Raw genomic sequence first — 115,805 nt, forward strand, 5'->3', positions numbered from 1 at the left:
CTATAATACAAATAAATATTTGGTCTCTGTCCCCAGTCCTTAATCTCCAGTGATAACAATATCTTTTATATGCTAATGGGATGACTGGTGGCTGGGGGACCCTAGATGCCTTCAGATTACCAGAAAGGCCAAGGCATGATTAGAGGGCTGGAACTTTCAGCCTCACCCCCTGACTTCCAGGAAGGAAAAAGGGGATGTAGGTTGCATTAAATCACTAACAGCCAATGATTTAATCAATCATACCTATGTAATGAAACATCCATAAAAACACCTAAACAGTGGGTTTCAGGGAGCTTCCAAATTGTCAAACACACTCACATACCAGGAAGCTGGTGTACCCCACTCCAGTTCTGCTTTCAGGATCCTTCCAGATCTCACCTGTGTACCTCTTCATCTGTCATTTATATTCCTTGTCCCTTTATATCCCTTGTTCATATCTGTAAACCATACACACACACACACACACACACACACACACACACACAATTAAACTGGTAAACCTAAGTTAAGAGTCTTGTGAATTATTCTAGCAAATTATCAAACCTAAACAGGGTGGGAGGGGGACCTCCAATTTGTAGCCACTTCAGACAGAAGTGTGAGTAACCCAGAGACCCAGTACTTTTGACTGACATCTGAAGTAAGGGCGGCTAATTCTGTGTATTTAATGTCAGAATTAAATCGGGTAGTAGGACCTCCCAATTTGTGTCATAGCTAGTTGGGGCTAGAAGGAAAAAAACCTAACAACATACCTTGCCAGAAAAGTGCAAGATTGGAATGAAAGCCATTTTCTATTGTTCTATGTGTCACGAGATCATTCGTCTCTGGGGTCTTAGCTTAAACTTCCATGTCTTTAAAGAGCACATCAATGCTTACTTTTGCCTCCAACTCCTGCCCCAGCACACTTGGGAAGGCCAGTTACCTCAGTGTGATTTAATAAAAGAAACAGAGTAGGAAGAAAGTTACTTGTCTAAAAGGAGTAACAAACTATCATAAAGATTTAAGTATTCAAAATGTATAAGTGGGGTTGAGTTACTCTATTAATTCAGGTCCAACCTACTATTCTATCCAATCTTACAGTTCTTTTCTATATATTCTACTTTGTTACTGACCAACTGCCTAAACCTTACTAGTGTAACTTTTTCAGTGGATACCTTTTGGCTTTTATATATTATGTCTACAATTAATGATAATATTCTCTTAACAGGAATGTCTTTATTTATTTATTTTTTTATAACCAGACCTCAGATGGGAGCTCTAGGATATCAGTTTCCATCATCTGAGTTCCTCTAAGTTTTTTTTTAATATTTTATTATTTATTTGAGAGAAAGAATGAGAGAGAGAGAGAGAGAGAGAGCATGAGAGGGGGGAGGGTCAGAGAGAGAAGCAGACTCCCTGCTGAGCAAGGAGCCCGATGATGCGGGACTCGATCCTGGGACTCCAGGATCATGACCTGGGCCGAAGGCAGTCGCTTAACCAACTGAGCCACCCAGGCGCCCAACAGGAATGTCTTTAAATACTGGAAACAAATTGCAGTCATTATTTTAAATTTTTTAGCATTTTTGAAAATTTGCTTCATATTCACAAGTGAAATTGGCTCATGGTTGATTTTTTTTCGGCTCTTTATTAATGTTTTGATATACAGGGATATGATAATTGTGTAATGAATCTGTGCACTTTTTATCTTTTCCTGCATTATAGAGTATTTTAAATAAAATGAAAATTAATCATCTCTGTTAAGTGTTAAGAACTCATCTATAAAATTGTCTCAGGCCAACACTTTTTTTGGAAGTAAGCCTCCCAAGAAGCAATATTTACTCTTTATAATTACATAAGAGAAATGTGACCATTTATGATTTTAGAAAAAAATTTAAAACTACAAATCATCAAAAAGAAGATTATAAAATCATCTTAATACCATATTCTAGCATGTGTATTAACTTTTTACCTATTAATTATTTTGGTTTATAATTTTCCAGTATTTATCTTCTTACCGTCAATAATGCCCACTCCTGCCTCCCACCCATGCACATAAACACAATGCTTTTACTTTACTGTTTTGTTACCTGGTTTGTCACTTTTTCTCTCTTTTTGAACTTAGTAGTATATAGTGAGACTCTTCCCACGCCAATAAAAGTTTCCAATGATATTCTTTTTAATGGCTACCATTTTTTTATGGTAATGGAACACTGTAATTTATTTGATCAATTGTGAAGGATCAGCTTTTAGACATTTTGACCTTATCTTTTATGATCACCATCTCACAAGAACAGATCTATCTCAGAATGATCCCCCTCCTTTTGAAAACTGGGCATTCTCACCTGTTTAACCATCTTTCCCAAAGCACTTAGAGGTTTATCCATAGCTGTGGGTTTAAACACTTTCATCAGAAATTGCAAGTGGAGACAAACCATGAGAGACTATGGACTCTGAGAAACAAACTGAGGGTTCTAGAGGGGAGGGGGGGATGAGTTAGCCTGGTGATGGGTGTTAAAGAGGGCACGTTCTGCATGGAGCACTGGGTGTTATGCACAAACAATGAATCATGGAACACTACATCAAAAACTAATGATGTAATGTATGGTGATTAACATAACATAATAAAAAAAAGAAAAAAGAAAAAAAGAAATAAAAAGGAATTGCAAGTGTTCCTGTCCAAATCATTGATCAAAAAACAAACAAACATTCTGCGTGGAGCACTGGGTGTTGTGCACAATGAATCATGGAACACTACATCAAAAACTAATGATGTAATGTATGGTGATTAACATAACAATAAAAATTATTTGAAGAAAAACAAACAAAGAACCCAGAAAATTTTGCTCTTTTTCAGATTTGTGACCCATTAGCTTGTGGACTAAGAAGGGAACACCAAGGCAAAAGCTATTATCCCCAAGAGCTCCCTTCAGTTTGGGAGAACTTCTTTTCTCCTTGGTGAGGTAGCAGCTAGATGAGCCTTCCTATTTTCTGACTGGCACAACTGCCTTCATTAGGAGCCTCCTAAGGGAGCCCTGGCTTTTTGCCTAGAAATGGACATCTACAACAAGTGTGAGTTCAAATAATTTAAGAGTCGTGGCAGGTGGGCCCCTGGGTGGTTCAGTTGGTTAAGCGTCTGCCTTTTTGGCTCAGGTCATGATCTCAGGGTCCTGGGATTGAGCCCCGAGTTGGGCTCCCTGCTCAGTGGGGAGCCTGATTCTCCCTCTCCCTGTGCCACCCCCCAACTCATGCTCTCTTTCTCTCTCAAATAAATAAATAAAATCTTTATTAAAAAAAAGAGTCATGACAGGTATCATGCTCCGTGTGAGCTCTGATCACTGTCACAGATATCTGTACCTCAAAGACCTCTCAAAGCACACCTCCTCCACCACTGAAATGTCTTTCCTCCAGTTCCTACCCCTCTGAGGTGGGAGGTACTTCCACTTACTTGTACATCCGCCTTCTTCTGCAGTAAACCAACCATTGGTTGTTTGGCCCATCACTCAACCCAATTTAGCTGCATAGTATCTCTCATAAATTCCATTGAATTTGAACAAGCAATGGTGCCCTTTCCTGGTCTCAGCAATGCTCCAGTTTCCTCTGCATTTTCATGGGAATTTGTGGAAAGGGAGGATTCAAACATATCTATTCTGATTGCCATCTTGAAGCATTGTGTTTTTTTCTGTGAAACAGGTTTAAATAATATGCTCAAAAATTATTATCTGAAAAATAAAGATTCCCTGGTAAGCAGTTTTCTTCAGTTTTCTCCTACATTTCTCTCCTTACCCGTTGGAATTCATTACACATCCACAAGCTTTGACACTTTGGTTCCCTGAAAACAGGATAAAAGATATTCACTAGACTGAGAACTCAGGGTGATCAGAGACTGTGGTCTTTGTACCATTAGCCCCTTCCATAAGAATGGGCACTTAATAAATATTCTTAAATTAATGGAAGGAATCATTGTGTAGTTAACTGCTTCTTTAACACTGAGGGGCATGCAGAGTCACTGACAACTCCAAGAAACATTGGAGCAGAATAATCAAATGTAATACTACTTATGCCCTTTCCAAAAGTAGTGGAAAAAGTAATATTTTCAATTGCATAGGCTGGAAGTGCGATTCCATAGACCCAACCTGGGACTCAGGGTCATAATCGTAAAATACATGATGGCAGATTTCATAAAAATCAGAACATAGCACATTTTGTCATTTTCCTCTACCTGAAATGTCAAAAAGACTATGTAAGGGTGCCTGGGTGGCTCAGATGGTTAGGCATCTGCCTTCAGCTCAGGTCGTGATCTCAGGGTCCTGGGATCGAGTCCCGCATCGGGCTCCCTGCTCCTTGGGAGCCTGCTTCTCCCTCTGCCTCTCTCTCTCTCTCTGTCTCTCATGAATAAATAAAGTCTTTAAAAAAAAAAAAAGACTATGTAATAGTAAGGAAGGAGGGTGGGAGGGATGTACTTATTCTAAGATGATTTGCTTCCCCTAAACCCATGAGAAACAGATTTTGGAATTCTCACTAGAATACTGAGATCCTCAGATTTAAAGCTTTATGAGTTCAGGAAGTTGATACTTGGCCAGGAATTTAAAGACTGCTTTCTTTATTAGGTAAGAACATAATTTCTGAATTTACTAATGCTTTTGGAACATGAGTCCTTTTTCAAAAATCTAAAATGTGGGGGGGAAATTCTACTTGAAAACATTTAAAAGGTGGGGGTAGGCTTTGTAAATGAAACTGTTAACATTCATCTAAAATAACTGTAAAAAAAATCAGTAGTAGATTGCTGCCAATTGTCTTCCATTTGAAAGAGCTGAAAATGCAGAAAGGAATTCTCTATTATAAAGAAGAAAATACCATTCTTACCAAAAAGTTAAAAAAAAAATAGAAAGCTGTTTAGGAAAAAAAAAACTAAGAATGATATGATGTGATAGGATTTTTAAAGACAACTAATCCTTCCCTTTAGCAAATCGTTGTTGGGGATCTAGTATATGACAGGGACTGTTCTAGATGTTGGGGATTAATAACAAAAAAATTCCCCACCCTCATGGAATAACATTCTAGTAGAGACAGAAAGTAAATAAAATAAGTGAATAAAACATTTCCTGTGTCATATGGCGATAAGCACAGGTGAGGGGAAAGAGCGCAGACATGGGGGATTGGATAAGCTTCCTGTTGCTGCCATAACAAATTACCAGGAGGCTGAAAATAACACAAATGTATTATCTTCCAATTCTGGAGGTCAGAAGTCCAAAAAGGAATTCATTAGGCTAAAGTCAAGTTTTTGGTAGCATTGTGCTCCTTCTGAAGGCTCAAGGAGAGAATCTTTTCCTGACTTTTTCCAGCATCTGGAAGCTGCCCACATTCCTTAGCCCCTGGCCACCTTCCAGCAAAGGCATCGCTCCCACCTCTGCTTCTATCATTTACCCTTCTCTGAGTCTCATCTGCCTGCCTCCCTCTTGGGAGAACCTTCGTGACTACATTGGGCTCACCCAGATAATCTAGGATCATCTCTTCATTATAAAATTCTTATCAGGCTGTGGATTCCAGGTACCCAGTATTGACTGCCCTGCATTTGGCAAGGCTAAAACCAAGATTTTCATCTACTCTGTTTTCTTCAGACATCTCTAAGTCTCTGTAATGCTCTTTGGCAGCACTAAATACTCAGTTCTGGGTACAACATTTTGCTGGGGATGACTGCTTTAGGGGTTTGAGTATTACCTTGTTTCCTACAAATGATAAATGTAAGGCCCATGCAATGGAAATCTTGTGTGTCCTATTAACACTTTGGGTTCCTTAGAAAGTGAGAGATTTAGCATTAAACTTACACAACTTCTGAGGTTCTGAAAAGAACCACACCCTTCCCAGGCTGCACATGCTCATGCTCAGAGAACCTCACCTCTCCCCTGATACCAAGAGCAGCCGCCCCCCCGCCCCTGCCACAGAGACCAATAAACTGAATAGTAAATTGGAGAGAACAGCTTTTGAGTTTTAATTTTAATGTTAAGAATTTTGAACTTCCTTTTAGCTCACAAGGATAATGACATTTATTTATAGAATTGAATTTTGCTAGATTTTAACATCTATGGATTTTAACTTATTTTTTTAAAGATTTATTTATTTATTTTTGAGAGAGAGAGAGAGATCATGGGGGGGAGGGGCAGAGGGAGAGAGAGAATCTAAAGCAGACTCCCAGCTGAGTGAGGAGCACTTTGCAAGGCTCTATCCCAGGACCCTGAGATCATGACCTGAGCTAAAATCAAGAGTTGGCCACTTAACCAACTGAGCCACCTAGGTGTCCTATGGATTTTAATTTAAAAGGGAGACTTTGGGGGTCCCTGGGTGGCTGAGTCAGTTAAGCATCTGCCTTTGGCTCAGGTCACGATACCAGGGTCCTGGGATCAAGCCCTGTATTGGGCTTCCTGCTGAGAAGGGAGCCTGCTTCTCCCTCTGCCTCTGCCTGCAGCTCCCCCTGCTTGTGCACTCTCTCTCTCTCTTTCTCTCTCTGTCAAATAAATAATAAAATAAAAAATCTTAAAAAAAATAAAAGGGAGACTTTGTTTACGGACTTTATAATTCCTTCCTAGGACTGGGATCATTGAAAGAATGTTATATTTATATTTGTGAAATCTCTAAATTGTTGAAATCTTTACTAATGGAATTTCTATGCATTTCATTATCAGACCATCTTTATGATAGCATTTGATCTCTGAAATGACCTTGGACATCATGTGGGTTGGGAAATAGAACAGGGAGTGAACATTCAGCCTTGGATACAAATTGACTCTGGAGTTAGTTGAATTAATCTATTTCTCTGACCCACTTCAGAGCTTTCTTGCATCAAAACTACCCAGCCCACTGGGAGTTTCAGAAGGATCCTCAGTGGAGGGGTGTTTGGTATTAGGAGTGGCCCCATAAAGGAGGAAGCAGGACTGTCCCTCGAGGGGGACAGCCACACTCTTGGCTGCTTATGGGTTCGATGATAAATTCAGTGTATTGAGAGAACTGAGACCCAGAAAAGACTAGGAAGGAACTTTCTCCATGCCTGTGACATTTCCTTCCATACTGAAGTTGCTCCACTAGCTGCAGAGCAGTCCTGGCCTTTCTTCCCCCTCCCCAACCCCATCCAAGTTTTCAGAGGAAGAATGACTTACCCAATTGGTAAAGAGAAGAATAAATTGGGTACATTCACCAGACTAGCCTGCTCACCGAGGCCAGACCAGTGCAGCACTGTCTGGACCCAGGACTGGGTAGAAAAGCGTACCTAGTTCTACAGTTCTTATTAGAAAGTCCATGGGGCTTTAATGCCAACTGACAGACTTTGCCAGTAATAAAGGTGATATTTAGGCCCTTCGGTGTTTATCTTGTTTCTCAGTTGACTCAGAATCTAGGCATGAAAAGAACAAGGCTATTTACTGAGCCCCTGAAAGATCCCATCAATATGGAAAGAGGTGTTCTTTCTGCTGGTGTTACTAAATTAGCAGATGAGAAACCTGGAGTTGCTGATAGACATCTCATCACTGTATTTGGAGATGGGGGAAGTCCTTCCTGAAAATAAGCCGATTCGAAGAAGGCAGAGTCAGGAGTGTTGGAAAGAGAGGGATCCTGATGCCACACATTAACAATCTGTATCCAGCTGGATCTGATGCCTGTGTACTTTTCAGTTATAGGAGCCAACACATTCCCTCTTTTGCTCAAGGTAGTTAGGTTTTGGACCCTTTCATGGAAAGAGACATGACCAATATTGTTTAGGGAAGGGCTATTTTTCTTGAATCACAGTCATGAAAACATCTGCTTTTTAATTTGTTTCTGAATTAGATAAAATGTAAATTAAAAAGTTGCAAACCATTAGCACAAGCTTAAGAGGTTAATGGGAACTGAAAGCAAGATAGAAAAATTAAATATGCTTCCTTCAAGAAGGTGTCAGAAGAAAAGGCACATTAATTAGAAATTAACAGCTTTAAGAGTGTAAAACTGATTTCGTGTCTGTCTCATTAACATTTTGGGAGTATGACTATGCCTATCATCATAGAAAATGTTCCTAATGACTGCCTTATCAAGACTCAATTGTAAAACTGAGACAGAATTTTCCTCTGGGCAAAAGAAAATCACGTGGCGCAGCAGAGGATGGGGATTCTACTAGAAATGTTCTCCACCAGCATCAGTCACTGGGTCAGATCTCTGAAATGGCATACCCACCATGGTACATAATTGGGTGATCACCAGGGAAGAAGAAAATAGGGCTTAGGAGACCAGGAAATCTAAACACAGACAACTCACTTAACTGTGAAATTGGTTGCTTAATGGTTGGTATGTCTAGACTGAATCCACACATAATCAGGCATAGGAACAGGAAGAATAAACAGAAGATGGGGATGAGAAATAGGCTACCCTTACGCCCGAATTTGTGAAAAGAAATCATGTGTAAATCAGATAACCCCTAGAGTTCATAAATTTTATGTGCTTTTGTAGGTTTTCTTTCTTCCTTTTAAATTCAATGAATTCTTAAGGTTATTTACACATTGTTGATCCTACCTCTGAAAGTCACTGTCAAAATTGAATGACTCCACTTCATTAATTTTAGTCAAACCTTTTCATGAATGTGTGTAGTAAGAGATTTTTCAAAGGGATGCTGCCATTTCAGTCATGAAGTGGGTAAAATGGAAAATTAATCTGCTGAAGTAAGACAAAAAATTGATTTTTTTATTCCTTATCACAGGAACTGGGAAAAAACTCGGGTAAAATAAAAAAGAAGCACGATGTTATACACCTGAAACTAATACAACATTGTATGTCAACTATACTTCAGTAATAAAAAGGTTTTAATTAAAAAATTAAAAAAATAAAAGGGTGTAAGCCATAAAAGAAAAGAAAAGAAGCCAAGTAAAATGACATTATTTACCCTGGGGAGAAAGTCTAGCTAATTTGGGTTCTATCCATACCTATCAAATGTTAACTGATGGAAAACTTTCAATATTAACTTTAAAAAATTAGATTCCCAGATGCTCAGGGGAAAAAAACCTTAATGACTATAAAAATGAGACAAAAATTTTGATAGCTTTTTAACTGTATGTCCAATATATGTGACTTGATATCTCATAATAGATATTTCTTTAATAAAGTTCATGCATAGTGTTAACTGTAATTTTTTCCCACATAATCTGTATTTTTCGCAACTTTTATTCTTAATGACAATGAATATGATCCATTTTAGAGAGAATATTTTACATTTCATTTTCCCCTGAAGAACATGCATGTATAATCTTTCAACTGGGCACAGAGACTTGCAGGCCAGGCGGCTCAACACACTCCCAACTGGGACACAGTGTCGGTAAACTCTGACCATTTTGCTCTGTTTCTTTATTCAGTCAATTAAACCAAGTATCTATTTTGTGTTAATTGTGCCATCTTCATTGTTACTTGTATACTATCACATTAGTTCAGGTTCTTCCATTGCAAGCAACAGAAACCAACTTGGGCTATTGTAGGCAGAAAGGAATGTATTGAAAGAATACCAGGGTTTCCTAGAATCAGCATGAAACTGAAGAACTGGGTTTGGGGTCAGACTCTTCTTTGAGCTCCAGACCTATAACATCTACAAGCGGATTTCTTAAAGGCATCTCTGGATCACTTCCTCCCTTTTCCAGACAAACTTCTCTCCTGCTTAAAACCCTTCCATGGTTCTCCTTTGCCCCCAGTATAGTCAGGTATCCTCAACAAGGCCTCTGTGACCTTGGTTTACTTTGAATGCCTGCACTAACTTCCCCTTCTTACCTCCCATTCGCCCCCCAGCCCTCTTCTGTCTGGCCCCGTCTCTACTTCATCAGCATCTTTTCATGCCAAGTGCTCTGTTGAATGCCAAGCTAAAACTTCCCAACTGATTTGCCAAAGCCCAAAGCATTTCTGCAAATGGATTGCAGATATGCCAAGATGGACTTGCCAGAGGCACGAACTTGGCCCATTTACACTTACAATGGTGTAAAAAAATACCGGTCAACCCTGCTCTACTCCAGCTATGCTGATCTCCTTTCAATTCCACAAATGCATCAGCCTCTCCTCCATCTCCAGGCTTTTACTATTCCCCAACTCTTCACTCAACTTTTGCATCAGTTCTTCTAGGAGGTCTTCTCTGACTGCCCACATTTGATTAGCATACCCTATCATTCAGTCCCGCAGAGGCTTTTCCTCTGCCTTTTGAAATATTTGTGGCCCTGAAGATGAAATTACTTTCCTCAGTGTCTGACTTCCCCCTCTCTACTTCCTCAGAGATGCAGTCTGGTTCACTACTAAATCCCCAGCAACAAGAACAATTTATCAAATGGACAGTCAATAAATTTTGTGGCTGAATGATTGTTGGCAATCTTGATTTCCCAGATTTAGGTTAAATAAAAAGGACAGCAATTACCATCTTCTATGTGTGTGCTCTTTTAAAATTGTTTTTATGATTAAAGTCCTACCTTATTTGAAAATAAAAAAAATGAGGCACTAAAAACAAAAAAATCAGCAACATGGCTAAGTGCAACACACCAGGGGGTGATCAGTAGTGAGAACTTGGGTTTCCTGCCTTTCCTCGGTGTTAATTAGAAGTTTGGGAAAGCTTTGGGCACATCTCTGAGTTTTTAAGCCTGAAATCCTGTACAGGAACTAGAATTCTTTTTTCAGAAAACATGTATGACTTCCCAGTCAAAGACAGACTTTTTGGTAGCATGATGTATTTATTGGCCTGACAAATTATACCAGTCACCACATGCTCATATCACTTCCTGTTGGTCTGTCTGAAATTTCAAGCATTTAGGAGAGATTCAGTTATGAAAATTCTTGATTATCTGTCATCTATCAGTCTTGTGTTTTGATTTAAAAATACATCTCAAAATGTGTTAATTAACTAGATGGAATCTTTTCATAATGAATATGTATACCAAATTGCCATGATGTACGCTTAAATATTTTACAATTTTGTCAATTGTACTTCAAAAAGCTGAAATTAAAAAAGAAATAAGTGCTATAGGCAAAATTCTTCTAAAAATTTAATTAATTGATCGATTAAAATTGGAAAAATACATTGAAAAAGGTAAGAGTTTCAAAAATAAGCTATTGTGATGGTTAGACAAAGAATTTTTTTTTTTTTACAATTTTATGAAATTGCTGGCTCTACCCTTGGGCTTTTCTCTAATGATTCCTCACAACTGATAGAAATAACCAGTTGGGAAAAGCTTCTAGTAGGAAATATAAGGAGGTAAATATAGCAATCATGTGTAATTCTGATTTCTTCTCAATGGATCATGTGACATTTCTGATTATAAATATATGGCAGACAAGCACTGGTATGAAAAATGTGCTGTTATGTAATGCCTAACAATACACCAGATGGAAAATGTGAGCACTTTGACTGGAAAGTGAGTTATTTGGTCTTTCCATTTGTGTTTATCTTCAAAGGATAAATTAAAAGCAGAAGATGTACTGTATGGATTAAGGATCTAAAAGCCTCTACTGTACTCTGGAAATCGTTCAGCAATGTGAAAGGACAGCATACTTAGCTGGCCAGACAGACACTCTTATCTATTCTCTAGTACGGTTGTTGCATGTTGAGATGATAGGGTTAAAGAAAAATGTACCCTGAAATGAGGATTTTCAACTTCTAAATATTCAACACGAACCCTAGGGCCAGACAGGGTTTATTTTAATTTCTGTTCACAACGCCCCGGGAGGTGTATCATGCTGAAAGTTTTCTCATTCAGAAAATATTTCAATCTTTCATGGTTTTGCAGTGTCTATATGAAAGAGGACTCAATACACAGAGAAATGATCTCTTATATGGCCATTTGAAATTTATTTATTTTCATATCACCTGAATAATTTATGTGATATATTTTGCTACTTATAGAGACGAGGAACTCAAAGGCAATTTTTTGGAGCTAAGAAAGCTTTTTTCCGCCCATAAACATCAAGCTAGTACTTAGAATGTCCTTATGAGCAATATAATAAAATAAAAGATGAATATTTAATATATAAGTAGAAATAGAAAAATCCACACTTACATTATCGCCATACACCTCAATGAATAAAAGAATTACAAACCATGAAACTGAAATGTGAAGATGACAAAACCTCCAAAAGGGAAATAACTCCTTTGGCCAAGAATGTATAAATTATTTCTACTTTCAATACCAGCATAGAAGATCATACAGCATATTTTAAATTTGGAAAATAGGAACTAATTTTAAAGTAGCATATGTGATAACAGCAATGGGGAATATGAAGTGCTTACCATGCCCTGTTCCTCCCTAGCCCAGCCCACACATAAATTGTCAGAGTAGCCTTTCTAAAGAGCACAGTTCTGAACATGTTGCTTCCCAGGTTACAAATATTCAAAGGTTTCCTCCTATCTATAGGATAGCTAAAAACCTTTTTTTCCTTTGGAGAATATATACTGAAATATTTATAGATAAATTGATGTTATGGCTGAGATTTGCTTCAAAATAACCTGGGGGCATGGAAAGGAGGGAGGAAGTGAGACACAGACGGAATAAAATTGGCCAAAAGTTGATCATTTTGGAAGATGGGTGATAACTCCGTGGGGTTCGTGATCAGATTTTACCCACTTTTGTATGTTTTATAAAGTTTTTTTAAAGATTTATTTGTTTATTTATTTGATAGAGAGAGAGAGAGAGAGAGAGAGAGCACAAGCAGGGAGGAGGGGCAGAGGGAGAAGTGGACTCCCCACCGAGCAGGGAGCCAGATGCGGGGCTGGATCCCAGGACATTGGGATCATGACGTGAGCCAGAGGCATAGGCTTAACTGACTGAGTCACCCAGGCACCCCATAAAGTCTTTTTTTAAAAAAAGAAAGAAAAACTCTTTACATTGACTTGGAAATTTTTCTATAACTTGGACCTAATAATTTACCTTTCCTAAGTTTACAGTCCACTTCTCAAGCACCAGAAGCCACATCCAAATTCATTGACAAAAATGTTGTCCCTGAGCTTAAACTTTTCTCAACTTGGTGCCTTTGTTCAAGTAGTTTTTCCTTCCTGGAATGCTCTTCTCTCTTAGCTTCACTTATTAGACTTCATTTTCTGAGGCTGGCTCCCGTCTTCTGTAAAATGATGGTGTTAGACCAGAAAAACTTCCAACAGCTCTTCTCCTCTATGATGACTGAGCTTGGCTGACCACTCACTCCCACAGAGAAAAAGATTGACTTAGGAATAAAGGACTGAGGACCCAACTAGCCACAGTCTGCGTTAGGACCGATAAACACCTGCAATATCAAATTGTTTGGGAATTTTTGATCAAATTAGGTTTCCTCCCTTTCTTATATTTCATAATTATTAACTTCTTAAAAACATATCCCAAATGAAAGCTGTTTTAAATAGTCTCTAAATTCTACTTAGCAGTACATCAGATGAGTTCATGAAATGAGTGTACCTTAGGGAGAGAAGTAGTTAGAGACAGTCGGATCCTAGGGACTGGCTACAGGAATTTGGCTGAAGAGCGTGAGATTCAAGAGACTTCCACAGGAAGGAAGAATGTCTAACCTGACTTTGGCTCTCTACATATCATCTCAGGACTATTGCCCTTGTTTCAAATGACTTTGTTGCATGGATTTCCATTATTAAATGTTAACTAAAAAAAATAAAAACTCCTAACAGCCACCGAATGTAACAAAGGAGAAAGATTTTTTCCCTTTTTTAAATGTTCTTATTCTCTGATTGTAAAAGTCACACACATTTTGCTTGTTAGAGTTTTATGATAATTAGAGAAAATTCCCTTTAATAATTACTCTTTTCCAAAATGTTCTTAGACAATGAACCAAATGACTTCTGGTATATATCTCTGTCCTCTTTGATGAAAAGTACCTCTCCTTACCCACCCACTGGGGTAAGCGCTAACAACAGGCATATTTGTGCTCTGTGAGCTTGTCTGATACTAAACACAACTGATCAGACCAGGAGATAAAGATTCTGTCCCGCAGGATTCTATAATTGGGACTGAAATTAATTAATCAATCTGGATGGGTGATGCAGCAATATTAAATCTGAATTAGAACATGTTTGGTTGATAGTAACAAATGAAAATTCAGATGTGCTTAAACAACATATAAATAACTTATTGGCTCATAAACTTAGAAATCCAGAGGGATGATGTTTACTGCATGGCTGGATATAGGTGTTCAAATGACATCTTCAGGAATGAGTTTCTCCATTTCTGAGTTTGTTTTCTTTGGGTTGTCTTCATTCCCAGGCAACCTCTTCCCCTATAGAGGATGTTACCCACCAGGAAATTCATATCTATATTCTACCATTTTAGCAACCCTAAAAAAAAAGCACAACTGTTAATTAATTCTATAAAAATTCTCAGGAAGATTTTATTGGCCTAGTTTGGATTTTGAGTCCATGAACCAAGAGCAAAGGCTAGGGTATTTCAATGCTCTGATTACCCAGAACCAAATCAAAACCCCACACTTGAGGTCAGCTATGCCTGAAACTCGTGGATGGAAAGTGGAGAAGGAATGTTTCTTCAGAGGAAAATCAAGGTGCCTTATCTTATCATAGGGCTATATATTGGAAAAAGAGGTGATTGTTAATTGGTTAATTGATCTATGGACCGGCCATCTAGGGATGAATAGAAAATATATAAACAAAATTTCTTAGCAGAATGGATGGACTGGATGGCTATAAACCTAGGCTTTTTGTGATCTAAATGGCCATGATGCTTTCCCAATCTTCTGACTGGAGGTTGAGCCTTACTGATCGGTCATTGTTCATCTTGACTTGGATTTTGTTGGAAGGGAATGACTAAGGCATTTGGGCCAATCAAATAATGATGAAAAACATACATAGTATTCCTTCATAGTCTAGTTAAATATCAAAACTTGGCTTACCAATTTCCTGGGTTAAGTCTCATGTATTGGGAACAAGTCTGCTTATCCAATCTAACGTGGTAGTCTGTTGATCCAGTGGGCCTAATTGGTTTGCTTGCTTGTTGCTATGGTCTGAATGTTTGTGTCCTCCCAAAATTCATATGCTTAAATCCTAATGCCCAGTGTAATGGTACTAGGAGATGGGACCTTTGGGAGGTAATTAGACCCCACCCTCTTGAATGAGATTAATATCTTATGAGAGACCAGAGAGAGATTTCTAGTCCCTTCCTCCATGTGAGGACACAATAAGAAGTTGGCAGTCTGCAATGTAAAAGAGGGTTTTCACCAGATTCCAACCACGCTGGCACACTGATCTTAGACTTTCAGCCTCCAGAACTGTGAGAAATAAATTCTTTTGCTTATGAGTCATCCAGTCTGTGGTATTTTGTTATAGCAGCCTGAATGGATGAGACACTTGTTTACTTATCTTTGAAGAAAATGGAATTATACAGACCTAGTATTTGCCAACAAGCAGAATGTGTGGATTGCCTCTAGTACCATTCACTGTCCAAAGAAACAGATCTAATCAGTTTCTTATTTCTACAAAATAAAAACTCTTTTTGGTAAATTTGAAATAATTCAGAATGAATGCAGACCCTTGAACAACATGGGGGTTGGAGTAGCACCCCCACATAGTTGAAAATCCACATATAATTTTGACTCCCCCAAAACTTTACTAATACCCTACTGTTGACCAGAAGCCTTACTGATAACATAAACAGTCAATTACAACATATGTTGTATGTTACATATATTATATACTGTATTCTTACAATAAACTAGAGAAAAGAAAATGTTTTTAAGAAAATCATAAGGAAGAGAAAATATATTAACAGTACTGTACTGTATTTATGGGGGGGGGAAATCCACATGTAAGTGGACCCACACAGTTCAAACTCATGTTGTTTGTGTTCAAGGGTCAACTGTATAAAAATTCAATTTAATTCCATTCAAAACAAGCTTCATCTCCTTTATAAATCCTTTCTTGATCACTCTACCTGTATCAATTTCCTTCCACTTTTTCTTCCATCTTCTTTTCCTCCAATAATATTATTAAGTGTGTTACTCATTGAACAATTGTTATGTGCCAGGCACTGTGCTAAATATTTTTCATTGATAGTTGATAAAATTTAACCCACTCAACAAGTATGTTATTGATAATGCTTATTTCCCAGAAACGAGAGGCAAAAAACGTTGTCCACTATCACATAATTAGTGATCAAGCCCAGCTTTGAACCCAGACAGCTTGATTCCTGAGCCCACACCTTCAGCCACTTCCTTGCACAACCTCGCACAGCACTTTATTCTGTGCCCCTTACCTATAGCGCAGTGCCTGGCATGTAGTAAGCACTCAATAAATGGTTGTCATTGTTTCCTTTATTATTACATTACAATGTTAGGCTCTCAAAAAAATGTCCTGTATTTTCTTCTCCCCATAGCATAGCCCCCCCTACAACTTGTGAGGTATGCATAACACTTCATGTGTTATTGAATTTAATCTATCAAATAGACCAGAAGTGGAAATCAGCCAAATATCATTATGTCGACTAGTAGGAGTAATGCACACTTTTTTCCAATTTAAGAAGCAGAGATCTTTTGTAATTTTTTCAGTTTCATAAGTGTACTAATTATTTCAACTCTTGGCCTTTTTTTTAATGTTAGAATTGCTGTTATTAATTATTGCATACATGTTACCTTCCTTGCTCAACTCTTCCAGTTCTTTTAAGTTTTTATTTAAATTCCAGTTAGTTAACATATAGTGCAATATTAGTTTCATGTGGGCACTACAGTGACTCAACACTTCCATACAACAGCTGGTGCTCATCACAGCAAGTGCACCCTTTAATCCCCATCACCCATTTAACCCATCCCCCTATCCACTGCCCCTTCAGTTTGTTGTTTATAGTTAAGAGTCTGTTTCTTGGTTTGTCTCTTTCTCTTGCCTTTTTTCCCTTTACTTGTTTGTTTTGTTTCTTAAATGCCACATCTGAGTGAAATCATATGGTATTTGTCTTTCTCTGACTGACTTATTTCGCTTAGCATAATACTTTCTAGCTCTGTCCATGTCATTGCCAAAGGCAAGATTTCATTCTTCTTTTTATGGGTAATATTCTTGGCTATTTTTTTAAAGTGGTGCCAGGTAAAAAATATAGGATGGATTCTCTAGAACACATTCTCAGATTCTCATTAGATTTATTGTTATTTCATTTTATTTCCAGCTTTATCGAGATATAATTGGCATACAACATTGTGTAAGTCTAAGGGGTACAATGTAATGATTTGATACACATATATATTGCAAAATGAGATTTATTTTATTTTATTGGGATTAATTTTATTTTTATCATAGTATTTTCCAGCTATTTTTAATGCTGACTCATGAAATAAGAAGTATTATTTTATAATTTAGAGTAGAACTAAGATTAAAATTGAAGTGTGTTAGGAGAACACTGACTACATTTAATGCACTAGAAAAATCCTTCAAGGTTTGTCATTTTTGAAAATACACCCCATCCTCTCATGGATATCTTGTACACAGATAAATTTCCCAGGTCACAGATAACACACTTATGGCAACTGAGGACTTTACATCCAAGACATTTGGGGTCATTTTTAACGTATGGGGTAGGCAAAAGTCTAAAATGATTCCTTAAGATTTCCCACTCTAATACGATGAGCTATCAAGCCCAGATTAGTTATGTTACATGGCAAAAGGGATTTTGCAGGTATCATTGAGGTCACTAATCAATTGACTTTGGGTTAATCAAAATGATTATCTGGGCAGGCCTAATCAACACATGAGCCCTTTAAAGAAGAGTGCCTTCTCAGGCTGGTGGCAGAAGAAGTCAGAGATTTGAAGCATGAGGATTCAACACACCACTGCTGGCTTGAAGATGGAGGGCGCCACATCCAAGGACCAAAGAGCAGCTTCTAGTTTCTGAGACCAGCACCTGGCAAGAACCACAGGAGCTGGATTCTACCAATAATTTGACTAAGCTTGGAGGCAGAATCTTCTCTAGAGCCTCCAAAAAAGATCCCTGCCCCATCTTGATTTGAGGCTTGTAAGATCCATCCAGTCAAGTACCCCCAGACTTCTGATCTACTGAACTGTGAGACAATAAGTGTTATTTTAAGCTGCTAAATTTTGCGGCAATTTGTATACAGCAATAAAAAACTAAGGCAGGCTTTTTTTTTTAATTGGTTGACCCATATAAAATGCCAATATTCCCTGGTTTTGATCTACATAAACAATGATTTCATTTGATTCAAACTAATATTATTTGGATATGTTCAATCTGATATTATTTGGCTGATGGGTTCTTAGAGCCTTGATACCTTAGGAAGACAGCCAAAAAAACCCCCACAAATATATATATATATACACACACACACACACACAGACTTTACTCACTCCCTAGCCTTTACTCTCCAAAATGCACACATCACAACATGTATATATGTTGATCATTTCATCAGTCTTACACCAGAGAAAATGTCTCCTACCTCTAATTATGCTGTTTCCAACTACTGCTATTACCAATGTTGAGTCATAGTAAAGCTTTTGTCTATTCTCAAATGTAATCTTCAAGTATTTGAGGTCAGAAACTCTGTGTTTACTTCCAATATAATTTTTTTTACATAATGTTCACTTAGTAAATGAATATTTCAATGTTCAGGTTTCCAATGATGACCCTTCGAAATTCGATGGGTATATGACTCAGTCATGTAGAGTGATATGGGGGTTTTGTTTTGGCGTGACCTTGGGGGGGTGTTCATAGATTGAAACTTAAATTTTTTGTTCTCCAAAGTAAAAGAGCAGTTGAGCGGTGTAGTAAGTTCCTATGCACAGAAACAGGACTCCAAGAACTGATGATTGAGCAGAAAATTCAACAAACCATCCTTTCAAAATAGTTCATGAAAACATTTAAAAGAACAAAAAGGGGCAGAAGAATCTTCACTGGCAGAAAGATCCCAGCAATTGTGTTTTCTTTACAAAACATGTATTTTTCTTTACTCTTTACATACGGGAACCAAAAGGCTCAAAAGGAGGACTCGGTGCAAGTAGGTAACAATGTTTTGTTGCCACAGCGAGGATTTTGAGAAGAGTAAAGACCAAACAGCTCCTCCTAGTTGTCACGGAGGGTGTGGCATTTATTATCAAATCAGGAAATGTGTTTCTGGGGAAGCTTAACTCTGAGATGCAATAAAGAAAGTAGTAATGTGTTCTGACCATTGTTGCCTCGATGACTCTAAATCAATGTTGCTCCATCCGTTTAGACAGAAAGAAGCTGTGACTAATTTATAAAACTTACGGCCAATAGAGTAGAATTCATCTATTTAGCAAATCCTCAGGACCATACATACTTCCAAATAATAGTGTCCATTCTTCGGGCAGATTTCATTAATGAGTTTCCTCTTATAAAGTTTAGAATCTGCCAGGTAATTTTACCAACAGAATTTTGATCATTTTCAGTATTATTTAAGGATTATACATAGAAACTATTTTCAGAAGTACTAAAGGAATACTAATAGAATAAGGTACTTCATACTTGCAATAATTTTAATCTCATTAGAAAATAGATATGATTCTCAATACTTTAATTTGCAAAAATTCATTTCCAATGGTCCTTTTCTTCCCCTAGCCTATTTTAAATGGTCCTGATTCTTTTCTATTACTGCAAGCAGAGGCATGATTGTTTTTGTATATTCTATTAACTAATATAAAAGAAAAAAAAACTTTGAAAGAGTTGACATCATTACGTATTTCAGTAGCTCTTACAGAATATTAGAATTGGAAGAGAATTTGGAAGTCACCCAACACAATACAAGCATGAATGATTCTCATTCAAGTACCATCACCGAGTAATTGTACAGCCTTTTTGTGACTACAGCAGCCCATTTCAGACTTGGATAGCTCTTACCATTGAGAAGTTCATCCTCATGTTGAAATAAAATCTTTACCTCCCTATAACTTCTATCCATTGTCATGAAAGTCAAGATTGTAGCTATTTTGTTCTTAACTTGCTAGTTATTATTTCATTATAGGTCTTTATCTAGTCACTGAAAATTCTGGCCAACACACTCATTCTAACAAACTACATTCAACATTGTACACTGACATATATTTCTACAGAAACAGAAGAAATTTCTACAGAAGAAATTCCCACAAGTAGGATTTTAATTTCCAAGGGGTATAGTCTTAAACATTGTCTCCAAAGCCATTTCATTCTTGAAATTCATGCAAAGCCATTTCTCAAGTTTCCTCTGAAACACTCACATGAACTCAGATTGTGAAAATGAGTTATTGTGCCTTTGAAGTCAAGGGTATTTTAATTCCTCCAAATAGAAATATTAAAACTAAAATGTCAGAGTAAGCAATAGTAACGCTAACACAGTTAATATTGAAGATAAATGTTAAACATGTGCACACATTTCGTTGCAAAGAGCATTGGCAAATGTAGAACCAAGAGTGGTTTCATTATGGACAAATCTACCTGGAAAGTTACATTAAATTGCTTTACATGCCAATCTTGGCATTCTATAAGATTAAAAAAAAATCACAAAGGTTTATTTCTAGAGAATGTAGTGAGTAATGACTACAACTGTAGATTTAGAAAAGAGGCTTCTTTACTCTATTCCTGATGATTTTCCATAAGCACAGTCCTTGACCTTTTTCTCATTTTGTCTCTCCTCTAAAGAAGTGAAGTGACTTACTGAATTGGTGAATTTGGAAAGAACAACCAGGCAAGCCAGCTGAACTCTGCACTACCCCTAGGTATATGGAGCCTGGTCATTGAGATCTTTATTGCTTTTCTGTTCCTCCATGCATCTGGTCTTGTTGGGATAGTCATGTGCCCTCTGTGGGTCACTCCAGTCTAGTGGGGCCTTCAATGGGCAGATGAGCCTCCCTAATTCCGGGCACAGTTAGCAGGCCCACGTCAGTCCCATCGTGAATTAATTCTTCCATCTTAGCCCTCATTGGCCTTCTCTTTAGGAAGCAGGCAGGGAAGAGATGGCTGTTTTATGAGCTGCACTGCCCACTTCCAGGGACCCCAAGAAGAGGAAGTCATGAAGTAGAGTAACAAAGATTTTCTGATGACTTAAACAGAGGGGAGAAATGAAGCTTTTATTCTTGCTAGAGATAAAGCTTTATTTCTTTACCTTTTCTCTTAGAAACAAAGCAAGTTGGGATACAAGCCCATATTCCTTGTGAAAATATATATTCCAATATTCTGGGTATATGTAAAATATGTACACAAATACTTAACAAGTATAAATGTGTCGTTACTTTATATTCAGCCATTGTTGAAAGTGAGGTTAAAAAATTGTAATTGATAAGAGCTGCTTTGTAACTACGTAATTGTTTAACCCAGGAGTAAGAAATAATCTAATTCAACATACTTGTTTTACATATAAGGAAACTGAGGACCAGAGAGTTTTTTCTTTTTCCTTAAGTGTAATCAAGGTGACACAGATATATGTACTGATAAATCAAGGACCAGAGTGCCAATTGTATAAAACTGCTAACTGATAAATAAGAAACCAAAAGCTACCTTAAATGCCACTCCACAGACCACTCTTATGGATCTTTGCAATATACTAATGATGTAGACAGATAGAATTTTATCCAGTTTTTAACAAAAGAGGGTGATTCAGTAATAAAAATCGGTACTTCTCCTGAAATCATAAGTCAAATGAAGAATAAAATTAATAGCCTAATTTTTATCAGTGCTTCCTATACCAGATCACACATGCTTAACATTTGACAGTTCATCACATATTGAGTAATTATACATCGAGATATATATACCTTGTATATATACGAAATGTTGGGTTAATTTTCAACACAAAAGCATTTTCCTCTTAGGGTAACAAGGACTTTTAGACTAGGCTGCACGACTATAGATTCTTAATCATATGCCCCAGTAAAGAAAAATGAAAACAGTTAAGGCAAGAATTATGCAAATTATATATAACAATGGGCCTTCAACATAGTTTTGTTGTTATTGTTGTCAATATTAATGACATCTTGTAACTCAAGCTTTAGGTAGCTTGCAGCAAGCTCTCCCATCTCACCAAAACTGAGCAAGCTTTCGCCGCATCCCCATCTTGGTCGTGAACAATAAATAATGTGCCCATTTTCACTCACATTGTTTTATGCGCTATGAAGTCATTTGAACCTTACGGTCTTCCTTCACATCAGCAATTCTGACAGGAGACTTTTCTTTGAATTTTGCTGCTTAGGCAAGAGTCCAACATTGAAGCGGTAGACGTGAAAGCATAAAAATGAATCAGGAACGCTGAAGGGGTCATTTGGGAGAATGGCAAAAAAGAAATACAGCATCGCAAATCAAAACAGATCGAGGGCCTACAATCAGTGGGCGAGCAGACCTTTCTATGCGGCTGTGAGAACTGACTTGCCCCAGGAACTGTCACCTCGGGCTTCCAGGAGATTCATTGTCTAACCTCCGTTCAGGAGGCTCAGACTGAACATTGGTGCTGTGCTCAGTTCAACACACCATGCTTGGCGGAAGGATACAAAGGAATGTGAGAAGCATCCCCTGCCATTTCGGAGTTTATACTTTAGTTGCGGCGAGAAAACTAAACAGCTGAAATAACCAGACAACAATTTCAATGTAAAATCTCTTAAGCAACTTCCACTCAATCAATCCGTGCACCACCTTAACCTGCACTCGGCTTTCTCTCAATAGAACACGACGGTGATGCCGCGCATGCTCAAAGCCCATGGTCCTGTCCAGCATGCCGATGCTCTCCTGCTCCCATCACTTGGGTTCCGTATTTACCAGGGGTCAGTTGTCGGGTACCAAACTATTTATTCTATTTGTACCTGTCTTTATAATCATGCAATTTAATTAAATATTTTTGAACCTTTGAAATCGAAGTGTGAAAAAGAACATTTTCCTTGAAAATTAATTTGAATTCCTTTGGAAAGACATCCAGTGGAGAATTTAAAATATTGTTTTTGAATTGTGTGTGGGCAGGACATCTAAAAAAATGAGGAGAAATAGTAATCTGGAAAGATACTTCACTTAGATGGTCTACATCAAGGGTCAGCAAGCTTTTTCCTAAAGCGACAAATAATAAATGTTTTCAGTTTTGTGGTTCGTATGGTCTCTCTTTCTGCATAACTCTGTCACTGTAGCAAGAAAGCAGCCTTCGACAATATGTTAAAAAATGGGCATGACGGTATTCAAGAAAAATTTCACTTAGGAACCCTGAAATTTGAATTTCATATAATTGTCTCATATCATAAAGTGTTATTCTTTTGGTTTTCTCAACCCTTTAAAAATCTAAAACCTGTTCTTAGCTTACAGGCTGCACAAAAACAAACGATGGGCTAGATTTGGCCCCTAGGTTTGCTGATTTCTGGGTTAGGTTAGGTATCTAAAAAAAAAAAAAGAGGAATTTGGGATTGCTGCATTAAAAGGCATATGTATTTTATTTTTAGTGCTTATTTAATTTCTTTAATGCAGTATAGCTATGGCATAATTTTGAATATTTTTAGATATTCAAATATTTAGATAATTTGAATTTAAATAATTTGATTTAGATAATCAAAATCTAGATTTTTAGATTAGATCATCTGCACATTCTACAAATAATCACACGTCCTCCCTTCAGATTTCTGATCTAGTGTCTACCATCCCCTCATTGCTGAAATGTCCTCTTGGTCAAGACATGTTGAGATATCTGAGCTCTAGGAACAAGCCTTTGGTGTCCTTCCCAAGGAGCTGAAATAAATCTTGTTTGCCAAAGACAGTCTGCAGCTTGGGTAGCGGAATTCTCTCACTTGTTTTAGCCTCTCATTGTCCTTCCAACTTGGAAAGCTACCGAATTAGAGAAAAGGACAACATCTATCTCCAGTACTAGAATAGTGAAGAACATTCAGTTGAAATCAAGTGTCTTGACAGTTCTTTTTCCTTATTATTTTGCTTTTTTATAATTTTATTCTATTTTTATCAAGAGATAATTAGTACAAAGTGAATAATGAAAAACAGCTGTTCTTACCCCATCGCTCCACAGCTTTCCTTCCTCCATCACCTTATGCACTCCCTTAAGCACACTTTCTTTTCTCTCATCTTCCCAATTCCACCATAATTTCTAGTAAAATCAATATTCAGAGTTTCTGCTACCCTAATTTTTTAATTTGAGTGTTACTTCTTGCCCTCTGAATGCCCATACAGATATAAATACTTTTTTCTTCATACAATAAATCTCTTCTCTCTCTACAGTCACTGATTTTCAGGTTTTCATTTATTTCATCCAAATCTTTTTGTTTTGTCTTCTGTAAGTCCATTCTGATCTTTCTTCATGTCAGAGGATCTCCTTAAATGTTTGGTGAACTTTGGCTGTCTATTTAGATTTAGAATTGAGGCACCAAAGATCTAATTGGAAACTCTGTGCCCGTGATGGAGCTTATTGACAGACTGGAATCACTGTAGGTGACTGGGTCGGCATCTGGCTCTTTCATTGTATCTACAGATCACCCTTTCCAAAGAGACTCAGTCCAGAGAGAAATTCTCCCATCTGCCACATGGAGAGTAAACATGTAGACTTTCAGTCAATCCTGTTTCAGCCCTGGGTTTCTCCTCTACCACTCTTCCTGCCACTGCGTTTGGTATTTCTGGCTCTATCTATACAGTCAATCAAATTCCTAGCTCCTGCCTTGATGAGGTGAGGGAGGGGTCGACTGGTCCTTGGCTGGGTGGAAGAGGGGAGAGACTGAAGAGGGTGTCAAGTTCCCGCTTACAAAGAGACGTTCAAATACTTCTCAGTCCTTTGTTTCCTCACCTTCAGAGGTATCTGGTGCCTCTACTTATTGACAGGGGTTCTTGAATGTTTCTTGAATATAAGTCAGCTTCCTTCTTATTGGCTTGCAGCCATTTATTCTGTGAATTTAATAATCACTTCTCCATCTGCTTTCCTTCTTCCAAAATGTTGTTGATTTCTTTTATCTGCTTCTTTTTAGTCTCTTTATTCTTGTGGTTTTTTACTGTTTTTCTCTCTGAAATATCATACTAGTGTGGTTTCAGGAGTGTGTAGAGGAAATGCATGTGCTCTGTCTACCACGTTTTAGTAATGTGCATTTTGAGTGTTACTAAAATGCCTTTTGAAAAGAATGCACCAATTTACACTTCCCAAATCTGTGCACATGCATACCTTTTTTCAACAAACACACTTGCCAATAGTATGTGAATCAAACTTTTTCATCCTTGCCAATTTGTTACTATATTTTATGTTCCTTAAGAGTAAGACCTGTATCTTGCCTACTTTTGTCTCCTACACACAATGTTTGGCACAGAAACATCTGCAGGAAAGAGCATGGACCAAAAAATCAACCATCCCAGCCCTTCAGTGACTTAGAATTTGCCTTTCGCCATGTTATGTCATTCCTCTAGAACTCTGGCTATTAATCTGAATTCAATGCTACACTCTTCTTAGTATTAATATTCTAGGTGTGTATGTTAGCTTGTTGGGCTGCACTCACAAAGCACAAAAAAACCTGAGTGGCTTTTTTTTTAATTTAATTTTATTTATTTTGACAGAGAGAGACACAGTGAGAGAGGGAACAAAAGCAGGGGGAGTGGAAGAGGGAGAAGCAGGCTTCCCGCCAAGCAGGGAGCCCGATGCGGGATCCCAGGACTCTGGGATCATGACCTGAGCCGAAGGCAGATGCTTAACGACTGAGCCACCCAGACACCCCAAAACCTGAGTGGCTTAAACAACAGATATTTATTGTCTCCCAGTTCTAGAAGTCCAAAGTAAAGTTGTCATGGGGTTGGTTCCTTCTGAGGGCTGTGAGGGAAAATCTGTTCCAGGCCTCTCTTCTAGCTTCTGGTGGGTTAATGGCAATCTTTGGTATTTCTTGGCTTATAGGTGCATCACCCCAATCTCGGCCTTCATTTTCACATGGCATTCTCCCTGTATATGCTTATCTTAAATTTCCCCTTTTTACAGGGACACCATTCATATTGGACTAGGGCCTACCCTAATGACCTTGTTTTAACTTGGTTATCTCCGTAAAGATCTGATTTCCAAGTAAGATCATATTCTAAGGTACTAGGGGTTAAGACTTCAACATTTGAATTTGGAGGGAAACAATTCAACCCATAACAGTGCTCTAGGCAGATGCTCTAAAACATTTGATGGATGACCCGAATCTATTATAAATAAATAAATGGTAAAATATCAGACAATTTTATTAGAAGAGCTAAAATTCTCCGTGTACATATGGATAGCCAGAAAAAGAGAAAAAAACTGAAGCAGAACTGCAAACAGCAGTTCAAAGCTGGTAAACCAAGCCCATGCAGTCACCAGCAACAGGGCAACTCAACTACTGGCCATGTAAGGAAGACTGAGACAGACCCCATCATATCGGTTAATGTGGAATTGGGCTACTGGAAAAAGATGATCAACCACACAGAGGCTTAAAGAATAAAGGAATGCATTTCTTTCTCATGCAACAGTCTTGGTATGAATGGTCCAGGTCAGTGGCGAAGCTCTGCTCTTCATGATGATTCAGGTCTCAACCTGTTCCCAAGAAATTTTCTTCATCTGCATGGTAAAAAGCTGGATGGCTTCCATGCCTGCATTTCAGCTGGGGGTAAGGAATAAAAGAATCTGGAGGAGGTATGCCCATTGAATTAAGTCCCAGACCCCACAGTAGGGACACCTCGCTTCTCACATCCCGCTGGTGAGAAGTATTTCCATTGCAACTCCTATAACTGCAGAGGAGGCTGTAAAATGTAGTCTAGTTGTGCACAAAGGGCCTAACTGTGGAGAAAGAGAATGGATCTGGGTGGACTGTCTCCACCATATTCCTTATAGAACCTCAAATAATAGAAATTTATTTGTTTTTAAAGATTTTATTTATTCACTTGAGAAAGAGAGAGAGAGCAAGCAAGCCCCAACTGGGGGAGAGGCAGAGGGAGAGGGAGAAGCAGACCCCCTGCTGAGCAGAGAGCCCAACACAGGGCTTGATCCCAGGACCCCGAGATTATGACCTGAGCTGAAGGCAGATGCTCAACCATCGGAGCCATCCAGGTGCCCTGAAATTTAAAAAAGTCTTTTTAGTAGGAGTGAATTCAATGCCTACCATCAAAGAGTTTATAGTGTTATTTGGGAGAAAAGAATCCATGTAAACTTATTTTTTAAGGAGCCATAACAATATGCCATTCTACATGGAAAAGAATATAAGTATAATCAACATGAGAAGAAAAAGAGCAGATTGGGCTAGAATAATCAGAGAAGGCCTATAATTATTATCATTGTCACTAATAATCATCATTTTTCTTATTGGTTTTCTCACGTGCACACAGAGATAACAATCATCAGTAACAACTTCACACAGAACACAATTTATATCACCTTATTTATACACTAATTATATTAAATGATAATAGATGCCAGGATTAGCTACCAATTAGCTTAATAACCATTTAATTCAACACCTGGAGAAGCCATGGTTATAGCATTTATTTCCTGTGGTGTCTCTTTCATGGATTTGAGCTTAGACTTTCTTCCAAATTCAGTCTTTGACATCATGTTCCAAGAGAAATAAAATTTGTTTTCAAAGAGCAAACTGGTAGAAAAGGAAATAATGTCTTATAAGCTAAAAGAAATAGTAAGACAATAGTAAAAGAATCTATGTAATAAAAAAGGGTCAAAAGTAATACTTTTAGGGCGCCTGGGTGGCTCAGTAGATTAAGCGTCTGCCTTTGGCTCAGGTCATGATTCCAGGGTGATCGAGCTCCCTGCTCAGCGGAGAGCCTGCTTCTCCCTCTGCCTGCTGCTCCCCCTGCTTGTACTCTCTCTCTCTCTGTGTCAAATAAATAAATAAAATCTTTAAAAAAAGGTAATACTTTCATTGGGCACAAAATAAAAAGACACCAAACTATCTAAAAATGTGTAATAGAACTTCAAGCTATATTTAAAGGAAGGCATAGTATTTTTTTCAACTTATTGATTAATGTATTTAAAATCTCTGAAAACTGAAGAGGACTCCCACTTTCAGCTAACATAGGATCATGGGAAACAAATTTACACTCTCACCTGAAACAAACATAAGAAAAGTAGAGAGAGAGAGGGAAATTGAGAGAGAGAGGGAAAAAATATATGAAACCCTGGTCTTCAAGACACTGGGCATCAGGTAACAAAGGACAGTGATTCTTAAGAGACCCAAAACAAATGAAGTGAGAAAAAAAGCTGTAAACTGTACTTAATAAAATTTGAAAATTTTGCAATTTAAAAGACACCTCTGTAGAAAAAACAACAAGCTATACACCAGGAGAAAATATTTTCAAAGCATATAGCTGATAACTTGTATCTAGAATACATAGAAAGTTCTCAAAACTCAATAATAAAAAAAAACTAAAAAATGAGAAAAAGATTTGAAGAGCCACTTTATGAGAGAAGATATATAAATAGCAAGTGAGCACGTTGAAAGATGCTTAACATCACTAGTCATTAAGAAAATGCAAATTAAAATAAAAAAGAAGTCACTATATACTTATTAGAATGGCTAAAATGTAAAAAATGGATCATTATAAGTGTTGACAAGGATGTTAAGAAACTGTAATCCTCATACATTGCTGGTGGGAATATAAAATGGTGCAACTAGTCTGGAAAACCATTTGGCACTTTCTTAAGATGTTAAAAAATATACCTATGATGTGATCCAGCCATTTCACTCCTAAACATTTACCCAAAAGAAAAGAAAGTATATAACCAAACCCTTACATGCAAATATGTTTTGCAGTTTTTATTTTTAGTCATCAAAAACCACTCAAATGTCCATCAGCAGATGAACAGATGAATCTATTGTGGTTTATCTATTTAACTGAATACTATTTAGTAGTAGAAAGAATGAACTATCAATATAAGCCACAGCATAGATGAATCTCAAAATAATTATACTGAGTGAAGAAGTCAGGTACAAATGAATATATATATATGTATATATACTGTATGGTTCTGGTTATATAAAACTCTAGAATATGCAAACTAATCCAAGTGACAGAAAACAGATTAGAGGGATAGACAAGGCAGGAGGGTGGGATTGCCCAAGGGAACAGGGAAACCTTTGAAGGTGATGGATATGTTCACTCTCTTAATTGTGGTGATCATTTCTTGGGTGTACACATATGCCAACATTTATCAAATTGTACATTTTAAGTATATGCAACTTATTATATGTCAATTATACCATTAAACTGTTAAAAAATCTTAAGGGAACATTTTAGAGAAAACTATATGTCTATGTTTTTTAAATTTTTAAAAATTCTCTCACTATAGCTCTCTCTAAATAATCTGTTATTATTTGGGAATAACCAAAATCACAGTTTGCTGGAATATTAGAGTTGGTTGTCTAGGTTGTAACTTTAGGCAATTTTAATTAGCCCACAATTAAAAAACAAATTTGATAAAGAACACACAACGGAGGCGCCTGGGTGGCTCAGTCGGTTAAGCATCCAAGTTCTTGGTTTCAGCTCAGGTCCTGATCTCATGCGTTGTGAGATCAAGCGCCACCACACCACCACCTTGGGCTCAGGGGGAGTGTGCTTGGATACTCTCCCTTTGCCCCTCCCCTTGCTTGCACACTCACACTTTCTTTCTCTCTCAGGTAAATAAATAAATCTTAAAAAAAACACACACACACAATGAAAAGACAAAGACTTCATAAGTAAAGGAGAATACCTTCTAATTTGATATATTGTGTGCCTAAATTGAAAAACTCACTTCCTCAGAGAGGTTAGAAAGTATCAGAACAAACTTGATATTCTAATTATAATTCATACTTAGTATTGCTCCCTTTCAAACTGAAATGAATTTATAATTTGGGTCTGTAAACATCTGTATTATTTTGCTTCAAAATTTATTTTTATTTTTTTTAAAGATTTTATTTATTTATTTGACAGAGAAAGACACGACGAGAGAGGGAACACAAGCAGGGGGAGTGGGAGAGGGAGAAGCAGGCTTCCCGTGGAGCAGGGAGCCCGATGCGGGGCTTGATCCCAGGATCCTGGGATCATGACCTGAGCCGAAGGCAGACGCTTAACGACTGAGCCACCCAGGCGCCCCTTGCTTCAAAATTTAATTGGACAAAGGAAATGGGAAGATTAATTGAATGTGTAAGTAGATAAGCTATCAGGAATCTTTTTAGAATTGTGTACAATTGATAAAAATGTGACCGCTATGTTGTAAAAAATAGAGGATAAACTACTAAGTATCTTTAAGATGAGCCATAACTGATCACACAGCGCTGACAAAGACATTATAATTACTTTTAATCTCCAAATTAACCTAAAAATAAATGGATTCTCTAGTTTTAAAAGATGAGTAAATTGAAAAATCAACCAAACACTATGGGAATTTCAAAACGTTTTATGAAAAATTGTGTTCCTAAATATCATGTTGTATTCTAAAATTAAAGATATGACAGACTATTGCTTGTTTTTGATGGAGAGTCTCTGACAGGCTTAAATGATTACTGATCCATCAGGTCTGCCCAAGAAAGTTTTGTTTCCGCATAAGGAATTTATGTACACTAAATATTGATAAGACCTTGGAGTTTATTGCTCACGGAAGTAGAGAAATCCGAATAAGCTTTCCTTGATTTTACAAGCTCTCAGCTAAGTTATTTCAGTATCTAAAATGAATTCAAATGCAAAACTCATCTTTACATATATGAAAACATGTGTAAAAATCTGTAGCTTTTACATATATGACATTTGTAGATTCATGAGGGACTTTTAAAGATAAATTTCTGTTTCTAATGTTGTAAGGCTCTTGATTCTTCTTTGTATTAACAAATTTCTTGGTGGATAAATCAAATTATTTCCAAGGGAGTCAGGAAGTTACAACATGTATACTTAAAAATAAAATCCTCTTTTCTTTATAACTGTATAATCATTAGATCATTTGTTCCAATCATGAGAGCATTTTGCTCTGGGAAAGATAAAGTAGTTGAGGGACACATACTCAGCAGAGAGAGAGAGACCAAAAAAAAAAAGGCCAAGACATGGGACAAGGAGAAAGCCCTGAGCCATATTATTTGCTAAGTTTGGAAAAGAATTCATGTGCCCTAAATCTATTTGGCTATAATTTACAACTTAAACCATAGCTTATGTGAACTGTTCATGTCATCGTTAGAAACCGTTGGAATCTGTATTGTCAAGAGTTCATCAGGAAATGGAATTCAAATGATTTCCCCTGAAAGACGTTGGCGAAGGCCCTGGTAAAGAGGTGTGGGCATGGCCAAGGGATATAGGGATGTTGGAGACTCCCAGGGACTGTCACGGCATGAAGTTTTATCACTTCTAGAGCTGCCATCATAGGAGGGAGCCAGTGAGAGTTGGAACCTCAGAGAACAGTCTGGTTCTGTTCTCTGGAACCACAGGAGATGTGGTTCCAGACTAATGTTCCTCCCATTTATTTTTAGTTATTACCTCTACCTCAACCTCCCCCCTTCCTCCAAAAAATAAATCTAATTCAAATTCTACCTAATGAAATAAATTAACAATGAAGAGATAAGATTTTATCAGGTAGGGTTGAGTTGTTTGGGTTTTTGTTTTTGTTTTTTTTTTTTACCCCTAACCACACCTCAAGAACCAGGTTTCACCCTCTTGGGGGCACTATTGCCCCCTCTGAGAATGGTCTAGAGAGAGGCAGCCGCCACCCAAACTGTGGCCCTGTAGCAGGGAGCGGGCTTCAAAAGAAGCACCCTGACCTCTTTGTCCTCCTGCCCTCCAGCAAGCAGAGGATCCCACCATATAGTCCAAGGGTCAGCTCCCAGGGGCAGAGCAAGGCCGTGAAGGGCATAGCATGGAGATCTGGGGGAACTAAAATAAAGTTACCATCCAAGAATGTTTCCAAATTTCTTAAAACTTATATGAGGCAAGAAACTTATATAAGGAAAGAAATTGAGGAAGACACAAAGAAATGGAAAAATGTTCCATGCTCATGGATTGGAAGAACAAATACTGTGAAGATGTCATTGCTACCTAGAGCAATCTACACATTTAATGCAATCCCTATGAAAATACTATCCACTTTTTTCAAAGAAATGGAACAAATAATCCTAAAATTTGTATGGAACCAGAAAAGACCCCGAATAGCCAGAGGAATGTTGAAAAAGAAAAGCAAAGCCGGTGGCATCACAATCCCGGACTTCCAGCTCTATTACAAAGCTGTCATCATCAGGAAAGTATGGTACTGGCACAAAAACAGACACATACATCAGTGGAACAGAATAGAGAGCCCAGAAATGGACCCTCAACTGTATGGTCAACTAATCTTCAACAAAGCAGGAAAGAATGTCCAGTGGAAAAAAGACAGTCTCTTCAACAAATGGCATTGGGAAAATTGGACAGCCACATGCAGAAGAATGAAACTGGACCATTTCCTTACACCACACACAAAAATAGACTCAAAATGGATGAAAGACCTAAATGTGCGACAGGAGTCCATCAAAATCCTAGAGGAGAACACAGGCAGCAACCTCTTCGACCTCAGCCACAACAACTTCTTCCTAGAAACATCTCCAAAGGCAAGGGAAGCAAGGGCAAAAATGAACTATTGGGACTTCATCAAGATAAAAAGCTTTTGCACAGCAAAAGAAACAGTCAACAAAACCAAAAGACAACCGACAGAATGGGAGAAGATATTTGCAAATGACATATCAGATAAAGGGTAGTGTCCAAAATCTATAAAGAACTTCTCAAACTCAACACCCAAAGAACAAATAATCCAATCAAGAAATGGGCAGAAGACATGAACAGACATTTTTCCAAAGAAGACATCCAAATGGCCAACAGACACATGAAAAAGTGCTCAACATTGCTCGGTATCAGGGAAATCCAAATCAAAACCTCAGTGAGATATATCACCTCACATCAGTCAGAACGGCTAAAATAACAAGTCAGGAAATGACAGATGTTGGCAAGGATGGGGAGAAAGGGGAACCCTCCTACACTGTTGGTGGGAATGCAAGCTGGTGCAACCACTCTGGAAAACAGTATGGAGGTTCCTCAAAAAGTTGAAAATAGAGCTACCCTATGACCCAGCAATTGCACTACTGGGTATTTACCCCAAAGATACAAATGTAGTGATCTGAAGGGGTACGTGCACCCCAATGTTTATAGCAGCAATGTCCACAACAGCCAAACTATGGAAAGAGCCCAGATGTCCATCGACAGATGAATGGATAAAGAAGATGTGGTATATATATATATATATATATATATATATATATATATAATGGAATATTATGCAGCCATCAAAAAAACCGAAATCTTGCCATTTGCAACAACATGGATGGAACTAGAGGGTATTATACTAATGAGATAAGTTAATCAGAGAAAGACATGTATCATATGACCTCACTGATATGAGGAATTCCTAATCTCAGGAAACAAACTGAGGGTTGCTGGAGTGGTGGGGGGTGGGAGGGATGGGGTGGCTGGGTGATAGACATTGGGGAGGGTATGTGCTATGGTGAGTGCTGTGAATTGTGCAAGACTGTTGAATCACAGATGTGTACCTCTGAAACAAATAATGCAATATATATTACGAAAAAACAGAAGAAGATAGTAGGAAGGGAAAAACGAAAGGGGTGAAATCAGAGGAGGAGACGAACCATGAGAGACTATGGACTCTGAGAAACAAACTGAGAGTTCTAGAGGGGAGGGGAGTGGGGGATGGGTTAGCCTGGTGGTGGGTATTAAAGAGGGCACGTATTAAATGGAGCACTGGGTGTTATACGCAAAGAGTGAATCATGGAACACTACATCAAAAAGTAATGAGGTAATGTATGGTGATTAGCATAACATAATACAATAAAATTTAAAAAAACACTTATATGAGGCAAATCTCTTTGGAGGAAGCCTAGTGCGTCCTGGTGAAGAACATGGATTTTTGTCAGGAAGACCTTGATTGAGGTTCCAGCCTGTCCCTCTCTTACTGCACAAGCTTAAGGACTATCTTCAAACTCTCTAAGCCTCAGAGAGAAAAATGGGGCTATTTATATCTATTTCTGGCAGTTGCTTAGACAGTATACTAAAATAACATAGGCAGAGCACTTAGTAATGTGACCGGCTGGATAAATATTCCCTAAATGTGAATTCGAGCGCGCTTCTCATTTTCCCTTCTTTCCTTTCATTCATATGTGCTAAGTACTTACCCAACGGTGCCTTATGCTCTGTGTTGGGCACACAGTAAACACGGCAGAGATTCTGTCCCACCATGCTCGTTAGTCCAGTGGAGTCCGAAGTAACAGTCCTGCACGTGTGATTCAGAATATCAAAACACGGTCAGACTGAAGGAAATTGGTTCACAAAAGAATGGCCCTGGATGCCACAGCTGACCTATCAGGTAGCAGCGTTGGGTGTGACATCTTCTGAAGAAATGAGTCTCATGCTGAAGAAATCATCCACTAAATTCTTGAGCCAATTGCTTTCCCTATACCTTTGTGCCAGGAGGGGATCATTAAGGGATACCACAATTTCAACAAGGCTGATGATTTAGAAAACATTCTAAGCCTCAGACCCTTGTCTGTAAGAGTGAATGAGTGGAGGACAGTATTTACCTCAGAGGGTTGTTGATGGTTAAATGAAAAAAAACCAATAACAAGCAAACAAACGCATACAAAAAGCACTTAGTATGGGGTCCCGCTCAAAATAAGTGCTTAATGAAATCTAGCTAATTAAATGTATTTCCCTTCAGGTGCTAGAATCTTTATGACCTGATGCGGGCACTTTGACACAGTAATGATTTTAGGATTTTCTTTTATTTTAAGATTTTATTTTTAAGTAAGTAATCTCTACACCCAACATAAGGCTTGAACTCATAACACAGAGATCAAGAATCACACTCTTCTGACTGAGCCAGCCAGGCGCCCCAATGTAGTAATGATTTTAAATATCTATTGCATCTCAGTAAAATTTTCATAGTCAACGAGAGAGCGTCTCAACTTTATCTAGAAAATGTTTCAGCATGGATTTAGAGATAAATATATTTATACTTTCACTTTTATAATTCAGTTGCATCACTTTAATGTATTATAACTAAGCAATAAAAAAAGTCAATAGAAAGAGCATCTATTGACCACCTGTATCACAGTATTCTGTTGTTGGCTTGAAAGTTTATTTCAGAATGTGTACACTTATTTGTTTTTTTTTAAAGATTTTTATTTATTTATTTGAGAGAGAGAATGAGAGATAGAGAGCACGAGAGGGAAGAGGGTCAGAGGTAGAAGCAGACTCTCTGCTGAGCAGGGAGCCCGATGTGGGACTTGATCCTGGGACTCCAGGATCATGACCTGAGCCAAAAGCAGTCGCTTAACCAACTGAGCCACCCAGGTGCCCGTGTACACTTATTTGTAAGCATCTGACACAACCTTCATGATTAGCTGCATATGAGATACTAAAAGTATATGAATGTGTAAGGATAGAAAATAATTTAAATAGTGGAAATCCTTTACGTTTTTAAAAAATATTTTAAGTTTGTAAAAAAAATTTTCAGCCTTTCAAAAACCTTTAGGGGCACCTGGGTGGCTCAGTGGGCTAAGTGGCTGCCTTCAGCTCCAGCCATGATCCTGGTGTCCTGGGATCCAGCCCCCACACCACATGGGGCTCCCTGCTCAGCAGGGAATCTGCTTCTCCCTCACCCTGCTCTTGTGCTCTTGCTTGCTCTCTCATCCTCTCAAATAAATAAGTAAAGTCTTAAAAAAAAAAACCCAAAACCCACAACCTTTAAAGCCACCAACATAAAATAAAACTGGAAAAAGGAGCGACATAAAAAAATAAAAATTTTCCCAGAAACTGTTACTTACCTTGCTTGGGAAGCTGAAATGTTCTCTATCATAGTTTTGGTGAAGTGTTCCAGTTGCACAGAGGTTAGTTCCATTTTACTGGATGAATTAGACTCCTTTGCAAAGCCTTTTGGGAGTTACTCTAATGAGAAAAGAATACTCCTGTTAAAAAACAAAGGGCATAGATGAAGGCTTTTAAAAGTGCTGATTAAATAATAATGTAACTTAAAATATAAACAAAATGCTTATTAAGTGGAAACTGGCTAGCTTTCAAGGCATAAATTAAAGCCCTTATCATGTATTTTTCCCTGGTTGTAGGCACTCTGTCAATTGCAGACAAACTGCTCAGACATTCTACCCATGAGGGCTGCCCATGGGGCAGTTTACTTTTCCTTCTCACACCTGTGTTTAACGAGTCCAGTTTTGCAAGCTTGGCCGTTTTCAAGGGAAGAAGATGGGAAGGATTTCATGCTGAAAAATACAATCAAGATAAGAAACAAAACTGCTGCAATTTATCTCCATCCAGCCTTCCAATAGAAAGCCATGAGATAGAAAAAGACACTACGGCCTCTGAAGGCAGAAAGTTCCAAAGGTCACTAGTCAATGGCCTCCCTTCTAACCAGACCCAAAGAGATTAAGAACAGGATAAAAGCCAAACGTTTTCAGAAAAAAAAAAAAACAGCCTACCTTCCTTTAAAGTAAACTTTGGGTCAAGGAGTTATTTCTTATCAGGGTAAGACTTTTTTTCAATAGGCAAGGGTTTCGACTAGGAAGGGTATTGTCTGCAATGTGTGTATTACTCTTAAAGGAAACTCATTTTCACTTGGAGAAAAATTGCCTTTTAAAATTTATCCCTTAAAATTGTTTTAATTTCAATTCTCTTTAAATGACTGGATCTGATAAATTATTTTTGTGCTTCACCATAATCAACTAATGAAGTCAATTCAGTTCAGATTTCCATAATTGTTCATAATCCTCAATAACCTCCTCTAATAACAAAACATCCAAATAACAACTCCACCCCCCACACACACAAATACACGTGCGACTTTTCGTTACTGAAATTTTAAGTTGTTCTAAATTCTAGGGAAATCCTATAGCCATGGCATTTCCATGGAGAAACAAGGCACAGTTCTAAGTGAGGATTTGTTCTGTATAGAAACACACGTCGGGGCGCCTGGGTGGCTCAGTCGTTAAGCGTCTGCCTTCGGCTCAGGTCATGATCCCGGGATCCTGGGATCAGGCCCCATATTGGGCTCCCTGCTCCGCAGGGGGCCTGCTTCTCCCTCTCCCACTCCCCCTGCTTGTGTTACCTCTCTTGCTGTGTCTCTCTCTGTCAAATAAATAAAAAAAGAAAAAAAAAGAAAAAGAAACACAAGTCATCACACAAATACTGGGTCTCATAAGGAGTGTCAGGTGGAGAGGAAAGAATCCCCTACTTATTAAAGGCAAACTCGCTCTCAGAAAAACGAAGAAATGCAGCTGCCTTGTATATGCTGCAGCCTCTTGGGAGTGTGTCCTTGAAACAAAATCAGAAGAGGTGCAAGTAAAAAGAATAAAGAAATACTACTTTTTAATCAATTTTTTAAAACACAACTTTGTCAAGGTGTAATTTACATACCATAAAATTTCACCCTTTTGAAGTGTACAACCCCATGATTTTCAGTAACTCTACCAATTTGTGCAGTTACCAACACAATCTAGTTTTAGAACATTTATTTTCATCACCCCAGGAAGATTTCCTGTGCACATTTACAATTAATTCCCGGGCCCAGACCCAGCCCCAAACACCTATGAATTTACTTTTTGTCTCTTTTGTCACACTTCCCTCTCCAAACGGAGAGGAGAAAAAGAAATCCCAGGATACATCTTACAAGTAGAAGGACACTACTTACTGAAGAACACACCCTGTCAAAATAGTCTCTAGCATTAAGAAATGCAAGGGAATCTTGGACCCCAGGCGTATCAGTTGAATTAGAACAGTCAGTGAGGTCTTCAATATTTAATTATCTCTCCAGTTAGAGATAATAGACTTACATAGTTACAAGGGATTTTGATAATGGAAGAATACCAAACAAAGTAAGCTTTGTTATCTTAACTAAGGAAATGTCTCTGTCTGCAAAGTGTAATAAAAATAACAACAAAAAATTTCAAGTAAAATGGTAAACTTCTAAACATTCCTATAAAATTCAGTCAAATGTTTTTATATTTTTGCTTATAATTTAAAAGAGAAATGCTATTTCCTTAAACAAATTATTTTTCAATAGGATTGAAATATAAAAGTTTCTTCTGAAATATAAGGTGGTCCTTTTTCCTCCAAGCTCTCATATGTACATTATTCTAATGTATTTTGAGTACAGTAAATATATCACACTATCATGCTTTTTGTTTACAAAATATTTTTCTAACCACTTATTTCCTTCCCCTTAGAATCTATGTATTTTAAGAAAGCTTTAGCTTCAGGTTTATCTTGCTTACATCCTGATTTCCAGGTATCCTTCCCTCTGGCTTCCCAGAAATTTACTAGGAATTTTACAAGGGGCCCTTTTATATTTGAAAGAGAAAACTGCTTTGTCGATTGATGATGAGAAATTAAAAAACAAAACAAAACAAAAAAAACCTCTAACCCAGACGGGACTCTAAATTTGGGGAAATCATGGCACTCTCTCAACTTGAAATGTTGGTCACAAAGATTACTCATGAAGTTATTTTATACTACTTGTAAGAAACTGATATTTGCTGTGGGTTTTTTTTTTTTTAAATCCGTGCATTAATAAAACCAAATGTTAGTTTTGTGTCTTTGATGTGTTGGGCATTTTATAGACCATAGAGTTCTTTACCCTGTGGCAGTTACTGGAGATGGGACTTTTGGAGAAAACAAGTACTTGCAGAAATAAACATTTTGCCAGTAGCTTTCATAGGTTCTCAAAGCAAACAAGAGGTCTGTACCACTAACATCACTGAAAGGCAGAGCTTTGAGTTGGGGTCTCGTGGGAGTCGCTGATGAAAATTGTGGAGTCCTCCTTTTGAAGATCTTTTAAAGCAAGTGTGATTTGTGTTTGTCTGAAAACAGACTGATGTGATGAGTTACTAAAGCTCCGAGTCTGCTCAGATTCCCTCTCAACCCTCTGCATGTAGAGGGAAAGAGGGAGAAACCTTAAATGGGAACTTTCCACATTCTTGGAATACATAACAATTGAAGTATTTAAAAAAAAAATTGGCAGCAGGGGCTGGGGAAAGGGCATTGTGATGAAACTGATGTCTACCAAACGAAAATGCCAAATAAAAGCAAGGAAGGGACTAGGGGAAGGAAGGCTGTAAATAGTCTTTTCTTAGCTTTTAGTGAGTCAAACAAGACCTCTGCTTTGTGTGTAACGGGCATGGTGAACGTGGGCAACGACACGAAGACTTTTCTCTCTCCATGGCCGGTCCAACTTTCCAGGTTTCAGATCGTCCACGACTGATTTCACTTCGAGTGGAAACAGGCACCCCATCCCCAGGGAAGACTTTCCTGCACATTTTAAAAAGCAAAGTGCTGCTTTGTCCTTCCAAAAAGAAAACTCGCTCTCTGAATTTCCGCCAGATCCTCCAAGCACCCCGGAGAACTTAGTAGAAGCTCATTAAAAAACCGCTTTCCCCCCTGCTCCCCGGCTAGCCCTTCCTCAGATCCGGGGCGGTACAGTGTTCAGAAGGGGAGAGGTCCTGAACGGGAAGCTGTGAAGGCAAAGAAAGTGAGTCCCAAATCAGGGCACATTAGACCAAAAAAAGGGAACAGGAGGAAAGCCAGACCCGCCCTGGGACTGCGAAGTCTACATTCCTACAGCTGCAAGGTGGTGGCTACTTTATGGTTTTTCCTCCCCCCCCAAAATACACTCCAGTGAGCAGACTTTTTTTTCCAGAGGTGATGCAATTCCTCAACTCCCCTACCCCCCAGTAAAAAAGGAAAGGAAAGGAAAGCGGGGGAGGGTGTCTTGCAAACCTCTTCGCCTCGCACAACGGCAGCCCCTCCCTTTCCTCCCAGTCTACCCCTTTCCAGCCGCTTCCCATCCCTCCCCCTCAGCCCCAAGAAAGTTTGACGACCGCAAAGGAAACCGAAAAAAAGTTCTGTAGTCCCAGCCCTGGCGGGCGATCAGCATCTCTTTTGTTCGCGGCGAACCCACAGTCCCCCTGACGTCACCGGGAGCCCGGGCCAATCCGCGCGCGGTCGGCGGCGGCGGCGGCGGCGGCGGCGGCGGCCCGAGGGTGGGGGGAGCCGGGCCGTCCCTCCTCCGCGGCGCCCAGGGCCTCGCGGGGGGCGGCAGGGGACCGTCCCATATAAACCCCGTTGTTCGGGGCTCGGCCGCCCGCGCCGTCTGCGCTTTGCTGGGGGAGGAGAGGGAGCCCCAGGCGCGAGCGGGAGAGGGGACCTGCAGCCCCAACTTCTCTAGTCCTCTCCTTCCCCTCTGTCCCTCCAGCCGTCCCCTTCCCCGTCCCCCGGCCCCTACTTTCTTGGGGGCATCAACTCGCAGGAGGCACTGGAAGGGAGTCCTCCCGCAGGTTGCAAAGGGAGCCAAACTTGGTGGCAACTTGCCTTCTGGTGAGGGCGTCTCTCCCCGCACCATCTCAAGATGCTCAGGGGTCCGGGGCCCCGGCTGCTGCTGCTGCTGGCCGTCCTGTCCCTGGGGACAGCGGTGCCCTCCACCGGAGCCTCGAAGAGCAAGAGGCAGGCTCAGCAAATCGTTCAGCCCCAGACCCCAGTGGCTGTCAGCCAGAGCAAGCGTGAGTACTGACCGCCGGCTGAAACAGGCTGTCGCGGGGATGGGACCTACAGCCAACCAAAGTTGGGCTGAAGTTTTGAGCGCGCGCGCGTGCGGCGTCTGTGCACGCCTTAATGAGAGCAACCGACCGAGGACACAAAAGGCTCATGGTTGGAGCAGGCTGGTTTCGAGGGCCCTAGAATAAACTAATGCATTGGAGGACTGGGGTTTTGCGCTGTCCCGCAGCGCTCTTGTCAGCTCTACATATTCAAGTCGTCCTCCTAAGCATTCATCCAAACTTGCCTTTAAAAAGGGAAATGATTGTATGCCTTTAAATTTTCCATTTGGGATTAGTGTGCCGGCTCTTAGGCTTTGGATCTTTGTTACTAAATAATTGGTTATTATTATTTTTTTAAATGGGTGTGGGAGGAGGGTGGCTAGATAGCTCTGTGGTTCCTAACTAACTTGAAAGAGATGTAATTGGTTCACTCTGCTTTGGGGGCCCTTCAGGGTACTTCTCCAAGAACAGAGATCGGAATTCCTCTTCCAGTTTTTCAAAGACACACCCTCCCTTAGCCTTGGCTAAAGGAAACTGCTCAAAGTCCTTCTTGATTTATCCCCCCTACCCCCAAGCATTGAAGGTCCTTGCATATTTTAAAATGTAATTCCAGGTATCCACTTTCCAAAATGTTTCCATTCCTTTGATGTAGACCCCTGGCTAGATGGAAATGACATCATTGTATATAACATTTAGCTAAGTTAAAAGAAAAAAAAAAAAGGAATACCTAAATATCTATGTGTTTAAATTGTGGTTAACATTTAAGATAGCTAATTTCTATATATTTTCTTGGAATATTGCTTTTAATTCTGATGTTCTGATGATTAACTTATTTTTCTGTTTGTTGCTTAGTCTCATCAATTTAGTTGTGCAAGAAAATTCCATACTTTGGAAAAAAGAGGGGATGCAGATGTAATCACTTTTTTCTTCAATCATTTATAGCTGGTTGTTATGACAATGGGAAACACTACCAGATAAACCAACAATGGGAGCGCACCTACCTGGGAAATGCCTTGGTTTGTACCTGTTACGGAGGGAGTCGAGGCTTTAACTGCGAAAGCAAACCTGAACGTAAGTGGTGGGAGCCTGGCAGTTAGTATCTTAATATATGGAGAACCCTTGCCTGTTAATTAAACTTAGCATTGGTAATAAATTTTCCCAATAGAATTATCTGTCGTTTCCTCTTTAAAAACTGTTAATAGCTGCTTCTATTCGCCTTTCACATATTACTTCTACCTTTAAAACAAAAGAACCAATGTGTCCCAACGTAGTTCCTAGAGTCTTCTTTTTCTTTTTATTGTCCCAAAGTTGTTGATGAGAAAAAGGAAGATTTTGTGTTCTCCCTCCAAAAGAACTGTTTATAAATTTTTAATTTATTAGAAAGGAATTTCAGATCTTAAACTGTAAGATTATGGGCCAGGAAACTCTTTGGGCACTACACTGTAAAGTGATTTGTCAGCTGCAAAAAAACCACTAACCACTTACTTCAAAGTGCCCATTCTTTTAGGACCATTGTTCTGTTTCTCTTGTAAATTATAACAACTCCTACAGAGAAGCACTGATGAGGCTAGAATGGAAATAGTAGGATTAAGAAATGACAGTGCCTGGTGGGCCATGGGGCTCTTCAAATTGTTTGCTTTTCATGTGGACCTTGGTTGGACTGAGTCAGAGGTGTCTACGGCCATACCACCCTGAACGCACCCGATCTCGTCTGACTGAGTCAGAGGTCAGAATCTGAAGCCCTCCTTCAGCCAGTCCTAAAGTAGGACTTAGTATAGCTTTTTCCTAAGGGCCTGAGAATCCTTTCCAATAGAAACTCATTTATGTAAAAGTGGAGAACTGGTCAAAATTCAAAAGCTGAGCTTCATTAAAGCCTGGGGTAGAATCTAGATCTCCCATTTTAATTTGTTACATACTTCCTGGTACCACGCTACTCACAGAATGGAAGGAAGGCAGAGTATTTCTTTGGATGGGATTAGTGGAATAGAAAAGCTTTTACATATGTGGGGCTCACATGGACTTTCCTTCTCTCTTCAGCTGAAGAGACTTGCTTTGACAAGTACACGGGGAACACTTACCGAGTGGGCGACACTTACGAGCGCCCTAAAGACTCCATGATCTGGGACTGTACCTGCATCGGAGCTGGGCGAGGGCGGATAAGCTGCACCATTGCAAGTAAGAAAGACTTTCTGTAAACTAACGCTAAAATATCATGTATGTGAATTTCTCCATTACCTTCGCTGTCACTCTCTGTTATGCATGACTGGTTTACCCCTAGGGGACCAGTTGCTCTTCTGTGGTCACCCAGCTTGTTCCCGTGCTTCTGGAAGATGGCTGTGTGCACAGGTGGAAAGAGTCTGTGTGGACTTAGGAGTACCCAGGGGAATCTCTTGAATTCCATTTCAGTAAGATATGCTCAGAGGAGTTGTCCGTTTTATATTACCTCAGCATCTTCTTCAAGCCAGACTGATTAAGTGATTATCTGCAGTGATTAGGAAGATGGTCTGGAAGAGTGAATTAGCCATCGTGTGTTCTGCTTTTGCTTGTGAGGCAGAGACCTGTTGCATCTCACGGATACAGTCTGGTTTCTTTGTAACCTATAGTTTTTACCCAGGAAGCAAATCTCTCTATCCCCAGGGGTAGTATGGAATGATTAGCTTACTAGTGTTTCCAAGGACCTTTGGGGACTGTGTTGACCCTCATCAATTCTAGTTTAGCCAAGGCAATCTTTCCACTATGATTCACTGGATTACCAATAGGCTCTATTAACAAAGCATTTTGTTTGTTTAATCCATCTTTTAAGTATAAGTTACTTGAAAGGCTTCTTTCCAAAAGAACAAAGCAGTCCCTTGTGAACAGACCCAATCAGCTTTCCTCACATTTAACATTAGGGTTTATTCAAGTTTGTTGGCAGTCTTAAGAGTCAATGGTCCGTAGTGTTTATAGTCTAGTGGGCATCAGCCTTTGGATGGGCCACTGTGTTTAACAGCTTAGAATAGTACCCAGATTTCCTTACCTGAGAAGTAGATGTCTGTTTGATTTCCACCAATATGACATTTTTTATCCTCAGGTAAAATATGGGCTCTCCCACTCCAGAAAGCTGGAAAGCTCTGCCCGATGTGAGGTGATCTTTTCATTCAGTCAGGCTCAACCTGCTGTGGATGTGGGGAGGTCATGCCTGCCAGTCTTTCTTTTCAGCTTTAGGACCCAATTTCCTGTGATCTCTCCAAGAAACCAGGATTTATGACCTCTTTCTTTGCCATTCAGTTTTCTGTGTGATTTCCCATTGTGCTTAAACAAGACATTTAATTGAATGACCCAAAGTGACCAGCCCTGTTAACTTTTCCCCTGCCTCTGATGAGAAAGCTGTTCTCTGGATCCTCACTTTGGCTAACCTAAGTACATACTTAGTACATGGGTGGAACATGAGACCTTTTCTTTTCCTTTCTTTCCTTTTCTTTTGCTTTCTTTCTTTTTCTTTTCTTTTTTTTTTTTTTAATATTCTCTGTCTCTAACATTTGCTTTTTGTCTTGAACAGACCGTTGCCATGAAGGGGGTCAGTCCTACAAGATCGGTGACACCTGGAGGAGACCGCATGAGACTGGTGGTTACATGTTAGAGTGTGTATGTCTTGGCAACGGGAAAGGAGAATGGACCTGCAAGCCTATAGGTGTGTGGCTCTGAGGGATGAGTGAGAGGTGGGAAGTCATGGTCACAATGTTGGGGTGAACCAAAAGCCACGTGGACACGAGATCCGAATTCCAATTCAAAAAAGAATGAAATGGAAATTTTATTTCAAATACTGGAATAGTTTATAATCCTGAAGGATTAAGATTCGTAGTAGTCCTGAAGTCCCGAAAGAATCAGATCAGAAAGTACTAAGCATTGGGGCGCCTGGGTGGCTCAGTCAGTTAAGCGGCTGCCTTCGGCTCAGGTCATGATCCCAGGATCCTGAGATGGAGACCCGCATCAGGCTCCCTGCTCAGCGGGGAGCCTGCTTCTCCCTCTGCCTGCCTCTCTGCCTACTAGTGCTTCTATCGCTCTGTCAAATAAATAAATAAATAAATAAATCTTAAAAAAAAGTATTAAGCATTGATGCAAGTCTTAATTTTGTTTCAAAAGCACAAGATAGAATTGAAAGATTTAGGAAGAAGTCATTTCTTTTGTCTAATACCTGGTCTCAGATTTCTCCTTGGTCAAGACGTAAATTATTTAAAAGAAAAAAGCAATGGTACTTAAAAAAAAATGTATTTATCTGAGAGAAAGAGAGTAGGGATTTGAGTGGGGGGGGAGGGGCAGAGGAAGAGGCAGACTCCCCGCTGAGCAGGGAGCCCAATGCGGGGCTGGATCCCAGGACCCTGGGATCATGTCCTGAGCTGAAAGCAGACGCTTAACCAACTTGAGCCACCCAGGCGCCCCAACAATGACGCTTTTGACATATTTCTTTCTTGGAACATGCTGGATCGAAACAATATTGTGTGTCCTCTGTCACACCTTGGTGATTTTTTTCTTCACAATAAAAATTTTTGAGCTTCTTTTGGCCTCAGTCTTCAGTTGAACTCTATAAATACAAATCTAAGTTTCTGCCTATAACTTTTACTCTGTTTACTTCTTGTTTGTGAATCCAAAGGCTTTTATTTTGCTTTGTGTTGTAGCTGTTTTTACAGCAATCAAGGTTTCAACAGCTTTCTTGTCTTTTTTTTATGCATTCATAATTAGGATTGGAATTGTGCGTAGTCTCCCACAGACAAGCACATACATAGATTGTTTTCACTCCAGTAATGGTGTGAACAGTGGTCCTAGCTGAATGTACACAGTCCATGTACTTATTAGGAGAACAGGATTTCTGCCTGCCAACTCGGCTTGAGCTTTCTTTCGCTTTGGTTACTTACAATGTGCTTAGTTACAGGGCGTGCCTTTCTTTTTAACAGAGTACCACTTAAAAAAAAATGCGGCTGGATTTTTGCTTACACGATATACTTTAAATTACAAGGAGACTGCACATTTCAAAATAACCCTTTTCCCCCCCTGTTTTTCATCCAAATTTCCCTACAGCTGAGAAATGTTTTGATCACTCTGCTGGGACTTCCTACGTTGTTGGAGAGACCTGGGAAAAGCCATATCAAGGCTGGATGATGGTGGATTGTACTTGTCTGGGAGAAGGCAGTGGACGTATCACCTGTACTTCTAGAAGTATGTTTTAACTCTTTATGCTCAAGATGAGGCCAGGTATTGTTTTCTGGATTCCTAGAGAAACTTGTAATGTGATGTCACTTGGCACACACCCGATAAGCCAGCAGGCTTTGGTAACATTTGGGTGTCGAGAAAGATCCAACAATCAACTTATTCTGCTTCTTCAAAGAAAAGGAAAAAGTTTAATAAGGTCTTAGGCTATCAGCTACTAAGAAAGAACCCAGATATTCATTTAAAGGCCAAATGTGCCGTGGACCTGAAGATTAGTTGCAAATGTTTAATCTAAATTATCACTGAGATATTTTCCAAGCATTAAGAGCAAAGAAATTATTAAAATAACATGCAAATACCTCTTTGGGCATGTATATACTATTTTTTTTTTGAAGATTTTATTTATTTTTTTGACAGAGGGAGACACAGCGAGAGAGGGAACACAAGCAGGGGGAATGGGAGAGGGAGAAGCAGGCTTCCCGGCGAGCAGGGAGCCTGATGTGGGGCTCGATCCCAGGACCCCAGGATCATGATCTGAGCTGAAGGCAGATGCTTAATGACCGAGCCACCCAGGCACCCCAGTATTTAACCATCTTAAAATATTCATCATCCAAATTTGAATTCTTTGCTAATAAAAAAAAATAAGTCTTTCACAGAAAGTGATAATAATTCTGACAGTCTTTCCAAGAAACTTGCTGATTCATTAGATCTTTTGCATTTAAAATCTTATTATGATCGCCAGACTTTCTAGACCTTGGTGGCGATGACTCAACCCCTCCTCTATTCTTTTTTTTTTTTAAAGATTTTATTTATTTATTTATTTGAGAGAGAGAGAATGAGAGATAGAGAGCACGAGAGGGAAGAGGGTCAGAGGGAGAAGCAGACTCCCTGCCGAGCAGGGAGCCCGATGTGGGACTCGATCCCGGGACTCCAGGATCATGACCTGAGCCGAAGGCAGTCGCTTAACCAACTGAGCCACCCAGGCGCCCCCCCTCCTCTATTCTTTAAAGCTCTTCTAATAACAAGTTTGAGAAAAGTTCCTCAAAGAAAAGTCGTTTATTCCAAAGTCCCCACTGTGTACAGGATGGTATAGGAACACAAAACTGAATTGGACATTAGCCCAGCCTCTGAAGAGCACTTAGTAAGTAGGTCAGGGAGATGAGAAAGGCTTATACATATTCGTCTTCTACAAGGCCCAATGTTAAGATCTTCAAGACAAATACTGAGAATAGTGCTATGGGGGTTCAGGGAAGACCATCCTATTAGCTGGGGATTTGAGGAAATGCTGTAAGCAGCCATAATATCTTCATCCAGACCTCTCTTCTGGTGGTAGATTAATGTGGATGTGTATGTGTGTGGACTTACATCAACCATCTACTTACCTTCTCTCATCCAGTGCAGTGACTTTCTGATTCATACACAAATCGAATCCTCTCCTCTGTCATTGTAGCATATGGGCAAAACTGGATACTGACTGAAACAATCTATTTGCCACACAGACTGACAGCAGTTTAGTTACAAATTATAAAATTCCATTTTTCCATGGAGGGTTACCACCGAGCAATTCAAAAGAAGCCATTTTATTGGTGATTTTAAGTAGGTGTGTGCTGTGGAAGGGGATAAGAGAACATTTTAATCAAAGAAGTTGGTGGTCCCCTGAATTTTCTTACATAACAAATGAAAAAAGAGATGCTGCTATCTTTTTATAGCTTCTTTGGGGCAATTGGTGGAGACCTTTTGAAACCTACTTGCCTCCCTATTGCTTCTTATTTTCTAAAGAAGGTCCCCTGTTGAAAGGCTGGGTCATATATAGTAATTACCAGGAGAAAGCGGGGAGAGCCTGGGAAGGAAAGAGAGGGAAAAACAGAAAGCCAGGGAATGAATTTGATCAAAGGACCAATGTGAAAACAATTAAAAAAAAATTAACAATGAAAGTTGATGAAAAAGTATTTTGGCAAACAGGGAAGTGAAACAAGACTAAATCATACAAAATCACACATCTCCCTTTCTGCTGGAACAAACGGAACCCCATCTTTCAGAAGGTCGATGCCTGTGGCACCAGAGCCAGAATAAACATATCATCAAAGAATAGCTCACCAAACTTTAAACTACAACCTTCCTCTTTTTGGGTTGACTCTGGTGCCTTTGTCCAGCTTGACCTGATTTGCATATTTAAATGCTTCCTTTCTGACACAGACAGATGCAATGATCAGGACACCAGGACATCCTACAGAATTGGAGATACGTGGAGCAAGAAGGATAATCGGGGGAACCTGCTTCAGTGCATCTGCACGGGCAACGGCAGAGGGGAGTGGAAGTGTGAAAGGCACGCGTCTCTGCAGACCACGTCCACCGGTGAGGCACAGAACTAGCAGGGCCAGACACAGGAAGGCATTTCAAAAAATATTTCTGCAGATCCATCTATCCTTCGATGTGCCATTTGAGGATGAGTTGCAGGGTTTCTGCTAATCATCTGAGTTCATTGACAGATTGTTGGTTATTAAGACTTTGTTTCATATCAAGTTTCAAATTTAAATAAAAATGAAATAAAAGTAGGTCTTAGGGGGAAAAAGCAGTTTTAGCCCCAAGAGATTAAACGGACCTTTAAGGAAATGCTAATATTATAAAACCTACACAGTTTATATAGAAATATATATACGCACCCCTATACATTCCCATGCAGATGCATTTTTAATACCTAAAGGGGATTTTAATGGAAACGAAAGAGTTATGATGAGTTACATGACTACTTGATTCTTCTGCTAGGACAAGGGAAGAAAAGTACATTTGTTCTTTCTCAAAATGGAATACATTTCCTTGTCCTGACATTCAGCTCTTTGTAGCGGAAACAATCCTTTATGTGTGGTTTCCATGCTCCAGCAAACTTTGTGGCATTCCATAAAATAATGCACAATCATTTTCTTCATGTATGGGCATTCACAATTTGAGAAATTCAGAGGAGGCCTAGAGATGAGAATGAAAGACACAATGTCTAAGCATTTAAAACAAACAAACAAAAAAAGAAGTTTTCATTATTTCTAGTACAAGAACAAGATCTTTGCCTTGTAGCTTATTTTGTAAGAGTCTGAAGACAGATATGACAATAGAGAATGTGTGCTTGTTACCATTCTTAATATGTTCTCATCAGGTTTTCACTACATAATGTACTAGCATTGTTGCTTAGCCTTTTATCGATCAGTCATTTAGCTAAAAACATTATTTGTTTAGCTTCTTCTCCCTTTGATGAGTTTTCATCTTATTCTGAGCACTTCCAAAGGTGAACAAGATTAGATTTGACAGTATCTTTGAATTATTTGATTATCATCAGTGAAATTACTGCCAACCAAAAAAAGAAACAATTACAAATATCAATCTCCTGAAATAGTTTAAGAGGGTAATTGGGGTTTAACGGGGTAAAAATTCAATAAATGTCCATTTTTATTTATGGAAAAGGTTCTGTTATTCAAAAAAGTTTGGGAAACATTGGGATAAACAAAACGGAACCTCCTTCTGTAGGATCTTTATGTTCCTTTGCACTGTGACTCTTCTTCAGTGGAGTATATAAATACAGATGCCGTCTCCCGCATGAGTGTGACCTTGGGACCCGTTGTCTGTGAAGTGTCTTTGAGTTCTCGGGTTGAGCAGCACTTAGGTAGATGCTGAATTCAGTCTACCAGTTATCCTGGCAACAGTTCTGGCTCTTCTTCTGTGGGCCTGGCCTTTGGAAGAACAGATTTCCAAAAGCTTAAAGAAAAGATCAACATACTCTGTTGTCTTACTCTGAAAGGCAAGCTGTGTTAAGAGGATTGATTGGTTTTAGAAACACACACACACACACACACACAAATTCCCAAATAATCCTGGGGAGAAACAAAATGTGGAAGGAGGGGCAACTTCTAGAGAATTCCAGGGCATTCTCTGATGAGCTCAGAGTTACACAGATGACCATGAGTCTGCTACAGAGTGGTCGGCACTTCTCAAAAACAGTATCAGGAAGAGAAACGCCCAGTGACATTGAACTTATGGGAGCTGCTAAGTGAGTGAGGGTGAGGTAGACCTTTCCAGCAGAAGGGAGAGGCATGAAGACAGCACAGGGTATATGAGGCAATGAGGGGATGAGGCATAGAGCAAGGAAGGAAGTGGAAGGGACTTAGGCGTGGAGGATTATGGAGTGGCCCATGAGCTTCCTGGAGTGAGTGAGGAATTGTCGAGGGCATCTGCTCTGTTGAGTGACAGGATAGTATCTGTGATATAGAAATATAATCCCAGTAGCTCCAGATGAGCTGGAAGATGGAGACCATTTGGTGGACTTATACAGATTATTTCCTAGGCTGAGTGTAGAAGCTAATGCCGAAAGGGAAGGTCATTTCTTTTCAGTTCAGGTCAGTAACACCATGGATTTTAGAGTGATCAGTATGGGACCTTGAAGATCCCTAGTCCAGAAGGGGTTAGTTGCTTTCTCTTATCCAGCTTTATGACTGTCCTTTCTCATGCCCTTAGGATCTGGCCCCTTCACAGATGTCCGAACAGCCATTTACCAGCCCCAGCCTCACCCCCAGCCTGCTCCGTATGGTCACTGTGTCACAGACAGTGGTGTGGTTTACTCTGTGGGGATGCAGTGGCTGAAGACACAAGGAAATAAGCAAATGCTTTGCACTTGCCTGGGCAATGGAGTCAGCTGCCAAGAGACAGGTCTGCATCAACTTTTCAAAAAATAGTACTGATAACTTTTTATTACTTAATTTTTGAAAGGCAATACATTCATTTACCAAAAAAAAAAAAAAAAAGAAAGAAACAGTAAAACAAACCAGAAAAGCTTATAATCTTTCCACCCTGTGATAACAACCAGGGTTGGCATTTCATATATTTTCTCCTAATCTTTTTAATCTATGTATTTTTCTTTCCTGTAGTGGGAATTCAACTGCTATGTATTATCTTTATTTGTCTAAAATGTTGTTACAAGAGGGTTGCCTTCTGAGTAGCAAATCAACCATATCTTAGACTATAAATCGCGAATTTCTGGAACTTCACGGTGTAAACTTCTCTCAACAACCTAAAGCTATTTCCTCTGGGCTACAACGCGGTAGTAACGATAACAGTAACAATCGGTACACTTGACTTTTCCCCGAGAATAGCTTCATGTGTTATTTATTAAGGCACCAACAGAGTTGTCTACATCCCTCCAGTATACTTTGAACAGCATTCCTAATGAACCGGTATTGATATACCTTTACAAGTGGGGAAACTGAGGCATGGCAGCAGAGGTGGCAACAAAGGACACGGGCAAAAGAACCCAGGCATCCCTCTAGGCGCAAAAGGCAGGTTTCCCGAGTAACACGTTTTGACCGATATTAACGCAGTGGTGACCTCTACTAACAGCTTGAGGGCACACGCTTCCGTCTCAATTAAGCGAGAAAGAAGCAACTACTGGTGGGAGAGAAATGCAGCCTTATTTACCGAGACCCTTTTGGTTGTGCTTGTAGCCGTCACCCAAACTTACGGTGGCAATTCCAACGGGGAGCCGTGTGTCCTACCGTTCACCTACAACGGCAGAACTTTCTACTCCTGCACCACGGAAGGGCGACAGGACGGCCACTTATGGTGCAGCACCACCTCCAATTATGAGCAAGACCAGAAATACTCCTTCTGTACAGACCATACCGGTGAGTCTCCCCAGGGGAAAACACAACAGTGAGAAAAAGCCATTTCTCAACCCTGTTTTCATTGGCCAGCCTTCTAGCCATTCCATCTTGAGGCTGCCGAAGAAGTAGCACTTTTGTTCAGTATGGACCTCAGAAACATGAAGCTAACTTAGCCGTTGAAGATCCTTCTATGTTCCCCAGTCCCCTTGGGAAATGACACCAAGGGGAATGCCCTCCAGGTCCATTATTTTTGACACAGTTGGGATTATGATGTGGTTAAAGGAGGTATATTAAAATCCATAGGCAATCCCACAGGGCTCAAGAATATACAGGATGGACGCTGGAGAGCTTTTGCTGCTCTTCTGGTGAAAACTATGTCTTATTCAAAGCAACCATTTGATTTTTTCTCTTTTGGCTGGGAAAATGAGAGTGAAATTGGATTTAAATCTGTTTTGAAGGTGAAGGTGAATGCGCTAGGGAAGCTTGCAGCTCTATGATCAGGCATTCTTTATTCGGGGGTAGACTCCCTGTGAATTAGCTCCAGAAACCCAGCTCGCTCAGAACCTCCCTGTAGTTACGCCCTTCTGTGCGCCACCAAGCTCTGTGGTCATGTTCGTCTTCCTATTTGTGTCCTCTTCTGGGCAGTTTTGGTTCAGACTCGAGGTGGGAATTCCAATGGTGCCTTATGTCACTTCCCCTTCCTGTACAACAACCACAACTACACGGACTGTACTTCTGAGGGCAGGAGGGACAACATGAAGTGGTGTGGAACCACACCGAACTACGACGCTGACCAGAAGTTTGGATTCTGCCCCATGGCTGGTAAGATGGAGCCCTGTAGACACCCATTTATGGTGTAAGACAGAAGAATAGTGTCCACTTTACTCCCAGTTCACCCATTCACTCTTAATTTTCAGACAGCACAAAACTTCATAAGATACACTTACACATCTGTGTAAGTATATATATTATTATATATATATAGTGTATATATAATATATAGTATATATCTATTATATATAGTATATAATTATTTATGTAAGATCATTTTGATATAATTTAATGTCCAAAAATATATAAATACATTAAAAATACTTTTTAAAACATCTGGAAATGCCAATTTTTCACAGGTTTGTCATTTGTAAGGAGCAGACAACTGAGCATCTTAACACATTTCATGTGTAACTGCTGTAGTCACAGACCTACAATATTTACACATAACTGTGATTCAACTAGAATAAACTGTCTCACTTATGAAATACCAAAATGGCCCAAACTGTGTTTTCTGACAAGTATGGGACCTTTTCTGTCTTCAAGGGGGATCTAGTTAGTATGAATGGTGAAAGAGGAGCCAATACCTTTTGTTTTCAAATTTCAAGAACCCCATAGATTACATTTGATCTTCTATTTATAGAACCAAGAACCACGCACTTACCGTCAACTGTCCGTATAAGGCAATGAAACCCAAGAACACTACTTATATTCACTTTCATTTCTTTCAACAAAAGAGATTGTTGGATTTAGAAGAAAACCATGCTTTTGCTTGCAATTCTCTACCCAAACACATAGTTTCCCTTTGGGATAGAATAGACTGGAACTAGAAAAAGTTACGGGGCAGTCGTCAACATCAGTCTTCTAGAACAATGCAGACCTGTTGTGTGAATGTGTAGGTATTATCATGGTTTAACACCCTCCCACCCTTCCTGCAATGAATCCCCACAACATGCTTCACCTTTGGACTAGGTTTGCTCTCTCTGGGACTCAAAACTCTACATATGCCCAGAGCAGCACTGAGACTTCTTTGGGGCACGCCAGACTGCTTCCCAAGCGAGAGTGCTTAGGATAACCAAGCTGGATGGATAATACCATGTATGTTTTTAGACCTTGTGATCATTTCTTCATCCATTTCCCTACAGCCCACGAGGAAATCTGCACAACCAACGAAGGGGTCATGTATCGCATTGGAGATCAGTGGGACAAACAGCATGATATGGGCCACATGATGAGGTGCACATGCATTGGGAATGGTCGTGGAGAATGGACTTGTGTTGCCTACTCCCAACTCCGAGGTATGCTTGCTCATTAATGAGAGCATTTGATAGGAACAAGAGCTCAGAGAGGACCAAGTTTGTAGGTGAAAACTTGTACTTTACCAGAAGCAGGAGAGCAAGTATGCAATGCCACGCCATGAGTCTCCTGTGCATGATGAGCTTCTCAGGTTAGGCAGCCAGTGGAGAAAAGCTGGCAGAGCAATTCTAAAATTCTGAAGCATTCCCATGATGTGAGTACTTCCACTGAGCTGAGAAGATGACTCCAAAGGCTAGAACACAATCATCTGGTCCTTTTAGCTTTTAGTTATGCCATTAGAGTCATGTCTAGAAAACATTGGATAATTTCTGTGAGGAAAAGAGACTTTGCTGTTTTTTTAAAAAGACTTTATTTATTTATTTATTTCTCCAGAAAGAGAGAGAGAGAGCATGCACACGAGTGGGGGGAGGGGCAGAAGGAGAGGAAGAAGCCTGACACGGGGCTCTATCCCAGAGCCCTGAGATCATGACCTGAGCCGAAGGCAGATGCTTAACCGACTGAGCCGCCCAGGTGCCCCGAGACTTTGCTGTTCTAAAATCAGACCCTTGCAGATCCAAACTGAAGGTGACAGAGAGACCTATTTCTTTTGCTCAGTGCAATTTTTTTCCTTTGGATCCTAGTATATAATATAGGGATGGCAATTTATTAAAACCATTTTAGTACTTCTGTTTCTTTGATTTAAGATTTAGGTAGAACTCTGAGCTAATAAATAGTTCGTGTAACTGGTATGTTGACATTGGCCTGAACTTATTCTCCTCTTGTGGGTAACTCACTCCAGTAATAATAATTCCATATGACATTGCAGAATTGAAAGGAACCCTAGAAAGACATACAGAGCAACTCCTCACTTTCCAGATGAAGAAGCTGAGAGACCCAAAGGGGGAAAGTCATTTTCTCAGGATCTGACAGAGAGTTAGGAACAGAGTTGGCCTAATTTTCTTTTTAATTTCACAAATGCCATAGATGTTATTTTATTTCCCAAATCCAAGTATCTCCCCACCCTGGCCATTCCAGAGATCAGACCATCACACCCTGCTGGGTGCTCCATAAGTATGTTTGATCTTCCTCCCTATTTCTCAGAGCAAGCAGAGATCTGAAGGACATTATCAACTAAGCAAGAACTTTTCCAAAAGTAAAACACACATTTGTTCAAAAATTGCCTTTCCAACAGGAAGGCATATTTTACCACATTCTGTAGTTGTACGTACTTTGACTTCTGATATTTAAGTTTATAAGAAAGAGTTTAAGAAAGTGAGAATTATTTTTTTCCAAAAATTGTATTCCTGACCAAGCTTTGAAAAAGTATTAATTCTGTGCTCATAGAAAAGTTCTTTTAGTGGGAGGTGTTGATAATTTAGTGGAAAAAACTGTATGCTTTGAAAAGCATGGTATTAAAAAAAAAAAGAAAAGCATGGTATTTTGGGGGCACCTGGTAGCTCAGTCGGTTAGGCATCCCGCTTTTAATTTCAGCTTGGGTCATGATCTCAGGGTTGTAAATTCGAGCCCCGAGTCAGGCTCCTTCTCATCGTGGAGTCCGTTTGAGGTTCTCTCTCTCCCTCTACCCCTCCCCCAGCTTGCATATGCTCTCTCTCTCTCTCAAATAAATAAATGTTAAAAAAAAAAAAGAAAAAGAAAAGCATGGCATTTTTTAATTTCATCGTGAAACTTAAAAAAGCTCTCCACCTTCCCACTGGTTCCTAAACAGATCAGTGCATTGTTGACGACATCACCTACAACGTGAATGACACATTCCACAAGCGTCATGAAGAGGGACACATGCTGAATTGTACCTGCTTTGGTCAGGGCCGGGGCAGATGGAAGTGCGATCCCATTGGTAATTAGCCCTCATGTCTCTAGATGGTTTTGGATGTTGGGACTAGTTAACGAGTTTCAGATAAGGAGAGCTATTTCATATTACATCATTGAATTTGACTCCAGACTTTGATCAGTGGTTTGTAGAGAGCTTTGTAAAATCTTTTCTCTAATCATGACCCAGTATATCAACTTGATATTGGTAGTTATCTATTATTGAGTTTGGTAACCCATTCAGGTTTATTTTAATGGAATAGAATCAGTTCTTTGGTTCTGAATCATAAAGAGAATCCATGTTATGGGAGAGAACCTTCCTTTGCTGACTGCAGATGCTCATGCCATTAAATACCTCCTTCCAAATACTTTATTTTTCTTGACTGCCCTTTATAATAGATCTAAGCAAATAGGGAAGGTTGAGCCTTAACAGAGCTGCAGGCCAGCTTTAAGGTAATCCATTAATATTCCTTTACTAAAAGAGACGTGTTGCTCACTAAGAAACCAAACTGGTCAGATGAGTTTCTTTGACCTGAGATTATCAAAGCCTGAGAGGTCTTTTCAGAAACTGCTCAGCAAGTATTAACTAGATTAAAATCTAGTTCACCATTTACATGTAAAATTAAGCCCTCCAATCTTTAAAGAGGTATATAAAGTGTTATTTTGTCCTTACTGTTCAAATGGTAAATCAGTTGCATTATAATGTAGGCAAAATAAAATATCTGATTTAGTTTCTCAAATTGGTACTCAAAATGTCAGTATGTCCTAAATCTAAATCATAAAATTTTTATTTAGAATACTGTCTTTTTAGAAGACTAAACATTTCTTCCAGTGGGTACTTGTTTACCGCTATTTACTGCCAGTTGTCCTGTAAGGTAAAAGATAGGAACAAAATATTTTGTAACCGTGTATACTTGTAAGGACATTGCAAGTTTCCATTAAAACTAAGAACGGATGCTCCTTGCTCACTTGCTGGAGACACTGAAATTCAGTTTGTAGCTCTCCATCTTTAGTGCTGCTTCTTTCACTTTGTATATATTTTAGACCAATGCCAGGATTCAGAAACCCGGACATTTTATCAAATTGGAGACTCATGGGAGAAGTATGTGCATGGCGTCAGGTACCAGTGTTACTGCTATGGCCGTGGCATTGGGGAGTGGCATTGCCAGCCGTTGCAGACTTATCCAGGTAAGTAGTTGGGTTAATGCAAACTGACCACTTCCACCTGAGTTGTAAGAACTGGGCGGCATCATTGTTTTTAATCCTCTGATCCCTGCATCGGCCTCCTCTCTCTTTCCCATCTTTTTCTCCGATCATGATCTAATAATCAGATTTTTGACTCAAATGATTTTCTTTCCTCCCCAGTCAAGTACAAGATGTGCCAGGCTGGGAAAATGTGCCTGTGTGTAAGTTTGTTTCTGAACACTGTAAAGCATTCCATTAGGTTAAAACACTCCGGCTTATTTGATCTCCCATCTGCACATGGGAATAGAAACCATGCAGTGAGCTACGCTGGAAGCGAAGTGTTGGGACTTTATGTTATGACTCTCGACAGAGAGGTTGCATACAGGGATGTTGTGGAATACAATGTAGGGTATGTGTGTTCACTCAACATTTCAGCCAGGGCCTCTTTGTGTCAAAATTTTCATCTGTTTGATCAGTTGGAGTCTAGAACAAAGTATTCTGGGTCAAGAGTTGAGCAATTTGGTCAATTTTCTGCCCACGCAGTTCAAATACTCCCAAATGTTTATTGCTGGGGTTTTCTTTTTTTTTAAGGTCACAAGACATAATGCCTAGCTGTAGGTGTGATTAATTCATTGTAGGAAAAAAACCAATTTTTAAAAATTTAATTATAATAAGATGTGGTGAATTATGAGGCTCTCATCTTTAGGTACCAGTTTCTTAAGCAATGCAGAGGTGCAAATCCTCCTAGACCTCTGTTAACTTTAGACTTGAAACATGGCCTGCATTCAGAAACAAAAACAAGTTTTCAGAGCTTCAGAACCTGCCTCTGACAGAAATTAAGATTAAGTAAACTAAATGCCTCCATAGTGTAGTAAGAGATTCACTATTGTAGAGAACCAGGTATGGAACAATTTGGCCCAAGGTAGAGTTTGCCAAAGACATGGGTCCTGGCTGTACGTGTGGTGAAAGAGATCCATGTCAAATTCCACTCATCATTTTCTCATTTGTAAATTGGGGGAGATTAAAGCTGATTGCCTTTAAATTTCCTTCTAGCGCTCACCATCTAACGGATCTCTGATCCTAAACACTAACCACCCAGCTACACCCTTTCCACAAACTTGGAAGAAACCTACCTCTCCCTCACCATCAGTCACTGTCAGGGCTGTCGAAGGTGACCTTGCCTTACAGGCTCACAGCACAAATTAACCTGGCTCTTAAACTGTATTTCATGGTGGATTTGGGGGTAGGAATCACTTAAAATATATTTTTTTGTTGTTTAATAATTTTTTTAAAAATCTGACTGCAGAAAAACCTGAAGTTCAGAAATTATATAATTGGTTTTCTTCTTTAATGGGGCAACTAAAGGATAGAAACTTTTTAAAGAAACACTCTCTAGTTTCTATGTTTAGGATTGTTATTGGTGTGGCAGTTTGTCGAAAATCGTCCTCAAATTTAGAGAGAAATTATTTTCTCACTCTTTTAAAACGAGCCTATTCACAAAGCGACTCATTGGAAGCATTTTGGTGGACATGACAAGGGTGAAATCCAAATGGGAAGGAAGGGGGCCTTCTGCTTTGGAGTTTTACAAGTTGACTTTGCTCCTACTTTTTAAAAAGGGTCAGAGGAATGCCCAATGAACATGGAGGAGGGGATTTAGAGAGGGGATTGGTGTTTGCCCTCAGTACGAGGTTGGGCGCTTATCTCTGTGCCTGGTTTGCTCAACGGTTCATGCCTAACACACGGGGCTTTATGAGTGTGGGAAGAATAAAGGAGCCACAGATGACCAGCAGACTGTCTCGGAGCCTTGCCCTGTTGGCTCCTCCTACAGAGAGGATTTGGTGGAGTTGTTCAAACTAACAGAAGATAAGAGCATTTGGTTTGTCAATAAACAACTAGGAAAGCACAGATCTCAGCAAATAAAGTAGAGAAAAAAAGGACTAAGTTGCAAACTCATAAATATTTAACTTCCCCAGGGTCATCGTTGCTGGAAATGATTCGTTTCAGCCTAATTTTAAACTGATTTTTAAAAGTATACACGTCATGTTGTATTTTTACTTAACTGTCTTATGGTTAGCCTGATCAGACTGAGTAAGAGAGGGAGTCAAGTTTTTACAATGGTAATTGCTAGTATATACCAGTTAGGTTAATTTTAGTTTTATCAAATTCAACTGACGTAAATGATGTCAGAATTTTTAGATTTCCTGTTTTCAGATCATATGTAGATTAAGGTAGAGTGGTAATCAGAATTTAGTTGACCTCACAAATGATGGACACGGTCTCTTTTCCTTCTGAACAAAAATATACTAAATGCATGAAATCCACACTGCCATTCAGTGCAGCCCCCTTAAAGGTGGGCTATGGTACAAGCGTAAATTTCAAAACCTACGATTTCGAACCAGTGCTTGAAGTTTTAGAAAGAAAAACTTCTGTAGTTTTGCTCCGTCACGGCGGTACAAGCCACTGAGTCGCCTTTTCGTTTTCCCACCCTCCTCCTCATGGACCCAGGAACATGATTAGGGTTAAAGGTGAGCAGTAAAGGACAATTTGTATTGTCTTTCTAAAACTTAATAGACATTTTACCATCATCAACTTTTGCTTTTAATTAAAGGCTGGTTTTTTTTAGAGCAGTTTTAGGTTCCCAGTAAAACTGAAAGGTACAGAGCTTTCCCATATAGCCCTTGCCCCCACACATGCACAGCCTCCCCTATTACGGCACCCCCCAGTGGAGTGGTGCATTTGTTACAATCGAGAAATCTGCATCGACACCGTTTTCACCCAAAGTCTATGGTTTACGTTAAGGATCACTCTTGGTGTTGTACATTCTGTAGCATCATAAACTTTTTTCCTCCCTCAAAATCATGATTGCCAAACTAAGTAAAATACATATCAGGTGTCTCCTTACTTAAGGAAATTATAGTAGGACTTCTTTAGAGGATCGATATTTAAACAACCTTATGCCAATTATTGTGAATAATTTAAGGACGTGATATTCCTGTATTTACTGATGTTCACAGAAGTCACATCTCTGACATTTTGCTTCATTACTTGTCTTATTTATTTAAATTTATTAAATTAAATAAATTTAAATACACTTATTTATATTTGTGAGGATCTTTATGAACAGAAGGGGTAACTTAAAAAGTGACATGCAGTTAACTTCTGCCAATTGATTAAAACAAACATCCTGCCATGTTCTGTGAAATATACATTATTTTAGAATGGAAAACTGAGAATTTTATGCATGGGTTTTGGTGTTCAGGTGGCTTAGAAATATGTGCATTAAATGAAATTAAGATTCAGAGAATAGTTGTTAGTCTTCAACCACTTTGAATTATTCCCAAAACTTTTGAGTCTACAAAGATATAGAAGTTTTGTATTTGTTCTGCCACAGAATACTTTGTTTTCAAAGAGAATCGAACAGCAAAGATAATAAGTAAGTTTGAGGGGCGCCTGGGTGGCTCAGTCGTTAAACGTCTGCCTTCGGCTCAGGTCATGATCCCAGGCTCCTGGGATCAAGCCCCGCATCGGGCTCCCTGCTCGGTGGGAAGCCTGCTTCTCCCTCTCCCTTCCCCTCTGCTTGTGTTCCCTCTTTCACTGTGTCTCTCTCTGTCAAATAAATAAATAGAAATCTTAAAAAAAAAATTAAGTTTGAAAATCACTATTCTTTTTTGCCTAAGAGCTTTCAGAAAACTTAAATCTGTTAACAAGCCGGTGAAATGCTTTACGAAACTTGCAAAATGTTGCTTTTTTTTTGTTAGAGTGGCAGTTAGAAATTCTTGGAAAGGTTATGACAAGGAACTTTATTTCTAATAAGTAGAACATTGATTGGCATCATAAAAAAAGACAGTGTTTAGGAAAAAGATGGTGTTCTGTTCTGCAAGCTTAAATTCTCTAGCTATTTCATTATTATCCTAAATGGAGTCTACACTATTAAGAAATTAATTCTACTTCCCTTATATGGTTTTTTCTTAAAAAAAAAAAAAAAGAAGAACCAAAACCAGACTTTGAATTTTGTTGGAAACAGTCATACATATCGAGATGTGGAAATACTGAATTTAGTATATACTTCAAAATGCCATTTCAGTTGGTAACTGCTTTTGGGAAAAAAAAAAAGTTTGACCTCTTAATAATTTGAGCACTCAGTAGTAGGATTTTAGAGTATACTTATCGAGTAAAACTAAAACTAAAACTTTCCCCCTAACTAATAGGATGCTTAGGCTGATAAATAAAACTGAGTCTTGGGGCATCTGGCTGGCTCAGTCAAATGAGCATGCAGCTCTTGATCTTGGGGTCATGAGTTCGAGCCCCACGTTGGATGTAGAGATTACTTAAATAAAACTTAAAAAAAAGAAATAAAACTGAGTCTGTAATTATTCATTAAGGATTCTATTTCATTAGAAATATGTGTGCTTTACATCATGTCATATAGCCTTTGGAATGTTTCCTTCTTAGGGGGTAGATGCATTCTTGATGAAAGCCTTCACAAACAAGAATTTGCTTTAAAGAAGCTTAGTATGATAAATAAATAGAGTTTGGGTTTTGTGTCCCTTTATTTGGCTTAGAGTAGTTTCACAATTTTCTCAAAATTCTTACTTTGAAAATGGAGAGGAAAGCAAACTGAGGCATTTTTCAAATTTTATTTGCTATAAACAAGTTCTATTTGCATTTCTCATGTGATGGACTATTGACTAAGAAAGGATTTTGTTGCGTTGATTTCCAAGGTCAGGATGTAAAAAGTAATCTGAGAATTTTTTTTTTTTTTTTACTCTACTCGCATTTACTGTCTTTTAATGATGGCCATCCATGTGCACTAAATTTTAAGCTGAAGTAAGTGATTACCCAAGATCACCAAATCTCACATTTTCATTTTCAGGGACAACTGGTCCCGTCCAAGTAATCATCACTGAGACCCCCAGTCAACCCAATTCTCACCCCATCCAGTGGAATGCCCCAGAACCATCTCACATTTCCAAGTACATTCTCAGATGGAAGCCTGTGAGTATCCCACTCAGAAACTGTACACACTGAGACTACTGAAATTAACACATTCTAAACATTTTTTTTCCAGCTTTTGAGCCAATAAATATGATTAACTATCTGTGACTTGACAATTTAGTTTTTTTGGTATTTAGAAGGACTTAGAAAGATTTGTTATTTAGAAAATCTTCTTAACAAGGACTTAGAAATGATAATGCCTGAAACAATTCTTCCCCAATATGGGAAGAGAATCTAAAGGTTTTGTATGTCTTGCAACTCTATCAGAGGAAAACAATGATTGGCATCATTTCCATGATTGAAAAATTAATATTTAGCTCTTTGGGTTCACTTTTGAAGGGAGCACTTCTTAAAACATTTTTGATCCTTTGAAGTTATTTAGATAGAAGGGAAAAAGATGGTGCAAGGGAAGAATACATGAGGAGTGATGGTTTGTTTAAAAAGTGAACCTTGTGATTTCTTAACAAGAACCATCTAGAATTTGAAGAAATCATACAGAGGAAGATATTGGTCTAGTAAGCTTTAGTTTTTCTTAACCTTCAAAGCTGCCTGCTATGCCTCCAAAATTCATGACTCATAACTTGAGAAACACTATTTTAAACACAGGACAAAAATGCCCACTTTTAGCCATAGCTATTAAATTCTAGCAATTAAAAACAAAATGGGGGATGCCTGGGTGGCTCAGTCAGTTGAGCGTCTGCCCTCAGCTCAGGTCCTGATCCCAGGGTCCTGTTCAGCGTCAGTTCCCTGATCAGCGGGGAGCCTGGTTCTCCCTCTCCTCCACCCCTCCCCACCTGCACCTTCTCTCTCTGTCTCTCATAATAAATATGAGAATAAATAAATGAATGAATAAATAAATAAATAAAAACATTTGACCTACTAATGCAGTTAACTCTTGGGGAAAAATTCAAGCTGTGAAATCATTTTTTTTTTTTTTTTGGTAGTATACTCAGTACTCTTGTCCATAGTATGTGGAGTAGCCATTTCCAGAACTTTGTATCTAGTAGATGTTAGTCAATGAGATCACTATATTGTCCCCTCAGATACCTCCTTGTCTCTCATCTTTTCGTTTCATTACCAATTTTATTTACTTTAAAGCTAACTCTGAAGTGTTATGTGAGATCTCCGTAATATGGGACATTTACAGAGAGGTATAAAATGTACATTGAATTGGGGAATCTTCAAAGAAGCTGCGGTGATCAATTTCTTTGAGACTTTCAACAATTAAGAATTTTCAGGTTTTCCCTCAATGGATGTTACCTGAAAGTTTGTTTTTGAGTATTTTCTTCTGATAGCTAATTGTCTAGAAAAGTTCACATTTAATGAAAGATTTATCATTAAATCTGAGCTAATTGTCATGACTAATTGCAGTGTTTTTTTTCAGGGTATTTGCGTTAAAATTTAAATTTAAAATATACTAGGATCCGTTTCATTGATTTCAAAAATATAAATGGACACTTGAGTATTTGAATTATTGAGGAACTGGTTGATTGGATAATTTAAAAAACTTACTGGGCATTAAAAATGTATTTTGACTTAGTTTAGAATATTTACACTTAAAAGGATCTCATCTTGTTTGAAGTAAGGCCGTTTCTTTTCCACACATTTTATTGCAATGAGTTTTGTGATCCATGACATGTTAATGAAGTTGGACAGGATGTGAAAATGTAAACGGAATCAAAGATTAAATAAACCAAAATCACATTCTTCCTCAGTCTTGCCCAAAGTTGGGAACTGCTTTTGATGGGGTAATTCATATCCAAGAATGAGCCTTCGGCCAGACCAGTGGAACCTTCTATGTGATGGTCCCAGGAACTGAGTCACAAAGCAGTATTATATTTTTGACTATTTCTGCAAGGCAAGAAATTTGTATCCTACTAAGTGAAAGAATATATGGCCTTTTCCCACTTCAGAGAAGAATTTATCTCTCTTCATCGTAGAAATTTAGAAAATGAGAGAGGCAAAACTTGGGTTCATCATCAGTCTGGCAAAAAGGAAGGTGCCCAGTGCCTGTGACTGTGTGATCTTGGTCATGTCACATCTCACTGTTTCTTCACCTGTAAAATGAGGGTAATTATACCATTAACTTGGAGGAAAGGAGAGACGGAGTTTAAATAAATGAATGCAAGTAAAACAGCACAAAGCCTGGCACACGAAGAGCTACCAGTAAATATTAGCTATGATAATAATTATTATTAATATTAAACTCTGCTAAAGATCCCTGTTCTGATTCCAGTTTTCCATGATTTTCTTCCACAGTGGAGCTGCCTAGGTCCCTCCTTCTTTGAAGATTAGTCAGTATCATCTCTGAATGTTCATCCGTGGGAATACTTATATGACTTCTTTTCTTTTAAATCTTTAGAAAAATTCTCCAGGCCGTTGGAAGGAAGCCACCATTCCCGGCCACTTGAATTCGTACACCATCAAAGGCCTGACGCCAGGTGTGGTATATGAGGGACAGCTCATCAGTGTCCAGCAGTACGGCCACCGAGAGGTGACACGCTTTGACTTCACCACCACCAGCACCAGCCCTGCGGTGACCAGTACGTATGCCACCCATCCTCAGGGCCGTGCCTGTGTTCCTCAGGAAGTGGTTTGCTTCCCAAGTCCTATTCCTCCATGGGTGGCACCAACATTTTTTTTTTTTTAGATGGTGTCCTATAGATGACAGTAGTAAAGGTTCTCCAATGGCTGAAGGCTCCCTTTCCCCTTTCTGTCACCCTCTAGGCAACACCGTGACAGGAGAGACGACACCCCTTTCTCCTGTTGTGGCCACTTCTGAATCTGTGACTGAAATCACGGCCAGCAGCTTTGTGGTCTCATGGGTCTCGGCTTCAGACACCGTGTCAGGATTCCGTGTGGAATACGAGCTGAGTGAGGAGGGAGACGAGCCACAGTATCTTGGTAAGCTAAATGTGCCATCATGACCGTTTTGGAACTAGTTGACGGCTCGTACTGAACAAACTTCCGCTGTGAGGAAGGGAAAGATGACCTTTAATATGAGCTGCATTACGCATTTGCCTGGGCACGGGTTTATACAACCATAGTGTTTTCTTTTATATATATATATATATATATATAATTTTTTTAAATAGATTTTATTTATTTATTTATTTATTTGAGAGAGAGAGAGAGAGAGAAAGGGGGGAGAGGAGCAGAGGGAGAGGGACAAGTACACTCCGTACTCAGTGCAGATGCGTATGTGGGGCTTGATCTCAGGACCCTGAGATCGTGACCTGAGCCGAAATCGAGTCAGATGCTCAACTGACTGAGCCACCCAGGTGCCCCTAGGGTTTTCTTTAGGGAAGTGATTGCCACTGTGAGGACCACAGCAGAAAATGTTAGTCTTTGGGGGTACACAGTAGCCTCATTCATGCTTTTCAAATTCTCATGGTTAGGGGCCTTTTAAGAACTTTATTGTAGCATAATGTATCATAGGCGTAGAGCTTGATGAATTTTATAAAATGGACACACCCATGTGACCAGCACCCAGATCAGGGAAAAGAATCTCTCTCCTACTCCATCGTCCCTGCCCATAACCAGCATCCTGACTTCTAACTACAGAGAGCTATTTTTACAAATTGGGGGTGGATTATAAAAATTATATATCTTTAGAGAAAAAAATTAGAAAAAATGGTAAACAAAAGAAAAATTATCCCATAATGCATCGATAATTATTGATTATCCGTTAGTACATTTCCTTCTAGACTTGCCCCCTTCCCTTATGAATATATAGTTTTAAGAATATCCCTCTTCTAGGCTGTGGAGTGATTTCAGGGGTTGGTTTGCTCTGACTGGTAACCTTTCCTTTTTATTTTAAAGATCTTCCAAGCACGGCCACTTCTGTGAACATCCCTGACCTGCTTCCTGGTCGAAAATATATTGTAAATGTCTATCAGATATCTGAAGAAGGAGAACAGAGTCTGATCCTGTCTACTTCACAGACAACAGGTACACGTGTACTACGCACTGTGAAGAGAATCTTCTTTCTGTAGAACAGGCCTAGAGCAATATTTCCTGACTATTTTCCTCGGGTGCTCCTTTCTTTTTCTGTTAGCACCTGATGCTCCTCCTGACCCTGCTGTGGACCGAGTGGATGACACCTCTATTGTCGTTCGCTGGAGCAGACCCCAGGCACCCATCACAGGTGAGGTTGGCCTCCTTCTTGGCTGCCATGTTCATCTTGACAGCACAGGTGGTGAGGGAGCCAGTTCTGATCTGTGGAGAGGGATACCACTTAACTCTCCTATATAACTCTAGACTAGGGTAAAGGTGTGTGTGTTGTGTGTGTGATAGTAATTCAGAATGTGATTATTTTCAAGTCTTACAGCTCAACTTTCTTACAGATCATTTCCCACCATGTCCACTTTATTGATCCCCTACACACACACACACACACACACACACATACACCCACACACACACACACACACACACACAACACACAACCTCGAAAACCAGCTCACTGCCTTATTAAACCAGGCATTTCTGAGATCGAAGAGGGGTAATTTTTCTGAAAACCTCACTCTAAGACTTAGTCTTAAGTGGGCTTAGTCTTAAGTTGGCTCAGTTGCCTTCTTAGCTCATTAAGTACTCAGCTGCCTCTGAAGTTTCTAAAAGACACAGACAGTGCTAGACAATCTGCACTCGAGGTGGTTCATTAATTGCTTTCACTGCACGGAGCTCAAAGAGAAGAAATCGTTTTCACATGAATATTTTCACCTCATGGCATCTCTAATAGACATTTATTAAGGATATCAGGTCTTCAGGGATGATATTTATTATTAAAAAGGATTGCATGGCTGCTCTTATTTTATCTTTGTACTGAATAGTCCTTCTAAGAAGTGGCAACATCTAAAGAGTCAAAGCATCACTAGTTCTTAACTAATCAAGCAAGCTGCTAAGGGTTTTTCTGAGAAGAGGGATTTATGACTCATTAAACCTCTGTTTCATAAAACTATATGGCTAGCGTTTTCCCCTTGAATCTGCAGGATACAGAATAGTGTATTCGCCATCGGTAGAAGGTAGTAGCACAGAACTCAACCTTCCTGAAACTGCCAACTCAGTCACCCTCAGTGACTTGCAACCTGGCGTTCAGTATAACATCACCATCTACGCGGTGGAAGAAAACCAAGAAAGTACTCCTGTTTTTATCCAACAAGAAACCACTGGCGTCCCGCGTTCAGGTAACTTAAAGCCACCTCCTGTGGTATCGTATTTCTTAGGGTTTACCAAGGTAACACATTTAACCTCACTTTTGTTGGAGGAATAAAACTGCCCTTGGATTGCGCTCATTTCCTTAGCCTGCTGGGGAGGACCAGAAGTGTAAGATGAAAGAATTATTATTTCTGTGGGAGGGTTGTTTTGTCTCTGTCAGCGGTCCCTATATGCAAGTAATCTTATAGATTAGTTTATCCCTCAACTTAAGAAATTTGGCTGAAATGTCCACACTATAAACTGACTTATCAAGGCTGGCTATTGGCCTTCCTGATTACAAACTGACACATAAAGCCTTCATATTTTTCCCCAGAAACTTCAGTGTTCAGTCATCTGTTACTTTTAAGTTTTACAAAATGGTTCAGTAAAATGCAAACCACATTTTTTCTGTTGTCACAATTAGGATTTTTTTTTAATTTTATTTTTTGTGTGTTTATTTTAAACTCCTTGACAGGACACTTCATACGTTGGGAACTCATCTGCTTAGCTACACATTTTAGGTAAAATAAAATAAAATGCTTCAAATGTCATATGTAAGCAGGATGACTGAACCAGAGAAAATATAAGCAAAAACACATATTCTCTGGTGAAGAGACAAAACCTAGCATTGCTTTGGAATGAGAGGCACCATGAATTTCCTATACACATCTGGGAAATTGACTTAAAAAAAATACTCTTCAGCAGGAATTGTGAATGACCGGTTGGCTCTTGTCTGTTAGATGAAGTTCCTCCTCCCCGGGACCTGCAGTTTGTGGAAGTGACAGATGTGAAGGTCACCATCATGTGGACACCCCCTGAGAGTGCAGTGACCGGCTACCGTGTGGACGTGATCCCCGTCAACCTGCCTGGGGAACACGGGCAGAGGCTGCCCATCAACAGGAACACCTTTGCGGAAATCACTGGCCTGTCCCCCGGGGTCACCTATCACTTCAAAATCTTCGCTGTGAACCAAGGGCGGGAGAGCAAGCCTCTGACGGCAGAGCAAATGACCAGTATGTCTTGCTTCTTGACTATCTCCACCCCAGATTCTCCACCCTGACTTGCAATCTGTGGTGAATGCACAGCAAATCGTTAACTCCTAGGAGTACAGTTAGAGATAGGGAACTACCCAGTGGTGAAGAGAATGCGTGGTGGACATAAAACCCGTTAACACTTCGAAACAAAACGGAGACCAGCTCCATGGATCTAAACGGTGACCCATTTCCCAAATACACGTATCCATGTCATGGCCCCGAGAGAGGGGAACTTAAGAGAACCTGATTTTCTTTGCTGACAGAGACATGGATCGTAAATTTGAGGATGTTTTCTGTAACTAAAAATATCTAGATCAAACTGCAAATGTACGCTCTTAACCCTTTTATAGAATTATTTATAAATAGTAATTGCTAAAACAGTTATCGCATATGAAGTCCCAGGGTCTCTCCTCAGTTCATTGTCCTTATAGTTAATACTCTTTTTGACCTAATGAAAAAGGTCTTATCCGCTTTGGATTCATGAAGCAATTGAAACTCATACAAAATTCTGCTGTTTGTGAAGTCCCAGAGCTAGGAAGCAATGGAGCTGGATCCACATAGAATTTTGCCTTGTGACTCCATGTCCCGTTCTTTCAGTTATTATATTTGACTACCTCTTAAGCACTTCCTTCATCTGAAAAGTGTTTTAATTTACTGCAGGGAAAGTGCTAGCTATCACCCTCAAGAAAACTCACAGTTTGTGTGATTCTTTCTGATAGTGTGCCCTCACCAGCATCCTACCGTGATTCTGACAGATATGCTATAAGTATTATCTAATACGGATTATGCAAAAATTACTTTTATTCCTCTAGCAAAGGACTATTCATTCAATACATGCAGACAATATTCTTTACGTTCCCTGTAGAGGTTTCACCTTGCCCTCGTTTTATTGGCCTTGTCTCTCATGTCTTAACCTGTTTGGTTCAGAGCACATTGTGGCATTCACAAGTGGTTTTTTTGGTTATTGTTTCTGTTTTGATAATGTTATCTCAATAATGTTAGTATAATTTCAGAGGGTGATGGGAAAGTCATGCTGGAAAATTCCACTTTCCTCAGGATCAAAGTCAAGCAAAAAAAAAAAAAAAAGTCAGCGATTTCTCATGATTGACACCATTTTGCAAGGTTCCGTGTAACACTCCATCTCATAATAGCTCCACATTTCCAAGGTTTTGAGTTTTACTTAGTTTCCACCTAAAGAAAGGTTTAGAAAATTCAGTCAAGCTTTTGAGTTTCCTTATGATCATTCCTGAGGGTCAAATATTTCTTGATGTGTTTCATCTTTTTTTCTAGGATTGGATGCTCCCACTAACCTCCAGTTTACCAATGAAACTGACTCAACTGTCTTAGTGATCTGGACTCCACCTCGGGCCCGGATAGCCGGGTACCGACTGACCGTGGGCCCGACCCGGGGAGGCCAGCCCAAGCACTACAATGTGGGGCCCTCGGCCACGCAGTACCCCCTGAGGAATCTGCAGCCTGCGTCTGAGTACACCGCATCCCTCGTGGCTGTCAAAGGCAACCAGCAGAGTCCCAAAGCCACGGGAGTCTTCACCACTCGTAAGCCAAAGTTTGAACATCCTGTCTTAGTGATGTCGTCGGTTTTTACCTATCTTTACATTCTCCGTGGTCTTAGTGATGTCGTCGGTTTTTACCTGTGTTTACGTTCTCCGTGCTTCATCCAATTTTTAAAAAGTTCACTTAAAAACCCTTAGTACAGGGTTTAAAAAAAAGGGAAGATTTAAAGCAGTGCTACTCAAAGTGTGGTCATGGACAATCCCCTTGATCCGTGTGTTTGTTATTGGACCCTAAGGAGCTTGTGCCGGAGTAGAAATCAGGAAGCACGCTAATTCAGTTCAGTTGACTGTTTTCTGAAGCAAGATTTTCGTGATGAAGGTTAAATTACAAATGTTGCCAGGCTTCTTATTTACTCTGGGACCACTTTGAGTAATGCGGTTTAAAGCACCCAGTTATTTGAAAGTCGAATGCTATTTTATTAAATGAGTTTACCAAACACCAGTTAAGGCAAGAAACAAAACCAGCACGATGTCTACATCCTGCTACTTTTGGTGCTGAATGATAGCAGTAAGTGTAGAATGAAAACATTTACGAACTGAATGGAAACCAACAGAACAAGAAGTTAAGGAAGGGATTTCTTTATGAGACTGTAGCAGATTAAAGTATTTCTGCAGAACAGAATACCTTTTTTTTTTTCTTTTCATCTTTCTTAAATGACTCTTGAAGTTCCAATGAGGGAAGAAGACTGACAATTTTTGGTCATGTCTGTCTTTTTTTGCTCGACACTTTATGGAAAGTGGCCTTAAATCTCCTACATATCTACATTACAATAAAGACCTGTATTCATAAAATGAGTTCCATTAAAAACATTCTCATTTACATTACAAAGAATTATGAGACCCCTAATTTCTAGCTGAGCACTGGTTGTTATTTTTAACTCAACATTTTGAATTATAGAAGCACCCAACACTTTTCAACATATATCACGACTATGAACTAGTTTGCATTTTTCCAGAAGTGTTTTAAAAATATAGATGTTAAGGAGCCTTCAAAAAGCGAGTGTAAGTTTAGCTGTAAATAACTATGGAATTTACTTCCCAAAGAAAATTCTCCACAAACTTTTCCCGGTAAGAAGTCATAATTTACCAAAAATGTATTTCCACTTAAATTTGGTGTACGTTCTCTGACTAGTGAAGTCTTTTTCTTAAGTAACTGCTGATTATAAGCAAGTAAAATCTGCTTTTCATTTCTAAGTTAACTTCTAAATTTTGCTATTTTATGTTACATGTTACTAAGATTCTCTAGAATCTATTAATATGAAATCAGTGTCTTTGTATTTCTTATAGATGCCCTTCATGAATTAGAATAGAGATTTCAGTAGATTTAACCTTTTACTGACCACATATAATTCTACAAATTATCATTTTTACTTTTTCACTCCTTAACACGAGACCTTTTTTTTGTAGTTTCTTTTGATGGGCAAAAGAAACCAAAAGAGAAAAAGCATTTTTAATGATACTAACGATAATTAAGTATTGTTAAGTAAGTAGCAATAATTAAGTACGGTGAGTCAACATAGAGTATTTCAAGTACTTTTGCACACTTTGATATATTGGCCATATTACGTTGATGCTCTGCACTGTATATTACGTTGACGCTCTGCACAGTATATTTCTATAAAATATAATTCTATTTGAGTTAAAGTACTGATTGTCAAAACTAATTTTACTGAATAAAGGTTAACATAGTGCCTTGCACACAGCCTACCTTCAAAAACTGTTCACTGAATAGATGATTGAGGGAAGAATGAGAATGAAAACAGTTCAACCAAGCAAAGCTTCAGTTTAAATAAACCTACTTAAGTAGGCAGTTCCACAACTTCATTTGAACTTGAAGTACTCTCTGAGGCTGTAAACATCACTACAGCTTGCATATTTTTGCAGTTGCTGTGAGTTTCTGTAGCTTTTTACTGTCTTACCATGCTTAATTCTGGGAATAACTTTTCTGGATTTTATAACTTGTGCTAAATTCTTAAAAGCAAATGTGAGGGTGGAGTGGTGGTGGGGGTGCTGTTTCTGGGGAAAATACAGCTTACTCCTTTATAAATAGGGCAAATTTTATTTCTTTAACAGCCAGGCTGTTTTCACCTAACAAGACCTGCCAGAACCCATAACTCATACTTACAGTCACATCCTTTGTTTGACATCAGTTTGTGGGTTTGTGGTTTGGAGATTTTCCTGTAATGGTCTTCCCAGGCAGAGAGCATCATCTTCAACTTGGGAAGACGCTAGCTGGCTGACTCAAGCAATAGAAAACACCCAGTCCTAAAGCCCAAGACAGCAGAAGAGAATGTAATTTGTGAAAAAGTTGTGGCTTTCACAGATGTTCCGTGCAAGAAGCTACTTGCTCTCCGAATTGTTTTCTTGTGGCCATTAACGTGGTCCCACAGGGCAAGCCACCGCATGTTGGCAAAGTCAGCAGCAGCCAAGTGACATATGATTTCAGAGACTCTGGGAAGGCGTCATGGGTCACCCGTCCCAGTCCCCCGAAGACACCTTCGAAATCATAATGTAGTTAGGAAACGGTTCACTAAACAGTAGAACTTCAGGTCAACTGATAGAGTAGTCATTAAAGAGTAGCCACACACATATTTTATTTTTCTTCCACACAGTATTTTCAAAACAATTTTTTAAAATCACACAGTCAAGTCCAGCCTGGAAACAAATGAGAGAATTACAGTGGTGCCCAAATCCCCACATGGTTGAAGGGAAAACAAGTGCCTGGAGCTGAGGAGTGAGCAGGATCTTCAGACTTTTAATCTCCATTGTGTACCTTGGAGGATAACTGGTCTCCCTGGCCATTCATAATTTCACATAAATGCATTTAATAGGGGTTTTTTCCCCAGTGGACACAGAATTTGGTTGGGACATAAAAAGGAAGGAATTAGGAAGGCACCAAACATGTGACCCAGGCTGGCAACACACTCGAAACCCTTGAATTTGACTCACCCTGTTCAGAGGTCTTGGCTTCTGAGACCTCATCAGCAGCCAGTTATTGGAATGCCTAGTCCCCTTATTACAAGACTTAGTTGTTCAGTCCCTTATATTTTGGAGATTCTAAATCTGTAATAAGATTTGTAGACTGTTGAAAAAGTCTGTCTTAAGTGTATGTACACATGCTCTTTTTTCTTCTTTTCTTGGTTTTTTTTTTTTTTAAGTAATATTTTTACCCAGAGAATAACGGCGAGGTCAGGATGATAGGAGCTGCAAAATTACCTTGTTATAATACTTTTTAAAAAAATATTTTATTTATTTATTTGACAGAGAGAGACACAGCGAGAGAGGGAACACAAGCAGGGGGAGTGGGAGAGGGAGAAGCAGGCTTCCCGCTGAGCAGGGAGCCCGATGTGAGGCTCGATCCCGGGAACCTGGGATGATGACCTGAGCCGAAGGCAGACGCTTAATGACTAAGCCACCCAGGCGCCCCACTTGTTATAATTCTTAATGCCAGTGGCAGAGTACTAAAATTTTGTAATATGTTTATCCTAAATGGATAATCACATATTTAAGGAATCTTTAGGATTTGTAAGTATGTCCATGGTGGCAGATTTTGTTTAACTTTCATATGGTCTTTCTCATTTGCAACCCAAAACAATTGACCATCGTTATGGAATAATTCAGCATAGAGCTCTTTTCAGATCACATCTATAATTTAACAGTTGTTCTCAAATTAATGATTTAAAAAGCAGAATGATAGTCAATTTGTGGTGACCAGTTTTACATTTCAAATGGGATTTTATATTGACTGTAGAGGAAAATTTATTGTCATAAAACTCAAATCCCAAACTTAATGGAAAGACACAAATCAAAGAATCCAAGGACTTGAACTTGTCTACTGAGGTCATTTAGGCCCTTGTTACTGAAGTATGATTGATGGGCTAGTAGCATCGGCGTCACGGAAATGCAAACTTCTAGCCCCACTTTGGTACCTACAGAATCAGAACCTGCATTTTAGCCAGGTGTCAGATAATTTGTGTGGCACATGAAAGATTGGGAAGCGCTGGCCTACTCCAAATTCCCACCCAGTGAAGGCTATGACATTCAGGATCCACTAGCTGGGTAAACTGAGGTTCTCCGTAAAAATACTTGTTCCGTACGTTCTGTGCCATCGTCTGTGACTCCAAGGTTTGAACGCATGCATTGATTCTGTTTCACAGTGCAGCCTCTCAGCTCCATTCCCCCTTACAACACGGAGGTCACTGAGACCACCATTGTGATCACATGGACACCTGCTCCAAGGATTGGTTTTAAGGTAAGTTGCAAATGTTCCTAATCTCTTGTGGTACAGCCCCGAGGTGCCCTCATATTTCTGGATGTGGTAGAAACAGGGTGTTTGGGAGTCAGGAGACCTGGGTTTGGTTAGCTGCCTCGCTCTGTGCCTCTCTGACCCCATCGTCCAGGTATAATATGACCATCCCCTCACTGAATTGCTGGAAGGATGAACTGAGGCTGTGGAAGTGCTTTGCAAAGGATAAAACATTAGTATGGAACAGTTGCTGCGACCTCATTTTCTCTATCCTTTCCCCCAGGGAACTGCATTTTAAAATATATAGGGAAATGCCTTTTGTTGTGTTGTTGTAAACGGGTGTCAACAAGTTCACGAAAACCAATTTAGGGAGACCAATTAAACTCAGAGTCACTTAAAAATCACATTTCCATCCAATCAGTTTCATCTCCACTTGTTCAAAGCCCCTTGGGTGAATCTCTTAATAGAAGTTAAGATTAAGGTCTTTCCTGTAGATATCTGGATTCATGTTCTTTAAAGTAATGATATTAGGGAAGTGATGAATAGAAATGAATATGTTTAAAAGAATTCCTTTCCTCGGCATTTAGAGTGTGGGGAGAGAAATATTTATTATAATTGGAAATCAAAACTAAATCCCCATGATTGCTTGTTTAAAAAAATACACCAAAGCTCACTTCTTTTTTGAAATATGCAAATGGCCATATTGACGATTATGCTACTTAAATATAGAGGAGCCCTTTTTGAAGACTGCCGTTTTAAATTTCCCTTAATCGTGTCATTCTGACTTTCAGAAGCCTTATAACCTACAAAGGACGTCTCTAGAGTTGAACACTGTTTGATGAGACAATATTACCTAGGTTTTGAAATAAAATACTAAAAATTTGAAAATTATGGGCACATTCATTTTAATTCTTCTTTTGTAATATATTGTCCTGCAGTTTAAGCTATGAACATACTTCTTCAAAAAGAATGTTTCTGAAGTACAAAATGTTAAAGGGGCTGCTGCCTTTAAGTTGAATGTTCATAACTCCTTAAAGAGAGTGCTGGAAGATTTCTTCCAGCAACAGAGAAAATAGAAATGAACTGCCATGTGGCCCAAAGCCCCTGTGTATGTCTGGTTTATATCCGGAGATTATTGATCAAGCAAAACAGCATGTAATGACATTTTTCCAGAACCTTCCATGACAAGCCAATGTAATGCAGTTCTGGAAGACACCTCTCCCACCTTGGCCCCCCAGTCCAAGGAACTTCCCACTAAAGTGTCTAGTAGAGCTAAAGGCAGACCCCAACTCATCCCCTAATAAAAGTACAGTATGCAGTGTGCACAGGAGTTCACATTATACACAGCATAACCACAACCTCTCCGCAGTGATCCAGCTCTGGAAACACTTGTCCTTGGTGTTTATTTTGCTTTCCTTCTTCTAGCTGGGTGTACGACCAAGCCAGGGAGGAGAAGCACCGCGAGAAGTGACTTCAGAGTCAGGAAGCATCGTTGTGTCTGGCCTGACTCCAGGCGTGGAATACATATACACCATCTCAGTCCTGAGGGATGGGCAAGAGAGAGATACTCCGATTGTAAAGAAAGTGGTGACACGTAAGAGGAGTTCTTTGCCTCTTTTAGTTTTTAAAACTGGTCCGATTTTTAAACATAGGTGCTATTAGTATCACTTTTTGCTTCTGATAACAGCGCAAGGGGAAGGTCCCATCCCTACTTATCTTACTAGGTATTTGCTAAATTTGGAGGAGCAAGTTCAACATGGTCATATATTCTATGTCATCAGAACTTTTCTTTCCACGTCAAAAATATTTATCAACTGGCAAGACAGGAAGAATTTCAGTAGTATTGCAAAATCGTTCACCGTAAAAAGAGATGCTCCCAGAGAACTGCTGTCCACCATGGTTTTATAGTGTGACTTCTATATTTTTACTGATTCTTGAAAAGAAGGAAGGGAGGGGGAAGGGAGAAAGAGAAAGAAAGAAAGAGAGAGAGGGAGGAAAGGAGGGACGAAAAGAGAAAGAAAAAAAACTTTCCACAGGTCAAGTGCTCGGTGTTAGCTTTAACTTCTAATTTAAAACTTTTTTTCTGCATAGCATTGTCTCCACCAACGAACTTGCACCTGGAGGCAAACCCTGACACTGGAGTGCTTACCGTCTCCTGGGAGAGGAGCACTACTCCAGGTAAGCCTGGGATGTATCAGAGGGCAAGCCGTTGGAAATCACTCCCCTGTTCCAAGAGTTTCTTTAAACGGAGGATATTAATACCTGCCTCAAAGGGTCGTTGAGGCACTGAGTAGCAGGAGAGTCCTCAATAAATGTCCAGTCTTCCTCCTTTCCCCTTCGTGGGTCCGTCATGGGAGTTGAGTTTAATGTGCCCTGGGTCACAAAGGCTCTGTGCAGTAACTTCCTCCTTCCTGTTTTCTCTAGACATTACTGGTTATAGAATTACCACCACGCCCCTAAATGGCCAACAGGGATACTCTTTGGAAGAAGTGGTCCATGCAGATCAGAGCTCTTGCACCTTTGAAAACCTGAGTCCTGGCCTGGAGTACAACGTCAGTGTTTACACTGTCAAAGATGACAAGGAAAGTGTCCCTATCTCTGATACCATCATCCCAGGTAATGGAAAAATAAGCTGTTATCCCGAGAGTGGCAGTTTCGATGAGAGTGGGGATTAAGATCCCCCACGTGGTTGAGGGTGTCAAGTACATTTGGGATTTAGTTCTGACCTTCCAACCACACTCTCCAAAACCACGAAGTCAAAACAACTGTTTGGACAAATGCTTGCTGTTAACACCGCTTTCCTGTCTGCTTCACCAGGATGCTGTTTGTGGCGATGGGGATGTAATGGAGTGGCCCCCATGGCATTAACTCTGTACTGTCCGCTCACGTGGAAATATTACTAAAACAGTGTCATGTGTCTGTCCTCAGTACTGACAGGCTAAAAGTAATATGGTAAATGCATCCCATCGGCACATTTTGTCCCTGATGTTACAGTCCATATCAAATTTCAACAGCTGTCTATAAAATCGTACCTGTCTCCATATGTGAGCATTGACATAGCCCTTGGTTGACACGTTCAATTCTTCATCTTGCCGTTTCAAATCCTTCCTTTATAAGATTGAAAAAAAATAAAGAAAGGCCACACCTTTGGGTGTTCTTTCTTGTGGATTGAAAGACAACATTGAAAAGACCTATCTAGGGATAAGTTTGTTATTTGTCCAAAATTGGATTGTGACAGAATGAAAGCATTGGACAGATTGTGTTCTCCTTTGCACTATTTGGTAGAATGCTTTTACTAATGCTGATTAAATAACTTTGATTATGAATTAAGCAAAGTATTGGCAGTGGTCTTGGACTCAAATCTGTCTTCTTCCTGAATGTGCTTTTGAATGGCACATTTCATACCATACATTCATAATGCGTTAGCATTATGGCCATAATGTTGTCTTGAGTTTTTTCTATGGGAAAAGAAAGAAAAACTCACCTACCATTTTTTTTTTTTTAACCTCCTTCATGCAAGCTCTCTTTTCCTACTAAAAAAGTTTTGGCTTTTTTTTTTTTTTAAAAAAAACATTGCTGATACTTATTAAAGATATTATGTCTAGGTTCTAAGAATGGTTTTGATATCTTAAACAGGCCTATAATTTTTAAGAACCTGAGAGGTTCAAACCCTACTGTTTACTTTTCAAATGCAAGAAAATCCCTAAGAATATTGTAACCTGTTTTATTCTCCCAGGGAAGCAAACTATATTCATGATGCTTAGGACGTCTTTTCAGAACATTGGGAAAAGATCGCATATTACCATCATTGCTTTAACATTCTGTCAAGTTTGCCACTAGTAACCTGACGTACACTGCTTTATTTTTTCCTCTTTTTTGCCTTTATCTTCCTTTTGCCCCCCCTTTGCTTTGTAACTCAATAGAGGTGCCCCAACTCACTGACCTAAGCTTTGTTGATATAACCGATTCAAGCATCGGCCTGAGGTGGACCCCGCTAAACTCTTCCACCATTATTGGGTACCGCATCACAGTAGTTGCGGCAGGAGAAGGTATCCCTATTTTTGAAGATTTTGTGGACTCCTCAGTAGGATACTACACAGTTACAGGGCTGGAGCCGGGCATTGACTATGACATCAGCGTTATCACTCTCATTAATGGCGGAGAGAGTGCCCCTACTACACTGACACAGCAAACGGGTGAATTTTGAAAACTTCTGTGTTTGAGACATGGATGGTGTTGCATGCTGCCACCAGTCACTCTGGTTAAAGATGGACGTTTCACAGGGAAAGCCAGCAATTTGCCAACAATTACGGAAGGGAGGGTGGGTTGGGGGCGGGTAAGGAATTGGATGTATATGCTAAACTGATTGGTCGAAGGCATATGCACGTGGTCTTAAATACACTTTCATTTAAACCACAAATGTGCAGAAAGCTAGAGAGATCTGATCTGTTTGATACAAAATGGCAAAGTTAAATGAATTTGCAGACCTGGAGGTTTTTTTTTAAACATATCTTACATGAATACCGAATTGGGCAATGAGCACCAGTTAATAAGAAAGGTACTTCCAAAATGTGCCGTGATGCTCTTCCTTCTACTCTTTGATAAACCCTGCCATGTTCCTTCTTTGTAGTTGACTAAAAACCCAGTCAAATTTAGGGTGGATTGGAAGGGGGTTGTTTTGACATAGGAGAAAAAGAAACTCTGGAGCACGGTGGATTGCCTTGCCATGTCTAGGTAAAGAAACTCCTCTTTAACCAGTCTGGGGCTGAGCATGCAACATTACAAAGGTTCTCTGCCCTGCATGGTAAGAAACATGCCGAGAACCAATTTGCATGAACCTTCTCACTTGTAGGTAGATTTCACGGAGTGGGATTGTAGTGATGCCGGTAGCTGTAGTCACCTCATGTCAGGGGAGAGTCAGGACCCTCTTGTCTTTTTGTCTGTGTGCATGTGGTTCTTCAGAAAGTACCGCTGTGTTTCTCTTTGCTGTGTGGCAACTTAAGCCTCTTCAGCCTGGGTTAAAATAACTGTCAGTGGTATTAATAACGTACTTAAAATCCACATATTTGAAAATAGATGCAAATTATTCTTTGATATGTACTGATGGCAGAAAGGTTAAAGGGGCCTAACAGTACTGTGTGTAGTGTTTTATTTTTAACAGTAGTTCACTATGATTTAGATTAGATTTAGACTATTTGCATGATGATGACTCATTTCCTTTATGCATGAAATACTGTTTTTTACCTTTCCAGCTATTTTTGTTAGCTTCCAGTTTAAAATTACCTTAACCTGGTCTTCCTTCTTATTTGAAACCAGCTGTCCCTCCTCCCACTGACCTGCGATTCACCAATGTTGGTCCAGACACTATGCGTGTCACCTGGGCCCCACCTCCGTCCATTGAATTGACCAACTTCCTGGTGCGCTACTCACCTGTGAAAAATGAGGAGGACGTTGCAGAGTTGTCAATCTCTCCTTCAGACAATGCAGTCGTCTTAACAAGTAAGCAGTCAACTGTATCTGTTCAATAAATCCTAAGCTAGAGCCCCAGGAAAGAATTCCAAATTCTCAGGTAGGAACAACTAAGATGGAGACAGCTACACCAAGACTATACGCTAAACTCCAAATAGGATGTGCAGCTCTGTACCTTTTGAAAGATGTCATGTTTATTGCTATTTTCATGTATGTATCTTTGAGATCTACTTTTTAAAGATCATAGTAGAAAAATACCAGCAGCGAAGTTCGAAGACTTCAAACAAATTCTGCTTCCAGATCAGCACATAAAAATAGATGAATGTCAAGAGAAAATGTATGACTAAATCTAAATGTTTGGAGAGAGAAACAATGAGGATTGAAAATAGTGTCACCATATCTGTCTTATTCTCATTTAAAAAAAAAAAGTGTTGAGCAGGTAATCTCTAGAGTTTGAAAGCATAGAAACTGCCTTGTTAGGATAGATCAGGACGCTGTTTTGAAGAAAGAGCCAGAAGTGTAACTGGTACTTCAGAAAGAATCTGTTGGCAGGATTTCTCTGAAGGCTGAGGACCTAGAAAAATAGCAACCATTTATGGAAATTGTGTCTTTCTAGATCCTACCTTTTTAAAATAGACATCGTTGATTAAAGAAAATAGAAGGAGGCTGAGACATGGTGCTGTTTCCTGCCAATGTCTCTTCTCGTCCTTCTCACTGGAATAGGAAAATAATCACATGAGAACAGCATAGGTTTCCACACAAGCAGAGAAAGAAGCTCACATTTAGGTACAGTACCAAAGGATGGTCTGAAAACATTCTCTATGTTGCGAACATATTTTAGAGCAGGAAAGGCAGCTCAACATGACCATAGTCTTGGCTTCTCATTTCATGACTGAGAGTGAGAACGACCTTCTATCTGCATGTCGACAGGCTCTTGTTTCTGTTCTGGAGCACTCCGGAACCAGTAGTTACAGCATCGCTCAGGACGCAGCCCCTGCTTCAGGATCACTCTCTGCCCCACTGACTGGTCACATGTTCGTCATGTGTTCTAACATCTTATTCTAGATCCTGCTCTAGATTGCAAGGTCCCATCTCCCCCCAGAGAAGCCGTTATTACCCAGTTTTATAGATGAAGCAACTGAGGTTTGTAGTGGTTAAGTAAATTACCCCTGGGCAAGCAGGGATAAGGAAAGTGGAGTCTGAACATCCAAGCCTTGCAGGGGCCTCTACAAAATGGTGTGGAGGGGAATGGGGTCTACCGAGTAAGAAATCAAAGATTAGAACCCTTACTCTGTACTTTTTTGGGGACCTCAAAATGAAAGAAGAGGATACTCAGGAAAGCGTATGTAATTTTTTTCAGTATTTTGTTCTTACTTGAATATGGCAGAACCAATCACTTTTCCCATGGACTATGACTCTTTTCCAGTAAAGGTTAATTATTAAGACCACTGGTCTTGGCCTGGGTCAAATCGTTTATGATCTCAGGCAAGTATGTCAAAGAAGACAACTTCTCTGTGCCTCTGTTTTCTCATGTGTAAAATGGGGATAGTTGTAAACCAAAGTTTTGGAGGTGATGGATATGTTCGTTGTCATGAATGTGGCGATGATTTCACAAGTTCATACATATGCCAAAACCTGTCAAAACTGTACACTTTAAATATTTGCACTTTATGGCCACAAGTCTGCTTTAAATAGTAGCAAACTCCTTCCTAGGGTTGTTGGTGACAAGTCAGTGATAATCCACAGTGCCATGGTCATTATCATCACATGCCCTCAACAGACATAATATAAAGTGGATGACAGAGATAATACTACGTGGCAGCAACCATCTTACTGCAGATCCGGCTGAATCATACTCTGAGAAGTGCATCTGAGGGTAGGGCTTAGAGACGTTAGAGGGCAAGGTGACCTTTCCTTATCAACTCATTACAGCCTACTTCCAGGTAGCAACATTCACGTCAGTATCAGCTTCTGTGTATGTTGTTTTATCCATTGAAATAGTCCTAAGAGCGCTTTGCTTTTTTCATGCTTCTGAGCACAATTTAAAAATAAGTCCCCTTTGTCTCTTCAGATCTGCTGCCTGGCACAGAATATTTGGTCAGTGTCTCCAGTGTGTACGAACAGCATGAGAGCATGCCGCTTAAAGGAAGACAGAAAACAGGTGAGTCATGTTGGCAGTATGCTGATCAAATAGCTTTTACCTACAATTTTAAATAGCAAAATGGAATGCTGCTTCTAAAAATGTATCTCCATTTTTGTGGTGGTAGTGGTGCTTACAGACTTATCATGACTTTCTGATCACTGGTCTTAAAAATTAAATGACACTTCTGCAAGTATTACCCTGACTTTCCGTCACTAAGATTATACTCTAGGCTTCCAGAGAGATCTCAAAATAGTCCAGAAACATTGTTGTCTATCCTTTTAAAAAATGTCCCAAGAGTAGTATAATCTCTATTATTTAGAGATGGTGAACATTTCTTCTCATTAGGCAGCTCTATCTAAGGCTGACCCAACACTGTCATTGTCATGGAAGTCTTTTCCCTCCTTTGCCAAGCCAACAAGTTTCTCTCTTTTTTCTGCTTGGTGAAATATCCATTTGCTATGTAAATAAGTTGAACCGAATCCCGTAACATTACGTTTCTTCCTTAATGTTATAGTCCACTCGGTTCCAAAGAGGAGTTGTGATACCTCAATTTACTTTTACTAAAATAAAAATGTTCTGGAAGGCCCAGAGAGATTAAGTGATTTGAATTTGAGGTAAACTCTAAATTCTTATTAATTTTTCGGCCGTACACTAAATTTTCAATTCATGAGGATTTACCTGCATTGTAATTTGTCCAGGATGATGTCTCATTTTCATTTTTAAGAGCTTTATGTTTGGCGTTATTACTACCCTGTCGACCTATCAATTTCCTCTTGAGTGCAGAAAGCTTCTTTGAGAACCAAACACTTAACTTGAGAGTGGGCATATCTTGCCTTATTTTGAGTGACACACTTACAGGATAGAACCATAGAATACTTGAACACTGAAGCATTTGAAAATAATTCCCAGAATATCTTAAACACCTGTCTTCAAAAGTGATGCAGAACCCTTTGGTAACGACACATATAAATCACTTGGATTCTTAGAATAAAGAAAAGAAAGCTTGAGGTGGCCACTGGAACTGGGTCAGTTTATGATTTTGAAATTTATGTGTGGCTTAGAATCAATGCATCATGGCCTGAGGTTTATGGCAATTTGTTGTGCTAATGAGAAAGGACATTCTTCCCTATGTTCTTCCTCACCTCCTAAACTGGTGATGTCTTTTTTTACCCCTGGGTGGGAAAAACAGGCCTTGATTCCCCGTCTGGCATTGACTTCTCTGATATCACTACCAACTCTTTCACTGTCCATTGGATTGCTCCTCGAGCCACCATCACTGGCTATCGCATTCGCCATCATCCTGAGCACACCGGTGGAAGACCTCGGGAAGATCGAGTGCCCCCCTCTCGGAATTCCATCACCCTCACCAATCTCAATCCGGGCACAGAATATGTGGTCAGCATCATTGCTCTGAATGGCAGAGAAGAAAGTCCTCCCTTGATTGGCCAACAGTCAACAGGTAACTTGTTTTCTGGTCTACAAAAAAACTCAGAGGACTTTCTGGGCAGCTGGTATCTTCTGGGAAACAGCTTTGTATTGTCTGAGTCATCATCTCTTAAAAAAATAGATTGTGGTTATGAGGCATGGAGAGAGAAGTGAGAGAATATGTAGAGAAAATCTCCTTCTTAGACTCTATTGAAGATAATTTTTTTATCACAGAAAATTTCTCACTGGATATAGATATTGATACATTTCCAGTACCCAAAGTTTTATTCAAAATATTAAGAAAATCCCTCTTCAAAGTTCCCTTAAAAACAGAATTATTTTAATGAAATAGTGTCAGTATTTTTAGGAGATAGATGAGATAGATGCTGAGGTACTTAGGGGAAAAGTACCATCATGATAGCTGTACCTCGGGCTCAAATGGATTAACAAAAAAAGAAAGACACAGAAAAAGAGACAAGGAAATGTGGCAAATGTTACCAATTAGCAAATGCCCAAGAGAAGGGGATATAGGCGTTCATTATATTATTGTTGTAACTTCTCTGTTGTTTTAAATTTTTTTAAGTAGTCTCCACGCCCGGCATGGAGCTCAAACTCACGACCCTAAGATCAACACCTGAGCTGAGATCAAGTCGGCCGCTTAACCGACTGAGCCACCCCAGGCACCTCTGTTTTAAAATTTTTCAAAATAAAAAGTTGAAGGAAAAAGAATGCTTCAATAAATTTATAATAATCATTTTATCACAATTTGAGTTGCTTCCTTAACCCCTTACCTTGAATTGTTCGTAATTTTTATTTCTGCTAATTTTGCATAATATTTACATTATTATATGCAGGAATTATAAAGGCAGCTATTTGAAAAATGAGCAGAGTGAATCTGGGCATTATTTGAAAGTTATAGATATGGAAACTTTCCCTTGTTTTTCTAGTTTCTGATGTTCCAAGGGATCTGGAAGTCATTGCTGCAACCCCCACCAGCGTGTTGATCAGCTGGGATGCTCCTGCCGTCACAGTGAGATATTATAGGATCACCTATGGAGAAACAGGTGCGTTAGTAAAATGCTATTTCACTCCGATCAAGTCAGATTCTGTTGTGGGCAACCTCAAAACCCAAGGGCAGATGAATATTTAAAGAGACTTTGGCAAGTCCATTCAATGGAGCCTTGTCTCTTCCAGGAATATGTAAAAAAAAATATGTATGCTCTAATTGGTGGCAAAACCGAGATACAAATTGTTTGTATAATACTAAAGGAGGAACAGTAGAGCTGAGGAAGAAAGAATTACAAATTCACAAATATATGATCAGTGGTGAAATAAGTGATTTGTATTTTTTTTACGTGCCTGTATTTTCAGAATTGTATTTAACATGAATATATTACATTAATATTTTGAAAAAGGAGCACAACATATGCCATCCTGGGTTGAGGACTTACCTTCTTTCTCCTTCCAATGTTAATCCACAACTCAGTGACATTTTAAAGCTGGAATGTTAAAATAGCATTAACTGCAATTTTCTTCCAGTTTTTACACACTTACTAAGGTTCACTACATGCATAAATAAATATGTTTCTGTGTGGGCCCTATTAATAATACTCTTTTAAAGGTAATAATCAAAGGTGTGACTAAATGCTGTCTCAGTATGTTGATGTCGTGACTCAGCAATCCCCAACTATTTCTCAGCCCCTCACACTTTGAACTAACCCCTTTTCACACAGGAGGAAATAGCCCTGTCCAGGAGTTCACTGTGCCTGGGAGCAAGTCCACAGCTACCATCAGTGGCCTTAAACCTGGAGCAGACTACACCATCACCGTGTATGCTGTCACTGGCCGTGGAGACAGCCCGGCAAGCAGCAAGCCGATTTCCATTGATTATCGAACAGGTACTGACTCCTCCTCTGGGGAGACAGAGGATTATTTACTCGGATAGGTTTGCAATGTTCTCCCAAGTATTTTCCTCGTTGTGGAATTGCTTTTCTTTTTGAATAAGATGAAGCAACACAGACCGCTAACAGAGTTTTGAGCCAGATATTCAAAGAAGCACCGCAAAGGGCAGAGATTTTGTCTATTTTGTTAATGGATATATTCCATGTGCCTACAACAGAGACAGGCATAAAGGGTGTTCAATAAATATTTGTTAATGAATGAATGAATGATCTGATAAGGTAAGAAGACAAACACCTACTTGGAATATAGTTTCTTCGTGAATGAAACAGCCATCTTGAAAATAGGTAATGGTACCTAGAGGCATGCCCCACCTCCCAAAGGCAATCTAGGTGTTTCTGCAATAGAAACACCTGGGGGTCATTAATAGTGATGAGAGATCTTTCTGTGCCTACCAGGACTGGAAAAAAGCCTTGTCTGTTCTTGTCCCCACCGCCTGGGGCCTCACTGGTTTCTCCTTGTTTTTATTTATAGAAATTGACAAACCATCCCAGATGCAAGTGACTGATGTTCAGGACAACAGCATTAGTGTGAGGTGGCTGCCTTCAAGTTCCCCTGTTACTGGCTACAGAGTGACCACGACTCCCAAAAATGGCTCAGGACCATCAAAAACGAAAACTGCAGGTCCAGGTAAGAATAACCAGCATCTCCCATTCATCAGGATAAACAGAAGAGGGCCACACAATATGCTTTTTAAAACATGGCCACCCAGGTCTGAGTACTGTACATTTTCATATCGTATGTCAAAGTTTCCCCATTTGTGAATTCAGGGCTTGAGATTGTTACAGACTCCCTCCACAGCAGAATTTTTAGGAGAAGGGCATTCCTCATTTTACATGCATAGTTCTGTTTGTTGGTATGGACATCTTGCATTATTAGATCTCTCTTTGTGGTTTTATTTAGTCATGCACACAGAGGAGAGAGGTAGCCTAACTTTTTAAGATCCTTTTAGCTCTTGTTTTTGTTTTTATATAAAATCCTGGTAAAATTAGGATCCTAAAGCAGTATCTTAAAGTCAAACTAATTTTCATTTTTTCCAAGAGCAGCATCATTCATTGTTGGAGACATCATATTAAATTTTAGAGTGGATCCTTTAGTTTGACTTTACTCCAATATAGCAATTTGTATTAGCAATGAACATATCTGTCCAACAAGAGAAATCATATCTGACTCATCCATGTTTTCATGAGAATTCTACAAATGAAAAATCCAGGCCACCAGGCATTTATTACCAAACTCAGACAGCCACTTAACTGGCCTTACAGTGGATGACACAGATCCTGCCTTTGCTTTTTATTACTCCCTTTGCAGATCAAACAGAAATGACCATTGAAGGTTTGCAGCCCACAGTGGAATATGTGGTTAGTGTCTATGCTCAGAATCGAAATGGAGAGAGTCAGCCTCTGGTTCAAACTGCAGTAACGAGTATGTAACCAATGCTTCTTTCCCATTTTCAAAGTCAGTTTTGTTCTTAGGCATCTGTATGCCCTCCTCATGTCTTTTGCAATTACACCTAGAGAAAGCCAACTCAGTTAGTTCGTTATCTTGAGCTGAGCCCTTTACAGACATTTTTCCTTCTTGGTGCTAAGCAATGAACATCCAGGGAAAGAAGTTGTGGAACTATCCTAGTTGCTGTGCTTCGAATTTCTTTTGCTCATATGGCCTCAGCAAAATCTCATTTGCCTGTAGCAAATCTACAAAAATATTTTGCCTGGACCTTCTTTTCTACGACTGGATGGTAAAGTTGATTGCAGCGTGTTTCATGAAGCTGTTATGTTTGGAGCATTTGGAAAACTGTCTGGAGCACATTTAATGTAAATAATAGAAGGGGGAGAGAAGAGTTAAAGGAAGATTATAATAATCTGAATCTAACATTCAAAATCAACCTTGCCACTTCCGAGGTATAGAAAATCCAGGTCTGTGAGACTAACATCACACTGCAAAAACGAATCTTGGTAGAATATCAAAAATTAATATGAATAAATCCTCCCTGTGGGGACATTTTGCAAGGTGCCTATGTGTCTCACATACACCTACATCTTAATAAGTGATGTAACATTAAATCTTTTCTAAACCAAAAGAAACTTAATCAAGTGTCAAGTAATTTTTCCATTTGATAGTGGGTTAATTGGAATTGAATTAATCCGAGAAAATGGTATCTGCAGAACTGCTTTGCACGTTATAAAAATGCTTATTTCACAACTTGCTTTTCACATAACCTCTTACCATTAATTTGCCTAACAGACATTGATCGCCCTAAAGGACTGGCATTCACTGATGTGGATGTCGATTCCATCAAAATTGCTTGGGAAAGCCCACAGGGGCAAGTTTCCAGGTACAGGGTGACCTACTCGAGCCCTGAGGATGGAATCCGTGAGCTATTCCCTGCACCTGATGGTGAAGAAGACACCGCAGAGCTGCAAGGCCTCAGGCCGGGTTCTGAGTACACAGTCAGTGTGGTGGCCTTGCACGATGATATGGAGAGCCAGCCCCTGATTGGAACCCAGTCCACAGGTATATCGTTAACCGCACCACTGGGTGCTCATGGGCACAGCAGCTTTATGCCCTGCTGAATGAGTTCTACTTGAGCGGGCTATTGAGTCCCTCTAAAGGGGGAAAAAAAAAGAAAAAAAAAAGCAGCCTCTATTAGGAAAGACCCTCTTTAAAAAAGAATCATCATAAAGTTTAGGTGATATTCAGGTACAGTCTAATACAAGGAGGTTTTAGAGTGGCTTGGCTTATAAATAAGGCCCTAAAGTGAGATGTTTGAAGATGATACTAAAATTGTGGATTATTCCCTAAACCCTGACTCCCTGTGGTTACACTCACTGTGCATAAAGGAAAGAAGTTTGGCATCCTAGAACTTACTCTAAAAAAGGAATCCAAACTGGGCCATTTCCTAGCAGCTTGATTCTGAGAACGCGTAGGTAAGACCTTCCTTCTCTGGTTAGAGATCATGTGTGGGGTGTGTGATTTGCTTAAAGAATTGAGAACCAGACACATAGGAGATGGTTTAGGGCAAACGCTTTCCACAATACTTTATCCGCTTGTGCTTTGTTTCTGAAGCAGAGTGGAATGCTAAATTTGTGTCCCTGTGACAGCATAAACCCTGGGGGTACTATCTGTATTATTGCTCTTTGCTTCTCTTTTCTGCTTCTGTTGTGAGCTAATTTTCTTCTTATGCTGCACCACAGAGAATACTTCAAATTTAGCAGCACTATCTGCTGTGGGGTTCAAATAAAGAGGATAAAAACATAATTCTATCTTTTTGGGGTTGGAATACTCTGTGAAATGATTTTCCATGCAAAGATCATTTATCTAGGAAAAGGGCTATTGCTCATCTTTCCATACAAATGGAAAATCAATCCTAATGGCCAATAAGCCATTTTGATTTTTTTTTAAGGGAAAGCAGAAAAGCAAACCAAAACAAACCAAACCAAAACAAAAAAACAAAAAACGACTTCTAAAACCTAAAGTCTCTTAGACTTCTGGCATTTACCCAAGTGCCTCCAGTGATTCTGAGAATTGGTAGATATAGAACACATTTTTTCAGCAAACGTTTTCTTTATTTTGTATCCCTTTTTGTACTTGCTCATACTGAATCTTTGCTTGACCAGGGAACCCACCTAACCAAACTTCTTGGAATTCACTTTATTTTCCCTCTTCCCCAGTTCCTATAAGATAACTCTAACCAATGACCCTCCTGACAGCCATTCCTGCACCAGCTGACCTGAAGTTCACTCAGGTCACACCAACAAGCCTGACCGCCCAGTGGACGGCACCCAATGTTCAGCTCACAGGATATCGAGTGCGGGTGACCCCCAAGGAGAAGACTGGACCGATGAAAGAAATCAACCTTGCTCCTGACAGCTCATCTGTGGTTGTGTCAGGACTCATGGTAAGAAGTGCCCTTTTTCATTGGAATAAAGTACAGTTGGCCCTTGAACAACATGGTTTTGAACTTCTAGACACAGATTTTTTTTTTTTTATAGTACAGGACTTATAAATGTATTTTCTCTTTTTTTGGATTTTATTAATAAAATTTTCATTTCTCCAGCTTACTTTATTATAAGAATACAGCATATAATGCAAATAACATACAAAGTATGTGGTAGTCAACTACTTATCAGTAAGGCTTGTGGTCAACAGTACAACTTTTACTAGTTAAGTTTTGGGGGACTCAAAATTTATAAGCAGATTTTCAGTTGTGCAAGGGGTCGGCACCACTAACCCCTGCATTGTTCAAGGATCAACTGTAGTTATCTCTTTCATAGTTTAAGGTAGTGGAGATAAAATATCATAATAAATCTTACTATGTTCTTTGCCTCTGCCATCAAATAATTTTACTGTAATATTGTGTCAAGTAGAATTCTCTATATTGACCTAAGCTCTTCTAGATGATTGTCTGGGATGGACTTTTATAAATAGTGTTGGATTTTTCATAGCTCTCTAAATGTATATTCATTTTGTTTATTTTAAAAAGGCTTTATGTGCGTATGTGGGGGGGCAATTCATATGTCCATAGGTTGAATGCATAAATCCACTTTGGTTATGCATTTTCTGAGCTCTGTTACCTTGGCAAGGAATATTTTCCAGTTTGTACCAACCGACCTGACCCTCCCTTCATTGAAACATTTATAATCCTTTACACGCACATGTGGAAAACTAGCCAGGAATCTAGGAAATTGATGTACTTCTTAACATAAGGCCAATTCCAGGAGAAATGACAGAAAGAGGTTTCAGAGAGAGAATAGAGTATTCTCTCTGCTTCTCCATGATCAGACAAATTCATGATTGGCATCTGTCAGATCATAAAGGAGAAAAACAGGCTAATACCCATTGTCCCCATTTTGGATCAGCTCAGTGTAAGAATGTAAGTTATAGCTTACTTAGTGTTAATCCTAAGCACTTTTTTTTTTTAAGTGGGTATTTTATTTCTTTGTACTTAAACCTATAATCCAATCAGCCAAACTGGTACTATTATCATGATACATTAAAATACAAAACATCTTTCTACAAATACTAGAATAATGAGCAAATTAACAGTTCTAATAAAACATCACAAGGGACAGAGGAAATCAATTAAGTACATTATAGCTTAACCCTTCACTGTTAAAAATTGAGGTTATTAACAAGAAAAGCCTCACAATCTCAGAAAATACAAATTATCTTTCATCACACGTCTTTGTATCTTCACTTCCTATTCTTGATGTTAGATTCTAGAGCCTAAAGAGATCCACATTAGGATGGTATCTGGTTATCTATAGCCAGAAACACCTTTTATCATGTTGTCCATAGTAGCCAATGCTACTGAAACCTCTTTGACTCCAATCGTACCCCCTCAATGGACACAATAAGAATAATGGGAAACAAAAATATCAAGGCAGAAATAGGACCCTAAAAGACAAAGCCTAGGGGAAGTAATACAGCCACTGCCCAAATTGAGATCGAATAACATACTCATCGTCACACATCTTCAGGCTGTATGTTCACAGAGTAATTTGGGAACAAATCCATTATTTGCTGGGTACTAAAATACTTAGCAGATTGTTGTATTACACTATGGCTTTCCCCAGAAGTTTCTAAGATGGACTCCAAATCGCTGATGGAATTTTGCTGGAACTGGATCTGGGGCTGTAGGGATTCTTCTCCACAGTTCTGCGGCTGATTGTTCTAGGCTTGGGGGCACCAGGTCTGACTGGTCCAGGAATGGTTGCTCCAAGACTGGCTGTTCCAGGTCTGGCTACTCCAATTTGGGTTATTCCAGTTCTGGTTGCTCCATATTGGAAGGTTTCCGGAAGTGTTCCTCAGGTATCCCTAGTGGTAGGAATAGAAGCCTGGGTATTCTGCGGTTGCTGTGCTGTTCTGAGTCACACTCTTGCTTTCCTTTGGCCAGTGGTTTTTCTGCCACTTGTTACATTTCATTCTCTGGTTCTGGAACCAGGTCTTTACCTGCTTATAGCGAAGGCTCAGAATGTTGGAAAGTTCTTGCATCTGCTGGAGACTGAGCTATTTCTGTCTCTGAAATTGATCATTGAGGACATAGAGTTGGGTCTGAGAGAACACGGTCCTGATCTTCTGTTTCTTGCCCTGAGCCATATCTTCCTTCCTCACTGTTCTCTCCTCTCCAGAAGTGGGTGGTAGTTTTACCCTGGGACTGGTGGAGGAGTCGGGGCTGTCCTGAACAAGCAGATCCATGGAGGAAGGAAGAGGAGAGACAGTCTCCGCGTGGGGTGTCTCAGCCGATGACATTTGCAGGGACACATAATTTTCTTCAGGCCCATAAATCTCAGGCATTGGAAAAGAGTCCCTAGAACTGGTTGCTTCACGGCCAGGCGGGCATGGGGCAGAGCTGGATCTGCACTCATGTTGGTGAGTTGAGGGTAGACGGGGAAAAAAAAAAAAAAAAGAGCGAGATTGTAAGAAAGGCCCAGGCTTATGGATCTAGGTGGAAGAGCTGAGAGGAGTAGGAAAACCTCCAGATGTTAAGAGTCTGAGAAAGACAGACTGAAGTGGGTCACCACTGCAATAGTAAGAGCCAACCAGCCCAGTGGAGCCAAAAGTCCCTAAGCACATTTTTAAATTCATATAATTTACATGTGTTGTTGGTCATCTGCAGTGTAGGAATGAAATTCATCTAGGAATTTATAGTGCTGTGGGTTTGCTAGTTTATTTTTTCTTTTACAACCATTGTGTCTTTCTAATGTTGTAGTGAAAACACCTGTGCTTTAGAAGATCACTTTGCTAAAGTTTATTGTGTCCTTCTTTCTAGGTGGCTACCAAGTATGAAGTGAGTGTCTATGCCCTTAAGGACACTTTGACAAGCAGACCAGCTCAGGGAATCGTCACTACTCTGGAGAGTGAGTAATCAAGCTTTTTAGTATCAACAAACATTCTCCATAAGTGGTAAATGATTTTCTAGATCACCAAGTTAATAGAAGGAATCACAGCTTGGAAACTGATTTGCTTGCCCATCTCTTTTTGAATTGCTGTTGTCACCTTTTATGCCCCTCCAGAGAGTGGTATACTGGCACATAAATAGAATCACTCCAAAATGTTATCATGTTAGTGTTAGGAACTAGGACTGATACCTAGTTTATGCTCTACTTGTTGGAATTTGTTTTCATAATGTTTGGGGAGGACACACTGGCTTCGGCTGTACCTTAATGGTACAGAAAGTATTGGACGAAATTGGGCCCAGATTCTAGTTTTGTGCCATATCAATAATTTATGTATGCTCTTTCAGAAATCACATGAAATATTTGTTTCCTCATAAAATAGGGATGCCATTGCATACGCTGAGAGGAAAAAAGTGAAGCCCTATAAAAAAGGCCAAAGTACTAATAGTACATATATATATTATTGCTGGCTGGCCATATCATTGTAACTCCTACTACACTTATTTTATGTTACAATATATTAATAATTTTAATACTTATTGGGGTATTGGTAGAGAGTATAAAGCCAGACTTGGGAACCACCGGTAGTATCTGTAAAGGTTTTTAGTTTAAAAAAAAAAAAAAAAAAGATATGAGAGGTGAGTCTTTTCATATTTTTTAATTACTGTCAACCTTTCTAGATGCCACAGGAGAAAATCTATACATTATTATGTATAGAAATGGATATATTTAGTATATAATAAAAACACATTTTAAAATATCAAAACTTTCCCTAAAGGAGTCATCCAGGCACTAATCTCTGGTTGTGATTTGTGCAGATGTCAGCCCTCCAAGAAGGGCCCGTGTGACAGATGCTACTGAGACCACCATCACCATTAGCTGGAGAACCAAGACTGAGACAATCACTGGCTTCCAAATTGACGCCATCCCAGCAAACGGCCAGACTCCAATTCAGAGAACCATCAGGCCAGATGTCCGAAGCTACACCATCACAGGTCAGGGAACTCACTGTACTGACTGTGTTCGTTGATTGCTATTCCCAACATATATTAGCTTATCAGTTACTCTACCATTTACATTGATTAAATTTATTGCCAATGTTTTATAATAACCCAGCTATAATTTTTAAAAACCTACTTTCATACTATGATTAGAAATAGTTATGCCTGTGAATGCCTGATTTTGTCTAATGTTTACCAGAGAAATGGCATGAGTTCCATTTATTAAATTTAATCTTTTATCAATGTACCCTTTCTTATCAAAAAAATGTAACATAATGCTTAAAACCAAAAGAAACTCAATAGTGGCATACAGTTCTTAATATTAGCCTCTAGGGCGCCTGGGTGGCTCAGTTGGTTAAGCGACTGCCTTCAGCTCAGGTCATGATCCTGGAGTCCCAGGATCGAGTCCCACATCGGGCTCCCTGCTCAGCGGGGAGTCTGCTTCTCCCTCTGACCCTCTTCCCTCTCGTGCTCTCTATCTCTCATTCTCTCTCTCTTAAATAAATAAAATCTTTAAAACAAACAAAAAAACATTAACCTCTATTATAAAACATAATTAAATTTTAAAATAAAATAAAGATCCAAGTTGTAGTTAGAGAATATTCAATATTTGGCTCAATTTAGGTCTTTTGGGATTTAAAATTCTGATTCTAGTTACCAGTGACTGATGACAATAAAGGGAAAACACACTCAGTAGGTGCTTGCCCCCTTCTCCAAGACGGTTACTTCTTTTTTTTTTTTTTAAGATTTATTTATTTATTTTAGAGAGAAAGAGAGAGAGAGCAGGGGGAGGGGCAGAAGGAGAGGGAGAGAATCCCAAGCAGACTCCACGCTGAGTGCAGAGCCCCGATGTGGGGCTCCATCTCACAACCCTATCATGAGCCAAAGCCAAGAGTCAGATGCTCAACCTACTGCACCACCCAGGCCCTTCTCCGAGATAGCTACTTTTAACATAGGATTTTTTAATTTTAAAATTTACTTTAGCCAGTATCTTTGTATGCATCAGTGATTTCCTTTTGAGATAATGTTTCTCATTAACTGTTAACAACCATGCCAGGCTCTAATTTATCGCTCAAATGTGGACCACTTCTGTGGTCTGTATACATATGGGATGATAGAGGAACCATGAAAATTGCAGATGGGTTTGAAAATTTTCCTGATAAATTAAAATCAGATAAAAAGCATCTCTTCACAAATCGCAGGTTTACAACCCGGCACTGACTACAAGATCTACTTGTACACCCTGAATGACAATGCCCGGAGCTCCCCTGTGGTCATCGACGCCTCCACTGGTAACCACTTTTTTACTGAAGACATGCCACTGACTTACACGTGATTGGTCATGTGAACTTAAGAAACAAAAATGAGGCTGACAGTGAATCATTTTTATAGTTATTGGAACTCTCAGATTCTCTCAAGTCTGTTTCTAAGGGTGGGAAAAGAGTGTGGGAATAATTTCCCTGGTTATTCACTTTCTTAGAGACTTAATCTTGTTTTCTTTTAGCCATCGATGCACCATCCAACCTGCGCTTCCTGGCCACCACACCCAACTCCTTGCTGGTCTCGTGGCAGCCACCCCGTGCCAAGATTACTGGTTACATCATCAAGTATGAGAAGCCTGGGTCCCCTCCCAGAGAAGTGGTCCCTCGTCCCCGCCCTGGTGTCACAGAGGCTACTATCACTGGTATTGCTGCTTCCCTGTTGCCATTTTCCACCGGACTCCCTAGGACACACAAAGTGCTTAGCAGATTCCAACTGTGTCTTTGATGCTGTATCATGAGAATAAGAAGCCCCATTTCTGATAACTTCAAAAAGCATCTTCCTTCAAGAAGCTGTAGAGCTCAGTACATCTCAAAAGACATGGATTCATGAAAATACAATAATTCTAATACTGTCTAATGGCATAACTAGAATCTTTTTATTGGCTGTATGTTTGCCAGATACTTGTAAGTCCTGTCCTAGAAAAAAGACATTTTTCAAAACAAACTAGCTAATTGAGATCCTGTCTTCCCACTAGCTCTCTAAAGATCTGATGATCTTACAGGCCTTGCCAGAGTGCCACCTGCCACTGCCCTCATTACCCAGGTTTACAGATTGGGTCTTGAGACAAAGGGATTCCCAACCACCCATACTGGAAAGCATGCCTGGAATGGGGAATAAGGGTTGTCCATTTCAGTGGGAAAGATCATAAGCCTCTGGTATTATTTTTGTCCAGGAGATTTAATTTTTAAACTCTGTTCAGGATATCATCTGGACTTGAAAATCCTGTAGAACACAGAGATACCAGAAAGAGACACTGCTTTTTTAGAAACTTTGGGGACGGGAAAATAGAATCACTTATGGAAGGAGTTGAATTGGCTTCCTACAGGGACCACACAAAGATTGGCCACTCTCTCCTACAGAGTACTTACCTTTGTCTAACTTTTCATTGATCCTGCCACTGAGGACCATCTGGTTATTAGGCCCTAAGTAGATTCATGTAGACAGTCTGCAATGATCTCTCCCAAATGTATATCCCACTGGTGGTGTACAATGCTGATAGATTTTCTTGAATTCAAAAGGGGGAATAAGACCACATGGTAAAAGAATACCCACAATATGTTAGCATTAAAGTGCTTTTTCAGGTGTCAGATTTAATAGGAAAGTTATTAATTTACTAAGTGGCCACAATATGTGTAGTATTTGGGTTTTGTGGGAAAAAAATGAAGTCGATTTTACCTTTCAGGAGGCCAAAATGCCAGCCAGAGAGAGGACGCTTGCTTCCCAATAGCATTGCCCGGTAAGGTCAACTCCCATTTGACTAGCTGAGCCCACAGACATAACGTGATGATGTGTCCTTCCATCAGGTCTGGAACCGGGCATCGAGTACACCATCCAAGTCATTGCCCTCAAGAATAACCAGAAGAGTGAGCCTCTGATTGGAAGGAAAAAGACAGGTAAAGGGCACCTTCTGGGTAATAGGAAGATAATCAAGACAAAACTAATTAGAAGTGATCAATTTTGCAGTGAAAATGTTCTCCAGGTTTTGATACCTTTCTCATGGAAATTTTTTCTTAATCAGCTTAGCATATGTATGTCTGTTCTTTGATAGCACAATAACCTAACATAATCTGCAGCGTTCCGTTTTATTTTTCTCTTAGCCAATCAATATAAAGCCTTTTATTCACCTTTAAAAAATCTAAGCCAGATATTAAAATGTAGAAACCAGGTTGCTGTTATTGCTATTCTTCCATACTTTCTGTTGAAGTTAATGTTAAAAAAAAAAAAATAGGGAAAATAATCCTTCCCGTTCTCTTTATTTATCATCTGGTTTCTGAAACTTGAACTAAATAATCGTACTTTTTCATCCAATTTCAGTTTAATTTGAAGAAAATTCTATATTTATACTAATAGGAGAATTTTAGAAATAAACATGTATGTATTTTTAATCTATTTTTACCATTTCAATTCATGAAAAACTGGAATTCTCATGCTTCAGATGCTGAAATAATTAGTCTGGATTCTAGTCCTTATAACATGATTCTCAAATGAAGAAAAGAAGAAAAAAGCCTGCACATTTCAGTTCCATTAGGCTTAATTTGAGCAGAAGTAGCTTCTATGGGGCTTAGCGGTTCAAAGCTTTGTGTGTATGATAAATTCATACTAACGCTTTTTTCACTCTAAACTATAAAGAAACCTTTGAGAAAAATCATAAAGATTTCTTTTTTGGAAAAAGTGTCTTGTGATCTAAGAACTGCTAATGTTCTAGAGGCTTTGATCAGATTGATAAACAGTCATTGTTGCCTGAATTGGTAATGACCACTGCTGCTACTTTTGGGAGCTTAACACGCTTTGCTTTTTTGGCTCTAACCTCTCTTGGCTAGATGAGCTTCCCCAACTGGTAACCCTTCCACACCCAAATCTTCACGGACCAGAGATCTTGGATGTTCCCTCCACAGTTCAAAAGACCCCTTTCATCACCAACCCTGGGTATGACACTGGAAACGGTATTCAGCTTCCTGGCACTTCTGGTCAGCAGCCCAGTGTCGGGCAACAAATGATCTTTGAGGAGCATGGTTTTAGGCGCACCACACCGCCCACAACGGCCACCCCTGTAAGGCATAGGCCAAGACCATATCCGCCGAATGTAAATGAGGAGATTCAAGTTGGTCATGTCCCCAGGGGAGACGTTGACCATCACCTCTACCCTCACGTTATGGGACTCAATCCAAATGCCTCTACAGGACAAGAAGCTCTCTCTCAGACAACCATCTCTTGGACCCCATTCCAAGAAAGCTCTGAGTATATCATTTCATGTCATCCGGTTGACACTGATGAAGAACCTTTGCAGGTAATTGATTTTTCTCTTTACTTTTGGGCAGCCTAGAAATAAGTTAGCTAGGTAACTGAAGTGACCAGAGCTCTAATATAAACATTCTAGGGCCTCTTAGAAAGGTAGCACGCTTGGGGCGCCTGGGCGGCTCAGTCAGTTAAGCTGATGCCTTCAGCTCAGGTGATGATCCCAGGGTCCTGGGATTGAGCCCCACATCGGGCTCCTGGTTAGTGGGAAGCCTGCTTCTCCCTCTCCCACTCCCCCTGCTTGTGTTCCCTCTCTCGCTGTTTCTTTCTCTGTCAAATAAATGAATAAGATCTTTAAAAAAAAAGAAAGAAAGAAAGAAAGAAAGGTAGCACGCTTAAGCCCTGGTTTCTCTTTTTTAGATCTCAATATGGCTGTGCTTTGGGGGATGTACCAAAGAGTAGCATCAACTTTTGTTTTGTAGAGAGAATAAAATAATTTCTATTATTCTCACACATTTGAGGCTCCTTAGTAATATGGACAAAGAAATGATCTGAGAAAAGAGAGACAAATATTCTGCCTGAACTTATATTTGTGCAGGAAGGGCTAAAATGCCATCCTTGGGGCTCCTGGCTGGCTCAGTTAGCAGGGCATGCAACTCTTGATCTCAGGGTTGAGTTCAAGGTTGGGTTGGGTATAGGGATTGCCTAAAAATGAAATCTTTAAAACTAAATAAGTGAAATAAAATGCCATCCTTATAGTTTGTCCTTGAAGAATCCCATTATCTACAATATGTCCAAGGAAAAAGAATTTACATGAAGTTGTGCACATCAGCTGTATAAGTGACTGACTCTTTAAAACTTTTATTCTTTAATTTGTCTTGCTGGTACCAATTTTTAGTGGGTTCTTATTTTTAGAAAGTGGCAGAATTAAAAAAAAAAAAACTGACTACACTGTGAAAGATTTATGAGCTTAGAAACATGAGTGAGGATTTGCCCAAATGCTTTGAGGACCCCATGTCGGGGTCACATGCCACCTTACAGATATAAGTATATCTCCCACACAGCGCACTGTCCACATTTTATGTGAAAAGGGCTCCTGGTAACTATGGAGCACATAGGGTAGAGTTTTGGCAGGAAAATTTGGCAGACTGAAAAGATGGCCCCTCACCCAAGTTCCGTTTCTCTCCACGGGCTGGTCTGGGACCTTTATACCCTCCTTCTTTGTCTTCCTCTGCTTTACTTACATTGTACAGGTTGTTGATAAGAGAATAGGGAAAGAGTCACGTCAATTCCTCAGTATAACCTTTCTCCCTCACTTTGGATGTGCCAATGATTGCAGTTCCGAGTTCCTGGAACGTCTGCTAGTGCCACCCTGACAGGCCTTACCAGAGGGGCCACCTACAACATCATAGTGGAGGCCCTGAAAGACCAGAAGAGGCACAAGGTTCGGGAGGAGGTTATTACCGTGGGCAACTCTGGTATGTGAATGCCTGGTTACTCAGGCACAGGCTCCCCTCTGGACTACTCCAAAGACAATTTTTCTCTCGACTGTTCCTTTGTTGTTGTTGCCTTTTAACTTTGGGAAGTGATGCCATGAAGTAAATAAGCAACTTTACATTCAATTATTCTTCCCTCATAGTATCCTGGTTTCTTTGTAAAATAGTCTCAAACAGTGATATGATAATAGACCTGGAAGGGACCTCAAGCATGATTGAGTCCAACATTCTGACTCCCTGCTAGCGAGTGTCTGAGTTGATACAGGGCACAGGTCCCCTGATCTCTTTTTCCCAGACCCTCTGCTCCTCACCACGTTGCTGTCCTCTTGCATGATCTCTAAGTACGGAAATGGATTATCTATAGAGGAAATTCCCTATCTGCAGACATTAGTGACTGCTGGTTTTTGTTCCTGATGTAAAATGCTACAAACATAGCCCATTTCTGTTCAAAGAGCTACCTTCTTCCAATGTTGTTTCAATTTCTTTTTCTAATTATATAACCCCAAAGCTGAGATAGAAGTTAAATGATCACGGACCCCTCTTTGTAGCACCTGCAAAGTCCTTTTAAATCAGTAGTGAATCACCTGGCTTTTTAACCTGCATCAGCTGAAGATCCACCAAGGAACATGAGATAGGGAATCCTCAAAACCATGAATCTTCAATCTTCCCACCAGAGGGTTCTCTATCCCACAGCAGCAGGGAGCATTAAATTCTGTCTCTGTCAAGTGACAGGCTTTTTTTCTAGGGTTGCAGATGACCGTGATATTTTCCATGTATAAATATCTGTAGATTTGAGCAGTTGACTGTTTGGTGGGGGGACCATATAGTACTTGTGTTATGTATCCGTGGTGATGCATGCCTTCTGCCTTGCGTGGTTTTACTAGTAGAAAGCCACGTGAAAGGAATTTTCAAAAGCACAAAGACTTTGCCACATCATTTTTTTTAAGGATTCCATCTCCATAACTTAAGTCAGGTGGAATTTTAACTGGTGGCTATTTTTAGGAGGGTTACTGAAACCCCTAGTAACACTCTAGGTTCCTTCCATTTTCCTTTCTGACCCTGTATCCCCAGCAGCAGTATTCTGCATTCTAGCCAGGTTCTCTGGCCTTTCAGACATGTCAGGCTTCTTAGTTTCTCCCAAACTCTATTTTCTTCCAGGGCAATGCCTTTTAAACATTACACACTTCAAATATCTATTGCTTTCGAGCTTTTGATTTTTGCACTGTAAAAAGAAATATACACAGTGGGATTCAAAGTCACAGAAATTAGTTTATGTAATTTTTTAGAGAATCATTGGAAGCATACTTTGGTTTCACAGATTACTTTAAGTTTTCTCAAAACATAAAAACCGATATACTAGACAACACAAAGAGACTACATTACTTATTCTTAAGTCATTCATATCGCTTGCTTTCTCTTATTTGGAATAGTTGATTTTAATGATAAAGTAAAGCTCTCCTATTACTAGCATACTAATGTACAAACTCTAGCTATGATGCAAAAAATGCAATAATAAAAGTGAATATTGCATTATAATGGTATATAAAAATGGCTAAGACTTTTGCATTAAAACCAAAGGATGCTCTCTAATAATTTTCTTTACTTGGTGAGCACTTTCTAAGTGCTGGCAATGGACCAGTGCTTTGAATTCATGATATCCACGTAATCTTTACAAGATCCTGGGCAGATATATTTTTATGATTAAACCCATATTACAGATGAGGGAAGTAAGGCAGAGAAATGCAAAATGACTAGCTTAAGGTCACTCGGGTAGTGATGGAGAGACATTTCAGCCTTTGCATCCCACTGGAGTTCTTAACTAGCTTAAAAATGCCTCAAGATATGTTCCAGGTGCTATAGACTAGTTTTACCAGAAATTATGATTTTTTTAGTACTGATGGCAAAAATGGAAGTTAGAGTTCTGTTAAGGTGCTTGTGGCAAGTGTCCTCTGGCAACATCTAAGCACTGTTTATTAGAGCAACTGATGCATTGGTAAAACAAATGAATGTTTCTTAATGCTGCTGGGATTTCTGTTTTAGACTAGGTCATTATAACAATAATTCAGTTTTCTTCCTCTGGTCTAAAAATCACCATTAAGATTTTTTTTTTCTTTTTCCTCCTTTTCTTCATGTAGTCGACCAAGGCCTAAACCAACCTACAGATGACTCATGCTTCGACCCCTACACAGTTTCCCATTATGCCGTTGGAGAGGAGTGGGAACGGTTGTCTGAATCTGGCTTTAAGCTCTCGTGCCAGTGCTTAGGCTTTGGCAGTGGTCATTTCAGATGTGACTCATCTAGTGAGTAGCTTGCTTTGTCCATCTCCTCCAGTTCCATGCATTTGCACAATGTGCCAAGGAAGCATGTTTGGCAGACACAGGCTCTCCAAACATGAAGCAAAAGAGGGGAGACTGCTTGACTCAAAGTAACATTTTGCATCATAAAGAATGATGGGAAATTTTACTTGTTGAATATTGCTTCATTTCAAGGGTTCTTTGTCAATACGACTATTAATTAAAAATACATTTGTGATGGTAATGATTTTTTAAAATTTTCTGTTAAGATAATAAAGTCAAACTCTCTGGAGCTAAGTCTAATGAAGAGTAAGTATCAGAGACACAAAGGAATCCCAAATCGTTCTTAATCTTTAATGTCGAGTGAGCTCAGAGGTGAACATTTATACTCACACTCTTTTGATACAAACCAAACATACATATATCATAACATACACACTGTCATATCACACGTACACATACACACATCAGGTAGCTTGAATCTTGCCAAGTAATGTAGAGAGTAGCGATAATCATCTATGGATAATTAAGAATCAACTTCAATGGAAAAGTATTTGATTTTCAAACTATAAGAAGATTTTAACATTTTTAATGGTATTTTCAGTTAAAATAATCCTAGGGATAACTTATTATGCTTTGAGATTTAATAATAGAATTTATAAAACTTTCATTTATGCTTTTTTAGGGGATGTGATTATTATTGACAATTGATTTATTTTTATAGGTGTTACCCATTATGGCTTAAAAACAAGCCACCTACAGACATATCCCGAAATTATATTTGGGGAAATCCAATGTAACAGATTTTTTAAAGATTTTCACACTAAAATATGAAATGGTTTAATTCAGACTAAAATATGGATACAACTAACTTTTTCAAATGCAGACTACTGTGCTTGACCATCTGAAAATGGAAAGATGGAACAGATGTGTCCTATGCCATTTAGGAGTTGGAAGTTTTAACATTTGGCATCAGTTAGGTAGTTTTTCATTTCTGAAGCTGAACTATTTTGTTTGTATATTTATTACCTAGGTAAGTACTTAGGCACAATTGCGGGAACAGAGCTGTAAGGTGATTTATGTGATTCTCTGGCTCAACTGACATATTCTTTGCTTAGATGTGATAATTATCAAATAACTTTTAAAGTTTAGGAATGAAAAAAAATTTTAACGAACAGCTGACTTGTTATACAAACTTCTGAAGTGTGTTTTGTTTTAGTAAAAACCTTAGAGATTAAAATGTCATCTTTTATGGAGAGCAGTTAAAGATATGTAACTGTGACTTTTAGATATTCTTCAGAACCAGTCTTATCTGTTGGGATAATAACCAGTGATTTATCATTTTGTTGGTTTTTGGTTTACTCTTTTACTCTTTCCATTTACAAGAAACAGGTTAGGGCATGTACAAGCCAGCTGAGCTTTGTCTTTTGGTTAATAGAACTACATCGTATCCAGGTTCTCTGCAAATCCAAAAAGTGACTTTTTGTCTATGATCCATTCCCAAAAGACTATTTAAATCCTATTTTGGTTTTCAATAATGTTAAACCTTAATAGTGAGAATGCAAATGAAGGTCCCTGACTATTCTTGTGACATGATTATGGGGAAATGAATTGCATCTTAAAATGTCCTGGAAAATGTTAAGTGATAAAGATAATATTTTTAAATCCAACCAAAAAGTGGTCTGTCATGGCGATCATGACCCTCAGCTTTTCTTGCCACTCCTTCCAGATACCTGGCTTTTAAAATCCCATGACATGCCCCAGAGCACTGTCTTGTGAGTCAGAACACACTGATAACTCTTTGCCTCTGATTTTCCCCACCCCCACAGAATGGTGCCATGATAATGGCGTGAACTACAAGATTGGAGAGAAGTGGGATCGTCAGGGGGAAAATGGCCAGATGATGAGCTGCACATGTCTTGGAAATGGAAAAGGAGAATTCAAGTGTGATCCTCGTACGTTCGTTGTCATAGATCATCTTTAGTGCCTTATTAAGCACTCCCACTTTTATTACATTCACAGAAATGACTGGAGACTTTAGGTCTCCTTGAGGAGTGAACAGTGGGTTTGTTAATCTTTTGATTTGGGAAAGTGGAGACAAGCTTCAAAAATGAGCCATGATTTAACGTTATTACAGGACAAGTTAGCACTTTTCCGACCTGAGTATTTTGACCATAATCTGCAGTGAAATATTACAATAAAGCTTTATGGGTCTTCAGATTCAACTTTTAAAACATTAACCTCTTCCAGGTTATCAGATTTAGTTTTTGGAAGTGCTGCCCTAAGGTCTATACAGCAGTACCTCTGTTACCAATGGTTCCCATCGACATGTGGGATTTTGGCTGTGAGGATGCACATTTTGGAGAGAACCAGAACCCACCCCTACATATAAAGGTGAAGACTGTCTTGTTCTCAGTCTTACGTGACCTTCTGACTTGTATCTCCATGTAGATGAGGCCACGTGTTATGATGATGGGAAGACATACCACGTGGGAGAACAATGGCAGAAGGAATATCTCGGTGCCATTTGCTCCTGCACATGCTTTGGAGGCCAGCAGGTAAGGCCGGCCTCCCTGTAATTGAGATAAGATAAAGGGGAGGCTCCTGCGCTGGTGACTGAGAGGTCAGCTTGCTGTGTGTGCTGTACACAAAGGTGTGGTAATGCCCCGTATAAAAGTAGAAATACCTCCTTTCCTGTTGGCACAGAGCTGCCAACATGAGGCTACTCTACACCCCTTCCCAGTTCTCCCCTCCATGGCAGCCTCAACCCCTCTCACACCTACTATTCTCAGGCTGTCTCTATTCTTCAGCAACTGAAGTGTCAAATGCTAGGTAGCATTGGGCCTCTAGATCCATGCCGATGGATAGATGTCCACGTGGCAATGTTGTTAAGATCTAAGAAAGGGTCTAAGAAAATACCCTCTCTCAAGCCAGTAATAGATTCCTGCTACAGATCTAGCACTGTGCTAAGGAATATGGGACAGAGGGAATGCGGAATGGTCCCGGCTCTTAAGGATATAATTGTAGGCATTAAGTTAGCATACATTGAGAGTCAAGCTAATTGAGTTTCTTCGTGGGTCTGACAAATAGTTTCCAGGTAGGCTGGAATCAGCAAGAGAGGTTCCATGGAAAAGAGAAACATAAACTGGCTGGGGTTTCGGATGTTTAAAATAGGTTGAGGGAAGAGGAGGAAGCAGAAAGACCGGAGTAAGCCTACCACCCGGGATGGGAAGGAGCTGGTATATGTGGGTTTCAGCAAGCCAACCCACTGCCTGGTGTCTTGTAACAAATCAGATGAGAAGAAGTGGGGGGGCCACTTATGGAAGGGCCTGGAAGTCCATTATTTAAGGGAGAAGTTCTCAACCATTTCTCATCTGTGCCCTACTTCACTTATAACAACAACAAAAAATGCTATGCATTCCTCTCATGTTATTTGAAATTTCAAAATAAAATGACTCATGTAACTCAAAAGCAAAGGAATATAACATTCCTTTGTTTTCAATGAAAACATACCCTCTCCAACAGCTCCTCACATTCTGATACATGAAGACCATGCTCCCCACCCCAGGGTAAGATTCACTGGCTGATGCCTATTGCATTAGCCAATTGTAGACACCCAAGAAGAAAGGGAGCATGATGGAAAGTGTTTTTTAGGAAAATTAGTCCTGCAGCAGGAAAGGGTCTTCAGGGGTCTGGCTCTGCCCCACCTGAGGACCTGGGGCAGCCCATGGAAACTACTCTGATCTCCTTCCACCCGTGGGGTTTAGGTGGGGAGGGAGAGGCTCCCCATTCTGACAGAGAAAAGCCACGGAGGTGCTCTCTCTGTCTCTCATTAACACTTATAAAGACTGCGATGGTGGAACATTTCTGGTAAGTGGCTGGTATAGAAATGTGTGATGGAAAGTGAATTTGTAGAATGTGGTCTCACTTCAGCATCTCCTCCGTATTTATGCACATGAGACCTTTCATTTGTGACACCTATTCTGTTCTAAAGAAAGTGCTAAATGAAACACTTAAGACAGCAGTGAAAACTTACATTTTTATGTGAAAGCAAGATTCAGTGACTCTGTTAAGTAGGTATTTACCTGTATTGTATTAGGTGTTATGGGGAATATGCTTTTAAATGGAGAAATATGTCTGGAATATTTAAGTGACTGTATAAGAAAGAAAGTGATTGTATTATTTAAGGTTCTTTTGGTTGTAAGAGGAAAGCTCAACTCAGGTTGATTAAGGCAAAAAAAAGACTCATGTAACAGAAGAGTCCAGGATCTACCCACTTCAGGGCTGCTCCAACAGTGGCATTCAGAGTCTCTCACTCTCTCATATGCTTTGTTCCTTTGTTTTTTTTAAGATTTTAGTTATTTATTTGAGAGAGAAAGAATGAGACAGAGAGAGAGCATGAGAGGGGGGAGGGTCAGAGGGAGAAGCAGATTCCCCGCTGAGCAGGGAGCCTGATGTGGGACTCCATCCCGGGACTCCAGGATCATGACCTGAGCTGAAGGCAGTCGCTTAGCCAACTGAGCCACCCAGGCGCCCCTGCTTTATTCCTTTGTATTGGCCTTGTTTTCCAGAAGCTCCTGCTAGTAGTGAAAAAGATGACCTCTATTAGCTCCGTGTTTATCCCCTATAGGCTTAGGAGCAACAGTGAAGGAGAACACGTCTCCTCACATTTCTAGAAATAATCTCAGGGAGAAGTCTTAGTGGCTCAGCTCAGTCCTGTTCCCATCTCTTATCCCAGGTGTGGCCAGATGAAAAGCTACAGCGTCCACTGGCCGTGGCAATGCAGGAGGAAGGAAGGGACAGCAGAAGGAGCATGGCCAGGCGTCACTCAGCTGGGGGGCAGTCCCAAATCAACAGCACTTCACTGTGTGGATCTCCTCCCACTTGCCCCGAGCAAGGCAGTCTTTGGGGCTGCATTTCCTGTAAAATGAGGGTGTTTGTCCTTTGATCTCAACTCCCTTGTAGAGAGCTCTAGGATTCTGGGAAAACTTCTCTGTGTCTTCTAGTACAGAAAGCATACTTAGGAAGTTGGGACTGGAACGAGCCTTAGCAGATGGGTGGGATTTGAATGGGAAGAGAAGGGAGGACATTTCAGGAAAACCATAAATAGACAGGAGTGATCAGAAGATATGAGTAATAAGCCAAAATGTATTCTAAAAGTTATAAATGCATAAAATCAGCATCAGAGCTTCCTTCATGATTAACTGCTCAGACATTGCCAAGAGGTAAGACCTGAAATTCTTCTTTAATGCAAGCACTAATGGTGATGCTCTTGGGTTATCGTAAACCCCGTTTGACTTCATGCCTGTGTTCTCTCAGGGCTGGCGCTGTGACAACTGCCGCAGACCAGGGGCTGAACCCGGTCAGGAAGGCTCCACCGGCCACTACAACCAGTACTCACGAAGATACCATCAGAGAACTAACACTGTACGTGCACTTGCACCTTGAGTGTTTCTCCCCTAAACGCGGTTAGATACCTAGTAGGGAGTCTTTTTCTGTAGGTACCTTTCTTCTGAACAAGCCAAGTGGTCCTTATTGTTAAAAACATCTTTTAAATGCCTTGAGTAGAAGACTGTACCCTGTAACATAATTTAGGTTCAAATTTATCAAAACGTTTGAAGATCTCCTATTGCCCAGTATATTGCCTATTGCCCAGTACATTGCTAAGTTCCCGAAGCTAGAAACATTCTCCTGTCTTTAAGCAGTTGTCATCAAAGCCCCTCCGCTTTTATTCCATACACCTCACAGGATTTTTTTTTTTTGGTGAATTTTTCTTCTATTTTAACAGAATGCTGTTTTTTTTTTCCTTTTTCTGTTTTAACAGAACGTCAACTGCCCCATTGAGTGCTTCATGCCTATAGATGTACAGGCTGACAGAGAAGATTCCCGAGAGTAATATTTTGGACCCAGAGGAACAAGCATGGATCTCTGTCAAGGTCCATCCAAACTGGAGTGATGTTAGCAGACCCCATCTTAGAGTGTTTCTCTCTTAAGCCCTTTTGCCCTGGAGTAACTTCTCCAGCTTCAGCTCAACTCACAGCTTCTCCAAGCATCACCCCTGGGAGTGTTTTGAGACTTTTCTCGTAAGTGGGGGCCGTACATTGCCCATTCTGCTCTGAACTATTCAATACCGCTCAGTATTTTAAATGAAATGATTCTCACTTGTGATTTGGTTTGGGATCGACAGGGAGCACAGGCACCAACCAACATAAAGATGCATTGAAATGGTATCCTCTGAAATTTTAAGTAGGAAAGTTACCCAAACACTTCTGCTTCCACTTCACTGTCCTGCAATATTGTAAGAACGGCATGTCCTTGTTACTGTGATATTTAAAATATCCACAGTATTCACCTTTTCCAAATGATTCTAGTAATGTCTTTCTCTTATCTGTTATTTATCAATTTTTCCCAGTATTTTTATATGGAAAAAATTGTATTGAAGACATTTAGTATGCAATTGATAAGAGGAATTTGGTATAATTATGGTTGGTGATTATTTTTTATACTGTATGTGCCAAAGCTTTACTACTGTGGAAAGACAACCGTTTAATAAAAGACTTACATTCCACAACTTGAATGTCATGGCTTCTTTTTTGCATAAAGAAATTTCGGGGAAAAGAAGATTCCCCATGAATGTTCTTTTTCAATTCAGCAAACATTTGAAAACCTGTGATGTGTATAGCTCTCTCCTTCTTGGAGATTTAAGTACAAAATTTTCCAAGTCTGTCACTACAAAAACAGATTCATTCTTGATATTTCATCTCTTCAGTAATGGGGCTAGTTTCCTATCTCTGTTTTCCCAGATTTTAGTGGACTCAAATATTGTTGAACTTGCTAGCCAGCTATTCAGAAGTGGGACGGAAATCACCTTTTTTTGTTCTTTTCCAAACATCATTCCCCCTCCTTCCCTTCTTCCCCTCACTGAATAAACACCTATTCAAAGAGGTTACCTTCTAGGAAGGGAAAAAGATGAGATGTTAAAACGACTTGAATAGCACATCCTAGAGGAGCTTTGTCTTAGGGCAATGGTGTGATACAAGAACCTCAACCCCAGGTTCTCTTGATGCCTGCCAGCTGACACTTTTCAGGGTGCCCCAGCAGGACAGAGTTTGCAAAACTCCTCATCTACAAAGGACACCTCCTTTTCAATTTAACTTTGGGGAAACGACAAAACTTTGAGATTAAATCTGGCATCTAGACTAGTAAATAATGGCACTGGAGATAGCTGATTTTTAATTAGTAAAAAATTAGTAATTCATAATATACAATATTTTTATACATTTTTGTGTAATGGAAGAAAATATTTCAGTAAACACCTGTCAATGAATATTAAGACTAACTACAAAAAGAGATTTCCTCAGGATTCATTTGTTTAAAAAAAAATAAATCTCACATTTGAATTGATTTACAGTTTACAAAATGCCCTGACATTTAGTATCTCATTGGGAGGAGGTTTTGCAATCTAATTTTATAAAGAATGCAGCTCAGATTAGTTTTCCTTAGCAAGACACAGACCCAAAGCCCATATTTCTGTTTAACTTTCCTAATCATTCAGCTTTATTAGGCCAGTAATGACCAAGACAGCAGCCGCTCTGTATATGTTTAAAAAAAAAAAAATCACAGAAGAAACAGATGGTGGTGATATTATATGACCGTCTCACATGTGTCATCACTGATCACTGAAGAGAAAATGTGATTCAATATAAATCTACACACCATGCAATGGGAAGTACCACTGAAGATGCAGGCAGGCCTGAGAGAAAGCAGGCTGGTCCCCTCGTCTTCATATGTGAAGAGGAGGCCCAGGTAACATGCAGGTGAAGGTCTACACCTCAACTCCATCTTGCTTAAAAGTCTTTATATTTTAAAACATAAGAAAAGAACAGCTATCAGTTGAGAATGTGCTTCAAACCACTTGCCTATCTGCAAACCTAAAACTATCTTCCCAAATGTGAGTTTAAGTAAATCCACTTGGACTGTATTAATTAAATGGATAGCAAGCCCTTCTGACAATTTATAAATGAAATGTAGAAGACACAAGCTCCACATTTAAGATTTTAAACTACACTTTTTCCAGAATGTCTGCTAGATTCTCAAAAGCAGTGTATTAATCTTACAATTAAACTTTCAATAGTGAATCAGTAACTACATTTAAATAATAAGAGCAAATTAAACAAATTTAAATGGCCTTTCATGTTTTGGCATCAAAATGCAAGAATGATAAAACTTTCTTTTTTTACCATTTCTCAGTAAAATCATTCAAACACGAGAACCAAGAGGATTTCCAAAGTTCTTTTACAGTTTTTACTGACTCATGATACTTCTTCCCCTGAGGATTCTTAAACAGGCCAGATTGAAAAGCCATAGTTAAAAGACCAATCTCGATTCAGGCAAGAAATTGCCAATTCAAGAAAAAATTAGGTAAAACTAGTAAATATATCAGATGTTAAAAAGAAAAATTGTAGATTTGAAGCTTTACTTTGCCTTGCTGCATTCGATTTGTAACAAAATTTGTGTTTTTATATTTTCAGTGCTGATGACCTAAGTGAATGATGCAAATTAGTGTGTATAATAATATCACCATAAGTCTGTGAGGCACACTTTCTAAGGAGGTGAATAAAGAAATGATCAGGTGGAAATTACAAGTATAGGAAATGACTTTTCTATTTAATTATATTTCCATTGAAAATTCTATTCCATTTCTAGTTGCATGAAACTCATTAAGGTGATTAAGAAACATCACATCAGCACATTTAAATGCTGAAATTGCTTCCTATTCAGTAAATTTCCATTACTGTGGTAGGGAAAGTGGCAGGCTCCAATTAAAAACTCCCATTTTCAGGAAATACATTTCAACCATTAAAAAAAAAAAAGAAGACCACTCTTGGGACTTCTCATGTTTGGGAACATTTAAAGATAACCATAAGGGCTGATAAAGCAGAAGCAGCACAAAGATGACCATGCACTACCATGGGTTTTTAAGACTAAGAAAACTCTTTTTAAAGAGTATATGGTGCTATTTTAAATGAAAGTTACTGTCATTGCCACATTGTCTCACTCTGTAGCTTCATTAAAATAAAAGATTAATTTGAACTGCAAACAAAATCTATATAAATTACAAAGGAAGGAAAGAAAATACTGCAATAAAAGAGCAGAGAAATGGTGCTTCAGCTGAAAGCCAAAAACGGAAATTCCTTTTTTAACATTCCTCAGTAGAGTCAGGTATGAGATATTAAAGCATGTTTTACATTTCCTTGAATTCCTTTTTACTCTTTAGAGACATGTGGGTTTCAACAATCTTAGGAGGCGAATCTCTTTCTAAAATAGCTCGGGTGTGGAGCCCCCGAAGACTCACAATTAGTACTGCTTGGAGGCGGTGGGAGGCTAATCGACTGCATCCTGGGCTCACTGGTGCTGGAATCCCAGGTCCTGCGTGCTGCCCACCACAGCAGGCTCCTCTTACATAAAATACAACGAAGGCCAAGGATTCTCCCTTGGCCTTCTCTTTTCTCTCCTCACATTACAGTACTTTGGAAACTGCCATTTTGTTCCAGAAGGAAACATGGTCTCTGCCAGCAAACCACCGGACAGGACTTTACAATGAAATCTACTGATCTGTATAATTCAGCATTAGTCACAAGATGCTGAGCCAAGGGCTGAAAGCTGTATTTGACTCAAACACATGACGCCTTGGTGGAGAAATTGAAACCCTCATACATTCTGGTGGAAAAGTAAAATGGTCCAGCTGCTGTGGAAAACAGTTCGGTGGTTCTGCAAAAAGTTAACCCCAGAACTGCCATAGGACCCAGCAATTCCACTCCTAGGTATATACCCTAGAGAACTGAAAACATATGTTCACATAAAAACTTGTACACACACGTTCATCATACCATTATTCATAATAGCCAAAAGGTGGAAACAACCCAAATGTTTATTAACTGATGACTAGATAAACAAAATGTGATATATCCATACAATTGAATACTATTTGACTGTTAAAAGGAATGAAGTTCTGAAACATGCTACAACATGAAACCTTGGAAACACTAAGTGAATGAAGTCAGGCACAAAAGGTGGTGATGGTGATATAAATTTGTGAATATATAGCACTTAAAATCACTGACTTGTACACTTTGAAATTGTTAAAATGGTCAATTTTGTTATGTGAATCTTATTTCAATAAAAAAAGATAATGCCACTTTACTTACAGAAAGTCTCTGTAATATCCTTTTGTTTAATGGTAAGAAGTGAGGTGTGGGGAAGCAGAATAGATGAAAGGTTGAAAGAACTCAGAAATCTCTTGGCTACCTATTCAGAAACTGAAAAAAATCTTCCATAAATATACATTTACTATTTTTAAGCCATTTGCATACATAAATATCCTCCTCCACTACCTCCCATGCTTCCATATACACCAAAGCATCATGAATAATGACTAGCATTTTTTAAAAGATTTATTTGAAAGAGAGAGAGCACAAGCAGAAGGGGCAGGGAGAGGGAGAGAATCTCAAGCAGATTCTGCCCTGAGCATGAAGCCTGACATGGGGCTCGATCTCACAACCCCGAGATCACGATCTGAGCCAAAACCAAGAGTCGGACGCCTAACCCAACTGTGCCAGCCAGGCGACCCTAGCATGTTTTACAAATGGTATTTTTTGTTCAGGATGGTGTCCTAAGTGTTTTTCTTTTTTTCATTTAATATTTATTTACCATTCAATTTACATCTCTGTAAGGGGAGAAATATATCAGAAAAAAAGTACAATTTTCTCTTTCTGAAAATTCTGAATGATTCTACTTTGCCCCAAGGGATAGCAAAAGACACAAAAACATATGTGTACAAATACACACAAAAGCACTATCTTTAAGGTTAAAAAATACCAAATTTAAGTATTTAGAAATGATAGGGTCTAGGGTGAAAGGGTGAGGACACGTGAAAAGTAATTTATGCCAATTGTTTCTTTCCTTGAATTAGCACTTATCTTGGGTTTGATACCCAACTGCACTCATATTGGAAACTTAGTGTAAACTACCTAGTGATTCCACTTGGAAGTTACAACCCATGTATGAGTAAGATGTTCTGAATATAAGCCTATGAAAAACTTTAGGAACTCTTGATGTCTTTCCTTTTACATAAATTCTATCTCAATCTGATGTACTTTGGGTGATCAAGAAAACTAAAGGCTAAGAACAGAAAGCTAACTTCTTTAAATGAGACAAATGGAAAAGTTTTTCCAACTACCACTATAAGAAATTTTTTCTTTCAAGAAAGAAATTTTTCTTCCAAATACCAAATCAATTTCTTCAACTGTACAGCTATAACTTGATGGTTTTTACTCTTACTACTTCACTTTAAATTTGTCTAAACAATAATAAAGTATCTTTCCTGTTTTTTTTCAAGATAAAAATCATTAAATGATGTGTTGAAGATGCCACTATAAATACTTAACATTTTGGTTATGGCTTCTGCATTGAAAATCTATAGGAATTTTTCCAATTAACTTTCAAATCTTTCCACAACCTCTCTGTAAAAAACAAACAACAAACAACAAAAAAACTCCAACAAAATCTTTAAGATAGCTTAAATGAATGCTTTACATATCAAAAATGGATTCACAAGTCCCTATTACCATAGTATCAATTTTAAGAAGTGTCCTAAATATGCTCTGTATTAGTTTTCTTGATTATGTCAATAATATAGAAACATTTTTAATATAACAGAACATTTAATTACATCCATTTCCCATGAACACACTAGTCATTCAATGATGATTATATTGGCCACTTCCACTGCTTGGCAGGAGGCTCTTCCACTAAAGGCTCCCATGGTTTCCACTGTAACATTTTTCTGGCCAGACTTAGTTCATTTTCAGCCTGAAGAATCACCTCTTCTAGTTGACCACCCTGAAGTTGGTCTTCTAATTTCTTAACATCTGGTTCCACTTTAACCATACTCAGCTTCTCATTTGTAATCTGTTCTGTATACTTTCTATATGCTGCGTTTTTAGGAATTTGCTCAAGAACATCAAGAATCTTTGTGCACAATATTCTTAGCCTCTCGTGTGGACTTTCACATACAGCCAATCCCACAAGGCCGGTAGTCTTCTTCAGCAAACCCGCCATGACGGCCCCGACAGGACGGGGACGCCCGTCCTAAGTGTTCTTACAAACTTTGTCTCATCTACTCCTCATACCAGCCCTACAAGGTGGGTACTGTTATCATCATCAGTTTACAAACAGAAAGTGAGGGAAAGGCTGAGTGAACAACCTAACATCACGTAGCTCCTAGGTAGCAGAGTTGGAACTTGAACCTGACAAACTAGTTTCATGTGGTTTTAACCAGAAGTGCTTTTAACTGAGAGCTACTCACCCTCTCCAGGAGCAAATCCATCCCTATTTTATAGGTGAGGAAACAAACTGCAAGAGGTCAAACAACATGCCCAAGATCACCTGACCGGTGAGAGGCAATGCAAGTTAGTGATTATCATAAAAGGCACAAGGTCGTCTTCTGGAGGGAAAAATGGGAAAATAATCCGGAAGAGGCGTATCAGTGGGCATGGGAGCTACTGGCAAAGTTATCTTTCTTGGCCTGGCTAGGGGTGACGTAGGTGTTTGTTTACAAATTATTTTAAGATTTTATTTATCTGATGGAGAGAGACACAGCGTGAGAGGGAACACAAGCAGGGGGAGTGGGAGAGGGAGAAGCACGCTTCCCGCTGAGCAAGGAGCCCGATGCGGGGCTCGATCCCAGGACCCCGGGATCATGACCTGACCTGAAGGCAGATGTCCAAAGACTGAGCCACCCAGGCACCCCTACAAATTATTCTTTAAACTGTAGGTGTTTTATACACTTTCCACAGGCATGACTTATAATTTATTTTTAAAAATGAATTTGTTCCTAGCAGACCACATTGCATAGAGCTTCTACCTGAGGAGAGATAAACTCAGACAAAATGGCAAGAGGTATGTGAAGTAAAGGTTAACAGAAAGCTTGGAAAGCTTGTCTTAAAAAACAACAAAAAAACCTAAGAGAAAATGTCTCTCTCTAACACAGAATTGAAAAGTCTAGGAATCGACATTATGGGGGTTTTGAAAGGTAAGGATGGGGAAATGTTCATTAAGCAGGTGGAAGTTCCTATTACAGGAGAAATATAGCTATCAATTTAAAGCAATGGCATAAAAGGAATAAAAAGTGGTTCAAACTATAGGATGGTAGAAATAGGGTCCAAATATATCAGTAATTGAAATGAATATAAATGAGCTGGCTGAGTTGGCAAGTTACATTAGAAACAAAAACAGGTTCCAGATATATCTGCACCTAAAGCATAAGAGCACCAAAGAATGAAAAGCAGTATTAGACATATATAAACCAAAAAAGAGCTAGTCTAGCTATGTTCATATCAGATAAAATAACTTATTTTGTCTAAGACAGAAATTGTTAGTAGGATTGGAGTTAGTACATAAAATCACTATGAAAAGTACTTTTTTAGCTTCAAATATACATGAAGCACATTTATAAATCTGCAGGGAGAAACTCGTAAACTCATCTTCACAGAGGGAGGTTTCAATCCATCTTTCTCTACTGTTGATAGGTCAAACTTAAATCATTAAGCTACAACTATCAGTTTAAAATAGAGAGGCACAAATGAAATAAAATGACATTACAGGAATGCATTAACAAAATTCAAAGAATATTGGAAACTCTATGGAAGCAAAAACCTGGTGTCTTTAACAATTGACTGCGAAATAAATAAATAAATAAAAATAAAAAAGGAGGAATCAGTCAACTAAGTGACTTGAGATGCACCAGGCAAACACAATGTGTGTCTCAGGCTTGGATCTTATTACCAACAAACTCAGGGGGGAAAAAAAAAGCCAATGTGGAAGATCTGGACAGTGACTGGGTATTTGATATTAATAACTCTTACTTATGCCTTTCAGTGTGATACTTGAAGTATGATTATGTATTTTTTTAAATAAACTTTTTATTTTCTAATACTTGGGATTTACAGAAAAAATTTGTGAAGATGGTAGTTTCCATATGCCCTACACTTAGTTCCTCCTTTTATCATTTGTTACAATTAATGAATCAACATTGATCCATAATACTAAAGTACATACTTCATTGGGACTTTTTACCTGGCATCCTTTTTCTGTTCAAGAAGTCTATCCTGGAGACATCACGTTTAGTCGACGTGTATCCTTAGACTCCTCTACATTGTTCTCAGACCTTCCTTGTTTTTCATCATCTTGACAGTTTTCAGTACTGCTATTTTATAGAATGTCCTTCAACTGAGAGTTGCCTGATGCTTCTCCTATGACTAAACTGGGGTTGTAGATTTTTGGAAAGAAGACCAAAGAGGTCAAGTGCCATTCCCCTTTGGAGGTACATACTATCAACATGACATGCTTCTTAAACCCTTATCACCTGGCTGAGGTGCTATCGGTCAGGTCTCTCCACTGCAGCTACTCCTTTATCTCCCTCTCAATGCTATACACCTTGGGAAGAAGTCACTATGCACAGCCTACACCTAAGGCTGGGGAGTTACGCTCTTCTTGAAAGTGGAATATCCATATAAATTACTTAAAATTCTGCACAGATTGATTCTCCATTTATTTATTCAATCCTTCATTAGGTCAGCCATGAACTCAGGTATTTCATAGATTGGGTTACATTACTCTGTTGCTCAAATGATTCCAGCTTTGACTATTGGGAATCGTTTTAGTTGGCTCCCATGTCCTTTGACACACTCCCATCATGTACTTGTTTTTAAAGTCCTTCCTTACTTTCTGGCACTGTAAGGTGCTGCAGACATCTCATCTTATATTATTTCCTACCCCAGTCCTAGAGTCAGCTATGCCTCCAAGGAGTCCTGAATCCTTTCATTGGAGTGGCATCAGAAACCAAGAACCTGGCACTAGGTATGCTCATTGCTATCGAGGTATCATTATTTCTTGGCTCTCTCAGCAGGTAGGCATGATTATATATTTCAAAAAGTAAATACACTTTAAAAATTTTTTTGAGAGTTACTTTAACTGAAATATTTACAGAGGAAATACCTATACTGTGCTTCAAAATAATCAGTGTTGAGGAGTGGTAAGTGGGGAAACATTAGATAAAACTAGTGATCATGAGTTGTACTTGGATGACAGGTACAGTTTAAGTAATTTAATTGTGTCCATCCCAAAACTTCCGTAAAAAAAGACCCTTTAAAATTCAGAAAAATATTACTATGTGCCAACAATCTTGAAAACTGGTCCAATTCCTAGGAGAAAAAAATATACTTTGCTAGAATTGACTTAAGAAAAAAAAATTAAGAAAAGGAAACAATGACTAGAAATTTTCCTATGATATTCATGTGTTCCTGATTCTCTTAA

The 115,805-nt window shown here is 39.3% G+C and overlaps 1 protein-coding gene, 1 long non-coding RNA gene and 2 pseudogenes across 12 annotated transcripts; 1 reads left to right on the forward strand and 3 right to left on the reverse strand.

Annotated features, from left to right (window-relative positions):
• Window positions 1-26,795: 26,795 nt before the first annotated feature.
• On the reverse strand, window positions 26,796-35,916 carry LOC114215926 (uncharacterized). Of its 2 annotated transcripts, none has more exons than XR_015767847.1 (3): window positions 35,744-35,916; window positions 34,094-34,191; window positions 26,796-26,963 (listed from the first exon to the last, which is right to left on the reverse strand). It is a non-coding gene; the product is annotated as an uncharacterized LOC114215926 (long non-coding RNA). The 2 variants fall into 2 exon arrangements; XR_003610658.2 differs by lacking the exon at window positions 26,796-26,963 and adding an exon at window positions 27,631-27,733.
• Window positions 35,917-40,226: 4,310 nt separating this feature from the next.
• FN1 (fibronectin 1) lies at window positions 40,227-107,001 on the forward strand. 10 transcript variants are annotated; one of them, XM_028112138.2, is made up of 46 exons: window positions 40,227-40,480; window positions 41,459-41,587; window positions 42,554-42,691; window positions 44,055-44,186; window positions 45,572-45,709; window positions 47,897-48,055; window positions 50,201-50,392; window positions 51,184-51,363; window positions 51,988-52,164; window positions 53,259-53,411; window positions 55,136-55,264; window positions 56,281-56,424; window positions 61,295-61,416; window positions 63,779-63,959; window positions 64,144-64,320; window positions 65,239-65,367; window positions 65,474-65,563; window positions 66,408-66,602; window positions 67,353-67,625; window positions 68,937-69,203; window positions 73,378-73,472; window positions 74,892-75,060; window positions 75,558-75,644; window positions 75,891-76,082; window positions 77,390-77,662; window positions 78,783-78,965; window positions 81,007-81,096; window positions 82,268-82,537; window positions 83,451-83,567; window positions 84,237-84,401; window positions 84,937-85,092; window positions 85,774-85,887; window positions 86,707-86,976; window positions 88,173-88,360; window positions 91,235-91,322; window positions 92,180-92,356; window positions 93,565-93,654; window positions 93,867-94,046; window positions 95,209-95,298; window positions 96,226-96,692; window positions 97,980-98,118; window positions 100,272-100,436; window positions 102,260-102,385; window positions 102,882-102,988; window positions 105,750-105,857; window positions 106,255-107,001. In XM_028112138.2, exons 1-46 carry the CDS (start codon window positions 40,330-40,332, stop codon window positions 106,324-106,326), a joined length of 7,434 nt encoding a protein of 2,477 aa, XP_027967939.1. In that variant the 5' UTR covers window positions 40,227-40,329; the 3' UTR covers window positions 106,327-107,001. The 10 variants fall into 10 exon arrangements, with proteins under 10 accessions (XP_027967939.1, XP_027967940.1, XP_027967941.1 ...); XM_028112139.2 differs by lacking the exon at window positions 86,707-86,976; XM_028112140.2 differs by lacking the exon at window positions 86,707-86,976 and having other exon boundaries at window positions 96,301-96,692.
• On the reverse strand, window positions 89,856-90,830 carry LOC114215925 (homeobox protein NANOG-like; annotated as a pseudogene).
• Window positions 107,002-112,103: 5,102 nt separating the features above from the next.
• Window positions 112,104-112,695, reverse strand: LOC114215982 (NADH dehydrogenase [ubiquinone] 1 alpha subcomplex subunit 5 pseudogene; annotated as a pseudogene).
• Window positions 112,696-115,805: the final 3,110 nt, after the last annotated feature.

This window comes from Eumetopias jubatus, unplaced genomic scaffold (genome assembly GCF_037043125.1).
Source record: "Eumetopias jubatus isolate StellerSeaLion01/CBP00866 unplaced genomic scaffold, mEumJub1_p1.0 scaffold_3, whole genome shotgun sequence".
Classification (NCBI taxonomy): Eukaryota; Metazoa; Chordata; class Mammalia; order Carnivora; family Otariidae; genus Eumetopias; species Eumetopias jubatus.

Coding starts and splice junctions, on each gene's coding strand:
- FN1 (XM_028112138.2), top strand. CDS start 40,330: ATGCTCAGGGGTCCGGGGCCCCGGCTGCTGCTGCTGCTGGCCGTCCTG. Junction 45,710..47,896: donor TATCACCTGTACTTCTAGAA/GTATGTTTTAAC, acceptor TTTCTGACACAG/ACAGATGCAATGATCAGGAC. Junction 98,119..100,271: donor TATTACCGTGGGCAACTCTG/GTATGTGAATGC, acceptor TTCTTCATGTAG/TCGACCAAGGCCTAAACCAA.